The 142990-nt window shown below is 50.1% G+C and overlaps 1 protein-coding gene across 1 annotated transcript; it reads left to right on the forward strand.

Annotated features, from left to right (window-relative positions):
- Positions 1-4206: 4206 nt before the first annotated feature.
- Positions 4207-109125, forward strand: CRACR2A (calcium release activated channel regulator 2A). Its single transcript, XM_036251790.1, has 12 exons — positions 4207-4277; positions 58208-58445; positions 66689-66800; positions 67850-68033; positions 72133-72279; positions 89933-90023; positions 93959-94054; positions 95910-96097; positions 101001-101072; positions 104659-104704; positions 106354-106456; positions 109042-109125. Exons 2-11 carry the CDS (start codon positions 58242-58244, stop codon positions 106369-106371), a joined length of 1158 nt encoding a protein of 385 aa, XP_036107683.1. The 5' UTR covers positions 4207-4277; positions 58208-58241; the 3' UTR covers positions 106372-106456; positions 109042-109125.
- The last annotated feature ends 33865 nt before the right edge of the window (positions 109126-142990 follow it).

The following is a 142990-nucleotide window of genomic DNA, read 5'->3' on the forward strand; positions in this document are numbered from 1 at the left end:
AGGCTGGACGGTGGCTCAGGGAGCACACCTCCCGCAAGGGTCCCTCACCTCCAAGCCCACCTGCTGCTCTCTCCTTCTGGGTGTGCCCCACCCCCACCTCAGAGGAGATAGCAACTCACAGCAGTGTCTAAATGACACCCACCCGCTGGTCTACCCAGACACTGCAGCCATTTACCTATTTGCCTGTGTCACAGAGGAAACAGGCCCATCATCTAGGAACTCCGTCCAGTTTCCTCCCATGTCTCGCTCCTCATCCTCACCCGTCTGCGTCTCCCCCCTCCTGTTTCGGAGACTGGGGGCTTCCCCACGCCTTCCTGTGCCCTCCGGGTCTTCTTGCCTCTGCTTGAACCAGAGCCATTGACCCTCCTCACTCTCCACCCTTCTCGCTCCATCAGGTTCTTGACCTCAGTCTACCGAGGTCTTCAAGGCTCCTCTTCTTCTCTTCTCCCTTCAGCTCCCACACTACCTCCTCCCTCCCCAGCCAGCCTCCTCGGGAGTGGGTCCTCCTGCTCGCCCATTGCTTCACTTCTACTCACTCTCAAACCATGGTGTTGAGGCTTCCGGCATTACTCCAAAACCAAACAGAGCACACAGAAGTCCGTGGTCTCGGGCCAGTGAACTTCCAGCGGCCTAGTCCAGGCTTCGTCACGTGCGTTTATTTACCCTTCATGCTCAACTGTCATGAATTGGGTGCATATTACATGTCGGCCATACAGGCCAGGAGAACACAAAACTATTCCTAGTGAAACCCAAGTGTCCATCCGGCCAGTGTGGCTCAATGGTTGAGCATCCACCCATGCACGAGAGGTCGCTGGTTCGATTCCCGGTCAGGGCACATGTCCAGGTTGTGGGTCCAATCCTCAGTGTGGGGCATGCAGGAGGTGGCCAATCGATGTTCTCTCTCATCGATGTTTCTATCTCTCTCTCCCTCTCACTTCCTCTCTCTTTAAAATCAATGAAGGGGGGGTGGGACAAGTGTCCTTTAGATGAAGAGCCCATTAGGTTGACTTTATTTACCCTTTTCCTGAAGTTAGCTGGTCCGGGCAGGTACAGGGAACCAAGGACCAGTAGGAGTCAGGGGTGAAAGGTGAGTGTGGATGGGGACATGAGGAAGGCTTAGGGCTCCGATGACACACCTTTCTGGTATTGCCAAGGCACAGCAGCAATACTGGCCTGCCAGGTCTTGGGGCTTGCAGCAGCTCTTTGGGGCTACAGGCGTGTTGCCTAACAAAGGCCAGCTCAGAGCAGTGTGGCCAGCATCCGGTGGCAGGGTCGGCTAACGTAGCTGGGGAAGGTGGCCGAGTGAGCTGAATACTGGCCATGCTCCTGCCCCGTACGCCACAGCTACCTGCCTCTGTCACAACAATCAATTCGCTGGCTGACTCCCTGGACCCCCTGGGACTCTAGGGGAGACCTCGATCCAGAACCAGCCGTACAATTGGCAGGGTCCAGTGTGAAATAAAAAGGAAGGGCCCCTTATTCAAAATTACTACGAGTTCAGGAGGCGACAGCTCTTCTAGAGCATCTGTATGGGCCAAGGCAGGGAAGCTGGCCCTGCCTAGCTTTTTAGTCATCACCTTGTGGCTGCTCCATAAAGACACTTCATGAATGAGTTCGGGTTTCTCCAGCAACTCTGGGTAGGAATCATGGGGTCCCGGAGAAGGAGGAAGTGACGATCCTGATCCTACCCGAGCTTCAGGCTGCCTACCTGGCGTGGGGCCATCGGTGAGTGCTTTCCCCACCTCAGTCCCCTGTGTCCACACGGGAGAAGAAGCGTCTCTGCCCGCCTCTTCCTCTGCTGTGGGCTGAGTGTGACGGGGGCACACGCTGACCTTTCAGCTCTTACATGCAGTGGTTCTGCGATCCTGAAGGAAGCACAGGTGTGTGCTGGGAAGGGAAGTGCCAGGTAAATCAAAGACGGCACCATAAACCCCAAAAGATGCAGTTAGTATTTGTAGCGCGAAATGTCTAGGTGTTCTGAGATAGCTTAGAGCAGCCATTTCCAATCGGTGTGCCACAAGAATTTTTAAAACACGCCATCCCTGACTGTGTCGTCAGGGGCACTGAACTTTTCCCCTGAGACTGTCAAGTAAAAGAATGACAACAGCCAACACAACAAGAGCCATCAGTGTGAATGAATCAAAACTATACCTATTTTTTGGTCAGATCAGCGAAAAATATATTTTTTGGTGTGCCGCAGAATTTTAGGAATTAGTTTGTGTGTGCCAGGAGCTGGAAAAGGTTGAAAATCGCTGGCCTGAAGGACAATTGCTTTTGCGCCCTAGGAGATGGGTGTAGTGAGACCCCGGGACGCGGGGAGTGGTGTCGTCTCAGGAGGGGATTCGCCAGGAAGCAGAGGGCGTCGGAGACAAAGTGCGTGGAGTTCAGTGAGACCAGCTGCCAGCAGCAGTAATTCCTTCTACGGGTCTCAGCCTTTCCAACCCTCTTGGGCTCACCTGTGAAATAATGCAATTAATAATAACAAAAATGTCAACAACAGCAAACACATCTGGCATTTTTATGTGCCAGCTACTGTTCTGCACCCTCTCAAGACGCATACTCACTTGGATCTTCTGAACAACCCCGTGGTGCAGGGACTGCCACTGCCCACAGGTTACTTTGCGGAACAGTCCAGTTACTTGCCCACCCAGAGCTGACAGCGCGGAGCACCAAGTCCAAGTCTAAGTCTTTGACCTCCGAAGTGAATACTGAACCATAAGTATCTCAAGAGATCGTGAGGGGCAGACTAGCGCCGACGTGTGGGATTGCTGTAGAAGAGAAAGGCCGTCTCAACCTGCCAGATAACAGTATCGATAACATTTAGCAACGACAGTAACAAGGGCAGATACCTCTGATGCCACTTGCTCTCTCCAGCCTCAGTGTTTTCTTCTGTATCATGGGAGTGGGAAGGTTTTGCATGAGGTACTCTCCAGGGTCTTTTCCATGTCTCAGATTCTGATATAAAAGGTGCCCTCACCGGGGCTGAGAGAAGGGCGGCCTGTTTTGCTACCTCAAACGTGCATGCTTGAGCAACACCAAGACAACCCACCCTGACGGGGGGCCACGACAAACGTACCCCAGAACAGAAACGGAATAGACCAGAGCATAGGGCTGGGCCCCAGAAAGACGACCGGGGAGGCGGCCCGACAGCCTCCTGAAACTCCAGTGGGGAGGGGGTCTGGTGCCGCCCTTCTCCGGGGTGGGTGGGGCTGGGGGGGGTTTGTGGAGGGTCGAAGCCCAGGCTTTAAGAAGAAAGGACATCACCTGGACTTATGGCAGTTGCTTAATAAGTGTTTATTTCTGTTCCTCCAGGAACAGGGCTTCGTGCGGAGCGATGGGGAGAAGAAGAGGGAGAGGAAGGGGGTCTAATATATGCACAGCACGAGAATGGCGGGCTCACCAAGCAGGGGCCGACCCCTCTGTGGGGCCGGTGTCTGGGGAAGGACTCACCGAGATGGGGCATTTCAGTGGGGCCTGGAGGGATGAGTAGTGTTTCAACAGGCAGAGAAGGAAGGGGAAGGGCATTCAGGCAAAGCAAGAACCCACAGCAGCTGGTGTTTGGCAACAGCCTATGTTCCCAGAGCAGGGGTGCATGTGTGTTTGGGGGTCGGTGGCTGAGGCTGGAAAATTAGTCTGTGGCCAGGGAATGGGCAGGGAGGACCTTGTGTGCCAGGCTGAGGGTTTTCCTGACCGCCTCTGAAGGCCTTGGAAGATTTATTTAAAACTTTATTACACCTATGTATTGGGTGCTTTTTGTTATACGAGCATCATGCCAACGGAACATCCAGAAGAGACAGAAAAGTGTGAGGAGGACGGAATCCCCAGAGATAACAGCTGGAGCCCACCTGGCGGTGCAGGGTTCAGGAAGGCAGGATCCATACCTCCCCCTAGTGGGCCCTCGAGGTTCCGACTGAGCCCCCTCCTTCAAAGAAATGCCGGCTCTGCAACCTGTTAATCAGGGCAAGGAGCGTAGGGGAACTGGGGAACCCAGGGGCCCGGGCAGCCCGACGGGCAGGCAGGCAGGCTGTGAGCCGCAGCCCCGCTCCCGCCAGCCAGGCCCCCTGGCCGTCTGAGGTCTCCGAGGGCCCGACCCCACGCGCGGCGGGGCAGATCCGGAGGGCGCCCCGGGGTGGCGGCGGGCAGCGCGGGCTCCGGCGCCGCCTCCCCTAGTCCAGCCCGCGCGGTTCCGGCGGGGAGAGCGGGCGGCCACGGGACAGCTGTGAGCCCCGCGGTGGCGTCGGCAGCCAGAAGGGAAGACGGCGACTCCCCAGGTACAGGTAGGTGGAGGGCGGCCCGGGGTGGGCGTTTTCCCAGCCCCTCTGCCCCGTGCAGCCCGAGAGGACGGCGCTTCCTGCCCGCTCCCGCGGCAGCCGAGTGAGCAGACCTGGGCGCAGCACGCGGCGTGCCGGCGGAGACCGCCCCGGAGGGAGCAGCTCAGCTCCCCACCCCGTCCCCAGGCCGCCCTGGCCCTGCTCCCTTCCCCCAGATAACCCAGGCGCTCAGAGCCCTGAGGGGGGCTGGAGGGGGGCCGAGGAGCACCGGCTGAGATCAGGGGTCCTTTGGCCACTCCAGCCTCTCCATGTTACAGTGAAGTGACTGGCCCAGGGTGACAGTTCTAGAAGCCGAACTCCTCCCTTGCCGGTTGTGATGCTAGGAGCTCTTCCACGTGGTCAGGACAACAGCACTGTTGCCCCTTGTAGAAACAAAGAACCGGGAGAGACAAAGTCAGAAAGTCAGAAAGTCAGAAAGGGACCGAGAGAGCCTCCCAGAGCAAAGGAAGAAGGCCAGGAAATGGGCGGCCACTGGGGCCATACTTCCTCCCTGGCCCCATTGGTGCTGTGGTCTGGCTGTGACTCAGGCTGCAGAGCTGACTCTGGCCCAGGTGTGTGTGAATGTGCATGTGTGTGTGCAAGTGTGTACACGCGAGTGTGTGTGTGTTTATGCACCAGGATGTGGTGAATCCACTTGTGCGTGTGGCAAAGCCCTTGAAATCCATATACCTGTCCCCTTGCTCACAACAGTCTTGTTGGAAGCCTGCCCTGTGTTTGGCTCTGAGGAGGGTACCAGGAACCCCAAGTGAATTAGCTTTGTGTCACTCCAGAGGGCAGAAAGGGCCCACGGGTAGGAGTCCCCAGGGGTGATCCGAGTTCAAGAGGAAGAACCTGACTCATAAGGTAGTGAGTTCCCTGTCTCTGGAAGAAACCAACCCATACCAGACAATTTTCTTATCAAGGATATGAGCATAGGGATATGAAACTAGGACAGCTAACTCCACATAGAATCAGGATTTTAATTTGAGGGTCTAGGGTTCATGTCCCTTTTTAGGACACCATACATGACCTCATGTATGTAAGATCTACTGTAAGATCTGCTCTCTGCATATTTTTAATGATAACTGGAGGCCTCACAGATGACTTGTGAGGTCCCTCCATCTCTGAGTACTCCACTGTAGGAATGACGAATGCCACGTGTCTAGGGGACTTTGGAGGAGGAAGGGCACTTCCGGAAGGAGTGGATCAGGATGGCATTCTGGAGGTGACACCTAGGCTGTTCCTTGAGGAGGAGGCTGGGTCTGGGCATCTCTGGGGCAGGGAGGCCTGAGCAGAGTCCTGGAGGTGGGATGTGTCTGGGGACAAGGGGAAATGTAGTGGAGAGGGGGTGAGGAATGTTGGTTGGGATCAGGTGGTTGGGATTTTTGGAATTGTGAGGAATTGGGGAAGGCCTTAGCTGGGGAACTTGAACTTCATTATGAGGTCTGGGGGTATTTTGATGGGAAGGGGAATGGTGTTACTGGGACTGGGTTCAGAAGAGCTTGGTGTTTGGCTGTAATGTTTGAGACGCACTAACAGTGAAGGAAGCTGCTGAGGTAGAACCGGGGAAGGAGAAGATGACAGTGCCCGTGTGTAGCTGAACAGGGCGGTTGGGAAGGGAGAGAAATGGGCATGACCGGAGACATTGCTAAAAAGGATGTGTGTGGGGGGTAGAAACAGGCCAGGGCCCATGGTGGGACATTATTACACATGATCTTATTTAATCCTCCCAACAGCCTTAGGAGGAGATTATTATCTCTGCAAATTTTGTAGAGGAGGAGACTGAGAGTCAGAGATTAAACAACTTGTCCAAGGTCACACAGCAAGTAAGTGGCGGGGCAGGGATTTGAACCCAGCTGAATAAATGTCAGAGGCCAGAGCAGAGGAGGAGGCCACGATGTTGGAGATTTGGGTTCCAGTGCTGGGCAGGGAACCCCAGGAGTGGGGTCGGGTTTGGTGGGTGATTGCCGATGCGGGAGCCTGTGATGGCACCGTACACAGGGTGAGCACGCTCTTCAAACCCGTAGGCCACTGGGGCGCTAGGAGGTGGAGGGAGGTGGGTGGGGGAGTCCCTGGGATCTGGGGAGTCAGTGCCTGAGTTCCCATCATGCCCTTGCTTTTCTCCCACCCAGGGCAACTGCATGTTCTGTGCCAGGGGACTCAGGCATTTGCCATGGCTCAGTGGGCTGGAGCTAGTTCAGCTTATCACGTTGTCCCAGGCTTGGGTCCCTCCTCTGTGTGCCCTCTGAAAAGGGCTACCAGGCCCTGAAGATGTGGTTGTGTGCTGCTGTGGAATTCTGTCAGTGCCATTCTAGGAGCCTAAGAACAGGGCCAGGGTCTCTTACAATGTCCTAGCACCCAGTGATCCAGGGACACGTGTGTCCTATTTACAGATGGGAAACTGAGCTTCAGAAAATCATGGTCCTTCACAGTGGTTAGTGAGTGGCAGAAAGGGGACCAGACCTTTGGGCTCCTGACTCTCAGGTTTTGGTCTCTCGGCAGCCATGTGGGGAGGCAGCTGCTTGGAGAGCAGCCTCCGGCCTCCCCCGTAACATGGCCCTTGGGGCGGTTTTCAGAGATCGGTTCTGGCAGTCGATGGACCATTGCAGGCTGTTCTCCCCTCCACCCCCCCCCTTTTTTTAATCCTCACCCAAGGACATTTTGCATCTACAGATAGAGCGCGGGGGAGAGGGAGGAAGAGAGAGAGAAACATCGATGTGAGAGAGACACATCGAGTGGCTGCCACCCACACGACCCCAGTCGGACCAGGGACAAACTATAACCAAGGTACATGCCCTTAGCGGGGACCCAACCCAGGACTCTCTGATCCGCGGGCCGACGCTCTAACCACTGAGCCAGACTGGCCGGGGTTCTTTCCCCCTCTTAAATAGCACTAACTCAGGCACATACACAAAATGCCACACTGTTTCCATTCATCCATCTAGTGGTCAGGTAATTGCTTTGACATCGCAAATTGTTTCCTTTGTCTCGAGAAATCTGGTAAGGCAGAGTGTAGTTAGCCAGAAAGTGCCCCGTCCAAGGGTGCAGTCAGTGCTCCAAGGGTCCCTGTGTGCACTCCTGGCACCCTAGGGTGCTGGCGGGGAAGACCCCCGAAGGAGAGGACGGCTGGAGCAGAAGGGGAAGGAGAGGGACAAGCAAGGTGAAGAGAAGAAGGAAAAACTGAGTTTAAGGCACAGACACCTCAGTGGCTTGGTCAGAAATGGGGACACACACTTTGGGAACCTGGCTCCCCAGTGCTCAGAGAGGCAGCACGACGCAGGGAGAGAACCAGGTGGACAGAAAAAAGGACACGAGCTAGTCAGCCTTAGAATGTATTGTGCGAAATATTAATAACGGCGCTGGGACAACAGGCGTCAGCCAGGATGTCCCGGGCACGCGGGTCGTCCTCAGGACAGCCGGTGTGCTTTAGTGCCAGACATGTGTTTGCCCGTTTAAGCCTCACTACAGCCCACCAGAGTAGGCATCGCTATCATCCCCATTTTATAGAAAAATTAACAGAGGAACAGAGAAGCAAATATCATGCACATTAGTCATCCAGCCGATCAATGGAAGAAGCAGGACTTGAACCCAGGCAGTTCGGCTATGCCAGTGCCCTGGCTCCAATCACACTGTGCTGACCCGCCACTCAGCGCCCGCTCCTAGGACTGAGCAGTGACCTCCTTGGTCTTGTTTCCCATTGGAAGCTGCTCTCAGTGGCCAATTTAGCATGACTTCATCCGCATAAGAAATGAGTTTGTGCTGGCGGCTGAGGTGCTGGGGTGGGGTAGGGGGAGCACTGTGGGTTTTGTCCTTGTCAAACCAGTCGTGGCTGCACGGGTGATCCGTTCTCGCCTTGCACCCACTCTGCCCTTTCAGACTAAGTCACTGAGGACGAATGGGCTGGGCCGAGCGTAGGAGACCCTCTCGAAAGCCCTTGTTGGGAATGGGATCCTGAAGGCCCTCGTCTGCCTGGGGTGACTGGAGGGATCACTGTCCGATGGACACACTCACAAGCAGGGTCTGTCCTGGCTTGAGGAATGTGGCGTTTTCTTCTGTGACAGGTTCTTCGGAGAGAGCACACTCCCGTCTTCGGTTTGCTTTGGCTCCCAGCCCTGGCTCTCTCTGACTGTCGGCGGGGCTCCCTTCACCCCGCCGGCTTGTTGACACATCCGGGATGGGCTGGCCCAGGGAGGCATGTACAGGGGCACTTTCCAGGATGCAGGGGGGTCAACGCTGGTGGTTCAGAGTCCAAAGGCCTGTGTCCCCACTGAACCTGCACCGAAGACCCTTATTCACGAAACAGAGGTGCCCTGCCCAGGGCTGGAAAGAATGTGCGCTGGGCCCCGAACTTGTGGGGGGGTGGGGCCTGCCAGAGGGTCCGGGTGCCAGCTGGCTCCGCACGCCCCTGCCCTTCACGCCCTGCTGGGTCTGTGCAGTTCTGTGCCCTGCTGCACTGAGGAAAGCTGAGAAAAGCCAAACTCAGCACACATGCTGTGGGTGTGCCGAGACCCGACGGGACCGGCTCTGGGACCGGCTCTGCGACCTCCTGGGCCGCATTGCGGTTCCGGGCAGGCAGCTTCCTTAACTCCCCTTCAAACTCACAGTAGCAAAGGGGACTAGGAAGGTGGCTCTCGTGGCTCAGTTGCCCGTGTAGACAAGAGGAATATCTCCCATGACCTGGGCGGCGGGCTTATGCTCACTTTATTTACTTTAGCAACTGCTCAGCGTTGAGCGCCGGGATTTGCAGCTGGCCTGAGTCCTCTGGGTAAGTACAGGCCGCTCGGCCATAGGAATCCACGTCAGCGCACGGCCTCGCCGCTGGTGTGGAAGGTCGTGGTGCTGCTGTGGGGGAGGAGACCAGCCCCCTGCAGCCCCTCCCTGGTCACACACGGAACTTCAGGGACTCTATTCCCATGGCACCTCGAGGCTGGATGGCTGAGAGCTTGGCACAAGCAAACTCAGTCCTTATTACAGCCTAGTGGGATAGGTGCTGTGATTGCCATTCTCCCTGCCGGACAGATGCGGTCCTAGGGGTAGAGAAACTTGCCGAAGGTCAATCAGCTATTAAGAGACCGAGGTGGAATTCGAACTCAGGCAGCGTGGCCTCAGGGCCATGTCCTCAACTATTCCTCCGCCTGCCCCTCTGAGTGCTGAGGCCAGGGCCCCATTCCTGGCCCTAGGGCTCACCCTCTCCATCTGTTTCCTCCTCCTTCAGTGAAATGGGTTCATTCCCGGCTAGTTCATCTCAGGTGCGCACATGGAGGGGAAGGCACCGTGGTGAAGGCATCCTGGTCTTGTCGGTCATGGTGGCTTTACCTGTTGAGAGTTTGCTCCCAAGTTCTGCAGTCTGGGGTCCTCCTTCCCCTTGTTGGTCCTCGTCGGCATGCTAGTCTCAGACTGGGGTTCCCCAGAGGCCAGGGCAGACTCTCACCTTGTTAGCATCAGTGGTTACTGCGCCAGCTCAGGGTCCCGGGGGATCTGGTTTAAGAAGAGAGGGTGTTGTCCCTTCAGCCCCCACCTACAGTCCCCTTGGAGGGATGGTCTGAAAAGATAACCCATGCCATTGGAGTTTACTGACAAGCAGAGTCAAGGGTGTTTCTTGTGGGGCTTGAGCTGGACCGAGAAGCATGGGCAGGCTCCGGACAGGCAGAGCGCACAGTGGACACATCGAGGGGGGGGGGCGGGGGCTGTGGCAGCACAGAGCTCAGTGCACTGAGTGTGGAGGTGGACGGCTAGCGGGTCCTCCTGCTTGGAGCCCCCCAGGGGTCTGTGTCACCAACGCGCTCTGCTCAGCTGCCAGGGCTATCGGTGACTGGGAAGTGGGGGAACGAGCGGCTGAGAAATGCTGCCGGGCCCCAGTTCTCTGCTTCAGCAGAAGGAGCTTCTGTGAGTCTGCCCTGCTTTGGGCTCTGCACCAAGTACTTTATCCAGCACTTTGTACATTTCTGCCCATGGTCCTAAAAGGTGGTTATTGTCATCCACCCTTTCCCGAAGACGCAGCAGCATCAGAAATGTAACATCCCCAGGGACATAGCATTTGATTTGATTCTGGACTCTCTGATCCTTCCTTGTTCGCCCGGACTGGACAGAATCAAGCACAGCCAGCCCCGCCCCGCCCATTGGTATACACTCTAGAAAATTTCCAGAATCCACATGGATTTGGTATGTATTATATGAACCCTCTTCTTAATTGGAGCCTTTAGCCAAAAAGGATTTGCTTGAAAACAGCTTAATTATATACCATAGATAAACTGCTAACGGAATTTACCAAACTACTAAATTAAGCTTTTCAACTAATTACACATGTACTATAGAAGTACAAGTTTAGCCTTGACCATGGGTCCCTCCCCAGGCAGAGGGATATTGAATCTTCTCTGGTCAACAGGTGCTCGGTCACCATGTCAGTTCTCGTTCTTGCTCATGCTCACTTGTGCTTTTCTGTCCCTCTTGGGGTCTTGCTGCAGCCGGACTCTGCATTTGCTCAGGGCAAGGAAGGTCACTCCCAGGCTGTGTCCTGGCCGCAGACAGCGCCAAGTACACGTCCTGTTTCTCCCAGCATTTTTATTTTCTGCAGCACATTTCCTGTTGCTGGTCACTACCCGCTCTGTGGATGGCACTACCTCTGCCGTGTCGCCCTATGCTCAGATTCTGGGGGTTTGTCTCGTTTGGGGATTGAGGTTCCAGCTTCAGTAGACGTGGCTTACCTCTGGGAATGCAGTCAGCACCCAGCAGAGTTTCGCAGGGTCCCCGTGCGTGGTAAGATAACGTACCACCACGTGCCGGGCACCGTTTCTCACTTAGGATTTAACAACCCCATTTTACAGTCAAGGAAACTGAGGCTCAGAGAGGAAACTAACTCACACATCTAGTTCTGGCATAGACACCTACATTGCAGGCTCCTACCTCATCTATGCCATTGATGCCTCTGCACTGACTGCTCCCTACCAAGGGCTGACCTCTTGGGGTGTGGGGTCCGCTTGATAATAGAGCTCTGCTAACACACCTGTGAAATGGGAGCAGAATCCCCCGACTCCAAATTAGGTAAGCTGCCCCAGGACAGGCCGGTCAGAAATGGAGGGGTGGGGCCAGCTGTCATTTTTCTCAAAGTCTGCTACCGAACTCTGTAAGGAACGCAATTTTAATGCATTGAAACCAAAGCTTAAATTAGAAACAAAGGCACAAAAAGGAAATGCTATGTGAAATGAATGTTAATGAAAAAAATTACTAGGCCTTCATTATGTAATCACACAGTGCAAACAAAAAACATTTTTTTATCACAAAAGCCCCATTTACTACAGTTAGAAAGAGAATAAAACGCTCTAATTCGTACTGAATAGCAATCAAATGATACCACATACCACATCTGAATCTTCTGGTATTTTAGGGGTAAATCCTTGTGGTTTTATTGAATATTAGTGCCCAAAACAAAACGGATCAACAGATACTGAGCACCTACTGTGTGCAGTGCCTTGTTCTGGGAGAAACAACAAAGGCTATATTACTTCTTTTGGCACCCGTGTGACTATTGCCAAGGGAAGTGACAGGTGGTATGAGCCCTAGCAGGACACAGGCTGTGGGGAAGGCTTAACTAGTCAGGTACGAACTGAACTGGGCCTTTCAGGGTGGCAGAATTGGTGGGGTCCCGGAAGGAATGTTCCATGAGGGTCCTTACGTTCATTTGAATAGACTGTGTCTGAGGACCAGTCTGCATGGACATTAAACCAGTGACGTTCTGCCCAGGCCATAAGTCGTGCCTCTGTGCCAGCAGCATTTCTAAGGGTACCTCCTCCCGTGCTGGCCTTCACCAGCTCAGGTTACCATCAGTGATGTGAGGGGCCAGGGTGCAGGTCTGGCCTCCCGTCCTCCTCCTCCATGGAGACAGGCTGGCCTGCCTGGGCACGAGTCTACGCTGGGAGGTTTCTCGGATCCGCTTCCATGTGTGCTCTGCGGACCACGCTGCATGAGGACGGAGAGGGGACTTAGAACCCCGTGGAAGGTGCTGTGGGCGGTGGAGGGGAAGCTGGCACCGCCACCCTCAGAGACTCACCCTCTTCATGCAAAGTCATCCACCAGGAAAGCCAACCAAAGCAGACCGCGGGGAGAAGCCCAGGTGATAACTCTGAACAAGAGGCTCAGTGCTGCGTCCCTTCCTGTCTGCAGCTTTTCACAGCTGACCACACCCAGGGCCTGGTGACGGCGGTTCGTGCCGTCCTCTCTGCCCTGCCTGGTTTCTGACTTGTTCCGTCTCTGCGCCGCCATCCCGTGCTGTCTGCAGCCTGCCAAGGCTCCCGGGCTGGGCTGCCCGGAGGCACTTTAGAAAGAGATGGTAACTGCCCTGGCCAGTTTGGCTCAGTGGTTAGAGTGTCGGCCTGCAGTCCGGAGAGACCCGGGTTCGGTTCCCGCTAAGGGCACCTACTTCTGTTGCAGTTTGTCTCCAGCCCTGGTTGGTCGTGCGGGTGGCAGCCACTCGATGTGTCCCTTCACGTCGATGTTTCTCTCTCTCTCTCCCTCCCACTCTATCTGTACAAAAAAATGGAAAAATATCCTCAGGTGAGGATAAAAAAAAAAAAAAAGAAAGAAAAAAAGAAAGAGATGGTAACTAAGAGAGTGACAGTCTCGGAGGACTGTCTTGCCCTCACCCAGAGAACACACGTGTTCACCCCACCGCTGGTGGTGGTCAGCCTGTGAACCCCAGGCTGTTTGGGTCGAATGAGTGCTCCTGAGCACGTTTTCTTGTTCTGGGCTCAGACACAAGCTGAGTGGCTAATCGTGCCTCAGGTCCTCTGCCCTGCCCCATCTGAATGCAAGTGCCCACCTAACGGAAGTCCTGTGCGGGCCTCTGAGGGTGCGGGTGTCCTAGGACCTGGCCAGGAGCTGGGGCACAGACGGACCGGCCAGAGAGCTCGGCGGAGCAGCTGTGCTCGGCAGAGGCTCCTGGCCGGAAGAGCTTCTCCTCTTGCTCACTGGGGGCCTCAGTCGCCTCACGTGTAAAATAGCTGCCCTTCGGATCTGTTAGGCATGTCTTAGTGGTGGAATGAAACAGTGACAGAAGTACTTGACAAAGATGGAGCGTTTTGAATGGGGGCTGCTTATATTTTTTGCAGCCAAATAGTTTCCATCCATTCATCGGGTTGGGCTAAATTAACCATTTGCTTTGTAGGTCAGTATAACAGGTCTATGGGGTGTGGGCTCAGGCCTTGGTGCCCTTTACTAGTGGGTGAGCTGAACAGTCTGGTTAAGGGACTGAGGCTTGGTCAGGGTCCCCTAGTCCAGAGCTCTCTAGCCCGCCAAGCCAGACTCTCAGGCAGAAGTGGGCAGAGTCCTGGCTGACTGGGGCCCAGGGAGCCGGGGGTCTGCTTCCATCCAAAATAGCACAGAGACGCCCCGCAAATCTAATGGGAATCTGAGGCTTTGTTGTCATTAAGAAACAATCCATGGTGTGTCCTGATACCCAGAGCGGCTGCTCTGCCTTTGCAAACATTGGCCCAGGGTGTGGAGAGTGGAGGTAACCACGGATCACAAAGGCTGGAGGGTGATGTGTCAGTGAGCGCAGGTGGGCGTGGTCAGACGTCTGTCAGCTCCACTAGGTGTCGATTCAAGTCAACTCCCTGAGCTACCGATGGCACTATTATTATCTTTGTTAACTAGAGGCGAAGAACTTGGAAGCTAAACATCTTGCTCAAGGTCACAAAGCTAGTACGCATAGAATTTCCAAGGCAGGCCCTTGGGCTGCACAGTCCGCCGTCCTGACAGTACGCTATACAGCTGACCCTGAACAACGCAGGTTTGAACTGTGCGGGGCCACATATAATCGAACTGTTAACACTGACCAAGCACTTCAAACTCGCGTTGTTCAAGGGTCAACTCCTGGCCTGGGAATCCTCGCAAGCGTGGATTTTCAACAACGTGGGCTTTTCAACTGCGTGTGAGCTCCCCTAACACCCCCACGCTGCTCAAGGGGCAGCTGTAGTACCTGGTGATGATCCTTCTCATCGCCGACTCTTTTTGCAGTTTGCACAACAGTCCCAGACTCTGCTTTTCAGTCTTTACAGCTGTGCAGTGAGGTGGTATTGTGCATCCACTGTGCATGGTAAATGAAATTACAACTGGAAACACTTAGTAAACTGTCGACTGCGCTACAAATATACATATGATCTAATTATTGCCTTCACGTGACAGGCGAGGAAAACATAGTAACAAATGTCAGAGCAAGGATGCCCCAGGTCTCAGAACTTCAGGTCTAGCGCTGTCTGTTTCCTTGACCAGCAAGGAGAGATTGGTTCTGGGTTGATCTGGCCGGACGCCCCCTCACCCGCCAAATCGTTGCCTAATGAAAATCAGGCAGAGAATGTAAAGGAGACTACAGCTAACTTTTCTTGCAGCTTTATAATTGCTTTGGATTCTTTGTCCAAAGGTTGTCCTTTTCGTTCCCTGCAGATATTTGCACGTTTGTCTTTAATTTCAAGTTCATATGACATCATAGTCATGTCTGTGCCAGACTTTTAGGTTTTACTTCAGTGATGCCGATGACTGCTTGGGCAGGGTCCACTGGCCACCCTGGCTCACAAAGCCCCTTACGACCTCACCTCTAGCCATTCCTTGCTGTGTTAAAACTGTCCTAGCCTCTTGGTCTCCTTCTGTTTCCTGAACAGGGGAAGGCTGTCTCCCCGAGGGTGTCTGCGCCCTCCTGTCCTTAGAACACTCTTTACCCCATTTCTTTTCTCACTCCTGCTCACCCAGCTGAAATGAGTCCTCCTTCCCTCGTCTCCTCTGTGTTGGTCCTGTTGCTCTGTGTGCCCCGTGTCTTCCTCGGAGCGCTCAGCGCAGCTGTGACCCCATCACCATCTTTGTAGTTTCTTTCACCCCACCGCCTGGTAAAAGCTGGTCCACGCCTGTCCTGCTCATCACTCTACCCCGGCACAGAGCACAGAGCACAAAGCCGGGCGTGGAGAATGTCGTTCATTCGGAGAACAAACCCATGAATGAATTTGGCTTCTGCCCCATCCCCTCACTGGTACTGCTCTTGCCGGAGACATGGCACAATGTGCCCGATCTGGGCCAAGGGCTGAACGCTAAGAACAGGTGGAGAGAAAACGACATGGCGGTGGGAATGTGCAGTCATGTGGTGGGATCGTGCTTTGGGAACACGGCCCTGTCTTCTGGGAGCATCTGAGTGCACATCACTCAGGATACTCTTAATGACAGGTACCAGAAACCCCAGCGCAGTGCACGTAAGGGACGAGGACGTTTATTACTATTATAACAATACAATAGCATGTCTGGAGGAAAGGTGGCACCAGGGTCGTTTAACCCAGTGGGTCAGTGATGTCATCAGGGACCCAGGTTTTTTTCTTTCTCTGCTCTTCCCTCATGGTCACAGTGTGGCTGCAGGAGGTCACAGTGTGGCTGCAGGAGGTCACAGGTGGCTGCAGAAGGTCATGGTGTGGCTGCACAAGGTCACGGTGTGGCTGCAGGAGGTCATGGTGTGCTTGCAGGAGGTCACGGTGTGCTTGCAGGAGGTCACAGCGTGGCTGCAGGAGGTCACAGCGTGGCTGCAGGAGGTCACGGTGTGCTTGCAGGAGGTCACAGCGTGGCTGCAGGAGGTCACAGCGTGGCTGCAGGAGGTCACGGTGTGCTTGCAGGAGGTCATAGCGTGGCTGCAGGAGGTCACGGTGTGCTTGCAGGAGGTCACAGCGTGGCTGCAGGAGGTCACAGCGTGGCTGCAGGAGGTCACAGGTGGCTGCAGAAGGTCACGGTGTGGCTACAGGGGAGGTTCCTGCATCTTCCTTTCTAAGAGCCAGGAAAACATTTCCAGGACCACCCTCCGGGGGCCCCTCTTCATGTCCCAGGGACTGGAGGTGGGCCAGAAGCCCATCTCTCACCTCCCCCCGGCAAAGGGCCTGCATCTGCTCGGACTGGACGAGGCCCTGAGCTGGGCACACGCAGCACCCTGAGTGGCCGTGGAGTCGGAGTTCCGTTAGGAAGGAGGAAAGGAGAAATGGATGTCGTGGAGCTGAGCAGGTGTCAGCCACGAAACCCAGCCCAGGCGCCAGCTGCAAGTTTATCCAAGAAGCCACAGGATGACAATTAAATGACTTAACGTCTTTTCTACCCCGAGAGTCTAAAACAAGATACTTGAAGTCAAAGTGAGGAGACGTTTCCTCTGTCTGTCCACCTGCAGGTACTGCCCTGGCCACAGCTGCCCTTCGGGACATTGGCTCGGAGCCACAGCCGGGCCATCCGGCTGCTTGTCAAGGGCGGGGCTCCAGGGACTTGCCTTCCTCCTGAGCCCAGCCCGGGGCTCCCCGCTCTCCCACGGCCACGTCTCGGGTGAGAGCCCTGGGGAACCCCAGGGCAGCCGGCCCCGGGACCCGGGATTCAGAAGAGCCTGCGGAGAGTTCAGATACGGTTGCCACCCCACCCCAGGTGCGTACCTGGACCCGAGGCTCGCTTACGGTAAGAATCAGGGTTCCTCGAGCAAGTATAGGAGGAGCCGCCCCCTGCAAGAAGGCGGGGCCAGGTGAGCAATGTTCTGAGTGATACCGAACCGGTACCCCGTAGCCGTCCCTGGTGTTCTGTAGCCCTGTGAAACTGTTTGTCGGGCTACCAGAGTGGGTTCCGAACCACGCGGAGCTTGTGTTTTCTGCTGGTCAGGTGTGTGGAGGGTTGTGGAATTGGCTCGTCGTCCCTCCAGGGTCTGGCTCTCTGAACAGGAAAAGGAGCTGGTGAGAAACTGATGAGAGAAACTCCCATCGAGGGGAGCAGGTACAGATCATGGACAGCAGGGGGTGTCCATGGTGGGCCGAAGTCTGGGTTCCATGCCCTGGGCAGGGGTGACAGCTCCTAATAATCGTCTGCTAGCCTGGCCTTCGAAGTTCGCCCAGGTCTTCCGGACACACGCGTCAGGAGCACTAACATGAAATACGCAGAGATGGAGTCCGAGGCAGCACAGCGGGACGCAGTTACGAGCGGCTTCGATGGTATCCGTGGGGGGTGGAGGAACGCTCATCCGGCCATTATAGATGTTGTTCTACTTTAAGCGTCTGTCTTAAATCTTCAAACTGTCAGCTCCTTGAGAGCAGTAATACAGTACTTCATTTCTCTTATATTCTTCACAAGGCCGGCACTCAGTAATTACTCACTGGTTGATTTTTCGGTGTATACTCAAACAATGAAACTTTACCAGCCAAGGGCCTAGAATGTTCATCCATTTGGGCAGAGTTGGCATCCGTATCTATTGGGCCCCCTCCGGAGACGAGCAGCCTCAGACGCCTTTGCCACTTGAACTGGCCTGCGTGTGCTCATTTCCTGGGGCTGTGGAAACCAAGTACCACCAGCTGGCTGATGGAAAACAACGGAAAGGTGTGGGCTCGTAATCCCGGAGGAGGGGAGTTCAAGGTCAAGATGTTGGCAGGGCCCTGCTCCCTCTCTGACCTGTAGGGGATCCTTCCCTGTCTCTTGCTGGCGATCTTGAGTGTTCCTGGGCTGGCAGCCGTGTCGTCTAAGCTCTGCCTGCGTTGTCACGTGGCGTTCTTTCTACATGTCTATCTTCACATGGCTACCTTCTTATAAGGACACCGGTCATATTGGACCAGGGGCTCTCCCTACTCCGATATGAGCTCATCTTAACTAATGACATCTACAATGACCCTATTTCTAAAGAAGACCCCATTCTGAGGTACGGAGGGCTAGGACTCCAACTTGTCTTTATTTGGAGATCACAGTTCAACCCGGAACACGAAGTGAGCTCCTCACAGGGCCGAGACGAGAACAGACGAGGGCTGGGTGCAGACCGACATGTCCCTTGGTGCTGCCTGGAAGGGGCAGGGAGGAGAGGCAGCAGGCACGGGCCCTCTGTCCGCTTGTCCCCTCTGGGGAACTGGGCTTGGGTTGGGGCCCGGCTGACACACCACGCTGCTGTCTGTGCTCCGGTGGGGGAATTCCACGCTCCTGTTGCCCCGACTATTTATAGCACACGTCGGGAAGATGCCTCGACGGCTGGGAACAAACAGACCTTCTGGGTTCTAGGTAACCCGAGCTTTGCAGGAAAGTGAGGAGCCTCACCCCCTCCTGTGGAGAGGAGGAGCTACTGGGCCAACCAGCTCTTGGCCAAGCAACTCAGAGAGCGTTCTGGGTACCAGACCGGGAACAGCCTGCCTGTCTCCAAACCTAGTCAGACCTGGACTCCGGGCTGCCGACCTTCTGCCTCCCCTGCTGAAGGCCCCTTGCTGCCCAAGCTGTCAACCGGAGGCCTCCAGGCCATGTGTAACCTGCAGGCGTGTTTTGGCTACAGTGGCTGGTGTTCAAATGTTTTTATATTATTTTTTGAATAAGCACTATATAAGCACATAGTTCAAAAATCAGATCGTTATAGAAAGATATCTAGTGAAATCTTTTCCTGGCCTCCATCTGCCGGACCTGCCCCCTCCCCTATTACTACTTTATTGCTTTCTGAGACCTTCTTCTAGAGCTTCTTCCTGCAAATACAAGTCAGCGCAAACACACATTCTGCCTCCTTCCCTGTCTTACATACGGGTGGTATATTTTGCACGTTTTCTACCTTGCTTCTTTCATTTATCTCGGTGCTCTTCCCCATCAACATGTCGAGGCGTCCCCACCTTTCCACAGGGGCAGGCACCCCGTCGTATGGGTGCGCCCGCATTTACTGAACCAATCCCCTGCCGATGGACATGGGTTGTTTGCAAGTAATGCTGCAAGTAATGCTACAGTGAATAAAATGACCATTTTGTACTCTACTTGAGCATATATAACTTTTTAAAGGTCTAAAATATCTTGGAAATATCAAAAAAGACTAGAAACACTGGGTTCTAATAACTGTATGTTGACAACTGTTTGGATTGGGTAGCAGCGGGTTCTAAGGGTCCCTAACCTCAGGTCTGGCCCGTTCCCCCCTGGCACCTCCCCCACGGCCTCTTCCTCCCTGTTTCCCTTGAGGCTGAGTGTCGGCCAGCGCGGAGCATGTCGACTCGAGCTGTTCTCTTACGGTGGATTCGAAAGGAGGGGAAGATTGCTCTTGTACTCACGCTCTTTCAAGTAGAAAGTGAACGCCAAGGAGGCTGTCTTTTTCAAAGAGAAAAGAAGACAGACTTCTTTGTGGATGTGATTCTGTTTCTTCTGTACGTGACGCATTGGCTCGGCTGTGCTACTGGTCTGGGCGCTTGCGTGCTATGCCCACGCCTTGCTCTCATCCCCGGGCAGAGGGGAAGGAACTCTGCTTGCTGGTTGCTTTGCACCGCTGGGGCAGCTGCTTGGAGACCAGCAATAAAAATGAACAAGACAGTCCAGCGGGTGTGTTCAGTGGTTGAGGTCGAGGTTCGATTCCCGGTCAGGGCACATGCCCAGGTTGTGGGCCGGATCCCCTGTGAGGAGCATGTAGGAGGCGGCCAATCGTTGTTCTCTTTCATCAATGTTTCTATTTCTCTCTCTTTCTCCCTTCCTCTCCCTCTTTCTAAAATCAGTAAAGGGGGGGATGAATAAGACAGTCCAATGTATTATTCTGTTACATGTATCATCTCACCAGAACCCCATGTGGACTTAGCATTTCTATTCCCATTTCATAGACGAGGGAGCAAGAACAGAGTGACGTCACCTGACCAAGACTCATCACTCACCCATGGTGGAAGTAGGACCCGAAACCATGAGCTCCTGGCTCCAGAACCTGCCGCTTTAGCCCATATGTTACACTGCCTCCAAACTCTTCCTTTAGAACAGGGGCGTGGCTCACAGTTACACGTCTCCCCTTTTCAGTGTGTCGTCAGTGGAGGCCAGCGCGGTCGTGACAAAGATAAGAGAACATTGATAAAGACAGGTGGGTGGCGACATGCTTCAGAGGAAGCAGTTTTGTCCTAATAGAAGCCAGGCTGGTCCCCTGTGGTCTGTCACACTGGACAGAGCGGAATTGGCCCACTGCCCCCTTTGTTCTTTGGCCCAGACGTGTAGGGAGCAGCTTCTGAACACAAGCCCTATGCCAGAGGAATGGGCCACACCCCGTCCGAGCCTGGTTAGGACACGTCGACAGAGGCTGCAGTGCCACCTGCTGTACGTGGCATTGGAGTGACATGGACGTGGCAGGCTGATCCTCAGTGTCACACAAGAAAGAAATTCACAGTGGGGTGACACGGGGGGTGACATCGCTGCTGGGTGAAGGAAGGAAGTGGGGCCGGAAGTGGAGGCCCTGAGCTGAGGCGTTGAGCCATCTCTGCCCACAGCCCGGCTGAAGGTGATGGCAGCTGCGGCTCGGGAGCTGGGGGCCCTTCGGAGACGGCTCAGCCAGGGCTGCAAGGTGGGCTGAAGCGAGGCGCCGTCCCCCTGTCCTGCATCCCAGCTCCGCCTTTCTCCTTCCTCGCCCTTGGTTTAATGGCCGAGCTGAGCTGCCTCCCCGTGGGGCCTGGCCCCTGGGAGTTAGCGTCCTCAGGTGAAGGACTACTAATCCCCACAGCTGAGGGGGCCGGGAGGGCACAGTTCATAGGTCACCATATTCAGCCCTTGACATCACACCTCAGCCGAAGGATCTGCAGGCCGGGGCTTCTTGTTACAGGGCTTTCTATTTGTTGCCATCCTTCCTTCTTCTCCCCGAGTCTGCACGCGTAGCACCGATCCTCTCTGTGGTCACCTAAGAACAGGGGGGTTGCTCTGTACTCGTTCTTTCTGAGTGTGACACCAACCGCAGCAGCCTCCAGGCGGAGGGACTGGGGCGGGGCCGCTGTTCATTCAGATGCGTGGTCTCGGTGCTGATGCCGGTGGTGAGATTACACCAAACGAAGGTGTGGAAACTCAGTCCAAGAGATTTGCTGCTTGTGATTCTACGGATGAGTAATGGAAACTCTATTTTTCTACTTAAAAGGAGACTGCAGAGTCCTGATGGAAGGCGGACAGTAGTCACTAGAGGGCCACAGCTGAGTGCTTCTCTGTGCATCTGTGTGGACCGACAAGAGAAGAATCCCACGTTCTTTGTCCACAGGGAACTTATGGACAAGAAGAGGAGCAAAATATACAGTTGACCTGTCTTGGGCCCGTTTCCTCATTGGAGAAATGAATGAGGTTGGGCTTCCCCACTGTTGTGCCTGGGGTCAGAGCTGCCCCTGGGTGGTACTTCACCAACAGGTGCTCCGGGGGCATGAATCACAGGGGCCTCGGTAACATGCCAGCTCAGGTCTGTCCACAGCTTTCGGTTCTGCATGTCCAACAGGTTCCCAGGTGCTGATGCTGGGACACAGCTCGCAGAGCTTTGAGTACTGAGGCCCGGGGGGCATTTTGGAAATCTGTGGGTGGCTTTGAGTTGCCACAACCACAGGACAGTGCCCCTGGCACGACTGGGTGGGGGCTAGGCATGCTGGTCACGATTCTCTGTGCAAACGTCCCTCAGTGAATTGTCACCCACCCTGCCACTCTCAACCCACTGTACATATGCATCGGCAATTGCTTCTTACATGGTAATACTGCGAGGTTTTCAAATAAGTTATGCCAAAAGCCCAGTTAATCTAGGAGACCGTTGTTTTGGGGAGAGAAGCCTAAATGGCATAAAGACATAGCCTTGCCGTGATCGGATGATTCCCCCACCGTCTGCAGCCTGTTCGATCGGAGCATTTGCAGACACGCGCTGAGCGGGAAGTCATTGCAGACGCAGAAAGTCGCCGCGGATTTGCAACAGGAGACTCAAGACAGGGTCCGACAGGCAGACCTAGGGCAACGCGTCACTGATCAACAGAAGCACATGAATATCACCATCTCAACGAACTTCTGCAGAGAAGCTGCTTTTAAAACAGCTTATATTCCAATCTACAGAATATATATATTTGTAGTGCAATGATAAGAAATCTCTTGCAGAAAAACAGATATTGCAGTGATTTACTCAGGGGCCGTCTTTGTGTTTCACTCTTACGTTGACAGTCTCCCTAGGGTCGACCAAACAACTTTTTCCAATCCACCCTGCTTTCCCCACGGCCTAACCCAAAAGGATATGGTTCCCAAGGCTTGTTAATGCCAAACACTGGGTGTGCCTCCGCTGTGTGGGTGGGGTTTCCAGAGCACACACGCCTGTTCCGCGGTGCTCCTCACTGCCCCGTCCCGTGTCGCAGTGTAACAAATATCTACTTATACATAAGGCTTAGCTCATACGAAAGCTCATTTGTTTTCTCTACTCCCACTTTTGTAGTTTAATTCAGCGTGTTATCTCTACTTCGTAAGTTACTACCTTCTTCCTGTGATCAGATCCAGACAGGACAGTGGGTTTGTGTTTCTCACCCTAGCGTTTCCATTCCGTTGTCCTCTGCTCTCTTGTTCCCTGTGGTCTTCGCGAGCCGCGTGGCATCTGGTCTTACCCACTGTAAGTAGGCGTGAGCGTTGACGGCTTCACCGTTCCTTCCCACGTAGACGTGCGCGTGCGCTTCCGTGCTGAAATCCGTATCATTTTATTGTAACTTGCATTCCTTTTCCTTCTCATAGTCCAGTGAGAACCACATTTTGCATGTGGGCTGACTGACGGATCTCGTCGTTGCGTTTCAGGCGCCGAAGGGCATATATCCAAATATTTGTTGTAAAAACAGTGCTTTGATTGGAGTGAGGGGAGCGCCCGGGTTAAATGATCTCTCTGACATTCTTTGTGCAACATTTAAAACACCGTGGGTGGTACTATGATTTGCGAGCAACTTGAAAATAATCCTGGGGGAGAAAGCAATCGGCGAGAGTTGGCGATGAGATACCAGGAGTCCTCAAGATGTAAAATCGTGGCTCCCCCCAGGTTGTACCTTAGAAACGGGGACAATCAAACACACCTCCGCACGAGCACTTACACACACACACCCCTCACACCTTGACCCCACCCAGAGTCATTGAAACTGAACATCTGGAAGGAGGACCAGGCATCTGGAGCCCAAAGGTCTCCCAGAGAATCACTGGCTGGAGCGGGGTGAATGGCGACAGGGTGGGCCACGCCCCAACCACCAGGACCTGCGAACGTGACCCTCTCAGAGAAGGGTCTTTGCAGACGTAATTCCGGTACAGATCTCCAGCTGAGACCATTCTGGATTATCCTAAATTCAGTTAGTGTCCTTTTAAGAGGCGCACAAAGGAGAGAGACGGAGAGAGACGGCCATGTAGGCAGGTTTGGGGTTGTGAAGCCACAGGCCAAGGAAAGCCTGCAGGTGCAGCAGCTGGAAGAAGGCAGGCATGCCTTGGCCCCTAGAGCCGATGGGGGGAGACAGCCCCGTGGACAGCCTGGCTTAGGGCTTCCACCCTCCAAAACTGTGAAGGAACACTTCTTCGTTGTTCATCTTAGTTTTCGGTAATTAGTCACGATCGCCCTAGGAAATGAACACACTGCCTAAAGAGTGGGTACCACTTGGGGAGATGGGGGCAGTGTAGGAGCCCTGCGGGTGTGGAAGCAGAGCGAGGGAACAGGAGCAGGCCCGGCTGGAGGCAGGATGGGGGCGGGACGATGAGCAGGGGGTGGCTTTCTAGGAGTGGGAGCTGGTTCTGCAGAGCCCACCTGAGACTCCCTGCTGTGGAAAGATGCCTTCCTCTCCGTGCGGTCCTGTCCCAGTCAGGGAGGAGCATCTGCTGCCCTCCTTAGACCACAAAAGGCCCAAGAAGCCGGGTGAGTGGGTTCGCCCCTCATCCACAGCCCGGGAGCCACCGAGGGGTGCTGAGGAGGAGCGACGTGGCGAGGCGGGAGGGGGCCTGCCTGCCCGGCCGAGGTCGCACGTCTGAACACTTGGCGTCTGCATCCTTCCTGCCCTCCACACCGGTGGCCTCGTGCTATGGTGGCTTCAGGAGCGTGAGCAGAGGCATGTGTTTCCCAGCTGGAAGTCCAGGGGAAAGTGTGGGCTGTTTGGGAGGATCCGCCCATGTCTTGGGAGTGGGTCCCTTCTGCAGATCCCTGCTGGGAGCCCCATCACTGCTAGTGAGCTCCGGGGGCGCCCGCGCCCGCTCACTGGAGTGAGGCAGCAGCCTTGAAGCTTGCCCCCCAGCTGGACATCCCTACTAACCATCCAGCCGGCTCGTGGAGGCACCTCCCAGCTGCTGCCTACTTTCTGCAACGTAAGCAAGGGAACTTGCATCACCAGTGCTCGAGACATCGGTCCCCCCGACGCTCGGGCAGGCGCAGCGGGAGCTGTGAGGGGTGACAGTGCTCCCCCATAGACTCACTGATCACATTCGGCTTGTCTTCTGAGCTCCCCCAGCAAGGGCTCGTAGTGTGGGAGCAGAGAGGCCCCGAGTGGGACCGCCTTGGGGTGGAGAGCAGTCAGGTACTGCCCGGGAGCGACCATCTCGGGCTACGGTGCACTGAGTGGGGGTCCAGACTGGATGCACACTGAAGAGGAAGCAGAGGGGCGCCCCACCCAGTTATTCTCGGTCTTCAGCAGTCAGCTGGGCTGGGGATTTAACATTGCCCATCGTCCCAGCGGACAGAGGGCTCAGGAACGCCTTCGTTTCATTTTCTGCGAATGAGACTCTGAAGGAAGGAGTCACATCCTTCCACAGACGGCACTGCGACCCGGATGGCTCTGTCGTAGCATTGAAGGAGGTGCTGCAGGGTGCTAGGTGCAGGTCAGAGGGGCCTGCAGGCCTCAAGGGGTATTTGGGATCCCCTGGAGAGGACGCTCTTGGGGAGGTCATTCTGGGCATCTTTTTGCCTCCGGGAACCCCAGCACCACCCCTGCCCTCTGTGGACTGTGGCGGAGAAGGGCGTCTTCAAGTGAGGGGGGCCTGAGGGTAGGGGCAGGGATGGAGGATGGTTGCTGGTGTGAAGCCTCATGGGACACTGAGCGGCCCCCTCCCAGGACTTAGTCTCACTGGGATCTTCAGGCAGGGGACCAGCGACCATATTTCCAGTTGAGCAGCAGAGTGCTCTGATTGCAAACACAGTTTCAGGTCTCCACTCCCTCCTCCTGCTTTGAGGAACACCGGGGGCATTTTCCCAGGGTGGGTGGAGGGGTGGGTACACCTGACACAAGTGACACACTGAACCGTGGGAGAAGCAGCGGACTCCGGACAGCGAGCTGCGTCCGAGAGTCCCAGCCGTGGTGAGGGGCCGACTTCCCCCACGTGTTCAGCCGGGGAAGGGGCATTCCAGAGACCAGCAAGGTCTGCTCAACAGGCATGCTGAGAGCTGCTCGGGCCCCCCGGGACAGCGCCCGGGTACTGCTGGGAACAGACAGACGGGCCCTGGCCTCGGGGAGCTCACCGCCCTGGCTGGAGGAAGGTGTGGTCTACACACACGGGCTTCCTCGTTACGGGGGGTGAGCGTGCTAGGGAGGGCTTCCAAGTCCCTGAGAACATGCAGCCGCAAACCGAGTCTGCAGGGTCTTCGAGGCCATCTGTCCAGCTCGGCCAGCTCACAGACGAGGAAACTGAGGCCAGATGGGGAAGGACGTTGGCAGAGATGACTAGTCAGTGATCATGATGGGGCTGGACGCCACCCCCGGCTCCCAATTCTGTTTTCATCTGGGCAGGGGAGTTGGTTTCTGCTGCGGTCCTTACTACCTACAAAGTAAAGAATAGCCCCTCGGAATGCATGTCATCCTGGAAGCATCTGTTGATCCTGCTAGGTTCTGTGACCTCCGGGAGTTAAACATTTCATGGGGACAGACATGAATACAACCAAGTATAGCGCAGTGTGCTGAGTCACAAACATGAATAACTGTAGCAGCACAGAGAACCAGCAACTGAGGACCTGGTCTGGCATTTGAGGCCCCCGGGCCCCAGCCCTGCCTCTCACTCCACATGAATGCCACGCGTGCTGGCCGCTTAGTTCCCCAAATCGTCCTCCCTCGCTGCAGCCCTGGGCCCGGAATGGACTCCTCAGCGCCCAGTTCTACAGATCCTGCTCCATCCTCCAGGGTCGCAGTTTATCACCCAAATCATTGTCCTCATCATTTGTTGAATTTTTCTTGAAAAACCTATTTTATCGTGTAAGTAATATATGTTTATTGTAAAAACAAAAAGCAGAGAATGTGGCAAACAGTAAAGAAGAGAACAAAAGGCACCCGGTAAACAGAGATAAGCATTGTTAGCAGGGAGGTATATTTTCTCCCCACACACTTTTCGCGCTGCGTTTTCTCATTCTGCTATGTGTTCTCGTTTGTCACATGCACTTACTTCTTTTTCAAATTTATGTTTTATTGTCGACAGTATTACAGATGTCCCCCACACCCCCTTGTCCCCTCCACCCAGCCCCGCCCCGCCCCTGGCCTTCCCTGTGAGCTGGTTGAGGGCACGGATAACGTGTCAGTCACTTTGTACCCTGTTACTAACACAGCACCTTGCACTAGGAGTCTCTCTGCAAAGGTCAGCCGAGGAGAACCACTCCGTGAATTTGTGGAAGCAAATTTCTGTCCTAGTGATCGATGCTTGTTTAAAACTTGCGTGCATTCCTTGGGCACCAGCCTGTTGTCGGCCACTCTGCTGGGTGGCTGGGGAAGGGACTGGAAATCCACAGGGATGCGACACGTGGCTGAGACCGTGTGCGTGTGTGTGTGTGAGAGAGCGTGCATGCATGTGTGTGTGTGTGTGCGCGTGTGTGCGTGTGTGTGTGCGTGTGTGTGGTTAACTGTGCTCTGCATCCCGCATGGGGCCGTGTTGAAAAGCAGCTCCACCTGCTATTCTTCTGAGGCTCTGTTCTCGCGTTAGAACGACACCGTTGATTCTGGCAAATCTTTCTTTATCCTCCCTGATAAAAAATAGTGTTGGCGTTTCACCCGGCAGGGAAGTGGGTGAGATTTTATTCTCTGACAAATCAGTGTGGGCTCTAAAATACTCTTTGCTTAGATTAAAATGGAAGAGGCTCTTGAGCTAGGATAGCAAATGGAAATAGCACAGACTCTTTTCTAGAAAGCTTGGTGTCGGAGCGGGGACCAAGTCAGCAGCCCAGCGGTGAGAGCAAAGCAGAGCCCACGAAAGGGTTCCAGGGCAGGAGAAACAGCAGAAAGTGCTCGGGGCCTCAGGAGCCCTTCAAGGCCCGTGTGGAAAACACAAGGGCTGGTGTGTAGAAGGCAAGAGGACTGTAAAGACAGGTACAGGGCCCTGGCCAGTTTGGCTCAGCGGTTAGAGCGTCGGCCCGCAGACCAATGAGACCCCGGTTAAGGCGTGTACCTCGATTGTGGTTCATCCCCCGGCCCTGGTGGGGGTTGCACAATGTGTCTCTCTTGCATCAATGTTTCTCTTTCTCTCTTTCTCTCTCTCCCTCCCTCCTAATCTGTCTAAAGATAAAGGGAAACATGTCCTCGGGTGAGAATAAAAAAAAAAAGGCAGGTACAAAGGAGACAGGCCCATGTGCCTTCTGAGCCTTTTCAGTTGACTGCAGGGGCATGTTTGTGATTTTTATGTCTTTCTTTCTTTCTTTCTTTCTTTCTTTCTTTCTTTCTTTCTTTCTTTCTTTCTTTCTTTCTTTCTTTCTTTCTCTCTTTCTCTCTTTCTCTCTTTCTCTCTTTCTCTCTTTCTCTCTTCTCCTTCCTTCCTTCCTCCCTCCCTCCTCCCTCCCTCCCTCCCTCTTCTCTTTCTTTCTTTCTTTCTTTCTTTCTTTCTTTCTTTCTTTCTTTCTTTCTTTCTTTCTTTCTTTCTTCTTTCTTTCTTTTTCTTTCTTTCTTTTCTTTCTTTCTTTCTTTCAGAAAATGTGGCACAGCAGAAACTATTTCTAGAATTAAATCTATCAGAGGGAATTTCATTGCAAGATCAAGGAAAAAGTCTGCAAGTTTTTGCTTCTGGTGAAAAACATCTAAAACCAAGTGAAATCAAAGGGAAGCCTCAAACAAACAAATTATTGATTTGGGGGAAGTTAAGACCTCTCGGCTGGAGCCTCTTTGGGACCCAAAGAGCAGAGAGGGAGCAGGAAGCACCCGGGGCTCAGCCCGTGGGACGGCCTTCCGTGCACACTGGGGTTTCCTCCGTGCGCACCGGGAGGCCAATGAGACCCGTGGGCTCTGCTGTTTGCATGGTGCAGGCGAGGACGTGAGGACCCTGAGGTGAGGCCGAGTGACTGCCCAAAGCTAGGACATTAGTGGTATTGAGGAAATATGCTTTTAGAAAATAAATAAATAAAACAAAACCCTAATCTAGTTAGTTTTTTTTTTCTGCAGTTCTGCATTGCCCATAGGAAAGAAAGGGTTTTAGTGGAAAGAGCATTTGGGATGCACTTGGTTTGAATTCTGGCTGTGTCTGAACAAGTTTTTCATATTTTTTCCAGCCTCAGTTTACTTATCTGTACAAAATCCAGGCTGACCCTAAAGTGCCCCAGGACCGTCCTCCCTTCTCAAGCATGACCACCAGCTCCCGAAAGCTGCCCAGCAGGCCTCGCACACTCTCTGGCTCATCCATCACTCAGGGCCTGTCCCGGGGCTGGGACGCAGCAGGGAACCGAGGTGACAAAGCCTCAGCCTTCCCTGAGCTTGTGTCCCAGGGCGGGCTGTGCAGCTGAAGTGTAATGTGAGCCAACATGCACTTTTCAATTTTCTAGTCGCCAGATCAGAAGAAGTAAACAGGCAGAGTTAATTTAAATACTCTGTTTAACCTAATATACCCCAAATATTATCATGTCAGCAGGGTCTCAATGTAAAATGTGTTAATAAGAAATTTCACATTTTTACTGGAAGTATAATTGACATACAGCATTACATTAGTCTCAGGTGTACAACATCACAATTCAGTATTTGTATATATACTGTGAGATGATCACCACTGTAAGTCTAGTTAACATTTGGCACCATCCATAGTTAACAGAATCTTTTTGCTTGTGGTGAGAACTTATCTACTTTCTTGGCAACTTTCAAATATTCAACACAGTGTTATTAACTACAGTCACCATGCTGCACATCACACCCCAGGACTTACTTATTTTATAACCAGGAGTTTGTACCTTTGACCCCCTTCTCCTGCCCCCAACACCCACGTCTGGCAACACCAATCTGTCCAGCTTGCTTTTTTGTTTGTTTGTTTGTTTGTTTTGTTTTTTGGATTCCACATCTACGTGAGATCATCCAGTATTTGCTTTGCTCTGTCTGACACTTTGCTTAGCAGAATGCCCTCCAGGTCCATCCCTGTTGCGGTGCGTTCCTGGCGTTTGAACTAGGTTCTCCGAGCACCTCTCGGTCTGCACAGGCGTCTCGTGCGGCGGGCGGCTGCTGTCCTGGGCGGTGCGGCTCTGGAGCTCAGGAGCAACACTCTGCCATTTGCCCGGGTGAGTAACACCGGGCAGGGCCTCCTGCAGACCCTGCCTGAGGGAGAGTGTGGCTCCAGCCAGCAGCCTCCCCCGGGAGCCCCGGTCACCCTGCCCCAGCACGCTGGTTTCACGCAGGAAGAAGGGGAGCCCCTCCACAGGGTCTGTCCTCGACTTTGGGTTGAGATGAGAGAATGACATTGAGCTTTCCCCGCTGTGACAACAACAACATAATTAGTACTTTGAGAGCACTAGGTGTGGGGGCCAGGCCCTGTGCATTACCTTCCCTGCAACTTCGGGAGAAAGGTACTATTGTTACCCATGTTTAAGAGAGGAGGAAAGTGGAGAACCCCAAAGATTCCACCAAAAAACTACCAGAACTGAAAAATAAATTCAGTAAAGTAGCGGCAGACAAAATAAATATTTAGAAATTGTTTGCATTTTTATACACCAATAATGAACTGTCAGAAGGGGAAACTAGGAAAACAATCCAATGTACAATTGCATAAAAAAAACAACAACCAACAACCTAGGAATAAATTTAACAAGACCTGTACTCAGAAAATTATAAGACACTGAAGAAAAAAATTGAAGAAGATACAAATAAATGGAAGCATACACCATGCTCATAGATTGGAAGAATTAACATTAAAATGTCCATACTACCCAAAGCAATCTATAGATTGAATGCAATGCCTATCAAAACACCAATGACATATTTCACAGAACTAGGACAATCCAAAAATTTATATGAAACCACAGAAAGACCCCGAGTAGCCATAGCAAAGAAAGAAGAACACAGTTGGAGGTATCATACTACCTGATTTCAAACAATATTACAAGGCTATGATAATAAAAAAGCATGGTACTGGCATAAAAACAGACATGCAGACCAATGGAACAAAATGGAGAGCCCAGAAATAAACTCACGCCTGTATGGTCAATTAATATTTGACAAAGGAGGCAAGAACATGCATGAACAGTCTATTCAATAAATGGTGTTGGGAAAATTGGACAGATACATGCAAAAAAAAAAAATGAAACCAAACCACCTTCTTACACCATATACAAGAATAAACTCAAACTGGATTAAATACTTAAACACTCGAAACCATAAAACTCCTAGAAGAAAAAATAGATAGTAAAATATCTAACATTTTGCAATATATTTTCTGATATATCTCAGCGGGCAAGGGAAACAAAAGAAAAAGTAAACAAATGGAACTACATCAAATTAAAGGTTTTGCACAGCAAAGGAAACCATCAAGACAATGAAGACAACCTACTAAATAGGAGGACATATTCACCAGTGATACATCTGATAAGGAGTTAATATCCAAAATTTATAAAGAACTCATACAGTTCAACACCAACCCCCGCCCCCCAAACAAGCCAATTAAAAAGTTGGCAAAGAACCTGAATAGACACTTCTCCAAAGAGGACATACAGATGGCCGATAGACATATGAAAAGATTCTCAGTGTTGCTAATCATCAGAGAAATGCAAATGAAAACCACAATGAACTATCACCTCACAGCTGTCAGAATGGCCGCCATCAATAAACCCACAAACAATGAGTGCTGGTGGGGATGTGGGGAGAGGGAACCCTTGTGCACTGTTGGTGGGAATGCAGATTGATGCAGCCACTGTGGAAAACAGTATGAAGGGTTCTCAAAAAATTTAAAGTAGAACTGCCTCGCGACCCAGAGATTTCACCTCTGAGTCTATATCCGAAGAAACCCCACACACTAATTCAAAAGAATATGTGCACCCCTGTTGTTCACTGAAGCATTATTTACAACAGCCAAGATATGTAAGCAACCTAAGAGCCCATCAATAGATGAATGGATAAAAAAGTGGTCATACATGTATATAGTGGAAGATTACTTGGTCATGAAAAGAATGAAATTTTACCATTTGCAACCAGCATGGGTAGGCCTGGAGGGTATTATGCTAAATGAAATAAAGCAGTCAGGGAAAGACAAATACCATATGATTTCACTTATATGTGGAATCTAAAGAACAATATAGATGTACAAACAAAATAGAAACAGACTCATAAACACAGAGAACAGACTGACGGTTGACAGAGGGGAGGGGTGTTGGAGGACTGGGTGAAAAGGGTGAAGGGATTAAGAAGTACAAACTGGCAGTTACAAAATAGTCACAAGGATGTCAAGTACAGCATAGGGAATGTAGTTAATAATATCGTTGATAACTATGTATAGTGCCAACTGGGTACTGGAAATACCTAGGGGACCACTTTGTAAAGTATATGATTGTCTAACAGGTATACTGTGCACCTGAAGCTAATACAAATATAATATTGATTTTAAACTGTAATTGAAAAATAACATTTTAAAAAAGAAAGGGGAGGAAAATGGCTCAGAGAAACAAGGTAAGTTGCCATGGGTCGCATGAGTCGTAAATGACAGACCTGAGGCTTGAACCCACGGCTGTCCAAAGCCAAAGCCTTGTGTTCTGCAAACAGAAAGGACAGGACAAGATCCAGGAGGAGCGCAGGTGTCCTGCGCCTGCTCACACTCACAGCACACACTGCCAGGTCAAACCGCTCTGGAGATGAAGGCGTCAGTGAGGGTGACTCAGTTTCCCAGCCGGGGGACTATGTGAGCTGTCCGGCACCCCAGGCCCAGCCCTCGCCAGCTACAGTCCAGAATCCATAACAGCTGGCATGTTTGTTAAAAATAAGATATTAGCTCATAGGCATAGATGACAAAAGTCTCTGTTGCTTCTAAAGCACCATAGGAGAGTTTGCTATCATTATTGTGTGGTTATTACTATTATTATCGTTCAGTCGGTGGTGTGCCCAGGGAGCTCGCCGTAGCGGTGCCTGTAATATCAAATGGCAACTGAGAACTACCCTGACTTGAATGTGCTGTTCATTGTAGATTCCAGCACCTGACAGTTTTTGAGCTTCACTTACGGATATTTTGCCGTGAAACCCAGTGTGTACACGCACTCGTTAGCCAGGTGTTTTCATCATTTGCTAGCTTGCCTGGTGTTGAAATCAGTCTTTATGTTCAGCTGTGGGTGACCAGCAGCCCTCCTGGCTCTTCAGAGCTTAGTTGGAGAGACACTTAGGAACCCTTCAGCTGACATAATAGCAGGGCCCCAGGCCTCGTCTCTCAAGTCCCAGGACAGGTGAGAGGCCAGGAAGCCAGCCGCCCGTGTCCAGAAGAGAAAGGGCCCACGGGCTGTGCTGCAGGTTTCGTGGGCATCCTCGTGGCCTTGCTAAATGGGATTACCTGGAAGAAAATCCAAATCCCTGCACGCTCAGAGGCCCACCTCCTCCGCAGAAGCCTTTCCTGACATGTCCCCTCCCGTCCTCTTCACCGCTAAGGCCCTGTCGTCCTAAATGTCTGTGCCACCCATCAGACACTGGAGCCCCTGTCTGCATTGTTAGCTGCACCCTTTCTGTATGGTCGCGGCCTTTCTTTCCCAGTCCCAGACTTCTGTGACCGCTCCTGGTGACAATCACCTGTTGACTTGGGACATCTCTGATGATCAGGTTGGTCAACATCACCTTGTTCCAGAGAGGGCTTACGGGGCCCACTTCATTATTATAAGTGCGCATGATGTCCAAAGTGAAATTTGATTTTGGCTTTGAGTGCTGTCTCTCCGTCCAGAATATATGTCCCTGGAGAACTGGGATCTTGTAATCGTGGCCTCAGGGAGAACGTGTGCCTGGTGTACCTGGGGGACTGCGTGACAATGTATTGTTCAGTCCTGAGCCAAGGGCTAGCGTCCCAATGCAGGCCAGCTCCCTCTGATGCTAGTCATTTGCGTTAACACCCTGTAGTTTTCTTTCTGTGCAGTTACTATGTTTTGTATCATACATTCGTTATTTGTTAAGACCTTCCCCCACCACTGGGAGACCTTTTTGGTTCTCCCCTGTGTCCCAGCACCCAGTCCAATGCCTAGGACCTGCCAGGGCTCGGTGAAGGCTGGGTCAGTAACTGCACATGTGAACGAATCAGCCCGGTAGCTGTGGGAGAAGGTAAGGCGGAGAGGAGGGAGTTAGCGCCGGGTGCTGGCCCCTTCCTGAAGGGAGGCCCGTTGCAGGCATGTGGGGTTATGGCGAACACGTCGGCTGAGAAGTCAGGGGCCTGAGGGTCCGGCATTTTCCTGCACTAAGGTTTATTTTTTTATGTAACCTTGAGGTGATCTTGTGAGGGTTGAAGGAGGTATTTTTGTGACATTGCTTTGCAAACCATAAAGTTGCATGGTCAGATGTTATTCATCATCATAAGATCTGGTCTCTGCCCACCCATCCCAATATATTCCTTTTTAATTTGATTTATCTAGGCCACTGTTCTCATTTTTTCAAACTGTGTTTTCCCCTTATTGCAAAGGTAATACATTGTAATAACAAACCTGTTAGAAAAGTCAAAAGGAAATAGAAATAAATCGTCTCTTAAGATTACCACTTAGAGACAACACTATGAACATCTTATGTAGAGCCCACATATGTTTTTTCTAAATCTGTGTAGGCCACGCCTCCAGGTGTCAGCAGCTGCAGACAGTCAGGGCAGCACTGTACCCTCCACAACTCTGGCTGTGCTTACAGTGGCTGCCCGGGAAGCAGTGCGGGGCGGAGCCTCCCCACTCTGCTTGCTTCCAGCAGCCATGCCCGCGAGGGGGCGGTACTGAGCGCTGACTTCTCCCAGCACTTCTCACTCAGTATATGTGTGCATTGCCTGTCTGTCTCCACTGGGACCTAAGCTCCGCCAGGTCCAACGCCGGCTCCATTCGCGTTACTGCTGCCGCTTTGGCACTGGGAATGGTGCCTGCACACAGTGAGCATTCACGGAAGGGGTGAGTGAGCACCCGACTACCGTATTACCTCGCTGGCACGCCAGGCACTTGCTTCAGATGAGTTGTGTGTGTGAACTGTACAGAGTCCACATTCATTGGTAATACGCGTCTGGTCTGCCAGATGTAGCACTTGTTGGAGATTTGGCCTCGGCAGGGGTACGGCAGAGAATCCCAGCCTCCTTTGCGATCACTGCTGCTATCTGCAGTGATTTCAGGCATGCTCTCAGATCATGTTACTTAGCATGTGGCCAAAGCATTCTGCAGAGTTTGTCTCCAAGTTCCCAGTGCTAATTAACATCACCAAACTGCACCATCCTCTGTGTCCCAAAGCCTATTCCAGCACCTTTCAGGTTGGTCTCCTTAGGGGGCCCTTAGGCTTTTCTTATAAATACGACTGCGTATCTTTCTTAGGTAGGACAGTGATTCTGGCCACGCTTCTCTATGTCCGTCTTCAAGGCTGAGCTTCAGTGGTGCAGACAGCATTTGTGGATTGGATGCAAAAAGCTGAAAGACCACTGCTGAGAGCGGGGGCTGCAGAAGGGGGGTGTCCAGTTAGCCCTGAGGCTACCCCCTTCTCATGCACAAGAGTCTGCCTCTGCTGGGCTGCACCCAGTCTCCAGACTCAGGTCACTACGCAGACTTCCCACAGTAATCCCTCCACCTTTGCTACCTCCAGAACCTGGACGAGGCTGGGAGTAGGCCTATTTTCTTCTAGGTCATCGCAGTCCTAGTGAGAGGGATATTTTCCCCGATTGCCATAAACCCTTCCACTGCGGCGCCCTGAAAACAGGGATTTTCATCTCCGTGTTTCCTAGGCGGGGTTCAAACACGGGCGGCAGAGTGCTCTCCAGACTTGAAGAGTGACCCATGCTCTGCGGAGTCAGGACCTGCCAGGTGCGGGAGTGATCAAAAGGCCGACAGGGCACCCCCAACCTGGTCCTCAGGCCCAAAGTCCGTGAAGTCTGTGTGGGGGTGCCTTTGCTGCTATTTTGAATATTCATGAGGATCATTCGCAGGTGCTTAGATTCCAGAAGCTGAGTTCATCAGACTGGCCAATATTCTCCCAAGTCTACTCGAGGACACAGTTTGGATTTGGTTTTTGTCTCCCCCGCCCCCAGCTTTACTGAAATACAATTGGCATATGACATTGTAAAAGGTACACATAATGATTTGATATATGTGTAGATTGCAAAACGATCACCACAGTAAGTCTAGTTAACATCCATCACCACGCATAGTTACAATCTTTTTTCTTGTCCTAAGAACTTTTAGGATTTGCTCCCTTAGCAGCTTTCAAATATACAATACAACATTGTTAGCTCTACTCACCATGCTGTACTTTACATCCCCCCGGGTTTACTCACCGTGTAACTGGAAGTCCGTTCTTTCTTACCACCTTCACGCATTTCCCTCCCCGTTCCCCCACACCCAACCCCTGGCAGCCACCAATCTGCACTGGGTTCCCTATGAGTCTGGTGTGGTTTTTGTTTTGTTTTTAATCCCACATGTGAGATCAGACCGTATTTGTCTTTCTCTTTCTGACCTATTTAATTCATTGTAATGCCCTCAAGGTCCCCATCCATGTTGCAAATAGCAGAATGTTTTTCTTTCTCATGGCTAAATAATATTCCATTGTGTACATACACCACCTCATCTTAATCCCTTCATCATAGATGGACATGTAGGCTGTTTTTATAGCTTTGCTATTGGGAATAATTCTACAATGAACACAGAGGGTGCTGATATCCCTACTGGATAAAGATTTTATTTCCTTAGCATATATTCAGTGGTAGGCAAAAGTAAGTTTACAGTTGTGAGGGCATGAAACAGTTAATAAAGCTATTATAATAATTATAACCTGCATGTTTTTTTCCATGCAAACATCTGTAAACCTACAAGTCCACCCCATATATTCAGAAGTGGAATTGTTGGATCATATGGTTGTTTTTATTCTAATTTTTTGAGGAACCTTCATACCATTTTCCATAGGGGCTGTATCACTTTACATTTCTACCAACGATGCACAAGGGCTTCCCTTTTTCCACATTCTCTTCAGCATTAGTTATCTCTTGTCTTTCTGAAGACACCCATTCTGACAGGTGTGAGGTGATATCTCATTGTGATTTTCATTTCATTTCCCTGATCATTAGTGACATTGAGCACCTATTTATGTACCTGTTTGCCATTTGTATAGCTTCTTTGGAAAAATATCTGTTCAGGTTCTTTGCCCACTTTAATTGGATTATTTGGGTTTTTTTTTTTTCTTTTCTTTTTTTTTGCTATTGAGTTGTATGATTGACACACACACATATATATATTTTTCAATTTAATTTTTGTTACAGATGTTTCTCCTTTTTTACCCCATTGACACCCTCCTCCCATCCCCCCCCCACCCTGTCCCTGGCTTGGTTGTCCATGTCCATTGGTTATGCGTACATGCATATAAGTTCTGTAGTTTATCTCTTCCCTCCCCCACCACCCCTTCTTCTGAGAGTTGTCAGTCTGTACCCTACTTCCATGTTTCTGGGTCTACCCTATTCCTCAGACTGTTATGTTCATTATATTCCATAAATAAGTGAGATCATGTGGTATTTGCCTTTTTCTGCTTGGCTTATTTCACTTAGGATAATACTTTCCAGGTCCCTCCACGTCGTCTCAAGGATAAGAGATCTTTCTTTCTTACAGCTGCACAGTACTCCATTGTGTATATGGACCACAGCTTTTTTATCCATTCATCTACTGATGGATCCTTATATATTTTGATATATTAACTCTTTATCAGATACATGGTTTGCAAATATTTTCTCCCATTCTGAAGGTTGGCTTTTCATTTTTGATCATTTCTTTTGCTGAGCAGAACCTTTTTAGTTTGTGGTAATTGCACTTGTTTGCTTTTGTTACTGGTGTTTTAGATGTTGTATCCGGCAAACCATCGTCAAGACCATGTCAAGGAGATTTTCCCTGTGTCTTTTTCTAGAAGTTTTATAGTTTCAGGTCTTACATTTATGTCTTTAATTCATTTTGAGTTAATTTCTGTGAGTGGTATAAATAGGGTTCTAGTTTCACTTTTTTGCATGTGGTTGGTTATCCAGTTTTTCCAGGACCGTTTCTTGAAGAGACTATGGTTTCCCCATTGAGTATTCCTGGCTCCCTCATCAAACATTAGCTGACCACATCTGCATGGGTTTATTTCTGGGCTCTTAATTCTGTCGACTGGTTTATGTGTGTCTGTTTTTATGCCAGTACCATACTGTTTTGATTTTTGTAGCTATGTAGTATAGTTTGAAATTAGGAAAGGTGATGCTTCCAGCTTTGTTATTTCTCAAGATTGCTTTGGTTATCTGGGGTCTTTTGTAGTTCCAAATGAATTTTGGGATTTTTTTTTTCCCATTTCTGTAAAAACTACCATTGGATTGAATCTGTAAATAGCTTTGGGTAGTATGAACATTTTAATAATATTAATTTTTTCAATCCATGATCACAGGATATCTTTCCATTTATTTGTTTTCTTCAATTTTTTTCATTAATGTCTTACAGTTTTTAGTGTACAGAGCTTTGACCTCCTGCATTAAATTTTATTGTTTTTGATGCTATTGCAAATGGAATTGTTTTCTTTATTTCTATTTCCAACAATTCTTTGTTACTGTATAGAAATGCTACTGGTTTCTATATGTTGATTTTTGTATCCTGAAACTTTACTCAACTTGTTGATTGGATTGAACAGTTTTTGGTGGAGTCTTTAGCACTTCCTTTTTTAATCCTCACCCAAGGATATTTTTTCAATTGATTTTTAGAGAGAGTGAAAGGGAGGGAGGGAGAGGGGGAGAGAGAAAGAGAAAGAGAAAGAAATGTGAGAGAGACACATTGATTGGTTGCCTCTTGCACACGCCTGACCAGGGCCAGGGATTGAACATGCAACCCAGGTATGTACCCTTGACTGGGAGTCGAACCTGAGACCCTTTGTTGTGGGGGCCGGCACTCCAACCACTGAGCTACACTGACCAGAGTGCATTTTCTATATATAAAATCATGTCATCAGCAAAAAGACTTTGTTTTTCTTTCTTTCTGATTCAAATTCCTTTTTTTTTTTTTCATCTTCTTACTTGTTTGTTCTGGCTAAGATTTCCAGTACTGCGCTGAACAGCAGTGGTAATAGTGGGCATCCTTGTCTTGTTTCTGATCTTAGAAGAAAAGCTTTCAGCTTCTCAGCACTGAGTATGATGTTAGCTGTGGGGTTTTCATGTATATTCTTTATGATGTTGAGGTATGTTCCTTCTGTACCCAGTTTGTTGAGTGTTTTTTCATGAATGGATGTTGAATTCTATCAAATGCTCTTTCTGCATCTATGATTTTTATCTTTTATACTGTTAATGTGATTATTACATTTATTGATTTATGTGTGTTGAACCATCCTTGCATCCCAGGGATGAATCCCACTTCATCATGGTGTATGCTCCTTTTAGGTGTTTTTGAATTTGGTTTGCCAGTATTTTATTGAGAATTTTTGCATCTATGTTCAGCAGGGATATGAGGACACAGTTTCTTACATACCAGATGACAGAGATCTGCTCCACTCCACTGGGGAATCTGGTGAAGTAAGTGGATATCACTTACGTCTGTTTAAGGGATGATTCTACAAGAGGCAGTTCTTTTTTTTTTTAATATAACACATTTTAATAAAAGCTTTATTTAAAGGTTTAGTATAGTAGCTGACACATGGTAAATAATAATAAATAAATGTTATTAATACTGATGTTATTATTTTTTGTTGCGATTTTTATTAATTTATTTCTGTTACAGATGTTTCTCCTTTTCCCCCCCTAAACACCCTCCTCCAGACCCCACCCCAGCACTGTTGTCTGTGTCCATTGGTTACACATACATGCATATAAGTTCTTTGGTTTATCTCATCCTTCCCCCCACCCCCCTCCTCTGAGATTTGTCAGGCTGAACTGTACTCCTTTCTATGTAAGAGGCAGTTCTACTACACGGGGGCAGAAGAGCCTAGAATCTTTGTTGGCTTCTGTCTATGAGGAGCCACTTGTCACTCCACTGCTGATTATCACTCACAGGAGCCGGTTCCGCCACGGAGCATACCCACGCTCTTCTGCCCTCCTTTCTCTGTTCTCTGACCTCTCCCTGAGCAATGACGAGGCATGTCTGCACGTGTGTACAGCATCACTGTTCGCTTTCACATCCAGTGTCTCATCTGACCCTCTTCCCATGGGTCAGGCAGGAAGTAGTCAACCCCAGTTCTTCAGAGAAATGAACCAATTTCCCCAAGGTCACCTAATGGTGAAGTTAACTCTTGAGTTTGATTTTTTGGTGCCTGGTCAAAACCTTTATTGTGTTCCTACCAGCCTCTTGGAAGAGGGGCTTGGGATGGAATAAGAATGGGGATGGAGAGGTGACTCAGATGAGGGGTTTGATGGGGAACAGGTTGGGGACTATTGACTAAGATGACAATTGGGGTCATACCTGCACACTGGATTCTTTGCTGTCTTCATTCTCTACCAGTCACTAAAATTCATGGTAAGACTATGCTATGCAAACTCAGAGTGATCCCTGCAAGACTGTTACTGGGGAGAAAATGTTTGAATCTAGCTCTTTGAGTGGCCTCTGCCCCACTTATACCTTGTACATTAACAGTGGTTCTTGGTTTTCTTTTCTGCTTCAACTTGAATCAGAAAAGAGAACATAGGCTTACATACTTTTCTGACCTATTCTTATATATGTTCATTTATTTAGTTTCATCAATGAACCAGCTATTTTGCTAAGTGCAGGACATGAGATATGGAGATATGATCCCTTCTTTCAAGGCATTTTTAGGGGTGTGTGTGTGTGTGTGAGAGAGAGAGAGAGAGAGAGAAGAAGAAGAAGAAGAAGAAGAAGGAGGAGGAGGAGGAGGAGGAGGAGGAGGAGGAGGAGGAGGAGGAGGAGGAGAGAGACCGAGAGAGAGATGAGGAGCACAGATAAGTAAACCTTTACCAGGAATAATTCCTACAGTAGATGTAGCCCAGGAGGCTTTGCAAGCCCAGAGGAAGAGCATGTAAATCAGGCTGTGCTGAGGTCAGGATGACTTCTCAGAGAAAGTGCTTCTTAAATGGAATTCTTAAGTGTACATGGGACTTAACACAAACAAAGGGAAGGTCATTCCAGTCGAGTGAACCATAGGTTTGAAGATGCAGAGGCATTAGAAAGCCGAAAAAAGAGAAAATAATTTGGAAGGAAGAGAAAGTGCTGGAGGAGGTGGGAGATACGAGGAAGAGGTGGTGGTCCTGTGTGTCTGCAATGAGTCTGAAAGCCACGGGAAGCAGATCAGGCCTGCATCTTAGGTAGGTCCTCTGGGCTGAGCCGTATGGCCTTGGCTGCTTTTATTTTTATTTTTTTGGAAAGCAGCTTGGTGTTATGTATTAAGAGCCTTTACAATGTGTGTAGAAAGTACCTTTTGGCTCAATAATATTACCTCTGGGAGTACTGATACTGATCACCTACTATGGCATGCTCATTGTACCAGATGTTTTCAATATGCTATTTTTTAATCTTTGTAACAATTATGCAAAGTGGGAACCATTAGTCATATTTTACAGATAAGTAAACAGGTTCTAAAGAATCAGGTGCGTTTAGAATTGAATTAACACTCTTCACTAAATAGCTGTTTTCCCAGGTCAAATGACCTTCTCTGAAGCTGTTTGAGGTAGTACTACTTTGTAAAACAATGCCAACCATAATTAAATACAAGCTGTTTTTTTGTTTTGTTTTGTTTTCACTCATTTGGATGATCTCTGCCATAGCTGACCTCCATTTCCTTAAACATCTAAGATTAGGCAAATGAGCCAGAACCAAACAGTGTGGGGAGTCGTGGACAGTGGCTTTGCTTTGGGGTGTCGTCCGGAGCAGTTCCTCCTGCAGCTGTCCTCTATGCACCCGCCCGGCCGTCCTCACATCTTCTCCCTCCGTTACTTGCATCTTGTCCCCCTGCGAGATTTTAAGTTCGTTGAGGAAAGGGCTGATCTTAAACCTCTATCTGTCTCTCCCAGCATCTGCCCTGCTCAGTGCCTTCCAAGTGCTCGGGGGGAGCCCAGGGACTGGTGTCCTGAGAAGCGGCTGGGGCATCACGGTCCCAGGGAAAACGGAATCTGAGAGCGAGGCTGAGAGTCGGGGGCATGGAGGTGGACACAGAAATGTAAACATCAGTGATGAGACTTCGCAGAGCAGGTCTGAAACTGAGGGGATCTGGGAGAACACATTGAACAGAAAACACACAAAATATCCTCATTGGTGCTGAGTCAAGAGAATCGCCTTGGGCTGGTTTCCCCAGAAGCAGATCCCGAGAAGAGGACCCACGTGCAACTGATGTATTCTGGGAGCATTCCCAGGAGGACCCAGGAAAGGAGAGGAAGCAGGACAGGAGCAGGGAGAAGCCAGAGGGCCATGCCGGGCGGGTTCCTGCAGTATAAATGTGTCCTGAAGCGTAAGCCACAGGCCGGCATCTGTCCCTGCTGGAGCGAGGGAGCTGGGCTTTCACCGGTTGGCACCAGGCAGCCCCTGGCCGTGGACTGTTGCGAAGTGACTGGGAAACTTCAGGCCCTCTGGCTCGGGCCATGTGGACAGAGTGGCTCCGGCAGCCCCAGGGCCAGCCGTCTAGGAGTCCACAGGTGTAGGGAGCTAGAAGCAAAGGCAAGTGGAAGCTGGGGGTGGGACGTGGGGAGGTATACACATATCTGAGGGGGTGTGGCTGGGGTGTCGATGGGGTCGCCTTGATAACTGCACCCCTGTGTCCAGTGGGACCTCCCTGATGTGTGGATCCCCACTTCCTCCTCTGCAAAGGGCAGATAGTGTCACTTGCTCATATTGCAGAATGATAGCGAAAACAACAAAATGAGAGAGGACAGCAACGAGACATTATATAAAGCCAGGTGCTATTATTGCCTCGCTCCCTTCAGGCCCAGAGGCTGTGAGCTCCTGCCCCTTCCTGGGCACTGTCACAGGCATCAGCACTGACGCCGTAGGGAAGAGCTTGTTCACAGTGGAGAGAAAGCAGGCACTTTGGGTTTTTGTTTTTTTTTAAGAAGTTTTCTATTTAAAAAACATTTTTTTTCCCTCTTTATTGATTTTTGAGAGAGAGGAAGGGAGAGGGAGAGAGTGATAGAAACACTGATGAGAACGAACACTGATTGGCCGTCTCCTGCATGCCCCTCCCTGGGGATCTGGCCCACAACCTGTCATGTCAGGATACGTGATTGGGACTGGAACCCGCGACCTCCTGGTGCGTGGGCCGATGCTCAGCCACTGAGCCACGCCGGCTGGGCAGCAGGCACTTTATAAACGTTGATAAATTTTGCAGCACTTTCTTTAATATATACCAGCCACCTTGAACTACATCTGATTAAGCACTGGGTGCCGCGCTGTGGCTGTGTTCGGCTTTGATGTGCTCATCAGCATAGCGGAGAGCTAATCATAACAGGACTCCGCTCTTATGAAATGCCTTTTATCTTCAAAGTGGTTTACAACCTCTAATTACTGGAGTTAGGGAGAGCGGCAGCCATCTCACAGGGACCCGAAACCATTATCGATGGCCTTTGATGTATCTTTAATAGAGCAAGAGAAGTGTGAAGGGGTGTTTAATCGTACTTGTCCAGACCTGGAAGAGGTATCTGATAGAGGCAGGAGACAGCTGTTCCCTGTCTCCCTGGAGGCTAGAACAAGGAAATTGGACCTGATTTGAGGAAAAACACAAGCTAAGGTGGTTGCATAAGCGCCAGCAGGGCACAGAGTGGTGAGGTCGCCCTCGCAAAGGCGCTTCCTGCACCTGCGGCTCCTGGTGGCCCGCGGTGGGGACAGCACACCTCGGAGTCCCCCAGCTGGGCAGCCGGGCTGGGTGGGTGGGCATCTTGGTTGTGTCCCCTCGGGTAGTTCTGTTGCGTTTTTGTTTATTCGTTCGTTTTGTTAGAATTCTACAGTAGTAAGAATAGCAGCAAGAGCTAATGCTCGGAAGGAACTACTCCCCCGTCATCTTACAGGTGAGGGAGTGAGTTTCGGGGAGCTGAAGAAACCTGTCTGTGGCCACGTGGCTGGTGCCCCAGGTGGTCTGGCCTTGGCGTTTGTGTTCTTGTCCATAGGGGTAGAGGCCTGTCCGAGGAGGGCCGGATTCGCCCAAAGCTCCGCTGCACCACGGGTCTGAGCAGCGCCGGCAGTGTGGTCGGCAGGGAGGGCTCGTTTCTAGACCAGTGTGGCCCCTGCACTGACGCTGGGATCTTGAGCAGGGGCTGGTGAAAGGGGCCCTTCGAGGCAGCTCGACCTGTCTCCCCCCTGGGAAGCTCCTTACATCTGCCGCTGCCTTGGTCCCAGAGGGTCCACCCAGAGCCATGGGGAGGGGGGCACAGGCATGGAGAGCGCCAGGCCACCTGTGACACCCAGAGGTCTGGCTAAAGCACTTTCCCCCCACGTACTAAGACGGATTTACAGCAGGCCCTGCCCCGTACGTCCAGGGTGGGGACACGGTGCAAAGTGGCATCAGCTGCCGTGGCCTGTGGGGTCAGTGCTGGGGACACAGAAATGACCTCTCAGGACACCTGGGCAGAAACACAGGCCTCAGTTTCTCTCGGTGAGAGCTGACATTGGCCACGTGGAAATATCGACACCCTAGAAATCGGCAGATGCTATAAATTAGGGCTTCCCCTTACCCCGGCCAGAGACAGATGGTTAAACACTGCGATGTCTTTCTTTTCCAGCACCGTTTCTGACACCAGATGCGTGTCCCATGACTCAGTTCAGTGTGGACGCTAATGCAGACCCCACCGGTTAAGGGCTCTGTCTCACAACTGTCCCCACTCCGAGGCCAGTCCCAGGCTGTCACCCGTGTATCTGATTGACCAGCTACAATGCATTCTGGGCTTCACACAACCCTCTTCTCAGGTTCGGAAATTTGCTGGAACAACTCCCACAACTCAGGAAAGTGCTTTACTTACTGTTATCAGCTAATTATTACAAAGGATCAAAGGATGTAACTCAGGAACAGCCAGAGGGCAGAGATGCTTGGAGAAGGTGTGGGGAGAGGGTGCGGAGCCTCCACACCGCCCTCCTGGGTCCTCAGGGTACTTACCACTGGAAGCTCCCCAAACCCTGTGGGCTAGGGCTTTTACAGAGGTGTCATTGCACAGGCATGATTGATTAAATAACTATGATTGGACTCAAGCGTCAGCCCCTCTCCTTCCTAGAGGTGGGGGTGGGGCTGAAAATGCCAACCCTCTGATCACATGGTTGGTTCCTCTGGCAACCAGCCCTATCAGGAACCTAGGGCCTACCTAGAGTCATCTCATTAGATATACTCAGGTATGGATGACAGGGGCTCATTATAAAGAACAAAAGACACTCCACTCAGGAAATTTCAAGGGTTTTAGGAGCTCTGTGTCAGGAACCGAAACAAAGACCCAATCTGCACTTTTCATGATACCACAGATATTTACCGCTCTGAGCACTCATTCTCAAAAGTCTTGCTGAGAAACCAACACATGTATTGAGCATCTGTTGTATGCAAAGTACCAGGTGGGACATTTGTTCATTCAAATGAGCAAATATCAATTTCATGCTTACTAAGATTTATTGATGGGGCTTCTGCCTTTGAGGAAGAAAGAAGAAAGATCACTGGTGCACTTGAAATTCTAGTCCACCAGACCAAGCAGTGTGTTCTGAAGCCTAAAGCATGAAAGTGCTCAGAGAAACAGATGCCGAAGCAGTCCAGCCTGGGTAGTCAGGGAAGACTTCTCAGAGGAGGCGGACTTAACACTGGACCCTGAAGGCATAGACAGTCCGGAGACTTGGAACAGGCATAGAGAGTGTTCTGATAGACGGGAGAAGGAATCAAAACACGTTCCTTTGTTGAGCCCTGGAAAACAAATGTGGCCCTGTTATGCACCTGGTCTTTTCTCCTAACTCTCAATGGTGGTGAATCAGAGTCCCAGCTCCGCTTGCTCATGACCCTAGACGTGTCACTTAACCTCTTAGAGAGTGAGATTCTCATTAATGAAACAGGAAAAGGCAGCCAGTGCTGACATCTTTACAGGATCACTATGGAGATGAGATTAAAGAAATGAACGTTCTTTTTAAATGGCAAGGTGTAATTAGTGTCATTATCGGTTTATAGTATGTCTTTCATTATTTCATCACCTCCCAAAATGTCATCTTACTAGCAGGATTTTGAACCAAGGTAATGCTGAAAATGCCTTAGAAATAATCACAAGAGCTAACATTTACCAACTCCTTACTGGGTGCCAGGCATAATTTCTAAGTGTGTGACATGTTTTAAGTTGCTCGGTCTTCACATGAAGTAGGTGCTGTCACCTGCATTTTACAGATGGGGAAACTGAGTCTTAGAGAAGTTAATAGCTTGCTCAAGGTCATGCAGCCAGGAGGTGGGAGGCAGGATTTGAGCCTCGGGAATTTGGCCTTCATGAAGCCCAAGCTGGGGGGGACTCCTCTTTCCCACGGGGAGGAGGAGAGAGAGGGAATTTTCTCTCTGCTCTGGTCCCCAGCCTTTCACCCCCACATGTTCTCCTGTTGCCGGTGGAAATGGGGTTCTTGTGGTGTCGTGAGAAAAAGCATTTTGGGGACCATGCAGGGGAGGATGAGGTTCAGTGGTGGGATTTATGGAAGCTGGAGCAAATACAAAAGATGGTCCCAGGAGCCTGGAGTCGGAGTCTCCTCCACGGCCCGGCGGTTCAGCTCTGTCCCGCTGAGGAAGAAGTCCAACCATGCTTTCATCGCGCCCAGAAGGAGGGCCAGGGGCCAGAAATCCTGTGTGGTCAGTTCAGTCCCTGTCCCCATCCAGTCACGTGAGTGTCCCCAGCTGTGCTCGGCAGTGCTGCATGGCGTAGCCAGGGCCGCTCCTGGAGCCCGGACACACAGCGAACAAGCACACTGCCCAGAGAGGCCTTGGTTCGGCTTTGATAATATTACCTCGGGCTTTCAAAGGGACCAGTCTCTTTCCCAATCCTTCGGGGACACTTTTCCCAGGCTAGATTGCTCCCCCTTATGGTCACTGTCTTGGCTCCTACCGGGCATGTGCCCAGCAGAATTTCCCCTTTATTGTATCTCTCCCGGGGTAATCCCAGCTAAAGGCCAGGAAAATCTTTCCTGGCTGTTTCAGGGATTAGGTCTCAGGGTGGAGGATGAGGTGGTCCCCTGGAGGGTGTGAATTTGTAGATTTCCACCTAATTAAGCTTAGCCAGTTTTGCTCCCTAGTTTATTAGGCTCAATGTCTTATCCCATTTGCTCTGTTCCTTTATTTATAACTAAGTAGCTACCTATGCTAACACTCCCTAGTGAAAAGCAGGGTTGGGGTGCCATGTGGGTGGCCCAGAGCCTCTCCTAACCCCACCGCCCCCTGTGACAGAAGCTCAGGGCTCCGCCCACATCGTGGGGCCTGACCATTTCCATGTCTTCGGGCAACTTCCGGCTGCCAGAGTCTGTCTCTTCGCCTGGGGGCTTTTGTGCACCCACACCCCACACATGGCAAACTGGGGTGCGGGGAATTAACGCCCCTCAGGAGCAGCCCTCACCCAGTGACTGATAGGGGTTGGCGTATAAATACCCCAGCTTTGCCGCTGGGGTTGGGTAATCGAGACGTGTGTACACGAGGTTGCAGAGCCCCCTGGGACTATGCCCCAGAACTAAGCTTCCCAGTAGCACCCCGTATGGTCTTCCTTCCCTCCCCAGTGCGCTTCTCGCTCCCCAGACAGACCACTTCCACTCCCATCCTATTTCAAGGTCTTCTGTGACATTACTTGTTAAGGGTTGAACTGCATCCCCCCAAAAGGCATGTTGAAGTCCTACGCCCCAGAATCTCAGAATGAGACCTTATTTGGAAACATAATCAGTCAGGTTAAGATGAGGTCATCAGGATGGGTCCATAATTCAGTAGGACAGGTGTTCTTGTTAGTGGGGCAGACTAGGCAGACAGAGACACATGAGGGGAGAACGCAGGGTGGGGACAGGCCGAGATCAGGGGCATGATGCAGCTGCAAGGCCAGCACCGGGGACTGCTGGCCACCACCCAAAGCCAGGGAGAGGCAAGACAGCCTACCCAGGGTCTCAAAGGGAGCTTGCCCCTGCTGACATCTTGATGTTGGACTTCTGGCCTCCACAGCTGTGAGAGAATAAATTTCTGCTGCTTAAAGCCAGCAGTCCTAGGAAATGTAGACACCTTCCATCGGAGGTCTTGATTCTTCCCTGACCTGCTCCTTCCCAGGGTGTCACCACGCACCATTCTCTGTATCTCGCACCCATTCTCCCTGGAGCTGCCTTTGCAACTCTTTGCTCAACAACCCTCCTGCATGCTCTGCGTTCTGACAAGACTCGCCTGTCTCTGCCTTTGTGTGACACTGTCAGAGCTAACGGTTGAGACTACTGCGCATGGAGCACCCCACTGGGGCTGGGTCATTCAGGTCTGAATGGATCCTGAAGATGCTTTGGGACCTTTGATTTCCTGTGTGCTGCAGGAGAGAGTCAAGGGGGATCAGGGTGGATTAGGAGCTGCTTTCAAGTTTGCAAGGGGTGTGGGGTGCAGGGAGCTACCAGCTGTTTCCCATCCCCCCGAGTTCAGAGTGAGGGGGAAATTCGCTTAGAAACCTTTAGGAGGGGTTTAGGCTTCATCTATGCACTTCTCGATCGCAGCGGTTACTAAGCTGTTGGGATTGCTTTGGAAGTCTGGGAAATGTTCCTGGAAATGGTTGAGGGCTGGATACTCTCCATCTGTGTATAAAGCTTTTATGGGCTCATTTTGGAGGGAGAAGAGTGGTCTGCATGCTCTGGGGGAGACAAACACTCGTTTCTCTGACCATACTGTCCTCTGTGAGGTTTCTGTTATTCTTTCTTAATCCATTCACCCTTTTCACCCAGCCCTCCTACCCCCTGACAGCTATGAGTCTGTTTCCGTTTTGTTAGTTTATTTTGTTCATTAGATTCCGCATATAAGTGAAATCATACAGTGGGGGTGTGGGGAGGCAGGAGAGAGTAAAGCGGGGATACATGATGATGGAAAGAGACCTGACTTGGGGGTGCTGAACACACAATACAATATACAGGTGATACATTATAGAATCGTACACCTAAAACCTGTATCATTTTATTCACCAGTGTCACCCCAGTAAATTCAATTAAAAAAACAGCAGTTTCTCGGTTCCCTTTGTGGCGATGCTGCCCCGTGCCCTTTGCCGTGGACATACCCCGTCATTCCCCTCTTGTAGGTATGCTGTCTGTGGGGCTAAAACTTTGAGACAGAAAGCGGTCTCCAGCTCTGAGCCCGGACGTCCTGGGCTCCACCCACACGTGAGCCGGCAGAGCCGGCACAGGGCTTCCGTCTGGTGCTGAGATGAGGGTGGAGCGCAGCTGTGGTTTCTCTCCGGGTTGCTCTGGAAGACCCCGGTGCTCTGCAAAGGCTGCAGGCCCAGCGGCACGGAGTCAGAGGAGGGGCTGCACTCGCCGGGGTGGGGTGGGGGGCTTCCGGAGGGGCCCTGGTGTTCCCTTTTCCCCAGAGGGACTGAGAGTTTTCGCAGGGAAATTACTTAATTTTCAGCCATTTCCTGCTTGCCAGAGATGGATGTGAAAGGAGGAATCAAGCTCCTGAGACGGAGAGCAGTAGGTGGGGCTAGATTTGCAAGTCCTGGAGGATCTAAGAAGCTTCTGGCCTGAACCTACTCTAATTTTTTTAAAATACATTTATTGACATGCATAAATTACACATATTTAAAGTATATGATTTGAGCCCAGCTGGTGCGGCTCAGCAGTTGAGTGTCGGCCCAGGCACCAAGAGGTCACGGATTCGATTCCCGGTCAGGGCACATGCCCAAGTCGTGGGTCCAATCCCCAGTGGGGGGCGTGCAGGAGGCGGCCAATCACTGTTCTCTCGCATCGATGTTTCTATCTCTCTCTCCCTCTCCCTTCCTCTCTCTCTAAAATCAAAAAAGAAAAAAAAAATTAAGTATATGATTTGATAAGTTTAGATATATATATTTGTATATATATGTAGGTACATATCTCCATGAAACTATTACCACAATTAAGAGTCCGAATATACCCACACCCCTCAAAGTTTCCTCTTAGTCATTTGCAATCCCTCCTTTGCACCCTTCTATTATATAAATTAAATCATACAGCATGTACTCTTTTTTGTCTGGCTTCTTTCACTCAGCAATTATGTTGCTGCTTGGCTCAGTCAGTGGGGCCCTCCCTTCATGCGCGTTCCATCGTGGGCATACCACATGGTTCCCCGGGCTGCAGGTGAGCATTCCTGTCGTTTGGCTGCTATCGCTAAAGCGTCTATACACGTTCACGTGCAAGTCTTTGTATGGACATAGGCTTTGATTCTCGTGGGTCAATATTTAGAAATGAGGTGGCTGGATCCTTGGGTAGAAGTTTGACTTTTTAATGGAACTGCCAACTGTTTTCCAAAGGGATTGTATGTTCTGCTTTTCCACCAGCGATGTAAGAGAGTGCCATTCAATTGTGCCACATCCTAGCAAGACTTGGTATGGTCAGTCTTTTTCACTTTAGCTATTCCAATAAGTATGTGGTGGTATTTCATTGTGGGTTAAATTGTATTTCCCTTATGCTAATGATGTTGAATATTTCCATGTAGTTATTTGTTATCCATATGTCTTATTTGATCAAGTGCCTGTTCAAATGTTCTGCCCATTTAAAAAATTGAGTTACTTTCTTATTAGTTTTGAGAGTTTTTTAAAAAATATAATCTGGATCAAAATACTCTATCAAATACACGTTTTGCAGATATTTTCCCCCCAGTCTGTGGCTTAAATGGTATCTTTCAAAGAGCAGAAATTATAAATTTTGATAAAGTCCAAATTATCAGGGTCACAAAGATGGTTTCTTCTTGAGGTTTTTTTATTTTTATTTTTATTTATTTATTTATTTATTTATTTTTTTGTTACAGATGTTTCTCCTTTTTTACCCCATTGGCACCTCCCTCCCCATCCCCCCCGGCCCATCCCCGGCTTTGTTGTCCATGTTCATTGGTCCATGCATACATGCATATAAGTTCTGTGGTTTATCTCTTCCCACCCTCCCACCCCTCTTCTGAGGGATGTCAGTCTGTGCCCTACTTCCATGTTTCTGGGTCTACCGTATTCCTCAGACTGTTATGTTCATTATATTCCACAAATAAGTGAGATCATGTGATATTTGTCTTTTTCTGCTTGACTTATTTCACTTAGGATAATACTTTCCAGGTCCCTCCACGTCATCTCAAAGGATAAGAGATCTTTCTTTCTTACAGCTGCATAGTACTCCATTGTGTATATGTACCACTGCTTTTTTAGCCATTCATCTACTGATGGACACTTGGGCTATTTCCAGATCTTAGCTATTGTAAATAGTGCTGCTATGAACATGGGGGTACATATATTCTTCCTGATTGGTGTTTCTTCTTCTTGAGGTCTTATATGTTTTGATTTTACATTTAGGTCTGTGATTCGTTTTGAGTTAATTTTTGTATGTGGCATAATGTATGAATTGAAAATCTGCAAATAGATATCCAATTACCCTAGTACCATTTGATAAAAAGATTATCCTTTCTCTGTTAAATTGATTTTGCATCTTTTTTAAAAATCAATGATATATACAGATCGATTTTTGGATTCTATGTTCTATATTCTGCTTCATGTATCTGTTTTTCTGTCTTTATGCCGACCCCACAGTGTCTTTATTACAATAGACTTGTCTTGAAATCAAGTCATGTTAGTCTTCTAATTTTGTTCTTCTTTTCCAAAACTGCTTTGGCTATTCTAAGTCCTTTGTATTTCCACACAAATTTTAAATTGGCTTGTCAATTTCTAAAAAAAAACCTGCTGGGATTTTGATTGGGATTGAGATGAATCTATACATGAATTTAGAGAGAAATGACATTTTAGTGTTGAGTCTTCCAATTCATAAACAAGCACATATCTCCATTGATTTCTGTCTTTAATTTCTCTTATCAGTATTTTATAGTGTACAGGCATCACACATTTTTTGTCAGATATATCCCAAAATATTTCATATTTTTTTATGCTATTATAACAGGTATTTTTATTTCAAATTCCTGTTGCTGGTATACTTTCCTTCTCAATTCAGCCATTATAGGATGAAAGCAATGATTTTTTGTAATTAAAAAAAAAATGCATTTTGTGATTCATTTCTCCACCTTGGAATTTCGGACTTCACTTTATTTGTGTGGCTTTTTCAAACAGTGGTTTTCCTTATGAAATCATGTAAATAGGAACCATCTGGAAAGGTTACTGTCTACAACTGACTTTTATATAGAGAACTTGTATCCTTTAACCTTGTCAAAGTCACAGATTTGTCCAAGTAGCTTTTTGTGGACTTTATCAGATTTTCTACATAAAAACAATAATGCTGTCTAGGAATAAAGACAATTTATTTCTTCCTTTCCAATCTAGATCTTTTTTTCTTACCTCATCAAATTGGCTAGAATCTCCAACACAGAGTTGACTAGAAAGAAGAGAAAGAAGTGGTGAGGGCAGACATTCCTAGCTCTTCCTTGATCACAGGGAAAAACATTTGGTCTTTGATGATGAAGTATGGTGTCAGCTGTCAGTTTTTTGATAGATGCCCTTTTTCAGGTTGGACAGAACTCCTTTACATTCCCGGTTTTTTTTTAGAGTTTTCACCTGCAGTGGTTTTGGGGTGTTGTCAAATGCCTTTTCTGCATCTATTGAGATGATCATAAGGTTCGTCATTTTTAAGTTGTTAATATGGTGAATTATGTTATTGATTTTCAAATGTTAAACCATTCCTGCATTCTGGGATAAAACCCCATTTGGTCGGGAAGTATTTTTTGTTTTATATATATGGTGTTTGTTTCAACTTTTTAAAAATTTCTAAAGAATGTTTACATCTATGTTCATGAGGGATGTCGGCCTGTATTTTTCTTTTCTTGTAATGTCTTTGTCCAGTTTTGGTTTTAGGTAATCTTGGCCTCATAGAATATGTTAGGGACTATTTCATCTTCTTTAATTTTCTGGAAGAGTTTGCATAGAATTGGTATTAGTTTTTCTCTTACTATTTGGTAGAATTCATCAATGTAGCCATCTGAGCCTGTAGGCTTTTTGTAGAAAGATTTTTAACTGTCGAGTTAATTTTTAAAATATAGTTTATTCATGTTATTTATTTCTTTTTTGATTATTTAATGTTTTTCAAGGATTTTTTCCCATTTCATATAAATTGTCGAGTTTATTGGTGTAAAGTTGTTCATAATATTATTAGCCTTTTATTGTCTGTAGAATTTGTGATGGTTTCACCTTTTAAATTCCTGATGTTATAATTTGTGTTTTCTCTCTTTACTGATCTTCTTAAATAACCAGTTTTTAGTTGTTTCTTGTTTTTCTTTATTGTTTTCTCTTTCATTGATTTCTGCTATGATCTTTATTCTTTTTCTTCATATTTTGGGTTTAATTTGCTCTTTTATTCCTAGTTTCTTACTGCCTTAGTGATAGCCTACAAAATTTGATATAATGTGCTTTCATCTTCATTTAGTTCAAAAGGCTTTTTACTTTTTCTTTCTATTTATTCTTTGACTCATGGTTTATTCACAAGTGAGGTTCATAGTTATACATAGTCGAGGATTTTTTAGAGATCTTTCTGTTATTGTTCTAATGTAATTCCCCTGGGATCAGAGTACATACTTAGTATGAATTGAATCCTTTTAAATTTACTGAAACTTGTTTTATGGAGCAGAATATGGAATGTCTTCCATGTGCACTTGAAAAGAAAGTGTATTCAGCTTTTGTTGAGTGGAATGGAGTGTTCTATAGATGTCAATTAGATCAAGATAATTGAGAGTGTTGTCAAATCTGTATCTTTAATTTCTATCTACTTATTTTATTAATTATTGATAGAGGGGTATTGGAATCTTTGAATATGACTGTGGGTTTGTCTCTTTCTCTTTGCAGTTCTATCAATCAGTTTTTGCTTCGTTATTTTAAAACCCAGTTATTAGGTACATAAGTGTTTAGGACTGTTATGTCATTGACTTCTCTATCATTATGAAATGACTTTATCTTCATTAATATTCTTCATTCTAGAATCCACTTTGCCTGATGTTAATATGAAGCTTTCTCTTGACTAGTGTTAACATGGTATATTCTTTCCAACCTTTAACTTCTACTTGTGTCATATTTGTATTTCCTGTAGACAGCATATAGTTGGGTTTTCTCAACTTAGGGAGTTTCCCCTTTCTGTCACAGGGCCTAAAATCTCTTTAGGCAATAATGGGGCTTATTTTGTTTGTTTCTCATCTCTCAAGAACAGGGCTTGGCTTAGGATGAGGTGAGTGCGGCCCTTACTGTGCAAAATTTTAGAAGGTAATACACAGTTTTGAAAGTAGATTCCTCTTTAAATTCTACACCCCCTTCAAATGTTTTACCTTACTCTTAAGAAGACACTCAGAGTTATGCAGTTGCAGGCCAGCACCTGAGAGTAAATGCCTCTTTTAATTTTGCATTTTAGGGGCCTCACCAGTTCACCCTAGTGACAGTCTCAGCCCTGTCCTTCATTGCCTGATGTCCAATGTCTTGAAAACCATTAAAAAATATATATATTGTCTGGAGTTTTGATTATTTCAACTGGGAGGTACATACAGTCCCTCTTACTCCACCTTTTCTGGAAACAGAAGTCTGGATTTACTCTCCAGGAGATTTTTTTTTTATTAATTTATTTTTGTTACAGATGTTTCTCCTTTTCCCCCCCACTGATTCCCCCCTCTCCCTCCCTCCCTGCCCTGTCCCCAGCTTTGTTGTCCATGTCCTTTGTTTATGCACACATGCATATAAGTTCTGTGGTTTATCTCTCTCCCACCACTCCCTCTTCTGGGGATTGTCAGTCTGTACCCTACTTCCACATCTCTGGGACTACCCCATTCTTCAGACTGTTATGTTCATTATATTCCACAAATAAGTGAGATCATATGATACTTGTCTTTCTCTGTTTGGCTTGTTTTGCTTAGGATAATACTTTCCAGGTCCCTCCATGTCGTCTCAAAGGATAAGAGATCTTTCTTTCTTACAGCTGCGTAGTACTCCATCGTGTATATGTACCACTGCTTTTTTATCCATTCGTCTACTGATGGACACTTGGGCTGTTTCCAGATCTTAGCTATTGTAAATAATGCTGCTATGAACACGGGGGTACATATATTCTTCCTTATTGGTGTTTCAGGCTTCTTAGGGTATATTCCCAGAAGTGGGATCACTGGGTCAAATGGAAGTTCAATTTTTAATTTTTTGAGGTAACACCATATTGTTTTCCATAGTGGCGGCACCAGTCTGCATTCCCATCAGCAGTGCACTAGAGTCCCCTTTTCTCCACACCATCGCCAACACTTGTTTGATGATTTGTTGATGGTGGCCATTCTGACAGGTGTGAGGTGATACCTCATTGTTGTTTTAATTTGCATCTCTCTGATGATTAGTGATGATGAGCATTTCTTCATATGTCTCTTAGCCATTTGTATGTCCTGTTTGGAGAGGTGTCTATTTAGTTCCTCTGCCCATTTTCTAATAGGGTTCTTTGTCTTCCTTTTGTGGAGTTGTATGAGCACTCTATATATATTGGAAATTAACCCCTTATCTGATATACCATTGGCAATTATGCTCTCCCATACAGTGGGTAGCCTTTCTGTTTTGATGATTGTATCTTTCGCTGTGCAGAAGCTTTTGAGTTTGATGTAGTCCCATGTGTCATTTTCTCCTTTGTTTCTATTGCCTTAGGTGATGTATCAGTGAAAATTCTGCTGCGTATGATGTCTGAAATTTTGTTGCCTACATTTTCTTCTAGGATTTTTATGGATTCATGAGTCACATTTAAGTCTTTTATCCATTTTGAGTTTATTCTTGTATAGGATGTAAGTTGATGGTCTAGTTTCATTTTTCTGCATGTAGTTGTTCAATTTTCCCAACACCATTTATTAAAGAGGCTGTCTTTACTCCACTGTATGCTCTTGCCACCTTTGTCAAATAATAATTGAGCATATTGCTTTGGGTCCATTTCTGGGTTCTCTGTTCTGTTCCACTGGTCTATATGCCTGTTCTCGTGCCAGTGCCAGGCTGTTTTGATTACAGTGGCTTTGTAGTATAACCTGAAATCTGGTAATGTGATCCCTCCACGAGATTTTTTAAAAGATTCTGTATATAGAGCTGCTTGACTGAAATACAAATGTTTTCAGGCAAAGACTTTAGCAAGATTGTTCTTCTGCAAACAATCATTGAGCACCTACTCTATGCCATATTCATAGCTAGGAGCTGGGGTTAAACTCAAGTAAGATAAGGTACCTATCTGGCTTCTTTAAAAATATCAGCTCGGCTCTTCCATACCATGCATCGCCTGTGACATGGGCCAGGGAAGGCCGAAAGCCAGAGAGAGTCAGACCCAGAGCGGAGAGATCATCTCCACTCATTCCCATGCCCAGAATGGTTCAGGGTCTCACTTAAGTCACATGGCTTGTCTGCAGTAGATGATTGCTATATAGTCTATTTGGAAGGATATGGAGGAGGGACCCAACCCAAAATGCTTTCCTTCACTGCCAGTCACCATGACTAAAATCTCACCATTAGAGATCTGTTCTTTAAGGTCAGGGATCATGGTTTATTCATGCTTGTATTTCTCAGTATCAGTTTAGAGCCTGCTACATGGTTGGTAATCAATAGATATGAATGAATGAACCTATGAATGAACAAATGAATGAGAGATACATGTTAAAATGATGCACATGCCTCTGGGAGGTGACTTAGGTGGTTACCAGTTGGGGATGAGTGGACTGAAGAGCAGGCCCACGGCTGGGACCCACGAGAGGAGGGCAATGTGGTGCAGTAAGTACATGAGGTCTTTAACTGGACTAGACCTTGATCCAAGTTACTTAACCTCTCCCAAACTCAGTGTCCTCATCTGTTTGTCAGCAATCCTAATCTTAGTTACCTATGGAAGGATGTCAGGTTTCAGTAGAATGCAGCAGGTTGGGGGCTTGGCAAGACAAAACCCTACAGGAATGCCAGGCGTTATCAGTCTTGTGTCCTGGGAACAGCAGGTGGAATGAGGCCTTGCAGACAGCAGGAAGGCCACAGCTGTTCTCCTCGTGCTGTGTATTTACAGAAGCTCAGATATTCTGTAAATATCATTATCCAAAAGCCCTCCCTAAGCTCCGCCTTGCATATAGATGTCCCAGGCCGTGCGCATAAACCAAGTGGACACAGCCCTGCTCTCTGGGGACTGACATCCCAGGCAGTTCCCTCTGGGAAAGAGAATAAAAATGTTAGAGCTGCCCATTCACACCACATACGGGAAGAAGGAAAGACCACTTCCCGGTGAGAGGCCGGTCAGAGGAGTCAGCATGGGAGTTCCTTGTTGAACCCGAGCAGGATGAGAAGGTGAGCCTGCTGTGCCTTGTCCAGCCTCTGTTCCCTGGAGTCCACCCCTGAGGCCGGAGGCGGTCTTCCAGATGCAGGCCCGCAGCTCTTGGCAGATCTCGTGTGGGGAAGGTGTTGACGGAAATAATAGATGACTTTGGAGTCATGGCGCAGCTGAGCCAGAGGCCCCGGCTCTCACAGTCAGAGAAACCCACCTGCGGACACAGTGATTTTCTGCTTTTATTCTGATGACGGACACAGGAGACACACTTTCGGATTTCATTTTCTCCAGTTTCCTATAAAATGCATTACAGTGAATAGCTATATTTTAAAATTCAAATATTGGTCATAAATTAGGAATTTGGACCTAATCTATTTCCCAAAAGTTCAGATGGAAAAATCGAAGGATATTGATATTTTATGTGATCACATTAACCCACTCTTTCATCAATAACATTTTGTTACATTGAAATGTCAGACTCCCAGACTGTTACAGCAAGAAGGGCCCTTGAAGACAAACAGAACCAATCTGCTCATTGTACAGATGAGGACTGTCTGGCCAGGTCCCTTGCTCAAGGTCTCTTAAGTAGCAGCGGAGTCCAGACTAGAAGCTGGGTTTGGTGCCTTCTTCCATGACATCACACTGCAGGGCACCTTCTGAAAACACTCCTTGAGGGACTCTAAGAACCTGAGCGAGGTGTGTGGTTTGTGATTCTGTGTTGGCTGAAGACAGCCTCGGGTGTCACCAAACCAGGCCTGGGAAGCCCAGTACAACAGGAAGCTCCCTGAGGACAGGGTGCACTTTCTCATCCATCCATCGCGCCCCCCACGGGTCTGTGGCAGAGTCTAGGAGCTCAGCAAGAATTTGTGGATTGTGATTGATAAAGAAGAGAGTGCATCTGAGTGAGCAGAGCCCTCTACCCTTGACAATAAAGGGGAGTCAGGACAGTGCAGGATTAACATCAAATACAAGTTAGATGACCTTCCATTTAAATCACAAATTTGTACAAACTGCTGTGGGGCCTTGGTCAAGTCACTCAACCTCTCTGAGCCTCAGTAAGCTAGAGATGATAATATCCGTTTTAGAGAGATGAGAGAAATAAATGATGAAATGCAGAGAAAGACCATTGCCTGGTACTGCCTACAAATAAACACTCAATCAAGGGTCCATCGGGATCTGTTTCGTTGTTTGTTTATATTGGGAGAAATTATCTTTAGGCTTCCTCTACCCACTTCCTTTCAACCTGAAAGTGTCTATTTTCTCCCCGCCCCTCTTCTCTTTTCTCTCTGATGGGCTGGCTGATCTGTCAGTGATCATGGCACACTTGCCCTTGTCCTGAGCTCCTGCTAATTAAGAGGTGGTCGCTCAGAGATGCAGGGCACCCTGGGGAGCGGTTCTGTGCGCTCTCGTCCCCTGTCATCCTTTCTCAGCCTCCCTTTTCCCCACCACACCCAACTCTCTCATCTTCCATTCTCAGGTCTGGAAAGACTTGAAGAAATTGACAAATCTGGATGGCTACCCCTGACCAGAGAGTGGTCTCTAGAGCCCAGAGACCGAAGGGGAGCGAGGGCCGCCGGGGTCCCCTGGACAGCCTGGAGTGTAAGGAGACCCAGGAGCCGGAGCTGGCAGAGGCGGCCATGCGGACGAAGGCACAGGAATTCTTCCAGACCTGCGACGCAGAGGGCAAGGGCTTCATCGCCAGGAGGGATATGCAGGTAAGAGGGGCCCAGCTGGGCCTGTCCACCTGGCATGCCAACAGCCTACCTGTCTCAGGTTACGACTTGCCCCATTGGAGACGACCTCTTAACAGAAAAGATGCCATCAACTCTGCCCTGGAAGGAGGCACCCGTCCAAGCTCTCCTGGTCTCCTTATTTTTCTGGGTTTTACTTGTTGTCATACTTAGGGGTAATTCTCCTTCTCTGACTCAGTCACTCCCCAGGGGTGGGGAGAGGGTGACAGCAACATGATGGACATAAGTAAGAGATGGTGAAGAACCTTCTGAAACAAAGGTGGAAAGGCATCGACTTGTTGCTTCACGGCAAAGCTCTGAGCTCTGCCCAAGTCCGTCCTGCGAGGTGCCACGTGTGCACTGTGGGAGCTCATCTTGTCTGTCCGTCACCCTGAACCCAACCACATTCAGTCCTCAATGGAAGCATTTCCAGAGGACACATTCAGATCCTTAGTGCATGCCATTGCCCAGTGCAAGGCTCAGCAAACTGTCAGCCAAGGGCCAGAGAATAAATATTTTAGGTTTTGTGGGCTATGTGGTCTCTGTCCTGACTACTCAACTCTGCGCTATAGCACGAGCAGCCATAAGCCATAGGAATGAGAGTGGCTTTGTTCCAATAAAACTTTATTTATGGACACTGAAATTTGAATTTTATATCATTTTCATGCATCACCAAATATTACTGATTTTTGATATTTTTTTCTACCATTTACAAATGTAAAAGGCATTCTTAGCTCACTGGTCATACAGAAGCAGGATAGGTCCAATTTATAGCCCAGGGTGTGGTTTGTCCACCTGGGTCTCCTTTCCACCATTAGTGTCAAAAGGTTCTTCTTGGTGTCTCACTTAAGTCTCTTATGCTGCAGTCATGATTTCACCCTGGTGTGAGTACACACAATTCAGGCTCCCTCAGAGCTCTATGGAAGCATCTCTTTTCCACATCTTGTCACCACTTGCTCTGTCAAGAGCACTTTTGGAGGGAAACCTAGCTAGGCTATTAGGAGAAAAACCTACGATGGCCACATTTTCTTTTTTTAAGTCTAGGTTTTCAGAACTCACTAAAGTTGGACAATGAAATGTAGACCTCGTTAGTTCAGTCCCGTCGTGGTTCACCTGTGTGAGTCTCTAGGCGTGGAGGCAACAGGAGCGGGGTCTCTCTCGCTCCGGTGGGGGGTGTTCTCAGGCTTCTCCCAGCACCCTTCCACCATCCAGGATTTGCACAAACTGAGGGAAAAGACCTGGGAAGCAGAGTTAGCTAAGCCCACAAGTGAGCTCAGACTTGTGAGCTCACTTGATTTCAACAATTGACACCCCCCCCCAATACATTTCTGTCCTTGAAACTCATTCCCAAAGTCTCACTTCTCATGGAAGGCCAGAGTTCATGTATTTTGGGGAAACCAGTGACAAACTCCATCTGTGAACTTCATTCCCAGGCCTGTGGAGGGGTGCTCAGTGGTCCTAGTTTCGGGGCGTCCTTAGCTTGGGCTTACCCCCTCCAGGAACAAAGGAAAGGGAATGCACGTTTGTTGCGGGTCATCCCGGCCGCAGGCGTGGAGCAGCTCCCTGTGCGAGTCCCAGCTCCCCTGTGAGAAGTCCACTCTCGAAGGGAGGGAGGGGCATCCAAGCTGCCAAGTGTAAATTGTTGAAGAATCATTAGTGCTTGACCTGGAGTGAAGTCAGAAACATCAAGTCCAGAGATACCAACTCAGCTGCATCCCTCCGTCCTCGCTCCTGCCCCAGGCAGGAGGAGCGGGTGTGGGCGCCCAGCTGGCAGAGGCTTGTGCGTCCATGACACATTTCCACCAGCCCCTTAGTTGTGTGAACTTTCTGTGTAACTGTGGACAATGAGCCCTGGAAATTTTTCATTTTTTCAGACTAAGAAAGTGCTATCGAAGAGAACGATAGGTGTCATTTTAGCACCGTCCCTCTGGGGCTTTTGCTGGTCGTGTCTGGAGAAAGACAGGCTGGGAGGAGAAGCAGCGCACAGTCACCCTCCCATTGCTGACCCTGGGCTGACCCTGTGTGACGTCCCCGGGCCCCGGGGTCCTCCTGGGCAGCACCTGCAGCGACCTGCCTGCTGCCTGTCACCACCACAAGCAGATCCTTTGCAGGGTGGTCAGCGCCCCTTTGCTTGGTGGCCACTCCGGGGACCTGGCCCCCCCTTCTCATGGTCAGCCCCCAGCACAGCCTCCGGGAACTGGAGGGAGAAGAGTTCCGGGTGTTCACATACAGTCAGCCTCTAGGAAAGGCCCGCTAAAGCAGAGAATGTGTCTCAAGGAAGGACAGGCTGTGGGCTCCTGGGATGGAGAGCCGAGGGGCTGGAGGGGGCGGGAGAGGCAGAGCTGGAACAAAACCAGGGAGAACTGGCTGTCCTCTCGGAAAATGAAAGGGAGACTTAAGCTCCTCCCCCAGTGCTCTTGTTCCTCTTTTTCCCCGATTTGCAAAACTCTGCGTGTGAGGGTGAGATGAGCTTCACAGCCACCTGAGAGGGGCGGGAGGCAGTCCGCCTGTCCTGATGGAGCGGGGGTCCTGGAGGGCCGGTGGGCTGCACTGAGGGCGGGGTGCCGGCTGCCCTCTGCCTGGGCTCCTCGCGCAGACATCCCGCTGCGGGGCAGGCGGGGACCCTGACTGTGAGCAGGGTCTGGGCCGCGGTTTGAGAGTCCTCAGCTCCGCCCTAGCCCCTCAGACTTCACTGCCCCTCCACGAGGACCCTCTCCGGGTTCCAAGGGATCACTCCAGGCAGAATTGGGGCACAGATTGCTTCTCAGGGTGGGGTCTGAGCCGTCCCTTGGGAAGCAGTGGGTCCTTGAGGGCGGAGGGCCCTGAGTGAGCCAGTCCCGCCTCAGGGGACAGAGGGACATGAAAGGGCCAGGCTGGAAGGGCTGGGGAGGGACTCCTGCCTCTGGGGGAGGGGACGGAGCACAGCATGGCGGGGAGCTCTCTCGGAAGAAACCTGGAGCCTCCGAAACCCGGTTTCCCTGACACTGAAGAGCAGTGACAGGACTGTCTACCTCCCTGCGCTGCCGAGAACTCCGGCTCAGCCAGACTGTCAGTCACCGGAACCGGCAGGCCAGCGAGACCCGGCTCAGCAGCCGTCTTGCGGGCGGAGTCATGCTGGCGCCCTGGGCGCCCGTCTTAGGTGCCGTCCACAGCAGCTCGCACCTCCTCCTGACGAAGACGCAGGTGCCTGCGGAGCCTAAGATGTGTGCATCTAACCCTTTCCAAAAAAGTTAGCTGGCTGCTGATTTAGGTTCACAGGAGGACTTTTAAAGATTGGGGGGGGGGGGGGGCTAATTGACCCTGAGTTTTAATCTTGAATCTGCAACTTATTAGCAACGAGAGTTTGCGTGTCTTGGACCCTCTGGCCGTGGCTCCTCCCCTGCGGGTCGTTGCAGTGCCCCCAGGTTAGACGAGGAACAGGGGCAGATGCTGGTGGAGCGCTTAGCCCTGACCCGGGATGGACAGCCCTCCACACACGCACTTGTGTGGTTTTGGTGCTGGGTAGGTGAGGGACTTGTACCTCGTGTTGTAACCCAGACCCTAGTGGCCTCCACACTGTGATTTTTAAAAATTGCGGTGAAAGGTGCATAACATAAAACTGACCATTTTCACCATGTACCGTGGTTTTCGACGTGTTCCCTTTGTGGTGCAGCCACCATCACATCCATCTCCAGAACGCTTTCCATCTTGCAACATAAAGTCTGCGCGCATTCAGCACTAACTCGCCCCTCCCCCTGTTCCTTGCAACCCCCATTCTACTTTATGTCTGTGAATTTTACTACCCCAGGTACCTCATATGAGTGGAATTACACAGTATTCGCCCTTCTGTAACTGGCTTAGTTCACTTAGCAAATGTCTTCAAGACTCATCCACATTGTAGCATGTGTCAGAATTTCCTTCCTTTTAAGGCCAAACAATATTCCATTGTACATATACCTCCTTTAGTTTCTCCATTCATCAGTCAGTGACCCTTGGGTTGCTTCTCGTCTTTGAGTATGAATAATGGCGCTGTGAACATGGGTGTATAAATATTCTTCAGGTCCCTGCTCTCAGTTACTTTGGGTATATACCAGAAGGGGACTTCCTGGGTCATGTGGTAATTCTAGTTTAATGTTTTAAGGAACTGCCATGCTGTTTCCCACAGTGGCTGCACCAGCCTGCTGTGACTCTAACTGCAAGTCGTCTGACCTTCGGAGATAAACACAGGGCTTTTCTGGGGAAGAGGGCACCCCCCCCCCTTTGTATCTAACTGGAGCTGTTCTACGTGTGCCCATTCTGTGAGTGAGGGCAGTTTTGCCCCTTATAGAACATTTGGCAGTATCTGCAGACGTTCTATAAATATTTTTTTATTGATTTTTTTTTTAGAGAGAAAGGAAGGGAAAGAGAGGGAAACATTGATGTGAGAGAGAAACATTGATTGGCTGCCTCCTGCACGCCCCCTACTGGGGATCAAGGCCACAACCTGGACATGTGCCCTGACCTGGATCTCAATCCATGGGACGATGCTCAATCCACTGAGCCACATTGGCCAGGCTGCAGATGTTTTTGATTGAAACAACTGGAAAGGTAGGTGGTACTGGCATCTACCAGGTAACCTCCGGAATGTTGCTAAATATCCTATAGTGCACAGGACAGCTCCTCCTCCACTCTCCCTCCTCCAACAGAGAATTCTCCATCCCAAAATGTCAGTAGTGCAGAGAAACCCTGGTCTACACCAAGAAATGAGCCGGAACCAAGCTCATCAAATCGCAAAGCAGAAAATGGTAGATGCTGCCTTCTGGACCTCACATTCTCACCCTGGAGACATTGGGTTCTGGAAGCTCAGCTCTACCCCCGGGAAGAGAGTGGCTGGGACAGAGGTCTGAACAGGATGCTGTGGAAGCCCCCAAAGGAGGAAGATATTCGTTCTGGCCATAAAGATGGGGCTCTTCTGGTTTTCTGTTTGAGTGTTTCCTTAGACATGTTTAAAGTGGTGCGAACATTTGCTTTAAGCTACACGAGACATGTGGCTGGCTGGTGACCAGGAGGTAGAGCGGTCTGGCTACAGTACAGTAGAAGGGCAGCATTTTCCCACAGCTTTGGGAGCCTGGGCCTCAGCGGTGCTGCTGCAGGACTGCACCCCAGTCCAGATTCCCATTTATAAGAATCTACAATAGTGCTGGTCAGGAGTCCAGACCAATATTCTGCAAATAGGAGTTCAGGATCCCCGTGATCACTCTTGGTCACTCATTTACGTATTCAACCAATATCTAAATACTCCACGTTGGTCCGCACTGGGCTAGATCCTGGCGACACCATAGTGAGGAAAAACAAATGGGCTTCTTATTCTCAGAACTTCCAGTCTTCTGAAGGAGCAGACATTCGCCAACGAATCACATCTACAGTATGTAAAATACAAACCGAGATGAGACTTGTGAATGAGAGAAATGGGTTTGAGGAGCCTGTGTGTCCTGGCCCCACCCCGGGGCCACAGAGCTTACTGAGGGGGCGAGGCCCGAGCTGAGAGTGAAGCAGGGATTCAGAGTTAACTGCAGGTGGTGGAGGGAGGCCAGTGTTTGCAGGAGTCGAGGAATTCTGAAGGGCTGGTGTGGGCTGGGGCTATGGGGATAGGGCGAGCTGGCCTCCTCCATGTCTCTCCTCTCCCCTGCCTGCCCTTCCCTGTAGTGGAAATTAAACAGGGTCTCTGCAAGGTCAATACTGGTTGTGGGCGGGAGGTGGGCACGTGTGGTGTGGTAAGCGGACAGGGAGTTGGAGAATGATGACACCAGAGACCGTTGGACTGCAGCGGGAGCCTGTCTTCCCCCAGCACTGGTCTCCACTGTGACTTTAAGCAAATCTCAGAGCCACGCAGATTATTTGCACAGTGGAATGAATAATCTTGTCCAGAGATAGCACACTGGGTACCCAGGGGACAAGACCAGAATAAACTTGTTTTACATGGCTGTGCAGGCCCTGAGAGGAAAGATAAATAAGAGATTATTACAGTTATTAAGACTAAAAGATTTTTCATGTAGGGCCAGTAAAAGGGGTTATAGACTCTGGCGTGGTGTGGCCTGCAGAGAAGGCTGAAGAAGCACTCAGTTCGACTTTGCAGCATGTGAAGGGTAGGAGTTACTTGGAGGATATAGTATCAGTCTCCCCATCTTCACTGACAACAGAAAGAGGAAACTAGGTTTGAGACTGGAATTAGACAATGGAAAGGATTCGTGGTGGGAGGTGTCGTTAGATTCAGGAATAGCGCCTAAGGTGGAGAATGACAAGTGAGATTCAGGAATAGCGCCTAAGGTGGGGAATGATATAGCTTTCCCTCGTTCATTCACCCTAACAAGAGAAAAGGTATTATGTGGGGGTGGTTTGGGTGAAAGCCAAGTTGAGGATCCCACCGGCCTCTGCAATTTCCTTCCAGCCCATTTCTAGCTCCAGCACAGTGTGAGACGTCACATTTCACACCAGGTCCAGCAGTCCTAGGCTGAAAGTGGGGAGGGAGGAGAGATATTTCCAAAGAAATGACTGGAATCGACCTGAGGCAGGAGCTTGAAAACCCACCTCCAGTGTGATGCCTTTTGTTTCAGTGGAGCTAATAAACATCCTACTTGCAGAACTGACTTCTAACTCCCCATTCTCTTCCTGTGGCTTCTGAGACAGCTGGTTTCTGGATTGCTGGCAAGCCGGAGACACCGCTGTATGCTAAGCCAGTGCACTTCTAGAATTTTTGCACATAATCTCACTCCCTTTCCTTAGAATAAAAACTCATTCATGTTTAACTTCATTCTTCTAAATAGCTTTCACATCATCTTGTCTTCCCACTCCGTTAATGCATCCTGGTCTCCCTTGGTGCACATACCTGCCAAATTAAACTGTATGGCTTATCAGCTAGCAGACTGCTATAGGATCATGCCAAGTATTTATTCTTACATGTTACGTTGTGGGCTTTCACACCTGCCGGCTCTTCCGGATAAGTATATACTTCCTTCCTGCAGCCCTGTGTTCATTGTCTCCAGCTGCCTGTCACTTTCACACCCGCAGGCAATTCAATACCGTTGTCCTCTGGGTAACTGGGAGGGAGAGGGAGGGTCCGCTGGGATAGATAATGAACTCCTTGGGGAGTCCTCATTTGGAGACTTAGATTATTTGCTTCCACTATGCAAATTGGCCTTGGCTTGGGGCCAGCGCAGACCAGGCAGAGGCGAGAGGACAGGACCAGCCGCTCAGCCACCTTGCTTGTCATCCCTTTGGCAGGCCCCGCCCTTCCATGCTGGTGTGGTCCTGGACCTCTGCACTCGCTGTCTTGTCCAGGTTCCCTCGGGGACGGATGCAGTTAACATCCTCTCGGGAGGTAGTTGAGAGCCAGCAGGGAGCAAGAATGGGGCACACCCTGTTGTGAAGGGTGCAGGTCACTCAGAGGGAAGAAAGGGGCTCATCCAGTCCCCACTCACAGCTGAAGGACCAACACGTGTGTCCGGAGAGCTTGCAGATACGGCGCTGGGGCCCTGGGACATGAGTGGCCTTCATCAGGCAAGGCTCTGAGTGTGCTCCGTGCCTGTGTCTCGGCAGGGGAGTAGTGTGGCAGAGGGAAGGGGGTTTGGGCAGAGGGGGGAAAAACGGGCACAAAACCTGCTTCTGCCACTCACTCACTGAGTGGCCTTGGTGGGTCAGGCTCTCTCTCTCTGCCAGGCACTGTGCCATAGTCTTCACATTGGTTATTTCATTTATCTGGACAGCACCATGCCGGGTGGGTGTTACCCTCCAACAGGATTCCGTCCCGTACAGGTTCAGGTCCAGTCAGTCCATTACGGGGTGACAAACACCAGCTCTGGAGTTAGACCTGCATTTGACTCCTGACAGTGTCCTTTCCTGGCTAGGTAACGTAGGGACAGGTCACTTCACTTCACACTTCATCTATAAAATGGACATGATAATGCCCGCCTCCAAGGATTGTCATGAGAATTCAATGCAAATACATATAAATATAAAAGGTATATAAATATCTTGATGAATATATACATGTTTAAATAGTTATTTATAACTCAGCAAGCTGCCTAGTACATTGGTAGGCACCCAATAAATTGTCGACATTCAAAGGAGGAGGAGGATGGCAAAGTGGTCTTCAGAAGCTTGCTTCTGGCGTTTGTGGGCCGGGCCACATCTCGACATTTTTTGGCAGGAGGTTCCGGGCGGCCCTCCGTGGTCATCGGAGTGTTAACCAGTGCGGTCTGGGTTGTTTTCAGAGGCTCCATAAGGAGTTGCCACTCAGCCTGGAGGACCTGGAGGATGTGTTTGATGCCCTGGATGCTGATGGCAATGGTTTCCTGACACCAGAGGAGTTCACCACTGGGTTTAGTAAGTACTGATGGGCGCCGGGGCCCCATTGTGTGGGTCTGCCTAACTCTGCCCACCGCGCTTCCCTGCCCCCCAGACCTGAGGGTCCTGGCAGCACCGGAGGTTTCTTCCTTCCACGGGCCCCCCTTGGCTGCTCACACCTCTGTTCTCTCAGTGCCACCACACGGCCACTGCCGGGGTCCCTGCCACCCCGGAATGGCCGGAGGGATACAGGGAAGGCCTGGCATCAAAGGGGGGGCTGGGAGGAAAGTCCCAGCCTCTCCTTCATGCTCTGATACTGGAGGACAACCAAGTGGGGTGACTGCATGGCTCCCTCCGACCCGAGTCTGGCAGAGTCTCCCAGTTGAGGGGTGCCAGCTACCAGGGGACTTTCTAGACCAGTCATTCTCAACGCAACCAAGAGGAAGGAGATCAGAGATCCATAAAGAAGATGAAAACAACAACAACCCAGTGATGCCATCAAAGGAGACCAGTTCGATATTGATTAGAGTAGATACTGATCAGATAAATCAGCAGGCAAATTTCACCGCACACCTGGCTCACACAAGGGGCTGTAGTTTACTGTGAAGTGTCTGAGGCCGTTCCTGGCCGTCAGGAGCTTGGAAGCGACTTAGGAGGACAGAGGGCTGTGTTGCGGGCCGCACGCATGTGGAGGAAGGGCGCCCTCGGCGGGACGCTGACGTGTGAATGTGAAGTGCTGGCGGTTAGGGGCGGCCCGATGCTCACACAGAGATGGGCAGTCAGGTTGCTGGGGTACGAAGGACAGAAAGGTCTTGTTCAGAGAAATCAGTGAAGAGATGAGTCTAAGCCAGACTAAAGGATTGAGAACCACCAAGGTGCCCGTCATGCATTCTGCCTTTCTGGGGTTCTAGCATCTCTGGTAGCATAGGAAAGACACAAAAGTAGAACATGGTATCCTGGGGTCTTGGCTAGGGGGTTTCCCTTTTCCTTCTCTCGGATGAACCTCAAATGACTCCTGGCAGCTGAGAAAGCGAAGGTCTTCCTGGTGAGTATTGCCTGATTCAGACCCTTCTGCCATGCACCCCCAGGCCAATTCTTCTTCAACCAGAGCAAGCCAAGTCAGAAAGACGCCACTGAACAGGTGGCCCCGCTCCAGGAAGAGAAGGTGTATCAGTCCAGAGCAGAAGAGGATCTGGGTGACCTGGACGAAGATGAGGAAGCCCAGTTCCAGATGCTGATGGACCGACTTGGAGCCCAACATGTTTTGGAAGAGTAAGTGATGACAGCGATTTGGGGGTTGGAGCCCAGCCTAGAGCAAGCTCTTTATCTGCTCCTTTCAACCATTAATGTGAGCTGAGCCCTGAGTGCCAGGCCCCAGGCTCCGTGGCGCCAGCTACAGGGCTTGGTCCACACAGCCTGCCCTTTGCAATGGCCTTTCTGCGTGTCAGGGTCTAGGGGCTCTGTCTCTGCTTTACCCACTTTTGTCCCGGGACTCATCCTACCTCCCTGCTCTCCCACTCTCTTCCTTTCCTCCTGTTCGTTATCAGCACAGTCGGTGGCTCAGTGAGGTGCTCACACGGTGGAGGGCTGTGCCAGGGGTTTGCCTTCACCGGCAGCTCGCCGGCAGTGCCGCCTCTTCGGAGGGTCTCAGGGGCGGCAGTGCCCCCAGCCACCCCGCCGAGGCGAGCTCCCGGCAAAGGCACCGTACGTGGATCCCTGAGCCAAACCAAATCCGTCAGGAAGCCGAAGCGGGAAATTAACCAGTTTTCACCAGCCACCGCTTGGATAATCAGTAGCTCAGCTAAAAATGTTAGATGGTTGGAACTTTCAAACAAAACGTAATACCCCCGTTTTTCTTGTTTTTCTTTTTGCAAAGAGTGTTTTGGAATAAAGAAGCCTGTGAATCTGAGCTCTAACATTTAAAATGGAATGAAATGGTCCTGGCCGGTTTGGCTCTGCGGTTAGAGCATCAGCCCACACACTGAAGGGTCTCAGGTTTAATGCCTGGTCAAGAGCACGTACCTGGGTCGCGAATTTGATCCCTGGCCCTGGTCAGGTTGTGTGGGAGGCAACTAATCAATGTGTCTCTCTCACATCGATGTTTCTCTCTCTCTCCCTCTCTTCCTTCCACTCTATCTAAAAATAGATGGAACAATATCCTTGGGTGAGTATAAATAAATAAATAAATAAATAAATGGATTGGAATGACATAAAATAAAATAAAGTGATGATATAGATACGAAATCCAGACAATGGCCTGAAAAACATGGACTATGTTCTGGGGCCTATTTCTGTTGTCTTTGCCTTTTCATTTTTGGACCTCCAGGTCTCGGGTTGGGTGTGTGTTTCCCGAGGGGTGGGAATGGCCTGATGATCGGAGCCGATGTGTCCTGCACTTGGGAAGAGGAGCCTCTGTCGTGGAAGATGACAAAGAGGCGGCCAGCAGAGGAGCCTGCAACAACATGCAGGCCAAAGGAAGTATCTGTGGCTCTGAATATTTTAGCAAATGACAGGCTATGCAAATGCTCTGATAGACTGTGTCAGAGTTAGAAAGGCTGGGAGAGCCTGTGCCAGGCGAGGAAGGGACAGGTGGAGGCCTAGGAGAGAGCCCTGCGGGAGGCTCCGGCCAGCACGTGAGCCCACACGGTGGCGGCAGCAGCTCCGCTCAGGCCCAGGGGGGCTGGCGCAGGCGCAGGCGCAGACCCGCGGAGCTGGAGTGGGGCAGGCGGGGGTGCTGGGGACGCAGGCACGTGGGAAGCTCATTAGTCAGACACCTGACTCAGCTTCTCTAGGGACAAGAGGCCAGAGCACAGTGACTACTGTCAGTGAAGCGTCCTCCTGCAGGAGGGGGAAGGAGAGGGCGGTGTGGGGGAGCCAGGGGACTGCAATGAAGGGGAGGTGCCTCTCTACCCCCATCACTTCCAGAACAGCCACCTTCCTGGCAGGGCTCTCAGATCAGAGTTCAGCAGATGTTATACTGGGGACTTAGGTCAAAGGCAGAACTGAGTCACATGAGATATCCTGCAGGAGAGAAGGCTCTGGGGAAGGTTTCAAGAGTGGTCTACCAACACTGATAACGCAGAAGATGGTGACCAGCAGTGTCCATCCTCACTGAAGCTGAACAAGGAGGAAGTGGGCACAAGTTGCAGCATGAGCGTCATGGCCCTGAGACTCCAGATGAGGAAGCAGAGGAGGCTGTAGGACTGCATGCCCCAAGATGGTTTGTGTTGTCCTGGAAGCAGGGAGACGGACATATCGACCTCCCAGTGTCCCTTCTAGCTTCGTACTCCTGTATCTTTTCAGGACGAGTGCCCTGGGTGTAGGCTGGGTATCTGGACTCCCAATTTGATTTGATGGTCTCATTCGCTGAGTGGTTTTGCTCTTTATGGGCCTGGCTTATTATTATTATTGTTGTTATTATTTTATATTTTTAAAATATTTTTTCTTTATTGATTTTAGACAGAGAGAAGGGTGAGGGAGGGAGAGATAGAAACATCGATGAGAGAGAACATGGATTGGCCGCCTCCTGCATGCCCCCCACTGGGGATTTGGCCCACAACCTGGCCATGTGCCCTGACCGGGAATCGAACCAGCGACCTCTTGGTGCATGGGTTGACGCTCTACCAGTGAGCCTCACCAGCCGGGCTTATTATTATTTTTTTTAATCAAGGGTTGAAAGATTTGTCTCTTCTCCAGAAATCTGAGGGAGGTGATGTGGCCCTGACTAAGTGGTTCAAAGAGCTTTGGAAGAGGGTCAGGTGGTCTGCCAATCTCACCGGAGGCTCCATTAGCAACTTGGCAGATGGGAAAAGACAGACCTAGGCTAGCAAGATGGAGCTTGGATTGTAGACTGCATTTACTTCACGGGGAGCAACCTGTCACAGTGACAGGAGGCTGTGTGGCATCTCCCTGGGACCTTTAGGCTCTGAAACTTCGTGCCTTCGCCATTGTGCCTATGTAACGACATGGCAGCCATGCACGCTCTACGTAGGGAAGTGGAACCCGTTATGGGACGCACGGAGGCTCCTTACCTCTCCTTCATTCATTTCCCAGATTCCTTCATGTCCTCCAGTTCAATGCTAGGTTTTCAATAGATAATAAACACTTGTTAGGTGGGTGGGTGGGTGGGTGGAAGGATAGAGGGCCCGGCGGGTGCATGCATAGGTGGTCTAGAGGAGCTGGTGGATGTTTGGTGAGATGGGGCGAGGGAAGGAAGGAAAGGAGGGAGGGAGGGACGGCTGGGGAGATGATGAGATAGCTAACCAGGAGCAGGTCTACTTCTCAGTGGGCCTCTTCTCATAGTCTTATCTGTGTTCTAGGCACGCTGCTAACATGGCATGATCAAATATCACTTCTGAGGAGTTTCTCAAACATGGTGTTTGCGATACAAGCACAAAGGATTCTATTGGTTATCCTGGGGGTTTATGGTCATAGCTACCCTCATATCATAGTGGTTTGAGAGTTTAATGGGGTGCAAATCAGATTGTTCTCTGGCTTCGTGGGATCATTGGCTGGAGATTACTGAGTTTCTCCAGCGAGAGGAGCAGGGTCCATGTGTACGCCACCTCCCTATTCCTCCCTGTTGGTCAGCGTGACCCCAGGTGTCTCTGCTGTGGTGCACACACGTACGAGCCCAGTGTGCCTGCTTTGGGGGGTGAGGGGGCTTCTGGCCCCGTCCCTCCTGCCTTTGTCTTCCCACACGTGTGCACACATCTTTCAGACTTGCCACTTCCCTTCCGTTCACCTGCCAGTCACTCCTGGTGCCACCAGGCCCCAGTGGGGTGCTGCCTGTTCTCTTCCATTCCCTGCGGTGACAACTGCTTTCTGCCATCCATCAGAGGGCACGTCATTCCCCCTCAGCTGTGAGGACCTTCCTTCCCAGGGCGACAAGCTCTCTCCTGTAGTTCCACGGTCTCTGTCCTCACATGCACCAGGCTCCTGCTGTCCTCTCTTCTCCCAGCGTCCGAGATGTGCCCAGCACGGGGCTGTGCGTGCTCGGCCCCGCCAGCCCGTCGAGGAAGATGGGGGAGTGGGAGCAGCCAGGCGAGGCAGCTCAGGAGGCCCACATGGGAGGCGGACAGCCCCATCAGCCTCCCGGCGGTCATTCACCAGCTGAGTGGCCGGAGACGGCTCACTTCACCTCTCCTGCCTCACCTGCTTCCTCATCTGGAAAAGGGTGATGGCAGCTCCTGCCCCGAGGTTACTGTGGATCACGTGAGCCTACAGGCTCACAGCAAGCGCGGACACATGTGAGCCCCTGTCCCCACTGTAACGCCAACGATATTTCTGGCTGTCTGGTTCACATCGGGGGACTTCTGTGTCCAGGCCTCGTTCCCACACTCCTACACTAATGCCCCTTTTCCTCGTGCAGTGAGAGTGATGTCAAGCAACTGTGGCTGCAGCTGAAGAAGGATGAGCCGCACTTACTGTCCAACTTCGAGGACTTCCTGGCCAGAATCTTCTCCCAGCTGCAAGAAGCCCACGAGGAGAAGAACGAGCTGGAGTATGCCCTGAAAAAGTGGGTACCCTGCGCTGCTCTCTGCGCATCGGGTGAAAAACGGGCACGAAGGGCACTTTCTCTTACATTCTGTAACGCCGGAGTGGGGGCCGGCCCTATGGCTGCCGTGTGTGTGTGAGTGTGTGTGTGTGAGTGTGTGTGTGAGTGTGAGTGTGTGTGTGTGTGAGTGTGTTTGTGTGCGTGAGTGTGTTTGTGTGTGTGAGTGTGTGTGTGTGTGTGTACATCTTTATGTTTAAGCCCTTACATGTATTAGGTCTTTACCATATGCAGGGCACTATTCTAAACACTTTGTATATACTAGCTCATTTGGATTCTTTTATTTTTTAATTAATTAATTAATTTTGGTTGTTGTTAATCCTTACCCGAGGATATTTTTCCATTAATTTTTATAGAGCGTGGAAGGGGATGGGGGAGAGAGAGAGAGAGAGAGAGAGAGAGAGAGAGAGAGAGAGAAACATTAATGTGAGAGAGACATATTGATTGGTTGCCTCCCGCACAACCCTGACCGGGGCGGAGATTGAACCTGCAACCTGGGTACATGCTCTTGACCAGGAATCAAACCCGTGACCCTTCCATGTGTGGGACGGTGCTCTAACCACTGAGAATACCTGCAAGGCTAATTAATTTATTTTTTAATCCTCACCCAAGGCTGTTTTTTTTGTTATTATTATTATTATTGATTTTAGAGAGAAAGGAAGGAAGAGAACAAGAGAGAAACATCTGTATGAGAGGGAAACATTAATTGGCTGCTGCCCTTACATACCCTGACCAGGGATCAAACCCGCAACCTTTTGGTGCGTGGGGTGATGCTCTAACCACTGAGCAACTCGATCAGGGCTCATTTGGATTTATTTTTATCCAAATCACAGATGTGGAAATCAAGGGGCCGAAAGATTAAGTAACAAACCCCCAAATACACAGCTCATAGTGTCAGGGCTGGGATTCAGAGGGAGACAGCCTGGTACCCAAGACCAGGTGGAAAATCACCTGCCTACCTCTAGACAGAAAGGCTCCAGCATACCTGACCCACCTCCCCCACTCTGGACTGGCCCTCGGTCTGCTTCCTGATCACGCTCTGCCAGCAAGGTCTCATCTCTCCTGCTGGGCTCTCCAGATGACTAGCGAAATCTAGGATCTCTCCTTTGCCCGGAGGAGGCAGGGCCAGGCCAGGTGAACAACAGCTCCTGAAGAGGCTGCTTAGGAGTCACATGGGAGTCAGCCAGGCACCTGTGGACCACAGATGCGGGACCAGCCTGGGATGGCCATTCACCTGGGGGGAGGGGATGAGTGTGCCAGCGGGGCGCTGTGCCTGTCCAGAGCCATCGAACATACATTACAGCAATGAGCTCACATGTTGTGGAACATGGTGTAAAGAAGGATAATACATGATCCAAAATGTGCAGCCAAAATGCATGGCTGGGTTTGGGCAGAGCTCGGCAGCATGCCAAGGTGGCCTCCACCATGCCTCAGCCATGGACTCTTGTCCCCACCTGGAGATCGGTTCATATGCCATAGGAAACCTCACAAGTTCCAACACAGACCACACCCCTCCATGCAGATACTTCCCCACAGAGCTTCCTGGTGTCCAGCACCGCCTCCCGGGCAGTGTTTCAGAGTCTGAGTAGACATGGCCTTAGTGAAAGCATGCAAGAGATGGCAATGTGTCTGCTGGGTAGGTCGGCTGTCACGCATTACCCTGAGCTCCTTTGCATCTGTGACTCCCCTGTGTTAACTCTAAAGATAACTTGTTGAGCCCAGCCGGTGTGGCTCAGTGGTTGAGCATCGACCCTTGCACCAAGATGTCGCCAGTTCGATTCCCGGTCAGGACACATGCCCAGGTTGTGGGCCTGATCCCCAGTGGGGGGCATGCAGGAGGCGGCCAATCGATGTTCTCTCTCATCGATATTTCCATCTCTCTCTCACACTCTCCCCTTTCATTTCTCTCTCTCTAAAAATCAATAGTACACACAGGTCTGGGAAACAGGACCTTTAGGACCCTGAGTTATGAGAAAGTTGTGGCCAAGTAATGCTAGAGGGAATATGGTTCGGCTCGAGCAATGTTATGAGCCTTCTGGGGAGAGGCCTCCAAGGCTCAGAGAAAGGAGGGGTTGAGGGTACATTTCCATGGAGTCTTTAGCTGATTAATCCATGAGCCAGACAGGTCCGGGTTTGAATGGTGGCTCTGCCGCTTATTAGCTGTGTGACTTAGGCCAAGTTACTTAACCTCTCTGAGTCTCAGCTTCCTTACCAATAAAATTGGGATGATGATAGCATCCATCACAGAGTTCTGAGGATTAAATGTGATAATACATGTAAGCATTTGGAACAGTGCAGGTACATATGTATTCAATGAACATTAAAATAATGATACTTAATTGTTTTAAATATTTGTCAGTCTTAGAGGATTTGCCAGGTGGAGGTGAAGAGTTTAAGCCTTGATATAACCAGAGGTGGGATGTAAGGATCCTTTACCTTTCATGCGGCCTGGTATAGAACCTTGCTACTCAAAGTGTGGCCCATGGACCAGCAGCATTGGCATCACCTGGAAATTTCTTAGGGATGCAGAATCTCAGGCCTTGCCCCAGTCCTACTGAATCTGCATTTCAGCAAGATGTCCAGGCGCTTTGTGTGTGGATTTGAGGAGCGGGAGGCTAGAGATCAGAAGCTCTGGGTTTGAGTGTGGCTCTCCAACGAGCTGGCTCTGTGAACATGCTCACGTCTCTGAGCCTGTCTGAACCTGGTTTTTCTATCTGTAAAATGAGGGGGCTGGATTTGTGTCTGACCCTTACCACACCCCCACTCCCCCCGGACCACAGCATTGATCATACCAGGAGCCACAGCCACAAGTCGGGTGGCACCCCCAGAGAGGAGGCGACTCTTGTCCTGTGGGAGGTGAGGTAAGCGCAGTCTGAATGGGCCAGCCGTGGCCTGGAGTCTCGTCTGCAGGACGCTGCTGTGCTGGCCCACACTCCTGCAGAGAGAGACCGGTGCTCCTGACCTGCGACAGAGCCTCTCAGCCCTTACATCCATCTCAAAGTGGCCTCGATTAGTGCTTTTGCCCTGATTTAGTGATTGCTTAAGACGTTTTGAGATGAAAGTCAATGTCAGCCTTGGATGCATGTGCAAAACTAGCTCGGCCAAAGGTCCAGCCCTCTGAGCCCATTGTCTGTCGATATCCCTACCAGCGACAGCAGCCTGGGGTCAGCTGGCAGCTCTGGTGGGACTGGGGACCCACTGCACTCTCTTGCTAGTCCCATTCCAGGGGTGTTTTCTGGGTGCACCAGAGAACTGCAGGCTGCAGTGATCAGATCACTGCAACAGGACAGGAGAAACCGGAGTTTTTGCCTAGGCTGCCGCTGACCAGCTGTGTGAGCTTGGGCAACGTGCTCTACCTCTCTGTGCATTAGTCTCCATATCGGTAACGCGAGAGAACGGGATTGGTGTTTTTCAAACTCTTTGTGATGGTGACTCCCTAGAAGAACTCACTTGATTTTGTAACCTCCATACACTTAAACGTGTGTTTAACTGAAACAGAGGTTCGTGAAATAGTGCTCACCCTTATATGTGACTTGCTTTGATATTTTCTATCAGAGTCTCTCTTCTCTTCAAGGCAAAAAAAGAAATGTCTGGTGACATCCTGCTTTTGGGTTACGACTGGACCAGGTGGTCTATAAGACCTATTAGAGCCCAGAAGTCAAACAGGAAACCAAATCCCCAATAGGGTTTAGGACATTTCTTTCTTTTTTTTCTTTTAATCCTCATCCGAGGATATTTCTCCATTTTTGTTCAGATAGAGTGGGGGGAAGAGAGACGGAGGGAGGGAGACGGAAACATCGATGTGAGAGGGACACATCGCCTGCCTGCCTCCCGCACAACCACACCCTGACCGTGGCTGGGGACGAACCACAACCCACGACTCACTGGTTCAGGGCTGGCGCTCTAACCACTGAGCAGCCCAGCCAGGGCGGGTTTAGAACATTTCAATGGGATTCTTTACAAACGACTCAGGGTGAAGTTAAGTGGTTCTGTGGCATCTTCTTGGTGATGAGTTTAGAGGTTTGGGGCTTCTTCGTGGGAGGAGCAGAAAGATGCTGGTGAAGGAAGCTCGGGAATGGCCTGGTTCAGGCTGGAGCTGGGAATCCTGGGACGTGTCAGAGCATGTCCCAGGCCCCTCCACAGCGGGCCTTCCAGCCCAGGGAATAGCACTTCAGTCCCACCTGGGAATGCGCACCTGCCCCGGAGACGGTGACGAGAGCGCAGGTCATTACTGCTGTGTGTCCAGCTCGGGACCAGGCACCAGGGATGCGATCCACGTGTTTCTAGCAGCACATTTAATAAGCACTTACCCTGCCAGGCTCTGAGATAAGCAAATAGAACACAGACTCCCTCTCTTTGAGGAGTTTATGATCACACCGATGAGGCAGAGTTTACCCCCATAAAAATTCTGCCACAAAGCTGGCCAGCAAATTCCCGTGCTGTTGAAACACTAGACCGCGTTGCCATTAGCAGCAGCGGCCTCTGCTTCCTCCTCCTTTTCCAAACCACATACCTCATTTCTTTCTCCCACTGGGCCCAGAGGAGGTGGGACTGACCTCGGGTGGGGGCCTCAACCAGGTCACACAGGACACGGACTTCCTGTCCCTCAGGGCTACAGTTTTGCTGCAGTGAGTGAAACAGGCCCCCACTTCCTCTCCAGGTTCACCTCCAGGTTCTGGGAGGTGGGAGAGTGCAGTTCGGTTGAGTGCTCGGGGGAAGCTCTTGAAAGCTGATGTCAGGAGACCCAGCCTCTGGGGCATTGTCAGAAATGCCTACCTCACTGCCATGAGTTTGTTTTTTTTTTAACCTGTGTACTGGGAATAAGAAAAGAGGCGAGTCTGGGAGTATTCCGTCTCCCAGCCCTTGTCCTTTGGAGCAGAGGTGGAGGAAATCGCAGACTTGAGCTGGAGCCTGAGTACACTGTCTGACTCCACTGCAGGTCCACTGGGAAGCGGCCACGGTCCTGTGGGGTGAGGTGGAGCACAGGGTCAAATGCAGGCACCTCAGGTTACGGCCCAGCTCCTGCGGGACTTCCAGGGTGAGGCGTGCTCCATCCGTGGACGCGGGGTTACACTGCCCTGCGCCCTGTGCAGAGGCTCAGACAACTTTGCATTTAGCATGAGGGGTACAGTTTAGACCGAGGAAGAGCTCTGGCTGCCAGAATTAGGAATGTCTTGCATGGAAAGCACCCTCCGCAATGACCTTTTCTTGGAAGAGAAGCTTGAGCTGTCTGGGTGTAGAACGGTGCTGTCTGGAGGCAGGAGAGATTTGGACCTTTCACCAGAGTTACTGGGGGTGCCCGGGCCCCGCCCCAGGAGGGCCCAGTTCACATGGTCTAGGGTGGGGACTGGAGTCTGCCAGGATCTAACCCCCAGGCCAGGGGTAAAGATGAATTGGTTGTGTCTGGGGAGCGCTTTGAGCTTTGGAATAAAAGGCTCTGTTTCATCCATCACCATTTATTCCCTCTTCCACCTGCACCCCTTGCAATCACCATACTGTTGTCCATTTCCATGAGTTCTCTCTCTTCTTGTCTTGGAGGGACTGAGCAAAAAAAAAAAGAAAAAGGCTTGGGATCAAAGGCCGGCCACGGGCTGCGCTCTGCCTGCCCTGGCTCAGTCCTCCGTGGCTTCATAGCCTGGGCACGACCTCGGGTTCCCTCCCATCAGTGGCTCACACTTGGCTGGACAGGCTTAGCACACCCCCCTCGCTGGGACCGTTCTCACCCGCAGTCTTTCCTTGTCCAGGCGCTTTCCTGGGCTCGGGGACCGTGTCCGGGCCAGGAGAGAACGTGTCACAGCCGGTCGGGCAGCCCCACCAAGCCTGAGAATCAGCGTTCTGCGATGTGGAGCTTCAGGGACTGAGAATCTTTGGGGGAGTGGGGTCCTCATTTCTTTGGCCCAGCCTCCAGGTAGGGCAGCAAATTAAACACCATACATACAGCAGGTGGTCCTTATGTGCCACCTGGGAAGGGCCTCCGCTGCATCGTTCTTGAATGCTAGCTTGCTTCACAATGACCAGAGAATCTTGATTAAAAGGTACATTCGGCCCTGGCCGGTTTGGCTCAGCAGTTAGAGCGTCAGCCTGCGAACCAATGAGTCGCGAGTTTGATTCCAGCCAAGGGCACCTACCTTGGTTGCGGTTCGTCCCCGGCCCCGTTCGGGGTCATGCGGGAGGCAACCAGTCGATGTGTTCCTCTCTCGATGTTTCTCTCTCTCTCTCCCTTTCTCTCCTTCTCTCTCCCTACCACTCTATCTGGGATAAATAGATAAATAAAAATATATCCTTGGGTGAGGATTAAAAAAAAAAAAGGTAGATTCGTAGTCCTTTCCCAGAGAGTGTAAATCAGTGTGTTTGGGGGAGGGGCCCTGGCATGTCCCCCCCACCCCACCCCCGCACCCAGTGGTTCTCATGCAGGAGGCCCACAGACCACACTTTGAGAAATGCAGCTCCGGCTTGTCCTTCTAGAACGTATCAGCCTGCAAAAGGTACACCGGGGTGCCGTTCCAACCTCACTCCTGATTTTACTCCTGCTCTGAGAGTCAAGATACGTTCTCAGTGAGGGTTCGAGGTGAGGCGGCTCTGGCTTAATCAGGCCCCTGTGTTTCGATGGTGTCTTACTGTCCGAGGCGGCAGCACGCTGCTACCGTCACTCTGAGCAATCGGAAAGGTGAGGCTGTGCTCCGAGGGCTCCATGGGCACCATTTGTAAACCTAGTTAATGAAAAATGGTTTGTTTTATAGGATGGGATAAAGCTGCAAAGTTGGTTTATACAAGACAAGAAAATCTAATTAGGGAGAAACCATCCATCTTGGAAATTCAATCGGTGGTTTCACAGCCTTTGCAGAATTTTCTACAAATTCTTGTTTTCCTTTTATTAAGCTCTCAAGTGTGCATGTGCGTGTGAGAGAGAGACAGTCGTACAATTAGGGAGGCCAAGAGAGACTGTTTACAGGGGAATAAGAAACCTGTAAATAAGAATTTTCCAGCAAGAGCTTCTCCTCACTGTCCAGAGACTGCAACTCTTTAAGACGATGGCAGGGGGCAGTGGTGAGTCTGACTCCCTCCTTTTCTTCTCAAGCGCAAAGCTGGCTGAGGCTGAACTTGCTTCCATTTCCTCCTCTGGCAAATAGCAGACTCCTTGAGACTTTTACAGTCCAAAGTCTTCACTCAGATCAGTGCATGTGGGGTGGGGGAGATGTGGGAAAGGGAGTCAGGCCTTGGCCATGACCTTCCTCTCCCCAGGCCTGTAGTGCTGTCAGTCAGCTCTGGTTTCTGCTCATCCCACAACTGACAGGCTCCAGAGGGAACTGACATCATTGAGGATCCTAAGTGCAAATGCAGGGAGTTGTCAGTTTTAAAACTTAGGATGCTTGGGAAGACTGTCATGCTGTGGATGGAACATGGGACTGGGAGTCGAGGCCTGGGTTCTCTCCCTGCCCCAGCCCAGGGAGTCTGGGTGACCACAGGCTGATCACTTCAAGCTTTGACCCTCATTTTTTTCACATGCAAAACAAAGGAGGTGGAATACAAGAGCTTTTTAAGCTCAGAGTTTGTGATGGGGAGGGGAGGGGGAAGGAGAAGGGGGAGGGGAGGGGAGGTGAGCAGGGGAGGGGAGCAGGGGAGGGGAGGGGAGCAGGGGAGGGGAGCAGAGGAGGAGTTCTTCCTCATTTGCGCCTGCTTTTCATCAGATTTTGCCCACCAGGAGACATTGACCTGGCCATTGCCTGCGCACAGACACCCATGAAACAAGGTGACTACTGCCCAAGGCCGGTGGCCATTTCTGAAGCTCTGCCTTGAGTTCCAGCGTCTGAAAGTTATCTAAAATGTAGAGAAATGTCATTTGTTCTGTCCACGGTCAAGACTACACCTTCATTTAGGGAAAAGAGAAGGTAGTTTTCTTCCTGGAATGATTTCAGCACACCCCTGCCTAGAACCTAGAAGGTGAACCCTATAACTTTCTGAGGCACACCCCCTCCCCGAAATCCAAGAGGAATTTGTTCCTAAGTGAAGGCAAAGGAGAGAGGGAACAGAGAAAACATATTTGACTGAGTAATATTCTAGAGCAGGAAGGTCTTGGCCTGTTAGATTGAGTATTAATGCTTTACCCTGGTGTGGTACCTGAACTCGGTGTGCAGACCACTTTGTGAAGGTTAATGACTTTTCACGGCCCGGGGGGAGACTGGCAGGGTCAGTTATTACTAACCGCACCTCACCTTCCAGTTAGTTCTCTGTAACCTATCTGTAAAGGCCTCTCAGAACCTAAGCCTTGATTTCAAGAGAACCACTATTTCCCCACCCTAGTCTTCTTCCCACACGTCCCATCCTTCAATCTCCGGTACCACGCGTGCGAGCGCACACACGCACACACACTTACGCTCCTCCTTTAGAGAGGGGCATCTGCCGCGGTCAGAGACCTGGCTGACATTCCGTGCTCTAAGTTGGATCTGAGCATGGACTCAGATCCTTCAGGTCCCTCACTGCCCACATGGCGCCCTCAGTACATACCTGTTGCTCCTTCCCTCACTGTTGGAAGTCTTCTTTCCAGGACTCAGCCCTCATTAACTTTCCCCCTGACAACTCTACCGTCCTCCCCACTACCAGGGCAGGTGGCTCCCTCCCCTCCCCTCCCCCAGGGCTCTGTGGTTGCCAGGCACTGTCAGCGAGAGCCCAGCAGGGCACAGGGAGCTGGTCTACTTCATGGTGGGGGGTTCCTGCCTGTTTCTTTCCTCTATTCCAGACTTGCATTGGATCTGGTGTTCATAGGCGCTAAATTTCTACTGTGCAGAGACCATTCCATAAGTTTAAATTATTGTTGCTTTATGAAGGGCTTCATCAATACCTTTTAATGTTGGTAGTGATTTATAGATCTCTCTCTCCACATTAACTCTTCTCTACTGAGCCGCTCCAGCTCGTGTCTTTCTCCATGTCTTCTGTTCCCGAATGCGCCCCCTTGCTGCTCACGTCTTCATGTCATACTCACGCTGCTGCACGACTCTGCAGCTTCTACTGGCTCCATGGCTGAAGTTGGAAGGAACTGTAGCGTAGCAACTCTCAAAATGGGGTCCGCAGGCGTCTGGAGAATCAGAGAATTCATTGAATTAGAATTGATTAAATGCGGTCTGTCTGCTACCCTTCATATTAGACCCTTCCGCATGGATATTCTTTTTTATTTAAATTTTTACTGTTGACACTATTAGAGATGTCCCCCATTTCTCCCCTCCACTGAGCTCCTGCACTCCCAGCCCTTGGACCTCCCCACACTATCGTCTATATCCATGGGCTATACATATATGTTCTTTAGGTAATCCCTCTACCTTTCTTTATCCAGTTCTCCCCACCCCCATCCCCTCGGACATTTGTCAGTCTGTTCCATGTATCCATGCCTCTGGTTCTATTGTGTTCATCAGTTTATTTTGTTCATTAGATTCCACATATTAGTGAGACCATATGGTATTTGTCTTTCTCTGACTGGCTTATTTTGCTTAGCATAATAATCTCCAGGTTCATCCATGCCGTTGCAAAGGGTAAGAGTTCCTTCTTTTTCACAGCTGCATAGTATTCCAAATGTAGCACAGCTTTTTTATCCACTCTTCTACTGATCGTCACTTGGGGTGTTTCCAGATCTTGGCTATTGTAAATAATGCTTCTATAAACATAGGGGTGCATATATTCTTTCTGACTGGTGTTTCAGAATTCTTAGGATATATACCCAGAAGTGGGATAGCTGGGTAAAAATTTTTTAATTTTTTGAGGAAACACCATACTGTTTTCCACAGTGACTGTACCAGTTTGCATTCCCAACAACAGTGCACTAGGGTTCCCTTTTCTCCACATCCTTGCCAGCATTTGTTGTTGATTTACTGATCATAGCCATTCTGACAGGTGTGAGGTAATAGCTCACTGTACTTTTAATTTACATCTCTCTAATGATTAATGATGTTGAGCATTTTTTCATATGTTTCTTGGCCATCTGTATGTCTTCTTTGGAGAAATGTCTCTTCAGGTCCTTTGACCATTTTTAAAAAATTGGATTATTTGTCTCCCTAGTGTTGAGTTGTAGAAGTTCTTCATATATTTTGGAGATTAACCTCTTATTAAATAAATCATTGGTGAATGTGTCCTCCCATATTGTGGGTTCCATTTCCTTTTTGTTGATGGTTTCTTTTGCTGTGAAGAAGCTTTTTAGTTTGATGTAGTCTCATTTGTTTATTTCTCCTGTGTTTCCCTTGCCCTTGGAGACATATCAGCAAAAAGATTGCTCTGAAAAATGCCTGAGATTTTATTGCTTATGTTTTTTGGAGGATTTTTATGGTTTTGTAACTTTTTAAGTCTTCTGTCAATTTTGAGTTTATTCTTGTGTATGGTGTAAGTTAGCGATCTAGCTGCATTTTTTATATGTACCTGTCCAATAGTATATATATGGATCATGTTTTCTTACCCATTCAGTTACCCTATACCTTTTGATTGGCGCATGGAATCCATTTACATTTAAGGTTATTATTGATAGGTACTTTTTTATTGCCATTTTTTTTTCTTTATACCAATGTTTTCCTCTTTCTCTATTTCTTCTTCTTAAAGCAGTCCTTTTAACATTTCTTGCAATGCTGGTGTGATAATGAACTTCTTTAGCCTTTTTTTTTTTTTTTTAAATCTGGAAAACTCTTTTATTTTGCCTTTAATTTTAAATGATAGCCTTGCTGAATAAAGTAGTCTTGGTTTCAGGTCCTTGCTTTTTATTACTTTGAATACTTCATGCCAATCCTTTCTGGCCTAAAGCGTTTCTATTGAAAACTCAGCCAACAGCCTTTTGGGAATGGCTTAATAGGTAACTAACTAACTGTTTCTCTCTTGGTGCCTTTAAGATTCTCTCTTTGTCTTTAACTTTTGCCATTTCAATTATGATATGTCTTTGTGTTGGTCTCTTTGGGTTCCTCTTGCTTGAGACTCACTGTACTTCCTGAACTTGTGTGACTGTTTTCTTCATCGGGTTAGGGAAGTTTTCTGTCATTGTTTCTTCAAACAGGTTTTCTATCTCTTGTTCACTGTATTCTCCTTCTGGTACCTCTATGATGTGGATATTGTTACATTTCATGTTGCCCCAAACTATCCTCATTTTTTAAAAATATTTTTTCCTTTTCACTGCTCTAAATGGGTCGGTTTTTTAAAATCTTGTCTTCCAAATTGCTAATTTGATCCTCTGATTCATCCAGCCTTCCTTTAATTCCTTCTTGTGTATTCTTGATGTCAGATATGGTATTCTTTACTTCCAACTGGTTCTTATTCATGGTTTCTATATCCTTTTCATGCTGATGTAGTTCCCACTGAGTTCCTTGTGGTTCCCATTAAGTTTCTTGTAGTTCTTAGTAAGTTCCTTGAGCATCCTTATAACCATTACTTTGAACTCTATGTCTGATAAATTGCTTGCCTCCATTCATTTCACTTAACCCTATTTCTGGAGAGTCCTCCTTTTCTTTTATTTGCAGTTGTTTATTTATCTCCCAATTTTAGCTGTCTTTTTCTGTTTGTTTCTATGTATTAGATAGAACTGCTATGACTCCCAGTGTTTGTGGGGTGACCTTATGTCATAAGTATCCTGTGGAACCCAGTGGTGTAGTCTCCTTGATCTCCTGAGCTGATGCTATAGGAATGTTCCTTGTGTGGGTTATTTAGGTTCTCCTGTTGTAATTGGGTCTTGATTGTTGTTATCCTTTTCATGGGTGGGATCGCCCCTCAGGGTGGCTGACTGTGAGGCTCAACCCCAACCATGTTGTGCAAGCTGTTGTGCAGGTTTTCTCACTACACCTTTCAGAACTACAGAGTCTTCACCAGCCCCTTGCTGCCACTTCCCAGAGTACCCACATCCAGAAACTGCCACATGCATATTCTTACTTAACTCTCACATCCTTTTCTAAAGTAGGTATTACCATCTGATTTTCAGATACAGATAACCTCAGGCTCACTGATGTAATGTGACTTGTCCAAAGCTAAAAATCTTGTAAATGCAAGAACTAGGATTTGAATTGAGGCTTTTTAACTCTAGTCCTAATGAACTCTGAGCCAACCATAGCTGTCAGCAGCGGGTTATGACCTAGACCACCCTGGAATATGCTAGAGAAGCCATTAAGGCATCATAGTGAAAGATGAGGATAAATATTAGTGCTCATGACTATTATTTACTCTGGCTGGCTCCTTCCCACATGTATTTCTCTGTCTCTTCTTCTACTTATAGTTCAAAATAACTAGGCATAGACAGCAGACAATGAAATAATTAAAGACTGCCCTGGAAAAGGGGGGATGTTTAAGAATGGCTAATAGAAGACAAGTTTCATATTTATGTTCACATTTATTAATTAATAGCTCAGAGAGCTTTACTATAGCTTGTTATCCTTGTCTTGTTGAACATTTTAACCAATGGCATAAGTACAGGGAGATAAGGGGACATATTTTGTAGTATAAAGTTCCATCCATAAAGAAGATACAACAGATACAAACTTTTATGCACTAATAACGTAGCAGCAAAATATTAAGGCAGAGACTTTTAGAAAAACAAAGAAATTCTGATAAAAACAAGATTTAAGAATGATTTTAGAAGACTTTAATAAACTTGTCTTAAATTTGACACATTAGTCAGGCAGAAAGTACATTAAATATATACAGTATTTGAAACCATCAACCAAAAGGCTTAATTTAAGAGATGGATGTAGAATGTGTGCCCTACAATAAGACACACATGCCGCTCATAGAATTTACATAAAATTGATAGTGTTTCTGGTTACAAAGGGAAGGTTAATAGATTTTGTAAAGTAAATACCTTATCAGTATATTCTCTTATTATAATACAGTAAAACTGAGAACCAATAGTTTGCATATTTTAAAAAACAGTCTTCTAAATAACTCAGATAAATGAAGTAATCAAAACCAACATTATAAATTATTCAGCTTACATTGTGATTGAAAATTCAAAATATAACAAAATTCAGAAAGTCATTGAGTACACTGAACAACCAGTTGGAATCCATTAAGACAGTGACAAGCTGGAAAGATGAACTGAATCTAACAAACATGAAGTCTGACAGAATTACATTAGAGATTTTGCCAAAATCCAGAAAGCCAATGACAGAGCACAAAGTAGGAGAGATATGATTCAATTGCACAATCTTTAAAACAAAAACTATCACAGAGCCATAAAGCTTAGTTTTTAGTTGAAAAATGGGCCCAGCCTTCATCACCTATGATGTGGCTGCCAAGAAAAATCATGTGATGTTAGGTTGCATGAATAGATTCGCAGCATCTAGAACAGGAGAGGCAGTAGCCCAGCTCTAACCTACACTGATCAGACTTTGTACACAGGGCGTTCTGTTTGGGGCTCCATGATCTGAGAAGGCTAAATTAGAGCCTTTCTTGAGAGGCATAAAGGGAATGGTGAGGGGACTTTAAAAAAATCCATGGGAGACGTGGTTGGAGGAAGAAGAGAGGCATGGCCTGAACCCAGGGCTACTCCTTGAAGTCTTAATGCTAAAGGTTTTTATGGAGAAGAGGGATATGATCACAGAAAGACATATTTCTATGGGCCAGAATATTCTAGAGATGAAAGAGTTGCTTAGAGATCCAGCAGGCTTCCTATCACTGGGGGTGTTCTAACCTAGCTTGGTTAAATACTTGGTGAGGATATTGTGGCAAAGATTTTAATACCAGAAAAATAGGTGATTGGGTCAGACAAACCTTCCAACCCTGGAATTCGTCAGTTCCTCTGGAATCTGGTGTTCCCCCAAGATGGTCCATAGGCTTCTGAGTGTGGTATCCCAAGTCTTAAACATTAACATTCTGAGAACAAGGCCTGTGGGTGGCATACATGTCTGTGTGTTTATAACTTAGTTGAGACAGCATTAACCCAAATAAAACAGTTGTTCAGGACTTTAAAATTAAATGTCAAATAAAAACATAGGGTGTCCTAGGAGTTCAGAGAGGGGGTCAACGAGGTTCAGAATGGATGGGGGAATCTCATGGAGAAGACTTCCAAGTCTGTGTGTGTGTGTGTGTGCACCGGGCAATGAGAGTGGTTTTAGAAAATCGTGGTAACAGCCCTGGCCGGTTTGGCTCAGCGGTTAGAGCGTCGGCCTGCAGTCCGGAGAGACCAGGGTTCGGTTCCCGCTAAGGGCATGTACCTCGGTTGCAGTTTGACCCCGGCCCTGGTTGGGTCATGCGGGTGGCAGCCACTCGATGTGTCCCTTTCACGTGCATGTTATCAATGTTTGTCTCTCTCCCTCCCACTCTATCTGAACAAAATATCGAAGAATGTCCTCACCCTCCTCCGGTGAGGATTAAAAAAAGAAAAAAGAAAATCGTGGTAACAAAAATGTACATAATAAGCAAACATCATTGGTTGCCCGTTTCCTCTGACGGCAGAATGAGGGTGACTGGCTGCAACACCGCACGCCTGGCGCACAGACCTGTCCAGTGTATGTCGTCATCATTGCTGTCACAGCTGCGCGCGGGTGCAGGCTGGGCCTCCGCAGCCCCTGCTCTCTGCAGCCTGGTCTCGGACGGATTAGTCTGACTGCAGTTTTTATTGACCGAGCTTTTCGGTTCTTCTTCTTCCTGATTGTCTCTGACCCTTTCCGAACCTAGCAGCCCCTTTATCCTTGAAACTAAGACCCGCCTCCCCTTGGGGGAATGCTGCTGCTCCGCAGTCCCTGATACTAATGACCATAATAAATAATCCCTCCATTTATTTAGGGCTTTGTTGTTCCAGATGCTTCCCATACCCGCTCTCTTGTCTGTCATTCATCATGACAGTGCTGGGGAGGATGCAGGGCAGGTGCTACCCTGGTATCTAAGGTCGGAGAGCTTGTCCAAGGTCACCTGGAGGAAATGAGCTGGCTCTGAATCCTGAGCTGGCTTCTCATGTGTCTCATCAGGCTGGTCATGAGTCAGGGCTCATCCTCCAAAGTCGTTCAGGCCTGGGCAGTCTCCCAGGAGTCCAGCCAAGCCAACGCATTTCCGAAGGCTTGGTTCCACGTGTGAGTCTGGTTGGGCCCAGTTCACTGATGCCCAGCGAGCGTGTCTGCAGCGGACCAACCTTGTGGGTGAGGGCCGGGAGTGCACCCCGTTCAGAGGTTCCATCTGCCTTTCCTCCATTTGTTCTGTTAGCAGTGCACAAAATTACTTCATGACCAGCAAGCTGACACGTGAGCAAAAATCACAGAGTTTATTAATTTAATCAAATAAAACTTAGAGCAAAGTTAATGTAACACATTTTATGACAGTGCAGAATTAATGCCCTGCACGGTGTTTAGGCATACATGGTAAACAGCTTATATGAATGACTGTAATTAGTATTTCTTTAACAGAGCCAAATTAAATTTTTAGTTCCTCTCATCTCACTTTATTAGTTCTCCAGTATTTATATAGTTGGAATTTCTGTCTAAAAGTTTTCCTTGACACCATTTGCCACCTACCATCTACGTTTCTTCAAGCACAGAAAGATGATCCCAGGGACCAGGCGAAGACCATTCTTCCTGCTGAAAGTTCTTTCGAACTGTATTCATTTCTGTCCCTGAGATGTCTCTATTTAACAGCAGGTGCTTTTGCTCCTTAGTTCTCTCTAAGATTTTCTTGTCATTGTTACGGGTTAGCTAAGAACAAAAAACAATCCCAAACATCTGTCATTTACCAAGAACAGGTTTCTTACTCTCAGCATTAAAGGACGTCCGACACGACGGTAAAGCCCGGGCTCCAGCTCAGGAAGTCCTGGAGACCCGTCACTTTCTGTCGAGCACATGCTGGGGCCATTGCCGTACTCACTCAGAGTCGGGTGTCTGACATTGGAGGTACAGCCAGAAAAGGAGCTCAGGCTGATGCTCTAATATGAGTGACCTTGACCACGGAGACTCACGCCAGTTCCTTTGTCTGCGTCTGTTTTGTGGTTTGTGTCGAATTGGAGGGGTGCCAGTCAAAATGTCTCCTTAGTCATTGCTCGGTCTGTGCATGTGAATGTTCCCGACAGGTGGCAGGTGAGGAGCGGGCAGCGAGTGGGCAGCAGGGACAGTGGGCACTGGATTAGAGTCCCAAGTGGACATATGGAGGTAGGGATTAAAATGATGGAAGTCTCAGGGGAATAAATACATTCTTATCCTTGATGTTTTCTTCAGAAATCTCCCCAGTGACTCAGAACTGAGGACCGGGGCTGTTTCCTCTTATTAAAGTCTCCTTATTTGAATTGAGGGCAGAAGGGACTTCCATCATTTGAGTTTAAAGTGACAATTGACAAAATTTGCAAGATGTGTGTGTTACATACTCAGAACAGACCTCGAGAGCCCTGACTTCGGCGTGTTCACTGGGCCTGGATTCCCGCAACAGGAGAGAGGGCGGAGAGGGAGGGCGGAGAGGGGGCCTGTCATTGCAGGTCGGAGAAAAGGTACAGAAATGCATCCCCTGGGAACGTCAGTGCTGGTGTGATAACTTCCAGTCCCCGTTCAAATGCCAAGACCTGACCCTTCTTGTTTGAATGGGGGGGGGGGGGTGTATTTGAAGGAGGATCTATAACTGGGAGAAAGGGAGGAACAACCCCAGGGTGACCTATGAACCTTGTCCTGTCCCCACAGCCACTTTTTTCCTCATCTCTGTAGGAACCCAGTACCCATGAACTTCCTTCCTGTTCTGTGGGGCTCTTCCAAGGAGGGAGAGGATGCTGAGAGGGGGATGAGGACATCTCATTGCAACTCTAGCCTTTAGTTATTTTTTTTTTAATTTTTTATTGATTTTTTTTTTTTAAGAGAGAGAGAGAAGAAGGGAAAGGGAGAGAGAGATAGAAACATCAATGTGAGAGAGAAGCATCAACATCGATCGGCTGCCTCCTGCACGCCCCCCACTGGGGATCGAGCCCACAACCCGGGCGTGTGCCCTGACCGGGAATCGAACCAGGACCTCTCAGTCCATGGGACGGTGCTCAGTCCACTGAGCCACGCCGGCCGGGCATAACTCTAGCCTTTAAGCAGCCTCAACTGCCTCCTGCTGCCTGCCTGTGGCCCTGTGGCCCTGTGCCCAGAGGGCGTGAGCACTTGGGCAGGTGTGGCCCCTTCTGTCTGCAGGGGGTGCAGTGGTGGTGGTTGTCATTGTCATGCAGTCTTTTGAGATCTTACAAGAAATGTGTATCACACAGATGTCACCCCATTTCAGGCGAGCCGTCTGCTAGTGCAGTTCAGGCAGTGCCAGGTAGGGAGAACACACCAAAGGGGGAAGGCGATAGACCAAGAAACCAAACAGGTAGAAGCCCACACAGCTTATGCTGTCTGCAAGCATCGGGGCAGCGGGCAGGAGGGAGGCGAGTGTGGCCGAGGCCAGGGCCTTGGTGTTGGAACAAAGTGGAGTAAAGGAGATGGAGCCGGGGAGCTTGGCCGAGGAGCATGTGCATGGCCAGGAGTGATGGCAGGAGACGGGGCAGGAGAGGGTCCTCCTGGCCGCGGTGGTCAGCTGATCCCGGGGAACTGATCCTGCAGCTCTGGCTGACCTGACCTACACAGTGTCCCCCCAGCACCCACAGCTCCAGATTTGCTTCTGTGGGAAAAAGGAATTTCACTGTAGCCCTCATCAGACTCTCCTTTTGCCATCTCTGCAGGAAAATCGCTGCGTATGATGAAGAAATCCAGCATCTCTATGAGGAGATGGAACAGCAAATCAAAAGTGAGAAGGAGCAGTTTCTCCTGAAAGTAAGAGTCCTCTCCCGGGGCTTGGCTCTGCGGCCACGGCGATCTCCCTACTCGGACTGCCTCCTCCACGTCCGGCTCAGTGCCTCCCCGTGGCATTGTGGATTCCCTCTTCCTCCACTTCATTTATTTCTTTGTCACCTTCAAACATAGCATATAATGTACTTGTTTATTTTTTATTTAATTTGGTTTTAAATTTTTTTTCTTCGTTTAAGGAGAGAGGAAGGAGAGGAAGGGAGAGATAGAAACATTGATGAGAGAAAACATCAGTTGGCCGCCTCCTGCATGCCCCTCACTGGGGATCGGGCCCACAACCTGAGCTGTGCCCTGACCAGGAATCGAACCTGTGACCTCTTGGTGCATGGGTCAACGCTCAACCACTGAGCCACACCAGCCGGGCTGTGCTTGTTTATCTTTATTGATTGAGGTCTGTCTGCTCCTACTAACATATAAGCTCCACAAGAGCAGGGATCTTTGGCTTTTACTTACCAATGTATCCGCAGCACCTTGACCACACCCGGAACACAGTAGGTACTCAACTGTGTTGGATCAGAGTGAATGAACAAGTGAGCGAGTAAGTGCACTAAGGACGCAGGTGTGTGATTTACGAGTTAAAGCCCTGAAGACCGAGTCTGGTACTGGCTGGGCTCCAGACCCACGTGGCATGCCCTCCCAAACGCCCTGGCCCATTTCCCTCCCGTCCTGACAGCCTGCATACCCCACCCTTCCCCCTGGACACCCAGGAAATGTAACACTCCAGACAAACCAATTCCCAGATACCATGGGAGAACATTTGAAACTCACAGTTCCTATTCCTCGTCTGGCAAATAGCCTGCTCTTCGTCTTGGGAGGTCAGAGCTGGTCAAATCATCACCTCTTTTAGCCAAGCTAAGCAAATCCATATTCATAAATCGAAGTGCAGGAGACTTTCGGTTATCCATTTTTGGATTATACTTGGTGAGTTCTCGGCAGGAAAATCTTTGTCTTGAATAGTGGCCTCCGCCTTAGTCAGTCTGGGCCGCTATTACAAAAATACCATAAACTGATTGGCTTATAAACCGCAGACATTTATTTCTCACCATTCTAGAGGTCAGAGATCAGGGTGGGCAGGTTCTGGTGAGAGCCGGTTCCGGGTCGCAGCTGCCTGCTAACCCTTGTCTCCTCACACGGTGAAGGGGCCAAGCGGCGCCCCAGAGTCCCTTTTATAAGGGCAGTAATCACCTCCCAAAGGCCCCACCTCTTATTACCATCACCTGGGGGTTAGGAGACAGCATATCAATTTGGGGGACACACACACACGGACCACATCATCCCTCGCCACCCAGCCCTGAACCTGGGCTGTAATCACAACCTCTTTTCTCCTGCTAACGCAGGTTGGTGTGAACCATTTTTAATTGTATGTCGCTTTGATTATCCACATCGTTTATTATCACAGATGCCATTCAGCGGGGGAGGGAGTCTGGATGCTTTCCAGAACAAGCCAGCCATGCTCTCCAACTAGAACCCCCCGGAGACGGGTCGGTATTCCCAGCCCTCCCCCCATTCTTCTTCAGCGCCGTGAAACGTCCGGCTGCCCCCAACCTTCAGCCTCGCCAGTGAGTGTAGGGCAGACAGAACTCACACACTCCTCACCTTGCAGACCCTGAAATAGTCTCCTGAGAACAGCAGTGTCCCCCTGTCCCCGCTGCCGGAGAGCTACTTCCTTGACCCCAAATGGACCATTGCACAGAGGGGCTGAGCTCTGGGGCATTTGCCCCTCTGCCTGGGACATGACAGCAGGTCAAAGGTCCTGGCTAAAGAAAGGGACATGTGCCCTGGTGGTTTGTCTCAGTGGTTAGAGATTCGGCCCATGGACCGAAGAGTTGTGAGTTCAATTCTAGTCAAAGCATGTACCTTGGTTGCAAGTTTGATCCCCAGCCTGGTTGGGGTTGTGTGGGAGGCAACCAATCTCACGTGGATGTTTCTCTCTCTCTCCCTCCCTCCCTCTCATTCTACCAAAAAAAAAAAAAAATTATCAATGAAAAATATCAAGTGAGGATTTAAAAAAGGGGGGGGGGCATGCCTCCAGAAGCAAAAGGTGGGCCAGCGCATGGGGACTGGGCGTGGGACGAGGTCGGAGGGACAACTCAAGGACCAGTTAGTGTCGTGGAGGTGACCTGACCTCACTGCTGCTGCACCACTTCTGCGCCCCGCTTCTCCCTTCTCAGCAGCGAACACCTTCCAGACTCAGGGCTCAGGGTCATGCTTCTGTGCAAACATGGGAACTGGCAGACTGTGCTGAGCTGTTGCTGCACAGGCTTTTGCCCAGCCACAGTGTGGGGACAGTGATGTCACAGTTGATGACAACACGGGAAAAGCGGGGCCCCCTGGCCAGGACTTGGGTTCTGGTTCTACGTTTAGCAGTTTATTTGACCCCGAGGGACATATTGGTCACTTTACACACTCCGGCTCCAGGGTAATGGACCCTTCAAAGGTCCGTGCGGGCGGGGCCATAAGACACCCCTCAGGCCCGTCCCGGCGATGGCAGCCCTGGCGTGGGGATTCTGGAGCTGGTCTACTGCCCCCCTGGCACTGCTCCCTGAGCGGCAGATAGGCCAAATGACGCAGGCTCCCTGTAAGGAGCAGGAACGGCCTCCCCAAACCTGCTTCCGCAGGGCATGGGGTTGAGAGGAGGACCATCGCGTGCTGTCCCTGAGCTGCAGTTGCTGCCTGAAAATGGGTAGAGGCAGCCGGCAGTGTCTGCAGACGACGAGCCCGGGAAATCCCTGAGCCTTTGAACAGAAGGGTCTCTGCCCTGAGAGCAGTGTGTCCCCAAGTCTGCTGCTGCCCGGTCGTGCCCACGCTGCCCGCCGGACAGGGCTGCCCTCCGGTGAAGGCACACGGGGAACCCGATCTCCTGGAGGCTACAGTGACGTCTTTTCTTCCTGCGTGGTTTGCATCTCTGCTCTGCCTTCAGGCAAGGGGACAGCTACAAGTGGCCGGAGTATTTTCATTTCTATTCTGTGCTCAAACACACCGTGATCTAGAAGAATTAGCTGGGCAAGGCGAGGGCTGGAACCCGTCTCCTGGCACCCAGCTCAGGGCCCTTACACCAGTGGTTCTCAACCCTCCTCAGGCCGCGACCCTTTAATACAGTTCCTCGTGTTGTGGTGGCCCCCAACCATAACACTATTTTTGTTGGTACTTCATAACTAATGTTGCTACTGTTATGTCTTAGGCGACCCTGATGAAAGGGTCATTTGACTCCCAAAGGGGTCGCGACCCACAGGTTGGGAACCGCTGCCTTACACCATTCCAGGCTCTGGAGAGGGTCAGGCATCCTGACAACCTACACACTTCCCTCTGTATCCCACCACCCGGTCCCTTCACACCTGCGTCCAGGGCCTGCACACCCCTGTGCGGAAGCTCAGTTCTGGGGCGGGAGGGACGGGGCTCCGGAGCTCAGGGGCAGGCACATCGGGGCCTGGGAAACCTCCCTCACGGTGAGGAAACAGAGGGCACCTAGACCCACAGGAAGTGATGCTGTGTGTTTCCAGAGTGAAGGTCATTTAAGGGATCAAAGACAGGGTCCAAGGTGAAACAGGACATCCAAATGGAAAGATAACCCACCCCCTGGTTTCCAAACGAGGAGACAGCCTGAGATGTGAGCTCAGGCCCCTGTTCCCGTCTCCCTGCTCAGCACCCCCCCACTGACTGGCACTGCCTCTTCCTGGGGGCGGTGCTTGGTCACCGGTCAAGCGGCACTGAGCACGTGTGCTCTCCCGGTCTCACCGGGCCGCACCAACCAGCTGGCAGGTCACCGAGGCCCCGGGATGTTGTGGGGAAGGCCCCAAAGCCCACAAGGATGGGGGGCCCTGCGGTTGAGCAGGTTCGGGTGGGGAAAACATCTCCATCCCGGGTGCATCGAAGCCTCACGTGTCCGTCTCTCTGGCTTGCAGGACACGGAGCGGTTTCAGGCCCGCAGCCGGGAGCTGGAGCAGAAGCTGCTGTCTAAGGAGCAGGAGCTGGAGCAGCTCGCCCAGAAACAGAAGCGGGTAGGCTGTGTGCTCCGACGCCTGGGCCTCCTGCAGCCCTTCCCTGGCTCTGGCCCACTTTCCCTGCCGTTCGCTGAAGGACGTCTCTTTTTTCAGTCTGAGAAGAACCATTTAGTTGTGCAAGATAGCATTTGAAATCTCAGATGATCCCAAGATAAAGCCTTTAATTCTCCAGGGCCAGGTGTTTAACTTGAGAAGTTGCTAAGAATTCTCCCTTGAAGTCTCAGCAGTCATTGCCGTATAATTGTGCCCAGGAGCCGCCGGCATGTCAAAGTTTTCATTTGTCTCCTGCTGTGTAAGGGAAGGGGGGGGGGGGGAATGCGGAGTTACCAGGGACAGTCACTGGTACCTTGGGAGAGGCGGCAGAGTCAAGTCTTCCTGCCAGGATGGCTATGGATGCCTCCAGCTGGGGGAGGCTCTTCAAAGGTGCAGCCTCGACCCCACTGGACGAGGTCGGGCAGCCTCTTTGTGACTGTTCCCTCCTCCTGCCGGGCGGGTGCAGGCCCCAGGTGCCCCTCTGATGCGCCTGAGCTGCAGCAGCGGGCCAGGTGCACTGCGCGGGGCAGGGTCCATCTGCTAAGGCTGCGAATACCCTGGGAACGCCCCGCTACCGACCCCAGGAACCCCGATTGCCTAGGCAAGCCCCAGGCTCACAGCCTCCTCCCCAAAGTAAGGGCCTGAGGGGGAGAGAGGCCAGAGGTCCTCTTGTCCTCCTGTTTTGTTTTGTCCTCTGCTGGGAGCAATCCAGCCCTGGACAGACCCAGACACATTGCTTCTGTTTGAATAGAGAGGGCTATTTTTAGCAACACATTAAAATATGCTTGAAGACACCCCCTGCGAAGGCTGGAGGCTGCCCCCCCCCCCCCCCCCCGCCTGCTGCTACCCAGTCTATGGAGTCTGGTTCTTTTCTTCAGCAACAACGTGATTCCGACTTCAGGACCTGCCAGCTGCCTTCCCACCCCCTTCCACAGCCGCGCCTTGCTCCCCTCCTCTTTCTCCTCCGCACTAATTGTGCGTTGAGTCCTCACCGATTAGATTTATCCTGCACATGAGTGATTGCCACCCGAGTTACTCACCGAATGCTTACCCCATTACACAGGAGCCTCGTGAGAGCCACACGAAACTCCTCGTCGTTTCTTCCTCCTCCCCTTACCGGCTGCATTCATTAAGCTCAATTTATTATAATCAATTTGTCTTGGTTTGCTGCTTCCTCCAGTGCGAAGGTGGGAAGCTCTGCAAGGCAGAGCCACCCGCCAAGAAGAGCTGAAGGTGCACAAAGTTGCTTTAGGGACACGTTTGGTTTGACCTGTTTGTGCTACTTCTTGTGAATGTTCAGGGTCTCTGGTTACCATACAGAGCTTCTGTCGATTAAAGGGGTCGGACTTAGTGGCTGAGAGAAGGAGAGGTAATAGATACATATGCTCTCAGTATCCAAAATTAAGAAGGATGGTTTATGAGGACGCCCCTTCCCTGTTCCGCATTCCATGGATGGCCAAGGAGAGGAAATGGCTTCAGGGACATTAGGAAGGGTTTACAGTGGATCTCAAGGGCTCGATGAGATGACCGTTGTTGAGATCCTCGATGGGATGATGATGATTGTCATCACTGAGATAAGAAATGCAGGCGGCTGTGGCATTTCCGTTCCCAGTAGCCCTGTGGAGACGGGGAGAGGTGAGATACGCCCCGGAAGCCCCTCCGGCCCCCTGAAGGGTGCACCTGGGGATGAAGGAGGTTTGAGGGCAGTGAGGGCACAGCGATGGCCCCTGCCCACCAAGTGGAGAAAGCCCGGCGAGGCTGGGGCACGCCAGCCTGACCATGGTGCTTGCTCCCCGATCCTGTCCCCCATCTCTTCCAGCTGGAAGGCCAGTGCACAGCCCTGCATAATGACAAGCACGAAACCAAGGCTGAGAACACCAAGCTGAGACTCACCAACCAGGAGCTGGCCCAGGAGCTGGAGCGCACCTCCCGGGAGCTGCGGGACGCCCAGCAGCAGCTAGAGAGCCTCCAGCACGAGGCCCACAAGCTCCACCAGGAGAAGGAGATGTGAGTCTCCCCGGGGACCCTCCTGCCTCCAGCTCCCTCCCATGGGGAGCGTCTGTCTCCCCTCCCTGAGGCCCTGTTCCCTTGCCTGTAAAATGGGGATTGGGTTCCATGCTCCCTGAGATCTCGTCTAAGGTTCTGCAACTAGTAAGCTGTGCTGAGCATTAGCTAGGATGACAATATACAACTCTGTTCTCGGAAGGTTTATTATGTGATCAGGAAGACATGTTATCCAGCCAATGAATACATAGTTCAGTCCGTGAGAAAATGCTGAGTGAGTGGGCAGACCAAACATGACTGTCATAGTTTAGAGACCTGGGAGACCCAAGTGGACGAGGGTGACGCCCGAAGACTCCTGAGGTCGACATGAAATTGGACGGGGCGTGTGAGGGCGCCCTGGGATCCTCACTGCAGCTCTGCCCCCTTTCCCGCCAGCGCTCCTCTGTGGGGCCCGCTGCGGGGAGCCCCACGCCTCTCAGGGCCTGGTTTGCGGGTGAACTGCTCCTAGTGTCCAGCCACGGGGTTCCGTTTAATAGGCAGAGACGTGCCTGAGGAGAGTCAAGGTGTAGGTTTGTGCTGAGCTAGAGAAGTTGCTGAGGAATATCAGCATTTATCTTGGAGACCAAATGCATCCTGAGGCCCGGGGGAAAAATCTCACTTGTTTATCTGTTCATTCATTTCTCCACACCCTTATGTACTTACTATTTGGCAAATCTTTATTGAAAACTACTCTGTGCCTGCTACTGTGCTGGGCATTCAATACAGCTCATGCTGATAATTCAACATTATCTCATATAACCCTTACAGCACCCTGATGTGGCAGAGACCAACTTTGATTTGTAGATGAGGAAACTGAGGTTTGAGGTTTTCAGTATCTGTCCAAGATGCTCAGGGCTACACATATCTTGCTGACTCCTCCCAGGGAATAATGAGCCAGCTAGAACGTGTTTGCGCAGGCGTTGGACTGGCCACCGCTCACCCACTCACTGGTTCATGTCTCATTCACTGATGCAGCCATTCTCCAGCAAAGTGTCTTCAGGTGTCCGGTCCTGCGCTGGATGGGATGAAAAGTCTGATTTCGGAGGAAAGGGCAGCATTATTTACCAGTGCTGGATGTTACGCAAATGTTCACTCTCCTTGATCAAAAGTGAAAGCCCTCACTCTGTTGGACTGTTGGCCAAATGGTCCACTGGCCTAAATCAAATTGTCCTGCTGTCTGGCTGATGTGTGCTGTCTTATAGCATGTGAGGTTGATTGCTAGGATGAAAAGCAGGTGTTTGGATTTAAAGTTTTACCCTAGTAAGATATCTCCAGTTAACTACACACACACACACACACACACACACACACACAAATGTATATATGTATATATATACATATATAAAATTCCAAGTGGCTGACTTAAAACAAAACCCCTCCATTCCAATTCTTGGGTGACCCGTGGAAGGACAGTATATTTCACTGTAAACGAGCAGAATCAGTTCCTCCTCATTGAGAGCAGGTCAACAAGGTACAGGCATTTAACTTGACAAACAGAATTAAGGCTGCAGGCTCTTAAAATCCAATCAAGTTCTAAAAGCAGCAAACATCTGAAGGCACACCATTAGAACCGCAAATGGGATGAGCACCCAGCGTGGAGCACCAGATCCCAACAGGAGGATGACATCTTCCCCCAGCCTTATCTTAATTAAGCAAGCCAGAGATGCAGTCTCTGGAGGTTGGGAATTTAAATAGGGAAGGAGGGTTAGGAAGAAGAGATTATTCCAGGACCTTCAGGGCTTGTTTTGGAGAAGCCTGCAGTGTTCTGTAGAGTCAAAAAGTGTGCTGGAGCCCAGGAGAGCATGTCTTGTCCTGTCCGGTCCAGGGAAGTCAGGAGGAAGGACAGAGAGAGCCTAGCTTGTTCTCTGTGGAATAGAGTCCCAGACCCACAGTACCGATAGAACCTTAATGCTCTAATCCATCTCTCAAATGAAGAGGCTCAGAGAGGTACGGTGACCAACCCAAAGCAACACAGCTTCTCCTGACAATGTCTTGCTGCTTGAGGCTGCTCCGGAACAACTGGGAGGGGAAAGGGTGAGGTTCGCTGATAGACAGACTTAGTCATTTATCAGCTAGACTTCTGAATGGACAAATTAATTTTCCTGTTCTCTAAAGAGGCTCACGGAAGGAGAACTCAATTTTAAAATAAGATAAAGAAAGAACAACCAAGCAGGGACGATGCTATAAAGATGAAGGTCAACTGAAAAGCAGCACCCCTCTGTTTCTTCTGTTAGTTAGCTTTTATTTAGGATAGATATTTTATAACAAGGCACAAAATTCAAAGGACACAAAAGGATGCACACCCCGCCACCCCATCACTTTCAGCCTCCAGCCACCCAGAGGCCACAAGTCATGGTTTCTTGTGGGTCCTTCCAGAGCGCGCGCACACACACACACACACACACACACACACACAATTTTCATTTACAAAACAGTAGCACATTATTCTGCATTTGCCAGCACTTTTCACTTGACAATATATTTTGGACTGTTCTACATATCTGATCCATCTCCTACAAACCAAACAACAGCAGCTCCCTAAAAGCAACCATAAACCTCTCACCAACCACTCCCGTGGAAAGTGGCAAGTCCTTTCCCTTTGAGTTCACATACTACCAATCTAAACTTTTAGAATGTCTAAGTTAGGACTTTCAAGGTCACTCAGTCAAACACCCAAGTTCCATTCTTTTCAGAAATACTTTTCTTTTTGTTAACGCAAAGCAATCTGAATGTGTGTGTCTATGTGTATGTGCACACCGTTGACTCTTGAGCGATGTGTGTTTGAACTGTGCAGGTCCACTTTGTGTACATGGTCGGAGCAGTTCACACCCGAGTTGCCCCAGGATCAGCTACATTTCTATCCCTGGTTGGCGGGAATCTGTGTTAAGTCGAGGGCTGACTTAGGTTATATGGATTTTCAACTGTGCAGGGGATTAACCCTCACATTGTTCAAGGTCAGCTGTATATCTGTCTATATGCTTCCAACCGGATGTATGTTTACTAGACAAATGGACAGATGTGTTCACATTGATATGTAGTATAATATATGTGTGTATTTGTATGTGTGTTTGTATAGCTCCAGCGATCAGCTGGTTCTATGAAAACAGTCAGAGAAGACCTGGGACAACTTGTTATTTAGGAATTGGCTCCTCAGTCAAACACCCTGGAGAACCCAGACCTGAGATCTCCAGTGAGTGGTTTTCCTCAGCTGTCTGCTCCCTGCTGCCCCCAGAGAGAAGCAGGACGGGGGTTGGGGGTGCACAAAGCCGGCCAGGCCAGCTTGACTCCGGGGGCACAGAGGCAGCCAGTAGGCAGCTCCAATTCTGCTCATCGGAGCACAACCCTAGAAAGGGGTTTGGGGACCCAGTTGGGACAATGGTAAATACATTGTTTTCCTTCAAGTTGAAATTAAATATAGCTGGTAATAAAATGTTAAGAAGTTGCAGGTCTACAGGAGCCCGAGAAGTTTTGCTGCTTAATTAGGATCGTCTGAGGTGAACTTCCTATCTGATTCAGACCGTTATTGTTAATTGACTTTATAATTATTCTGTAAAGGGGAGAGAAGGCCACTACAGATAACTCTTCAGAAACCAGGTTATTATGAGCCGGGCGTGGGTCTTATGGACCCAGCAAGCTGGTTCTGTTTCACCACATCAACAAGGACATTGATGGGGTGGCAGAGGGTGGCTGTCCTTGCCCATCCCAGTGTGTGCACAGTCCAGGTGCCCCAACAACCTAGGGAAAGTGATGACATTGTCAGGCTGGACGATGCTCCCTACACTAAATGCTGTGCTGCAGTTTGGAAATGTGGACCTTCGGACCGTTTGCATGAACCACGGTGCAGAGCACAGAGGAAAAGATGGGAGGAAATTATGCAAGGTTCACTTTCCAGCGTCACCCAGTTCAGCTTTTTTTCCTTTCTTCCCTGACTGTTACTGAATACCTCCCCAACTTACCCCTTCCTTCCTCCCTTTTTTCCTCCCTTCCTTCCTTCCTTCCTTCCTTCCTTCCTTCCTTCCTTCCTTCCTTCCTTCCTTCCTTCCTCCCCTTCTTCCTCTCTTCCTCCCTCCATTCCTGCCTTCCTTCTTCCCTCCCCAGCCCTCCTTTCTGCTCTCTCCCTTGTTTCTTCCTGGCCCTGCTTGCAGACGGGGCCCTGCGGTGTGGAAGCAGACGGGAGCGCTGGACAGACCCCCGCCTCGCCCCGTTGCCCTCCAGCCTCCACGGAACTCTCAGCTTCTCCCCACTTCCTGAAAACTCCTGATATGATTGACAGCTTCATACTGTGATATAACTGACGCATTAAATCTCTGCTTTATAGCTAGAGATAAGAAATCCCAAGTCAAAGTAGTGACTGACCGAGAGTGGAATTTCCAGGTATCTGGGAACAGACTGGAGACTCTGGGGGAAGGCGAGGCAGGAAAACGATTCTTCGAGAGCTCCTAGCACGCAGGGGAAGAATAGCTGTTGTACGCTCGCCCTCCAAGACTGGGCTGGAGAAGAATATCGACTCGAGTTCCCCGAACTCTGAGCAGCAGGACCGTTTGGAGCCCGGGAAAAACAGTCCAGTTGTCTCCCATAGAGTCGTGCCCACAGGTGGCGTGAGGGTGGCTGCGGAATGAGCAGGTTTGGGGCCAGGAGGCCGTGATCACGACCCTGGATTGCCTGTGTGAGCCAGGAGAGGTTCTGTACCTCTCTGACTGTCTGCAAAATGGGGATAATTTTACCTTCCAAATAGGGTGTCTGATGGCTCACTGAGATCTCCAAGGAAGGCCATTTTCCTCTCAACCCCTCTGTCCCCAGCGGGAGGGGTCCTGAGTGCCTCACCCCCAGAACAGCCGCTCATGGCCGCCGTTTGCCTCCTCCCTAGGGAAGTGTACCGCGTGACGGAGGGTCTGCAGCGGGAGAAGTCGGGGCTCCTGAAGCAGCTGGATTTCCTGAGGTGGGTCAGCACTGCTGTGTTCCGAGAGTGCATCCCAGACGCCTGAGGTTGGGGGCCGGGCTGAGCCTTCCCGGCCTACGTGCTGGAGGACAGCTGCTAAGGGAGCTCATCATTTCCTTGTGTTTGACTTCGTTCAGACAGCCGCATCCCACCCTCTCCTCTGTGCCTGGTCCGTCCACACACGCCCCCTCCCTCTCCAGTTTACCCCTCCGTGGGCAGGCTCCGCTCCTCCTGCGTCTCTCTCAGCACCTGGCAGGGCTCTTTCCCAAGCAGAAGGGGAACTGAGTTTATTGAGTATCCACTCTGTGCCAGCCACCGTGTCCCTTTCATCTTCAACCTAACTTAGGAGAGTGGGGCGGTTGTTAATCCAGGAGTTAGGTGAGGAGGACGTTGATGTTGGAGAAATGAGATCATTTACCAGAAGTGACAGCAGTACTCACTGGCTGACTCTCTTTATCTTGTCATATTCCATTGGCGCCTGTTGAGTGAGTACAGGCACACCTCGTCTTGTTGTGCTTTCTTTATTGTGCTTTGCAGGTATTGCTTTTTTTTTTTTTTTTTTTACAAATTGAGGGTTTGTGGCCACCATGCATGGGACGAGTCTATGGGTGCCATTTTTCCACAGGGCTCAGATAATGGGTCACATTTTTTAGTAATAAAGTATTTCTTAATTCAGGTTTGTACATTTTTTTAGACATCATGCTGTCGCACACTTAATAGAGTAACGTGTGTAAAGTGTAGCGTGAACATTATTTTTCTATGTTCCTGGAAAACCGAAAGAACTCGTGTGACTTGCTTTGTCGCGGTAGTTGCTTTATTGCCATGGTCAGATCCCCGGATCTGCCTGAACGTGAGTGGGAATAGCACCAAGTAAGGAGTTTCCTTAGCCTGCTAAACCTCATTGTAAATTCAAAGCTCACTGGTCTGGAAGGTGCCAGACACCACACCAAACAAAAACCCACTGAACCCGTGTGGGGAAAGACAGCATTGTGAGCTTTGCCCCCGAGGTTCCAAATACCTGCTACCTGCCAAACACCTGCTGGGGAATGGTGACCAGGCAGAGGACTGGGTTCTGATTTGTAAAGTGCAAGTGGTTTTACATCAGGTAAGTTATGAAGCTTTTGTTCTGTTTTTATTTTTTATTTGAAAGAAAGGTAAGGTCGCTGTGTCTGACGTCCATGATGCTACTAAACTGAAAAGTGCTTCACGCTGAATGCATTCAGATGGGCTGCTCTCAATGCGTGATTCAAACAGGCTCCCAGAGGCTGGGAGATGAAAGGTTTTCTTAGGTGGCCAAGTTCTCATCCACTGGAGAGATGTTGATTCTTAGGAAGGCTTTAGTGAAAGGAAGAGAACAAGATGTTCAAGGACAAGTTTTTTCTTCCCCCTTTCTTTCTATTATACTTAGAAAAAAGAAAAGGGCAGATTCAATAGGAATGGGGGGGAGGCAAGGCAGTACTCTACGAGTACTCGTGGGTCTAATGGAGACCAGCATTTGTGCAGAACCACGTGGCCGGAGCTGCTGCGTGGCTTCCCGCTACACTGTGCCAGCCGGTGCAGGCCGGCGTGGGAGGCGGCCCGCAGCAGGTTTCTCCTCCAGTGAAATCACTCGCTAGCGGCCCAGAGCAGTGGGGAAGCAGAGTGAGGAGAGAAAGTTGGGGGAGGGGTGGGTAGGGTGGGTAGAAGAGTGGGGATGTGGAGGGGGTGGCGGTGGAATCCGGACAATAGCCGGGGGGTGACCAAATGAGGAGGGGACCGCCCTCCTAGGGTAAGGGGGCAAATGGAAGCCATGTCAGGGCACTCAGTCAGGAACACACACTCTGCAGCTGGGTCTGGCTCAGGACCCAGCACTGCCTCTCATCACTGTGTGCGACCTTGGGCAGTTGGCTTTACCAGTGTCTTCATCTTCTCCTGCCCACCTCTCGGGCCTCTTTGAGACCAGCTAATAGCTGTGAGTAGCAGTCACAACAGGGAAGTGATGCAAACCAAAGTCGACATATGTGAAGAGTCTGGCGTTTCCTTAAATACTGAAGATTCTGAGTGGGGATGGCCACACAAGCATGAACAGCAAACTCCCCTGAAGACATGGCCCCGGGGCTCCCCAAGTCCTCACCCAGGTGCAAGGCTGTAACGGCACTGCCTGCACAAAGGGGGGTCGCTCAGGCATGAGAAGCTCCCTTTGCCATTCTTGGGGTTTGCAGGTACCTTCCTCGCCCCTCCCACTCCTTCAGAAGGCCCTGGCTGTGTGCCGGCCTGCTCACCCGGATGTATCCGGCTGCTGCTCAGCGGCCCGCACGTTGCAGTGTGTTCTGCAGCCCAGGGACTGAGGCCCTTGCTCGGCCTCCGATCTGCGCCTCCGCCTGAGCGGCGCACTTAGCAGGGCGCCTGCACATGGTCTACGCCCAGAAATGGCCACGCGACAGTGATGACCGTCCGACCGTGGCTGCGCCCTCCCTCTGGAGAGACCTGTAAATGCGCCATGTTATTTCTTCTACCGTATCGCTTACCCTCCCTTCCCCATCCAGCGACTTGGCATTTCTTTAATCACTTTCAACGAAACTTTTAAAAGAATTCTTTTCACTTGTAGTCACTGTCTCCATTTCCTTTCCTCACGTTCTCTACCACTGTTCCACTGAGGGTGGACCAACATGCTGCTTAAAATACTGGCCAATCCTCAGGGCCCACCCTTGTCCCCAGCAGGCGGTTCTTGCCACAGCACCTGTAGGGCCCCTTTGAAACCCTGAGTCAGATCAGGACACTCCTCTGCCTCCCACACCTCACCCCCCCACGGCTCCATTTCTCATTTGGACTAAAAATCAAAGTTCTTACTTTGGCCCGCAGGCCCCTCCCCCTCTGTCTTTTCTCTGACCTGCCTCCTTCTGCTCTCCCTCTGTTCCTCCTGCACACGGCGGGCGGGCGGCCGCAGCCCCAGGCTTGGCCCTTGCAGCCCTCTGCCGGTGGGGCCGCGATGCTCTACCCCACATGCCCGCAGAGCTCCGCTCTCCTCCGCTGACTCCTGCTCAGGTGCCGCCCTCACGGGGAGCCCCCCCCCCCGACGCCCCACCGAAACCCCACTCCACCCTCGGCACACCCGGTTTCTCTGCCCCACTTTGTTCTCAGCAGCTGTTGTGCCCGCACTAAAACACACATTCTCTGAGGGTAGGAACTCTTTCTTTTGTTCATCCTTGTCACCTTGATAGCTGAAACAGTACCTGGCATGTAGTGGTGCCCAGGAGACACTTGTGGAGTGGATGTCGGCACGAATGAATGGGTCAGAGGGGCCACACAGGCCCCAGAGCCACTCACAGGCGCAGCGGGAACTCCTGGGCGCCCTCTGGGGGCAGCTTCCCAGTGCATGATCTGAAGGGCCGTGGGTGCCGCCAGGCCATCTGTCTGTCCCCTTTCCTCTGAGCTGATTTACACAGACTGCCCTCTGCTGTTCACCACAGTCCCTAAGAAGGAGCCCCACAACCTCCCGGGTCCCTCCACACCCAGCCTTGCCCTCCACCCACCCGACTGGCAAACCGCTGCTGTTGGCTCTGTGGCCGCGAACTCCACTTTGAGTAGATCCTATTTTCCATCGCAGGGAAAGGAACAAGCACCTTCGGGATGAAAGGGACATACGTTTTCAGGTAAGTGCCCGGTGCCCCCTTCCTCTGGGGGAAGACAAGGACTGTGGTCCCGGGGCCACCGGAACCCGAGCCGGGACTGGCCGGGGAGGCCCTGAGGCCTGGGGCCTGGCTGCTCCTTTCTGCATGGCAGGACCGTGGCAGGGGCTTGTTTGAAAACAACACGAACGTAGGGTGACGTCCCGGGTAACAGTGTGTTGATTTTTCGTGAAGTCGCACACGCCCCTCCTGGCATAACCAGACAGAGTATTTGGGAGGGTCATGGTAGTTCTAGCCATGAGAGGGCGCAGTGAAGAGGTCAAGGTCACGTTTAAGCCAAAATGTTCGCAGTTTTTTTCTTCATTATAATTTTTATCTCTTGATGAAACATTTGCATTTTACACCCTCACAGAATAAATTCAAAGTGTATATTTTACAATTTACATAGTTGGTTTTATGTGCAATTTTTCACCCTGTGGGGACCCCTGCTTCTCCACACCTCAGCACCCACTTACGTGCTGTCCCAGACAGCACAGAATTCTGTATTTATTAAAACTCTTCCCTCTGAGTTGCGTTAAACAAAATCTGGGATCCCATGTCCCCCTACTCTCTTTCTCAGACAGTGGCTGTTGGATGCGCTAAAGGGAGGGAAAATGTGAGATTTTCATCATCAGAATTATCACACCGTGAATTTCATGTGTCTTATGGACAAGTCATTCACAGGGCTTCAGCCTATACGCTTGTTTAGCGATGATAATGGTGGTAATTGTTGTAGAAGTAACGCTGAGTTTATTTGGAAACTTCCAACCAAATGTGATCCTAATCCTTTGACCTTCTTCCCGTCACCTGCCGAGCTCATTTTGCTTTGACAAGGGAATGGACTTAAAAGCCCTTGTGGGGAGTAGAAGAAAGGGGTAAAATCATGTTCATGCTGGATGATAATGAAAGATTAATTTGGAATCATTATAGTGCTACCTTCAGGGGTCCTGGGAGTCCTGCCACCACCCCCGTAAGGATCATCGGGAATCACGGGGACAGCTGGTTAATGAGAGGTTCTTCTAGGGACTGTTAGGGAGCATTGGCAAAGGGGTTGTGAGCCCCGACCCCACCCAGGGTCTTCATTACAGATGTGAGAGCCATGAATCCACACCCAGTCACGTCCACAGAAGGTTTGAAATGCCCTGTGCTAGCTCAGTAGCTGTGGCCAGGACACTAGGTTAATTGGTCCTCTGGGCTGCCCCCTTCCTCATATCTGAGGCTTTGGGAATAAAAGGAACTGGGGCCACACAGGAGAGTGTGATTTAAAGAGGCACAGTGTCTTTTCTGTCCATAAGTATGTTTCCTGTGCATTCCACATCGATCTCGTCTTACTTGTCCTCTTGCAAATGATCAGTAGTTCTGTGAAGGACAAAATCATGGACCCCAGGCTCTACACTGTGTGTTGGTTCGTTTGATTCGGTGATTAGGCAGGAAGTGGCAGCATTCTGGTGAGAGATGCTGGCAAAGGGGAAGACCAGCCGAATGCTAGCAGGGAGACCAGCCCGTCGCTTGCTTACTTCAGAGTTTGGTTTAGAGCCTGACCTGGGAGGTGGGAAAGCTGAGCCCCTTCTGCTCAAACATCGGGACAAACCAACAGGCACGGAGCTGAGGGCCTTTTGTGTGTCCACAGAAAGATAGGGCAGCCAAGTTGAGCGCCGCTGCCGCCAAGGCGAGCAGGAAGCAGAGATCTGGCTCCGTGATAGGCAAGTACATGGACAGCAGGGGCATCCTTAGAAGGTAAGTCATCCTCTGTCTGCTCCTTCATTGTCTGTCTGTTGGTCTTGTACTCACTGGGAGCGGACCCCGAGCCTGTGCTGAGTGGAGACTGGCCCTCCAGCAGAGGGGAAGCCTGGGGTCAGCTCTTGGATCTTGGAGGACATATCCCTTCCTGTTCTGACATCCAAGTGGGAGGAGTCCTGTGCCCTAGGACAGGCTGCTGTGTTTTCTGTGCCCCGCCCCATCCCCCCTGCCCAGAGGGACTGAAGTGGCATTGCAGATCAGCAGAGAGAGAACGGGGAGGTCAGGGACAGGTGGAGGGTGTGGCGTGACCATGCCCTGGTGGCTGTCGAGCAGAACTTAGTTTCTCAGGGATGTGACTAGGCTCTGGAGGACAATTGAAGTGCTGTGTGGAATCTCCAATGGCTGAACTTCTTTACAGACAAGAATGGGGCTTGTGCTTGACAGACTCCTTTCAACGATCCATATTTAATTAACTGAAAGCTGACATGTTTTGTTCCTGTTGGACAATACATAATTGAATCTCCAAAGGTGGGGTTCACTGCTTATTCAGAGAGACCAGCTGGTCCCATTCTTCCTCTGGTTGGCACGTGCTCCATGCACATCAGTGGCCACAGAGGTGCAGGCAGCTGGGTCCCTTAGTATTAGATCTGAGGAGGATGTGTACAGACTTGCTCAACAAGAAGACTGAGGACAGCAAGCATGAAATAAACAGACAGGCACAGGGAGGTGACTCGGGTGTCAGTCAGCTGATGAGTCAAGTTTTTGGACCTGATCATCATGAATTCCTTTCTAAGTAGCTGAAGAGTGAGATACAATTTTGGAACTAAATTTGTGCGATAATACTTGGCCTGTTGGTTCCTCAGAACTGAATATATTCATTGATTGATTCATTCAACAAGCATTTACTGATTGCCTACTCTGTAGTAGACATTCTTTTGAGTTCTGTGAAGATTCCAAAGATAAATTAGACATGAGTCCTGCCACTAACATCTGTTATCAAAGGCCTATTATGTACAAGATGCTGTGCTACGTGCAGGGTCACCGAAAGAGAAAGAGAAAGGAGCGAGGAGCAGGTCGAGGTGCCCTGCCTGGCTTCCTTCTGACCCAAAGCCTGGTCTCTAGTGGGCCCGCTGCCTCAGGACCAGCAGACATCTGACTTGTGGGGGCCCTCCCAAAACGCCCCCTTCACACTGCTGGGGGCTGCTTTGTGAGCATGTCTGTTTCATGCATTGTCTTATTTGTGAGGTAGACAGGGCAGTTTTATAATGGGGAAACAGACTTGAAGTGTCTTACCTAGAGACACTCAGTTAGCTAGGGCGGGGAGCAGAGTCCAGGCCATCTGATTGTTAATCCCGTATGCCTTATTTCCAGATCTGTCACGTACCTTTCTTCACACCCTTTCTTCTCCACCAGAGCATTTCTCAAAACTTGTAATAATGTGTTTAGTTTGTGTCATCATTGCTTTAGCCCCTTCACTAAGCTGAGCATTCCATGAGGACAGAGGCTGTGTCCATTAATTCATGACTGTGACATTAGCTTAATACCTAGTAGGTCATCATCATCACCTCCACCATCATCACCTCCACCATCACCTTCACCATCATCACCTTGACCATTACCTTCACCACCATCACCTTCACCATCATCACCTTCACTGTCATCACCTTCACCATTACCTTCACCACCACCTTCACCATCATCACCTTGACCATCACCTTCACCACCATTACCTTCACCGTCATCACCTTCACCATCACCTTCACCATCACCTTCACCATTACCTTCACCACCATCACCTTCACCATCATCACCTTCACCATCATCACCTTCACTGTCATCACCTTCACCATCACCTTCACCATCATCACCTTCACCATCATCACCTTCACCATCATCACCTTGACCATTACCTTCACCACCATCACCTTCACCATCATCACCTTCACTGTCATCACCTTGACCATTACCTTCACCACCATCACCTTCACCATCATCACCTTCACTGTCATCACCTTGACCATTACCTTCACCACCATCACCTTCACCATCATCACCTTGACCATCACCTTCACCACCATCACCTTCACCATCATCACCTTCATCATCACCTTCACCATCATCACCTTCACCATCACCTTCACCACCATCACCTTTACTGTCATCACCTTCACCATCACCTTCACCATCACCTTCACCATCATCACCTTCATCATCACCTTTACCACCATCACCTTCACCGTCATCACCTTCACCATCACCTTCACCATCATCACCTTCACCATTACCTTCACCACCATCACCTTCACCATCATCACCTTCACCATCATCACCTTGACCATTACCTTCACCACCATCACCTTCACCATCATCACCTTCACCACCATCACCTTCACTGTTATGCACTTACATAAACGTGTTGAGCGAGTGGACTAAAGAATGCTGGGTCTGGTTTTTCCTTTCCTGGAGCACCGCTCCCAGAGTGTGGTGCTCTTTCATCATCTGTCAGAAAAGCTGTGTGGCTTCCATATTGATATATTTTACAGTTTTCTTCCCACTCTTCCTTCTTCCCCACCCCAAAATAGCCAGTCAGAGGAGGAAGAAGAAGTGTTTGGCATGCTGAGGAGGAGAAGCTCCCTGGGCCTGAGTGGGTATCCCCTTACAGAAGAGGAGCCAGGAACCAGGGAGCCAGGGGCTGAGGGTCCACTGCCCCGGGTGCTCCGCAGAATCATCTCCATTGAAGAAGACCCCCTGCCCCAGCTCCTGGATGGCAGCTTTGAGCGGCCGCTGAGCAGGTGTCCAGAAGAGGAGGAGGTCTCTGACCAGGGGGTGCAAGGCCAAAGCCAGCAGGCCCGACATTCTCAGCTGGAACTCACGCCCACATCCCCCCGAGGGCAGCCTGTTGGGAAAGAAACTCTGTCTACGGTAAGGGCACATCCCACTTGGTGTTAGTTGGCACGCCTATGTCAAGTCCCAAAGGCACTCGGGGAAGTCAGATGCTGCTGGTCTTGTGATTCGACACATCTGTGTCCTTCAATTACCACCTTCCCCTGCTTAGCTGAGTGTCTTGGGGGAGACTCAGGGGTCCTGGTAAATTCTCCTTGTAACTTCTGATGTTTGCCCGTCTCCCTACCCTATGCTCTTTCTGACTCAGTGTAACGCTCCAATCCCATGTCTCACCTGAACGCCCCACCAGGTCTTCCTCTGAACTCTGCAGGGAGCAGGAGGCCACTGAACCACCCTCCTCTGGCTCGTGGCGATGATGTTGCACACCTGTTTGTGACCAAGGCCTAGGAATAGTCTCCTTGAGTCCCTGCCCTCCACGTGACCCTCAAAGCAGCTTCAGAGATGTGCACAGCAGTGCCAGATAGGCTCCTCCCTGCCGCTGGGACAGCCCTTAGAATGGCGCCCTTGCCACCTTACCCATTTCCATAGCTGTATGAGCATGTGGGACAGGAAGACTCCTCTGGCCACTGTGCAGGGACTTCTCGGTCATCATTCTTGGGTCAGAGTAAGATTGATGCCTATGTATCACTCCTCTGCAGGGTAGAATGCATGGTGGAGGCCCAGGGCCCAGGGGAGGGTGAACAGGTGGCACCGCTGGTGGGTGAGGCCCCGCCCCCTACCTGTCCTTCCACAGCTCAGCCAGCCCACAGACCTGCACATGCGGGCAATGGGCACAGATCGGGTTGTCAGCACCCCACGCTTTCCCCCGATGTGAAACAAGTGTCAAGAGGCCAGGGGTCAAGGGAGAGGCTAAGCATTGGGTCTGTGTGGCGTTCAGTCCTCACAGTCCTCTGAGAGGCATCAGAAATGGGTTCTTCCTTCTGGCGGAGGTGAAGCCCGGGGGCGCGCTCCCACACACTGTGCCTCCCCCAGGTTGGGCAGCCTGCTAGCTGGGGACAGAAACTGCAGCGAGGAGGAAATATGGTCCACTAGAAGCCAGGTAACAGCCTCCACAGAGGCTCTGCTCCCCGGAAGGTGCTTTGAGAGGGGCCTTCCGTGCAAGGCTGCCGAGCCAGAGATGGTGCAACCTTTCAGGAAAGTAGTTCGATAACGGGAACCAAGAATACAAATGCCACATCCTTTGAGCCAGCTCGTCTACTTCTAGCAGTCTTTTCTCAGGGAATAACCTGAGACGCAGGAGTGTAAGAGTCTAATAGCAACAACTGGAAAACTAACAGGACACAAACTGTAGCCTGTTCATTCAGTAGAATATTACTCTGCCGTTAAAAATCACATCAAAATATCTTAGGGACCCAGAGAAATATTTATCATTTAATAATACATGAAAAGAATAAAAGGATAATACTTCAAGTCTCTCTCAATAAGACCTATGTTCATTCATCTATATAAGGATAAAAAGCCTGGAAGAAATACATTTGAACATGAATAGTGACCCCTGCGAGGTGGTAGAGTAGATTATAAATAATTATTATTTTCCTCCCGAATTTCTATATTTCCTAATTTAAAAATTGCGTGTATTGCTTTTATTTTTTTATTTATTTATTTTTTATCCTCACCCGAGGATATTTTCCATTTTTTGTACAGATAGAGTGGGAGGGAGAGAGAGGAAGGAGAGAGAGAGGGAAACATCGACGTGAAGGGACACATTGAGTGGCTGCCACCTGCACGACCAACCAGGGCCGGGGACAAACTGCAACCGAAGTACATGCCCTTAGCGGGAACCGAACCCGGGTCTCTCCGGACCGCAGGCCGACGCTCTAACCGCTGAGCCAAACCGGCCAGGGCTTGCTTTTATTTTTAAAGCTTTATTTTTTAAGCAGTGGCAAGGAGAATAGCAGACCTTTCTCCAGCCCCCTTGCCCCATCCGATTGGTCACTGTGGACTGTCCTCGAGGGGACACAGGCTAAGTGCTTGAACACTGAGCAAGAGTTTGCTGCACGTGGGAGGTGTGTTCTGTCCGGAGCTGAGCCACCAGTAAATGTGTTTACCTTCCTTGGGCTGTAAAAAAAGTAGTGTTCTGTTGGGGGGTGGGAGTGGGACCCCCAGGGCTAAGGTAAAGGTCAGGCTCAGCCTCTGCAGCCAGGGCCTGCTCCTCCCACCCTGGGCTCCTCATTCCTCACCCAGACCTGGGCCTCAGGCTGCAGAGTGTGCTGCTCTGAGCTTTAGTGGCCAACAGATCGCAATTCGAGGTACAGAGGTGGCAGGGACGGCGGAGAGCCGGTGCCCTTGGCATTGCAAGAGTAAAGAACGGGGGCAGGGGCCCTAGCTTTTGAGTGTGGAGTATTTTTTTCTTTAAGTTTAAATTCCCATAATTGACCTTGAATTCCTACTTAAGTACCGCATGGAATTGATTTCTTCCCAAAAGGCTGTTAGTGGTTTTCCTCTGAAGCTCAAGTACTGCTAAGATCTGCCGCCACTCCATTATAGCATTTGCTCAATGAGAGGAGCTAATTCCCCCAAATCCACTTCTAAATAACTTCAAAAGAGTTTCCTCATTTGGCCCAGCCGCGCCGGGCGGGGTTTGAAGGCAGGATTGCGGGAGCGGCAAACAGCTCTGGGAAGGAATGAGGGCTGGAAGGAGCCTATGCAGGAAGGCGGGTCCTTCCTCCGCCTCTCACCCCCTGTGTGTCCAGCAAGTCCACTCCCTGCTGGGCTTCGAAGCCCAGGCTAATGGGCAGCCGGCGCCCAGTCCCTCCTGCTGCCGGGCAGTGGAGAAGGGACAGCAGTGACTGCTGGACTCTGGAACGCTCTGCCCAGGGGCCTGGTGCTATGGATTTCCCAGCCTGCTAGGGGGAGTCGGCCTTGCCTTCATTCCCAGGGAGAATGGGGGTTCCAGAGGGAAGCTGGTGAGACTGGATGGAGAGCAAAGGGCAGGGAGGCAAGGGTGTCCTCCGCAGTCCAGGCTTTCAATGACAGGGCAGGGACAAACCCCCCCTCCCCCCCCCGCCGGTCGCTGTCTCTGCCACCATGACAGAGTTGTCTTTTTCCTATCTCCCTCCTCCCTGCAACCACCCTACCTGTCCTCCCCTTCGCCACCTAGACGATCTCTGCTCTCGCTTTACATCCCAGCTCAGAGCGTCTGCTGGGTGGGTCCTGGACTCCGCCCTGCACCCAGAGCACTTGGAACAGGTGCTGAGATGGTTGTTTAGGTGCCTGCCTCCTTCACGCCACCACAGACCAGGCCTCCTCCTCGTCCCCGAATCTCAGGCCCAGCTCAGGGCCCGCAACACAGTGGGCGGACAACACGTGCTGGGTGGATGCATGTCCCTCTTCCTCCTGCTCATGCCCTGAGCCCCAAACTACCTGCAGCCGAGGCTGGGCAGCCTCCCTGGTGCTGGTGTGGCGGCCAGGTCCCACTGTCCCCTGGACCCCGAAGGGATGGGTGGAGGGCAGGTTGTGGCGGAGCAGGGGCTAGTGACCATCCAGCAGCTGGCCAGACTGTCCGTCACCCACAGGAGGAGGGCTCTCCCTCCACCCCAGACCGGCTCTTCAAGATCGTGTTTGTGGGCAACTCCGCCGTGGGGAAGACGTCCTTCCTGAGGAGATTCTGTGACGAGCGGTTCTCCCCGGGCATGACAGCCACCGTGGGTAAGTTCTCGCCCCTGAGCTGGGTCCCGGCCTGCCTCTGAAAAGGGGCAGTGGTGAGAAGGGCCGAGGGAGGGCCGAGGAGCTCAGTGGGAGGGGAGGCCGGCTCTCTGCCCCACAGCGACGCTGAGGGGGACAGGTGAAGCTTCCCAGTGGGGCGGGGCCGCTGAGAGCTGCCTGAGTGGAGCTGAAGTTGGCAAAGATGGACTTCGGGCCCCTGTACCCTCTCTGAGCCTGTCTCTCTCTCATTACTCCTTCCCACTTCCACGGGCCCTGAGTCTTCATGCTCCACCCGCTGCAACCCCACCTCCCCCATGGGCCAGCGGGGTCCTTGCCCTGCCCCTCCCTCCCTGTGAGAGTGTGTGTGTGCGCGCGTGTGTGTGCATGTGTGTGCACGTGTGTGTGCGTGTGTGTGCGTGTGTGTGCGCGCGCGGGCAGGAAGGAGGGCAGAGCTCTAGGTGGCTCCTTCACCCCGCAAATGTCACCCGTCTACATCCCGGGCCTGCTGGGTGGCAGCTGGAGCTCCCTGCGGACGCTCATCAGGCCCAGCTACGAGTAGGTGATCATGGCTTAATGTGTTCCCACTCCTGGGTAATATGTTTTTTTAGATAGAAGACTTTCTCCCTTCCCCCAAAGTTGCTCATTGCACTGGACTATGTGGTAAGACCACAGGCATATTGACCTTTTAGTTTTTACCAAGTTGAAACACTCAAGCAAAAAATAAATCCATTGAGTGCCTATTTATGGTACATTTAACCACATTAATAAGTCAGCTGTGTTTGAAAATATGTTGATATGATCTGAATATTTACCATGGGTATCTGTATCATTTCACTCTGTCCTCACACAGCCCTGAGAGGCGAGTGTTGTTTTCAGCCCAGTGGACAGATCAGGAAACTGAGGCCCAGAGGGGTTAAGAGGCTTGACCACATTCCCATCAATGGTTGGTGTAGATACTGGCCACTCCCCCCCCCACACACACACAGCCCTGTGTTCCACTCCACAGTGTCCCTGGTAATGCTGAGTTGTGCATGCTCAGCACCAGTGGGTTTCGAGGACACATTCCTGTCACGGGAGGCAGACAGAGGTTGTGCAGGCAGGAGGCTGCTGAGGTTGTACAGGCAGGGAGGCTGCTGAGGTTCAGCAGGGCATCAGAAGTCCTGGCTCTGCCACTAACCAGTAAGTGACTTCGAGGGGCCATGTTCCTTCTTTGGGCTGCAGTTTGTCTCACCTGAAAAATGAAGGAAATGAACTGGGTGGCACAAGGCGGCTCCCCTCCCCAGCCTGAGTCTCTGTCCAGACCATCTTTGACCTTCGTGTGGCAGCTGGTCTCACGAGACAAAATGTTCCTGCCCCAGAGCCCGCGCCCAGGAGACTCCACGTTCTTCCTCTCACCCTGAACTGGCCCCTCCCTCCGACCTTCCGCACACAAGTGGGGTCCTGCCCACACGCTCCAGGTGCCGTGCTCACTGCTGGGCCTTTTCCTGCGCTGATCACACCTGGAATATCCTCCTGTCCCCTCCCTCTGCTCCATTCCACCCAGAAACTGAGAGCACCCCAAGAGGAAGAACTGGAACCCTGCTGGGGAGAAGGGCAGAGCCCGTGACCCAAGCCCAGAGGGTCAGCCTCAGCTGGCCTGGAGGACGGCCGAGTGAGCCGCGCGTGCCCAGCCCTGACGCAGGAAGCTGTGGCTGCGGAGGTGGACGCGCCTTCCCGGGAGATCGCTCTGTGGAGTGGCCCCCAAGGCGTGGCTCACGCACAGGCCCACGGGAGGCAGGGGTTGATGCCGAGGCCTCGGGCCCTTGAGGCCCCCTTCCCAGCGTCTGCACGTAGGTGCCTCTCCTGTCGGAATCCTGGAGTCAGGGTCGGCTTACATTTCCAGCGTGCGCCCCTGAGAAGTCTCTAAAAAGAGAAAACCAGACTAATTTGCCCGTCCCAGGAGGCCCATTATGGAAATACCTACAATTTAAAAAGAGGAAAGAAATCAAAGTTTCCAAATCAGGAATGCCCTTTATCACACTGTGCAAAATACGCTGGAGCAGCAGCTCAGTCCGTGGCCCAGCCCCGCGACAGGCCGTGCTGGGTGCGTGTGTCAGGGAGCTCGGTCACAGCAGCCACCTGAAAGGTGCTCCCTGCGCAGGGACAGAAGAGCCACCGAGTCCTGGCCCTCTGCGGCCAAAACAGTCCAACTCTAGATCGGAGTGGCCCTTGAGCCATGAACACAGCACCGAGGGACTCAGCAGCCCCTTAAAGCTCCCCTCCATCATCAAAGGGGACGCTTGGCTTCCCTCTGCCTCGCAGGAGCATGACTTGTACTCGCCCCCTGGCTTGTGCATAGCGTAAGTCCCACAGAACGACAGTGTGGCTTGGGCACCCTGCCTGCACCACCTGAGCACCACACGATTCCTTCAAAAGCAGGTGCTTGGGTCTTGTGGGTGTCCTGGAGATGTCAAAGGATGGTCTTTTATAGAACACTGGAGCTCATTTTGTAAAGGACAAGACTGCCTATTAAAGGCTAAAGCTCCCTAGAACCCAGGACTCCACGTTGGGTCAGCCCCCTGCTTTCCCACCAGCATGCACTCTGGCCTTTCTTGGCCACCAGTTGGGTTCCCATCCCACTCCCCATCTCTACAGAGAACCCCCTCGTTGTCTCCATGACAACCTGCAGGCACTCGCCCCCCCCCTCACCCCCCTGCCTGTCTTGTCACCCTTCCTAGAGCCCACCAACCAGCTCCAAGCCACACCGTCCCACAACACAACACACGTCATGGTGACAGAGGGCTCTTGATTCCCGGCTGTCCTTCAGGGACCAGTTAGGTGGCAAGTCGGAGGTCACCTCCACGTGTGCATCGAATGTACAGCTGGACAGACCCCGAGCACCCGGCTTGCCCCTTCCATACCCTCCGTCACACCTCAGTTTACAGATAAGGACAGTGAAGCCCCCCTAAATGAGATGAGGAATGTTGTCAGGTCACATAGCTGGTCAAAGGCAGACTGCCACAGGGGCACAGCACGGTGGCCTGGCTCCTGGGCTGTCAGGGTAGTTCAGGACCTCTGGTCCCATGTTACTGTGTTGCCTCTTCTGTCGGACTCGACTCCCTGTGTCTCTAGTCCCCCCGCCCCCTCATCTGCTTCCTAAGCTGCCCGTCTGGGCTGCAGAGAGAAGCACCAGCACCCGAAGGGACTCCCCAAGCCCCCCGCAGCACAGAGCCATTTCTCCAGCACCTCCTGGTCCACCTTGCTCTCTCTGGAAGATAAGCCTCCCAGCCTCCAGCAAAGCAACCAGCCAGTGAGGGCGAGCAGGACCGTAGGGGCCTGGCTGGCACGCTGCCCTCAAGCCCTTCCCTCCAGGAGAGGGCTCTGTCCTCGGGGCTTCCCACCCGGGGCTGAAAGTGGTTGACAGTGGTTGGCGGTCTCCCGAGTTGTTGCCAGAACGTAGGCAGCCCCTTCAGTCTTCCAGAGCGCAGACCGCGGCAGCCCTTTCACTTTAGCTAAGAAGAAAGCTCACCTTGGAGTCAGCTCCCCGCCAGCTGTAATCCGTTTGGGTGGGAGCACTCAGCCCTGGACTTTCTAGGTGAAAGAAGCTGCCAGGCGTCTCTGTGCCAGGGTACTAGTGTGAAAAGAAGAGCGAGCCTTAGAGCTGGGTTTCCCAGACACTGCAGCCGCCGAGCTTGGGCAACGCACGCCCCCTCCGGATTCCTGTTTCTTCATGTCTCATTAGTGTGCGGGGTGGGGAAGTGCATGTACATATCTGTGTGCATGTGTGTGCATGCATGCTCACGTGTGTGTGCAGATAATAACTCCTATGGATGTCACGGGGGGACACGGTGAGGATGGAGACATAGCATATGACAACTAGAAATATCAAGCATCCTACCAATGGGTCAAATCACTCTTTTTCTCTACCTGGATCAATGTACTGTTCCCGCTGGCAAGACACAGCCTCTGGAGTCGTTCTGGGGTGTATGGCCTCTCCCCTCCCCTCCACTCACAGCGCCTAATGCGCTGGCCTTTGCCTGGGGACAATGGCTGGGAGGACCTTCTCCACTCACTGCCTCTTTGTTGTCTGTTTTGTCTCTTCTGTCTTTCCCGGTGCAAGCTGCTGGCACTGTGCCGCCCTGCGCCCACCAGGGTGAGGCCCTCAGAAGCTGGGCCTTTTTGGAGGTGGTAGGGGATGCCCTCTGTTTCCAAGATCTGATACCTCAAGCGGGGAAGGCTTTTCGGACCTCATTAAGCAGTGGTGAACATTCTTACACGATGCAGGAGAGGGGAGTGTTACCAGAGAACCTCTGAGGGCTGCTGTGGGCACAGAATGCGTGTGCTGACCTTGTTCCCTCTCTCCGTGTCCATGACCCCTGGTCACAGCTTCAGAGAGACAATTGCAAATGGCCCAGGGGCTGCAATTAGGGGCTCTAATCCCATCTCAAAGGTGAATGTTGCCTTTGATTCTCCACCCCCATCCTCTTTCTGGCCTGCGCGCCACCTGCCCCACCCCCACTCCCTGCTCCTCCTGGGCTCCGCTACATACCTTAGCGCTGGCTGGTGGGGTCTGAAGGTATGACCCATCCCGGGGATATTTGAACTGTACTAGGGGACTTTGGAATGATTTTAGGGAGAAAGAAAGGGAATACAGAGGGAAGTAAGAAAGGGAGGGAGAGAAGGAAGGAAGGAAGGAAGGAAGGAAGGAAGGAAGGAAGGAAGGAAGGAGGAAGGGAGGGAGGGAGGGAGGGAGGGAGAGGGAGGGAGGGAGGGAGGGAGGGAAGGGGAAGAGAAAAGGAGGGAAGGAGGGAGGAATTTAAGGCCAGTGTCCATCCCCCTCCATCTTTGCAGTGAGGGAGTGCATTCATGAGTACTAACAGCTGTTTTCGCGTTGGCACGTTGCTTTTACATATGTGCTCTCATGGACGCTTACTGGCGTCTCCCTGAGGAGGGTCTGGATTGCGTTACAGCGAGGAGCCTGCAGTTCAGGGTGGCTAAGTAACGTGATGATAAATGGCAGAGATGGAATCAGGTCCCGCGCCTCCCTGTCCAGTGCTCTGTCCATTTCCCCACGTCACCCCCCAGGAGCTACCCAAGGAGGCTGTCACCCTCGGCCTGGCGTGACTCCCGGCGTGTTGGGGCACCATGTTCTGATTTGGAAGTAACAGGCCCATTCTCCTCGCAGGCATCGATTACCGTGTGAAGATGGTGCGCGTGGGGGACTCCCAGGTGGCCCTGCAGCTGTGGGACACGGCGGGGCAGGAGAGGTGAGGAGCCGGCCCTGCCTCCACTCCCGACGGGGCCGAAGGTCTGGGCGGCAGAGGGGAGGCCGCCCCTGACCTGTGGCCCTCCGGTGGCAGGTATCGTTGTATCACCCAGCAGTTCTTCAGGAAGGCCGACGGCGTCATCGTCATGTATGACCTCACAGCCAAGCAGTCCTTCCTGTCGGTCCGGCAGTGGCTGAGCAGCGTGGAGGTGAGCTGGTGACCTTCCTAGGAGCACTTCTGCTGGCCTCCTGCCTTCCTTGCTTCTCTGCCCATCTCCCGCCTGGCCCTCTGCCCTTTCGAAACCTGGCCAGAAGCCACCTTCTCCAGGAACAAACCCATTCAGGCGTCCATGCATTTGTTTACCCAAGTGCCCAGTGCCAAGCTAGCTACTGGGGACTCTAGTGTGACCGAGACAGATACAGTCCCTGCTCCAAGGATGGGACATACAAAATGCAGACTACATCAGTAATTGTGTCACTGTGATTTCGGTAAGCGCTGTGGGTGTGTGGAGCAGGACTGGAGGAGGGGCACAGAGTAGAATGTCATGGACGGCTTCCCTGAGAAATGGGGGTTTAAATGGGGTCACAACTGGGCTGTTCACCCGTTCTCACACCACCTCCCCCAACCCCTGCATTTTCCTTGCTCCAATGGGCCCGCTATGCCCAGCCCAAGAGTGTCACCACATGGTGTTGGGGGCCTTTGTCACAACCCTTGACATGACGGGAGGTTGATCTACAATGTGAGTGCCCCAGGCTCACCCCAGAGTCACCCTTGGCGGGGCTCACAAGCAACAGCACTCTTCTTTGAGTTCTGGATTGTCTCTACGACCCCCTTCTTGACCTACACTTGCAGCGTGTTCCTTTTTCTTCCTGGCCGTCTGCCTGCTCCTCCTTCACCGCCTGGGTGCCAACCTCGCAGCCACTCACTTCTTTTGCTAGGGCCTCGCTGAGCCATCCACAAAGCAGCCAAGTGGGAGCCCAATTCCTTCCACCAGCAGGATGCATGCATTGTTCAAGTATTTGTTCAAAACACCTCTTCTAGGGTCTGGGAATGAGAGCAGCAGGCAAATGAAACGATGTTGCTATCCTCCCGGGAGCTTACGTTGACCTCTATTCAAGCCCATTAGACCTTGCCCCCTACCTACACATGGCACTCACATTGCCCTGCAGGAGAGGTCCCAGCTCGGATCCCTGCTCTATGCTGTGCCCCTGGGAACTGAAACTGCGTCTTTGTCACTGCAGCCCTGTGCTTGCAGAAGCCCCATAGAACCAGTGCTCAACTAACGCTGCACGGGTGCACGGACGCTTCTGTCATGCAGGTGGAATGCTGGAGTTGTTCATTCCTTCATCTCTTGGCCCTGACATCTGATTCCTCGGGCCACAATCTGCTGCTCTTGCAGTTTGGACTGGCTGGACTACTCCTTTCTCTACTCTTCATCCACATCCTTTTCATCTCTCCTCCACCCCCCAAAATAAGGAACAAGAACGGAAGTCAGATTCAAGGATTTCTCAGAAATTTGCTTAATATAAATTGTTTCTCAAAATTATTGGGCCTAAAACACTCCTAATAGAGGAAATGTGCACTTTGAAATATAGTGAATGGCTCCACCCCAAGCTAGTAATGGAAGCAAATGGCATGGTAATCTAGAAGTGCTCCCTGTCTGAACTTGGGGATGTCGGACACGATTTCTCTTTGACAGCATCCGTGGTTTATCTTCATCATAGAAGTTGAGCACCAGGAGAGACGTTAGTGCCTACCTGATTTGGTGGCTTTCAATCTTTCTTTGTCGGAACCTGGAATCAGAGTGACACTCCCCAGGGACTAGATCAGAGGGTTTCCCTTTGACAATCACTAGTCTGAGACAGCCATCTCGTTCTCAAATTAAAATATGAAGGGCATGACTTTGGGTGGGGGGGAAAGGTCACCCATTCTTTTCCTAGCCATAAACATTTTTTTTTTTCTTTTTCAATTTCAGTTTACATACAATATCATAGTAGTTTCAGGTGTATAACATAGTGATTAGACATTTATATACACCTTTTGAAGTGAGCACCCCGGTAAGCCTAGTACCCACCTGGAACCACACATAGTTATTACAATGAATTTTACTGCGTTCCCTATGCTGTAATTTACACCAGTGACTGTTCTATAACTGATAGTTTGTGCTTCTTCCATTTGTGCTTCCTTTCACCTTTTTTAACCAATCCTCCCAACTCCCCTCTCACCTGGTGACTGTCAATTTGTCCTCTGTGTCTATAAGTTTGTTTCTGTTTTGTTTGTTAGTTTTTTATTGTTTATTTTTAGACTCCACATGTAAGTGAAATCATACGGCATTTGTCTTTTGCTGTCTGACTTATTTCGCTTAGCATAATAACCTCTAGGCCCATTCACATCTCCAATGGCAGGATTTTATTTCTTTTCACGTCTGAGTAATATTTTATTGTATATACATACCACATCTTGTTTATCCATTTGTCTGTTGATGGACACTTAGGCTGCTTCCCTATCTTGGCTATTGTAAATAATGCTGCGTTGAACATAGGGGTGCATATATTCTTTTGAATTCATGTTTGAGGTTTCTTCGGATATACCCAGAAGTGGAAACACTGGATCATAAGGCAGCTCCATTTTTAATTTTTTGAGGCCCCTCCGTATTGTTTTCCACAGTGGCTGCACCAATCTGCATTCCCACCCACAGTGCATGAGGGGGTCCCTTTTCTCCACATCCTTGCCAATACTTGTTTATTGATTTGTTGATGGTGGCCATTCTGACAGGTGTAAAGTGATAGCTCATTGTGGTTTTAATTTGCATTTCTCTGATGATTAGTGATGTTGAGAATCTTTTTATATACCTGTTGGCCTTCTGTATGTCCTCTTGGGAAAAATGTCTATTCAGGTCCTCTGCCCATTTTTTAAAGATTTATCTTTATTGTTGAAAATATTACAGATGCCCTCCCTTTTTTCCCCCATTGACCCCTCCTCCCTGTTCCCACTCTCCTCCTCTCTTCCCCCCACTATTGTCTGTGTCCACTGGTTATGCATATATGCATATAAGTTCTTTGGTTTATTTCTCTCCCCCCTGCCTCTTCCCTCTGAGGTTCATCAGTCTAACAACCAATTTGTACTTCTTAATCCCTCAACTTTTTCATCTATCCCCCCAACCACCCTCCCATCTGACAACTAACAAAAAGTTCTCTGTAACTATGAGTCTGTTTCTGTTCTGCTTGCTCATTTTGTTTGTAGATTCAATTGTTGATAGATATGTATTTATTGTTCATATTTTTTGTCTTCTTCCTCAAGTAGATCCTTCAACATTTCATATAATACTATTTTGGCAGTGATGAACTCCTTCAGATTTTCCTTGTCTGGGAAGCTCTTTGTATGTCCATCGATTCTAAATGACAGCTTTGCAGGATAGAGTGATCAACCTCTGCCCATTTTTTAATCAGATGGTTGTTGTTGGTGGGGTTTTTTTTGTTTGTTTGTTTTTTGGGGTTTTTTTTATATTAAGTTTTATAAGTTCCTTATATATTTTGGATATTAATCCCTTATCAGATGTATCACTGGGGAATAGCTTTTCGCATTCAGTAGGTTGTCTTTCTGTTTTGTTGATGGTTTCCTTCGCTGTGCAAAAACTTTTCATTTTGATGTACACCCATTAGTTTATTTTTTTTCTTTTGTTTTCCGTGCCCAAGAAGACATATCCAAAAAATATTGCTAAGAGCAATGTCAAAGAGTTTATTTCCTATCTTTTCTTTGGGAAGTTTTATGGTTTTAAGTCTTACATTTAAGTCTTTAATCCATTTTGAGTTTATTCTTATATATAGTATAAGAAAGTAATTTTCATTCTTTTGCATGTATCTGTCCAATTTTCCCAACACCATTTATTGAAGAGACGGTCTTTACCCCATTGCATATTCTTGCCTCCTTTGTTGTAGGTTAATTGACCACGTAGGTGTGGGTTTATTTCTGGGCTTTCTATTTTGTTCCATTGCTCTGTGTCTGTGTTCATGCCAGTACCAGGTTGTTCTGATCTCTATAACCTGTAGTATAATTTGAAATCAGGTAGCATGATACCGGCAACTATGTTCTTCATTCTCAAGATTACTTTGGCTATTTGGGATCTTTGTGGTTCTGTATAAATTTTAGGATTATTTGCTCTAGTTCAGTGAAAAATTCCATTGGTATTTTGATAGGGATTGCATTGAATCTATAGATTGCTTTAAGAAGTACGAACATTTTGACAATGTTAATTCTTTCTATCTATGAGCATAGTATATGCTTCCATTTATTTGTATCTTTTTTAATTTCTTTCTTCATTGTCTTATACTTTTCTGAGTACAGAACTTTTACCTCCTTGGTTAAATTTAGTCCTAGGTGTCTTATTCTTTTTGATGCAATTGTCAATGGGATTGTTTTCTTAATTCTTCCTTCTGATCATTCATTACTGGTGCATAAAAATGTAACCAATTTTTGAGTATTAATTTTGTATCCTGCTATTTAACTGAATTTATTTATTAGTTTTAATAGTTTTTTTGTGTAGTCTTTAGAGTTCTCTATATGTGGTATATCATCTGCAAATAATGGCAGTTTTACTTCTTCCTTTATTTGGGTGCCTTTTAATTCTTTTTCTTATGTGATTCCTGTGGCTAGGACTCCCAATACTATGTTGTATAAAAGTGGTAAAAGTAGACATTCTTGTCTTGTTCCTGATCTTAAAGAGAAAGCTTTTGGCTTTTCATCATTCAGTATGATGTTAGCTGTGGGTTTGTCATATATGTCCCTGGTACAAATATTCTATTGTTTCTCAATTATCTGAATTTTGATATATACTTGAGCTGCGCAGAGGAAGTTCAAATAGTCTGGAATTAATAGGGATGAATGGAGACAAATTTATGGAACTTCCCTCTGCCGTCATTAGGGTGGTATAATTACTAAGACTCTAGTCTTGCACAGAGAGCCTGGGATTTTACAGGAGATGTGGAAGATCAGGTTGAATTTGGTGCTGATGGTGGAGGTGAAGAAATATCTCGTCACAGCTTAAAGCATGAGCTCAGTCATTCTTCAGGAAAACTATGCCATGTGCTGGATGTCTGGCCTGATCCTGGGGGGGGCGGGGGGGGGGGACTGAAAGCATTGTCAGCGTGGGCCCGGCAAGAGTCCCCACGGAGCCCTACTCTGTGGGCTCACGAAGCCAAGCTGAGATGGCAGTTCCCTGTGTGGTTAACTCAGAATTATCTGTGTGTGGTTGGGGCTTTGTTGTGTAATTTGTAGTTTGAGTTCTCTTTTTTAAAAATTAGCCAAAGAAACAGTTAAATTCTCAGTGACTATTCCGAACGGAACAGTAAAAGTCTCAGTGACTACTCTGAACCTGGGTGAACATCAGGATCACCTGTGGAGCCTTCAACCACACAGTGCCAGGGCCTTCTCTCCTAGAGAGCATGATTCAGGGCCTGGGAATTAAATGAGTAAATAACCGTTTCCCAGGGATTCTCAGCCACCATGGTTCCCAGCCTAAACAGGTGCTTCTCAGACTCTAACCGGTGTAGGCATGTCCTGGACATCTTGTTAAAATGTAGAATCACGCCCTGGCTGGTTTGACTCAGCGGTTAGAGCGTCAGCCTGCGGTCCGGAGAGACCCGGGTTCGGTTCCCGCTAAGGGCACGTACCTCAGTTGCAGTTTGTCCCCGGCCCTGGCTGGTTGTGCGGGTGGCAGTCACTCGATGTGCCCCTTTCACGTCGGTGTTTCTCTCTCTCTCTCTTCCTCTCTCTCCCTCCCACTCTATCTGAACAAAAAATGGAAAAAAATGCCCTCGGGTGAGGATAAAAAATTTAAAAAATAAAATGCAGAATCTGACTCAGTAAGGCTGGGCTGGGCCCAAGACGCTGCATTTCTAACAAGTGCTCAGATGAGGTCTAGGGGCCACACTTGGAGAAGCGAGCCCCTAAATCTTATCCAAAGATGTCCACGCCCCTTCCACGAGACTTTCCTGAGCATGTCCCGCACGCCCGGCATGCGTGGGGCACTCCTGAGGACTGTCCAGGCGCTCTGCTTGGTGGCGCAGGGTGTGGAGAGCAAGTGCAGAAGCTGTGCCAGGTGGCGGGCGGTGCTGACGGTGTGGAACGGTGGCATCATAAATGCGGCAACTCTCAAGATTCTTGAAAAGCCAGCATCCTGCCGTGGCAACCAGCAATCAGGGGTGTCAGGTGATAGATTAAAACTTGACAACTGATTTGATTGGAAGGGGACTGAAAAATAATAAGTACTTGATGTTTGCGGAGCGCCTTATTTTTTCATGGAGCTCCAAGCACATTGCCGACCCCCTCACCTGGGGAAGGGGGGTGGAGGGGGCTCTAATAGCAGGCTTCGGGTTCTGAAGTCTTATTATTAAGCGAATGCTGCCCAGCTGTTCACAGTGCCCCTTCCACCCACAGCCTGAAAAGCACAAGAAGAAAGGGCCAAAATTGCCCCAGATTATACGTGGCAAAGACTGACTCTTGGAAGAGGTTCTGTGGTGGGAACGGATGCTCAGAGGGAGTATGGAGTTCCCTGACAAGGAAGTTCATACCATCCCAGCTCGGCCACTTTCCGGTCCTGGAGCTGTGGCCAGCCACTCGGGGAAGGAGTAGACTAGAGGCTCTGAAAGGTCCCTCCTGCCCCCACTTTCTGCAGAGTATGGCATTTGACTCTCGGAGGTGGGGAGGGGGGGCCGGCTGGGGCAGGAATGTGTGTGCATCAGAGGGACCTTGAGGATCCTTCCAGCCCGGAGGGAACCCAAATCTTTTGGCACAGAGAACAGTCTTGCTTTACGAGGTAGGAATGAACTGACCCCACCACTGTTCTCCTGCCCCACCCTCCCCCATCCTCCCCACCTGGGCAGCTTTACCATGCCCATGCCGGCAGGCCCCAGACACGCTGGGCTGGTTCTCCGGTCACCTTACATTCCCTACACCCCTTATAGGAAGTCACTCCTGCCAACTCAGCCTTCCCACCCTCCCTCCCTCCTTCTTATCTTCGCTGGTGGCACTGGGTGAACAGTCCAATCTAAACAAGAAGCTGGTTGGGCTCTAAGGGCCCCTGTTTAGACCATGGGACACACGGGACATCTGAAGACTTTGGGGCCCGTATCAGACAAAGAAAATAGGACTTATTATGAGCCTGAGTGGGCTGGTATTTCCCTGAACCCCGAGTTTTGGTTTCTCGTGTCTGCAGCCCGGCACATTGACCTTCTGTTTTCGCTCTTTCTGTTATTCTGGAGCATATATTGTCAGATCTATAAGACAAGGAAGAGGAATGTGACCGGTCTCATTAAGCCAACAAGACCAGGGTCTTTGAGCTGGGAAAAAACCTTGGAGAGGAATCGGTGCAGCCTCTCGTCTCATAGATGAGAAATCCCGAGCTCCGGAGAGAGGACGGGCTCGTCGGACGGCACAGCCGGAACTGAGATCTAGGGCTTCGCCGCTGCCTTATGCTTCCCCCTCGTCACGTGGCCCGGGGTCGAAATCTGCTTCTGAAAAGCAGGTGTTCATTTCTTTTTCGGTTCTTCCAGCTTTGGTCTCGAAGCAGAACACTTTGTTCTTCAGCTGAAAGGGGTCAAGCCCACTTCCCTCTCCTTCCGTGGACTGCCAGCTAATTCTCGTTCTGTGATCTGCGTCGTTGGTGACAATGTGCAGCACAGAGCAAAAAATAGCAGTTCCATTGTTTTTCCCACATTCCAAGTCGAGCTTGAAGTGCTGGCAGTTTAAACGAGCTACACAAATAAATCTTGTTTTGACTCATAGTCCAGGGGGTGGATAAATATGGAAACCCCCAAGGTATAATTTTGCAGTCATTTTTTTCTTAGCATAACTGCATGCTTTAATGTGCTGAGAAATTTTTGTTCTGGCTCCAGAGAAATAGCAGCGCTATCCTGGCTAAGTGCTTTTCTTGCCTCCCAGAAAATAGATGTTAACACACACACACACACACACACACACACACACACACACAGTGCAACCAACCAAACGCAACAGCTGCATTCGGAGCTGAATGTCAGTTTTCTTCTCCAAATTGACAGCCCTTGTTATTTAAAGTCAGAGATGCGTAATCTTTTGAATTCCAACTAGTCTGTCTTCCAACAAGCTCAAGTTCACAGAAAGGCAACTAAAGTGATCGAAAGTGGAGAGGCTTCTGTATCTAAGGGAACGGAACCAGCGGCAGAGGCCTGTATCACAGCTCAGAGAGGAGGGCGGCAAAGACGAGCGGTTGGGGTGAGCCCCACAGAGGGGCGGCGGAGCCAGCGCGGACAGGTCTCCTACAGAGAGACCGTGTGCCCAGCTCAGGGGCTTCAGTCCCTTCCACCTGACCTGGCGGCCTAGAGGATTTACCAACATCTATAGACATGTCAACAGAGGTTGGGTGGACTTTAGACTTGTTGTTCAAAGGAGGTGCACTTTGGACTTTTAAAGGGAAGTGTTACCCTGGCCGGTTTGGTTCAGCGGTTAGATTGTCGGCCCAAGGACCAAAGGGTCTCAGGTTTGATTCCTGGTCAAGGGCACGTACCTGGGTGGCAAGCTGGTCGGGGTTGTGCAGGAGGCAAACTCACATCCATGCTTCTCTCTCTCCCTCCCTCCCTCCCTTCCACTCTCTCTACAAATCAATGGAAAAATATCTTCAGATGAGAATTAACAAAAATAAATAAATAAATAAATAAATAAGGAAGTGTAGCTTCATCTGGTAGATGATTAGAAGCATCTTTGTGCCAAGCGATATACAGACTGAAAACCTAGTTATGCATGCAAAAGGGGTGACGTTGAGGCAGAGCTTGAAGTGAGAGGACTATGGGACGCCCACCCCGGCCCCAATCCCTCCCATGCCATGTCAGAGACGGACTTGGGGCTGGAGTGACATCCACCGACCGCCCATGACAGCACGCTCTCCAGCCGTAGGTGTGTTCTCACTTATTTTTGCCAGGTCTTTGGAGAGAAACCTAATTGCCCTTCGTCAGTGGCAGGCCAGGGCCCCTGGAGGGGAGGAGAGGTGTCCCGAGTGTCTGTGTAAGAGGGACAGTGCAGGGAGCAGAAACCGCCGCTCCAGCTGGGGGCTTAGATTCCTTTTGCTCCTTCTAGGCTCGTCCAGTTTTATATCCAGGAATTTCTTTGGCAAAGAAGACTGCCCCTTCTTTCCCAGGAGGCACACTGCCACGTGGCGCACAGGGCTCCACTGTCAGGCTGATGTTCCCTACTTCCTCCTGTTCGGCCCTGCAGGACCCAGCGTCCCCTTTGGGAGGGAGGAAACTGAGGCCATCATCCATACCCGAATCGAGTTAGACTTCTGCCCGGGGGTTTCAAGTCTGATGCTCATATTTTCAGAGTTTCCATATCAAAAAACCCCACAAGCCTTAGTCATCCCTCACACATAAATCTACAAATATATCTCCTGTGCTCCAAGCCGCAAGCCTTTTGGCCCGTTTCCCTCCTTATCCCTCTTTTCTGCGACACTCTTTGCCCAAGCTTCTGGGGCACAGCACAGTCAGGCAATGGGGGTGTCCCCGTTTATCGACACTCTGCAAATTATTGGAATATGGTACCGTCCACTTAACACATCAACAGCAGTGTGCATAATTGAATCTATGTTGATGGGTCAGAAGACAATGTAAGATCTTGTAGTGCTTTTGAATCATCATTTCCAACCCGACTGACCGTCTTCCCATGGATAAGTGGAAATACTGCTTATAGAGAGTTCTAGTTTTAGGACACTAAATAGCAGAGAGTGTGTTGGAAATCAGAATTGAGAGGAAAACATTCGAGAACGGGGGCGTGGACTAAAGGGCCTTCATAACTCAGTGACTGTGATGTTGAAAGTTCTTTTGGATTCTCTGAGCCTCAACATTCTCATTTAATAGATTTGTTCATAACTAAACTGCCGTAAAACGGAATGTGTAATTTAAGGAATCGTTGAGGCTCAATTTAAAATGTAATTGCGTTTAAACTTCAAATGGGTGTACCTATCAAATGGACGTGGGGCATCTACTTGAAATGATGGTCCCATCAAGTAGCTGAACTATTGGCAAAACTGTAACTGGTTGTTAGCTTCTTATCTCACAACCCTCTCTATTTAGTAAAACATTTAGCTACAGTGAATAGCTATTCACTACCAAATTATGATCAAAAGTCCCTGATTAAATATCTCACAAAGTAAAAATAACAACCTGCTTAAATGTGAACATTACGCTATGTCCTTACTTAATAGCTGCGAGGCGGGGCCCTTTGCCCTCAGGAGAATGTACCCATTTCACAAGGGAGGATGGTGAGGGACTCTGGGGTCACAGGCCCTGCTGATCGGCCACAGCTGCTGGAGGAGTAAACAGGGCTGACCCCGTGAATAAACCTGTTGCTTCTGGCCCAAAAAGTGCAGTTGCTATGGCCACACAGCTCCTCCCACAGGGCTTCCTCTGGAGCCAGAGCACCAAGGACAGGGCTCTGCAGCGTCCCACGAGGTGACCTTCACGGAGGCACACAGCAGTCATTCTCCAGGCTGCAGACCCAATACCATAAATCAGATTTGGACTCAACCCTCGGGGAGCTTACATGCTCCAGACCACACTGCATGCATTTCTTTGGTTCATTCAGACCAGGTCTGGTCATGTAGGCATGCCCTCAGGGGTCTGGAAGCCCCGGAAAAGGACATAGCTCAACTGTGCCCTCATTCTGATACCACTCCCAGCACACCTGGGGGGCCTGCGTGCTCTGTCCAGCACCCAAGGGGAATGGTGGGGGAGGGAGGGGCCACTGCACGGGCAGAGACTGGAGGTTCCCAGAAGCACCCAAAGGCGGGCCTCAGTGCCTGGCAGAAGCCTTGCAAACTGAGGCCACCAGAGAAGGTGGCTCTCTGCGTCAGCCTTCAGGATGACTCTGTTGTCACCTGGCCTGTTGCGGCAGCGGGGGACTCGCCAGTCAGCTGTATCTTTCCATCCAGCGTTTCAACCCTGCCCTCTGGGTTCTCCTTATGGCGGCTCCTCTGAGTCGGGGTGGTCTGCTCTGCAGGAGGCTGTGGGAGACTGCATTCCTGTTCTTCTGCTGGGCAACAAAATTGACAACGAGAAAGAGCGGGAAGTCCCCCGGGGCCTCGGAGAACAGCTTGCCAAGGTACAGAGCGGGCATTTCCATCTCTACGGTCAGGGTGGGACCCGAGGGCAGTTGTCCATGCACCCCAGAGCCTCGGTGGGAGCCTGGGAGGAGGCAAGTGGGCCAGGCGGGTGTCCCGGCATCATGGGAATGGTCCCGCTCCAGAACTTTCCACAGGAAGCCACACGCTGTCAGTTGGAGTTGGCGAGGGGTGACGAGGGAATTTTCCAAATTTTTTCCCTCAGAACTCAGAATGATAAATCCCGAGGCCATGAGGAGTTACTTCTTTTAGTCCCTATCGGGTGCGTGAACCCCATCACCTGTGTTTCCACTTGATCACCTTCAGGGATGAAACACTCACTCCCTGCAGGGCTGGTTCTTCTCTGGACAGCTGTTAGAGTTCATCCTTTCCACCCAGATCAGCCTCGGCCCTGTGAACTCCAGACAAACGCAGGGCACGCACTGGCCAGCCAGCTAGTGAAGGAGTGGCAGCCCCCTGCCCAGGCCCAGAACCCGCGGGCTGGACGGAAATCAGGCAGCAAAACGGGCCGAGCTTTCTCCTGGGCTGCTCCCACTCCTCAGCGTGGCTTTCGGGGAGCTGTGTGTCCGGAAAGGCGGGGGTACTGTCCAGCCCCAAGATTCATAATTTTAGTGTGTTCAATCTAAACAGGCGTGTGGCCTCAGAGGCTGGGAAAACAGGTGCAGATGGTAAGATTCAAGGAAAAAGAAGGAAGAAGGGCCTGGCAGGTGTTCCTGTGGGGGGTCACCAAGCAGCTAAAGTCCACAGAGTCTCGTCCTCAATTCCAAACTCCCAGAAGCTCTGAAAACATAAAGGGTTTTGCATTTCATCGGGCAGAACAATTGGACCAGAACTGATATGCAGCTATTTATGGTCTCTGTGAGCCACACTTTAAATGAATATTCAAATGTTTCACTGAAGAAATGTTAATAGGTTTGATTATAGGAGGCTGTCCCAGACCCGCTGAGGCTATGATATAATGCAGTGGATGCATGTATTATCTGAAACTCAATGTTGCTGGATTCCAAAACACATCTGGACCTAAGCATTTTGATCAGGGAACTGCAGACCTGTATTTTTGTCATTACTTTTTTTTTTTTCCTCTTTTATTTGATCAGTGAAACAGAAACTGAGGCTCAGAGAAATTAAGTGATTTATTCCAATGATCACCCAGCTCCTCGGCAGAGGAGTCTGGGCTTGAAGCCTGAAGACAAACCACATCTTCCAGTTCCAGGTCCTATGCACGCCCCTCCCCCTACCATGGAGCCTCCTTCTTCCCAGACTGGGACTCAGGGTCTGACCGAAATGGGGGGAGGGTCAGGGGTGAAGAGGGCAGAGGGCAGAGCTGGGTCTGCGGGCTGTGGGCAGGAAGCGGCGTCGCGAGCCAGCATCCTCAGCCTCTTGACCAGCAGCCACACAGTGTCCTCACTCCGCGGCCTGCACCCCGGGCCATCAGCCTCCAGGGCTCAGTGCCATTGGCATTGCCATCAGGAGCAGGACAGCTGCTAATGGGAGTGATGATGGAAAGTGATGAGCCCTGGCCCAGGGCCGTGCTCGCAGCACAGCCTCTGCCTGGGGACTGACCTGGTGACTGATGGACAGTTGTCCTGTGGCACCCTGTGACAGCCCAGTGGCTGGAGTGTTAATACACTGGTGTGAAGGAGGAGTCCTGTCGGAGGGCCTCAGAGACACCTGCCCCAGGCCCACGGCACGTCAGCGTCCGGGAGCAGCATTAACTAAATGTGTCACTGGAGCAGGCCTCAGTCTTCCTGCCTGTGAAGTGGGGAGAACGTCGCGCACCCTGCCTCTGTGCCTTCCCGCATCACCGGCTGTGTGCAAAGGGAATGAGCACGTCCATACCCTGCTTGGAGCAAGGATGGAACGCCAAGGCAGCGTGTGGTTTGGTTTCACAGTGTTACAGCTCCCCGGGGAGATGGGGCAGGACGTGCGTGAGTTGGGCTGCCTGAGAAGACAGACATCAGCCTGTTAGAGAGTGGGGGGGGGGGGGAGTGAAGGGGACTTCGAGAGGAAGCAGGGGTGTGGGGAGATGTAGACAGGGTGTTCTCCCCACCCCCACAGTTCCCTCCGGCTCCCCCTCCATTTATTCCCTCTGTTCTGTGATTCTAGGAGAACAATCTGATCTTCTATGAATGCAGTGCCTATTCTGGTCACAACACCAAAGAGTCCCTGCTCCATCTGGCCAGGTAGAGACAGCGGGGGGATGCGGCTGCTGTGCAGGTCTGATGGGGACCATGGCTTCCACCCCCACCCCCAGGCCCCACCCTGACTTCTGGGTCTGTCTTCTGTCTGTCTGAGCCTCTGGGTGAAGGGGTTGGTGGCCTGGGCCTTGTGGGATTCCAGGGGTCAGGGACAGCCTTCTGAAACACAGAAATGCCAACAAGAAAGCCTCCTGCCTGTCACTGGGCTTTAGCCCAGGAACTCTCTCTCTGTTTTTTATTTCATTGTTGACACTCTTGCAGATGTCCACCATTTTGTCCCCCTTTATCCACCTCCACCCAGCCCCCCACCCCCCAGTGATCCTGGGAAAGGTCATTCACAGGTCCCGCAACACTGACCACTGCCTTCACAGGGATTAGTGCGCAGCCAGCTGGGAGCAAGGACGGCCAGGGTTCCTGGGGGGGGGGGAGGGGGGGCGGAGCCAAAGAGAGGGGCTGTGATGGGACCAGAGCGCCCAAGGGGATGGTGTTCAAAGGGCTGGTCCCATGGAAAGATAGTTTCCACAAGCCTCTGACTACACCCAAATTAAGAAGACACCACCACACACAGGGCCCTGTTTTCCATGTTTGAACTTGCACTCTTTTGTCTATCCAAAAAAATATTTTTATTTGCGTAATTAAGAACCCAGAACAACTTCTTTTTTTTTTTCGGTGCCCCTAGCGGGAACTGAACCCAGGACTCTCTGGTCCGCAGGCTGATGCTCCAACCGCTGAGCCAAACCGGCCAGGGCCCAACTGTGCACTGGCAAGGCTGTGGAGTTATGGAAGACCCAGGGAACGTTCGAGGCTTTCTCTGCGCTGATTTTCAGAGCAAGTCACTCTACCTCTTCTCTGAGCTTTGCCCGCATTGTGGGGACATCAGTCATACCTTCCCTGCCTACTCCCAGGTTGTTGTGAGAATCAAGACAGATGCTGGCCAGTTTGGCTCAGCGGTTAGTGTCGGCCTGTGGACCAAAGAGTCCCGTCTTCAGTTCCGGCCAAAGGCCCGTGCCTGGGTTGCAGTTAGTCCCTGGCCCCAGTTGGGGTCGTGCGGGTGGCAAACAATTGATGGGTCTCTCTCACATCGATGTTTCTCTCTCCCTCCCACTCTGAGGATAAATGTAAAAATATCCTCAGGTGAGGATTTAAAAAAAAAACAGATGCTGAAGGTGAAAGCACTTTGACAGTAAAAGGAGGGGTAAGATACTTAATGCACCCTGGCCAGTTTGGCTCGGTGGTTAGAGCATCCACCCTCAGACCAAAGAGTCGAAGTTTCGATTCCAGTCAAGGACACGTACCTGGGTTGCGGTTCGGTCCCGGCCTTGGCTGGGGTCCTGAGGGAGGTGGACCAGTCAATGTGTCTCTCTCACATCGATGTTTCTCTCTCTCTTTCTCTTCCTCTGTCCCTCCCTCCCACTCTATCTGAATATAAATGGGAGGAAAAAAGTATCCTCAGGTGAGGATTCAAAAAAAAAAAAAAAAAGCCCTGGCCGGTTTGGCTCAGCGGTTAGAGTGTTGGCCTGCGGTCCGGAGAGACCCGGGTTCGGTTCCCGCTAAGGGCATGTACCTTGGTTGCAGTTTGTCCCCGGCCCTGGTTGGTCGTGCGGGTGGCAGCCACTCGATGTGTCCCTTCACAACGATGTTTCTTTCTCTCTCTCTTCCTCTCTCTCCCTCCTGCTCTATCTGAACAAAAAATGGAAAAATGTCCTCAGGTGAGGATAAAAAAAAAAAAAAAAAGATACTTAACACTATTTTTACTTCTTCACCTCCTGCATTTAATCTGGAGCTGTGGCCACATGGGACAGCCCTTCCATAGAGTTAATAACTGAGGAGAAATATATTTTCTGAGCCTCTGTGTTCCGGGTACTGTGATAGGCTGCAGAGGTGCAGAGACAAAGATACAGTCTTTGTCTGTATCCTCCAGTGCTGAGGAGCCATGGGGTTGTAACAGAAGGCTCAGAGTGCCACGGGAGCACTTACACCATCTGGAGGATCAGGGGAGGCTTCCAGGAGGTGGTGTGAAGGATCCATATTGACCAACCTCTGGCTTTATAAATTATAGTCATGTACTCTCCAGGGTAGACTGGCTGGCGTCCCTTGGTATTACTCAGGTGGCCTGTAACCCAGGGGCCTAGCGCTCTCCGCTGACATTATGCCTTCCCCTGTCCCAGGATCCTCAAGGAGCAAGAAGACACAGTGAGGGAGGACACGGTCCAGATTAACCGCCCTGCCAAGAAGAAGTCCTGCTGTGGCTGACGGGCGCCCCCGACCGGTCTACCCAGGCCTGGGGGCGCAGGGCCTACCTTGAGTCCCGAACATGGCTCCTGCCCAGATGCCCCTACCGAGGCCAGCCCTTGTCCTTGACAGTGACTTGCCTCCCCCAACAAGGGGAGCAGCTCCAGTCAGGAAAGTTGTTCTTGGAGCATCTTGGAGTCTCTCCTCTCCCTTCTTCCTCTAGATCCCAGATGCCCCTCCCTCCCTCCCCCACCTCCAGCTTGGCTTCCTGGGGGGAAAGAAACAGATGGGCTTTTCCAGAAAAGCTGCCACGTGCCTTCTCCACCTCCTTCTCCCTCCACCCCTTGCCTTGAGGAGCCTCAGCAGTTGCCATGGGAACCGCAGGGCCGACTTGCTGCTACCTGCAGGCCACAGAGACAGCACCTGGGCAGCGGATGCCAGGGTGGTCGGCCTGGCTTTGGCTCTGCGCTCTGGATGCCAGGGGGCACTCTTGGCATAGGCTTTATGGACCTCAAGACGCCTGTGTGGCGTTGAGGGAAGCAAACCAGGGCACCCACGTCCTCTTCCCCGCGCCCCATCGCCCACCCCCAGGGTCCTGCTCCTTCCAGGCTGCAGGGCCCAGCCTCTCAGCACACCGAGCCCACGGTGTTTGCCTGCGGTTCGCCGGTGCCGTGCCTTGGGGTGCCTGCCAGGACCCCCAGCCTTTCTCTTCACGCCCCCCGCTGCCGGGACCCCAGGTGGGCAGGAGTGAGAAGTGTGTGCCTGGCGTTAGGGAGCGGGCTCACTTCCTGACTATCTTAGAGAGATGCAAAGAGAACCAGGGGAAAAAACCCATCTGCTGCTAAACAGAGCGACCATTTCTGGAGGGTATAAATAAACTACAGCTATGTAAAAGCCATTTTCTAAATGTTTCTCAAAATAGCTCTCTGAAAACCGTGCTGATGATGAACGGGGCAGATTGACAGGCGGGCGGGGAGGCCCAACACCAGGTCCACCGTTACTGACTTCGTTTTATTTTATTTTTTCCCACAAGATTGTATTAAACAACAAAAAAAAAAAGTGTGGCTGCGATGGTGACATTTCACTGGTGCCTGTGAGCAGAGTGCAGTGCCGGCCTCGCACCCTGACCGCAGCACACAGGCCGGGGGAGGGGAGCTGGAACTGCCCAGTGCCGTTCGCGGGCTGGGGACCCAGACTTCCGAGGGACAGTGGGCGGTGAAGGGAGAGGGACAGAAAGTGTCCACACGCCTCCAAGGAGATGACTCAAGACAACTGCACATGCTCAGCCAGGTTCGGGAAAGGCCGCAGTCCCCAAGGCTGTTCCCTGCAGCCTCGTCCCCAGACCCCCAAAAGGGTCAGAGCCCCACGTGTCACCAGGTAAATGCCTACCTCGGCTTTGCAGACGCCTCTCTTCTCTGTCATCTAGCCTTCGCAGGCACGAGGGAGCCCATGAAGGGTGTGCAACGAAAGCCACCAAGAGCACTGGGCGGTGCCCCACGATACTGGGCAAGCCGGCTCCCTCCCTGGGCCCCCATCTCATGGCTCGAGTGACGAGGGGGCTATCTGATGCTGCAGGCTCTTTCCTCTCGGAATGTTTATGATGACATAATCACGTTCCAGCTGAGGCGGCCCCGGGCCCCAGTCAAAGTTAGCCACCTTTTCCTGAGAGAGGGAAAAGGCCTCGTCTGTGGGATGCATGGGGATGGGCCACCCAGCAGTGGCCCTGTCGTATCTGTGTCGCTGTGTGTGTGGAGTGTGGGTAGAAGGTAGGGATAGCCAAGGAAAGAGGGAAGCAGCGATGGCAGCTGGAATGGATGGGGTGAGCAGGCTATCCTGGGGTTCCCTCAGCCCGCAGACGCACTTATCCCCAAACACCCAATCCCTGGCTCGGGGCTGCGTGTTCCCATGTAGGAAGAGTGAATTCAGGATTTAGAGCCACGTGGGATGGCCCTGGTGTCTGGCCCTCCACCATGTGGGGTAAATCCCACGAATCCTCAAAGGTCCCAAGAGAGAAAGGGGCAGAAGGGGTCTTCAGGCCTCTGCTGCTCCCTTTCCCAACCCCTCTTGAAAAAATTATGAAATATGGGGACTTCAGAGAGATTCTGAGACGTTCTGTGTCCCCAGGTCTCAGCCTCCCCCTCTCTCCCATTCCTTTTAAGCCACCATGGTGACCAAGGTCACCCCAAGACTGTCAGCCTGGCCCCGAGCCAGCAGAGCTATCAGAATAACCTCTGTCTCCACCTCATTTATACTGCAAGTCACTTCACCGGGTCTCATGTTCATCTGTAGATTGGAGGTTTCAACATCAACCTTACAGGGACATGTTAAGTATTAAACAAAGCAATATATGTGAAGTAAGTACTTAGCACAGTGCCCAGCACATAATAGGTGCTAATAAATAAGAGCTATTATTGTTGTCAACATTGAGCTGCTGCCCAGACCCTTTGCCTTGCTTCAGTTCCGATTAGAACCAACTGACACCAAACGCCTACCCAAACTGGGCAATCTCACAAACACCCCCTCATCGGTGCCCAATCGCCCAGCCCGTTGACTGGCTGAGCTTGTCTCTGGTTCTGTCTCATGGCCCCGCTCTCCCTTTGGTTCTCCGGTCAGCGCCGATAGCCTGCCAGTGCCTACGTCCTGCTTTAAGCCCACAGTCCACGCTCCCTGCTCGTGGTTCTCCAGGACTCGGACAGCGGCTCAGACCCGGTGCCAGCTCCTGGGTGTGCATCTGGGAATGACCTGTGTTCGTGGCCGTTCCTGGCTCCTCGGTTGTTTCCTGTGGTCTGATTCCTTGTGCTGCTTCTGGGGTTTTCTGCTGCCCTCAGCCCTGAGTTGCCAAACTGTGGGCTCCAGCATCAAACTAAAGCCCCCGGTGCTTGGCTCCTTGTCTAGCATTCACTTTCCTTCCTAGTCTCTTTGGGGTCTTTTCTGTTTCTCTGTGATATCCTAGCTTTCTTCCACCTCTCCCCATCCTGTACTCTTTCTTTAGTCTTAACATCTCTGCCCTCTCTTGGACTCCCCTCTGGCCCTCTCCAGGCCGTACCCGGATGCTCTAGGAAAATGGCTTAGCCTTTTGTCTCTGTCACTAGAAGTCACTGCTCCAAAAGATCTTAAACCAATTTCTACTAAGGCAGTGGTTCTCAACCTTCCTAATGCCGCGACCCTTTAGTACAGTTCCTCGTGTTGTGGTGACCCCCAACCATAAAATTATTTTTGTTGCTACTTCATAACTGTAATTTTGCTCCTGTTATGAATTGCCATCGGAAATAGGAGACCCCTGTGAAAGGGTCGTTTGACCCCCAAAGGGGTCGCAACCTACAGGTTGAGAACCACTATACAAAGGCGATAATACTAATGGTGGTTTCAGGGCTATATTTATATTTTAACAAAGAACTCTAAGGGAGGCTAAAACTTTAACCCAAAGGAATGAATTCCTAGTGGTGTACTTTTTTTTTTTTTTTTTTAAATTTTGGACTATTAAGCACTATAATGGGTCATGGGGTTCAAATATTTAGGACAGAGCTGCCTTCCCCTACGTTGCTCTTAAAGATCTGTTTTCCTCATGTATTTTGGGGCTCTTCTAGGTTTACATATGTTTATAATTGTTTATGTGTTCTTGATGAATTAACCCTCTATCATTTAAAGTATCTTTCTTTGTCTTTACTAATAATTTTTGTCTAAAGTCTATTTTGTCTGATATTAGTATAGTCACAACAGCTCTCTGTCTGTCGCTGTTTGCATGGTATATTTTTCCATCTTTTTACTTTCAACCTACTTGTGCCTTTGAATCTAAAATGATTCTCTTATAGACTGGATATAGTTGGACCATGTTTTTAAATGTATTCTTCCAATCTCTGTCTTTTAATTGGAACGTTTAATCTGTTTACATTTAATGTAATTAGTAAATTAAGACTAATGCCTGCCATTTTCAATTTCTTTTCTTTATTTCACTGTCTTTTTTATTCCTCTATTCCTCTATTACTGCCTTCTTTTGTGTTAAGTAGTTATTTTCTACTGTGCTATTTTAATCACCCCCCCCTTTTTTTTTTTTCATTTACTATATATTTTTAAGTTATTTTCTTGGTGGTTGCCTTGGATTGCTATTAATATCTCATGTATAACAACCTGGTCTAGATTAATACCAATTTAATTTTAATGGTACACAAAATTTTGCTTTTGTATAGTTTCATTCCTCCCTCCCTTATGTTATTATTGTTACAAATTACATAGTTATACATTTTGTTCCCATCAATATAGATTTATAGTTATTTTATGCTGTTGTCTTCTAAATTAGATGGGAAAAAATTGAGTTAAAACAAAAAATACATTTATACCATTTTCTATAATTATGTAATTGCTTTCACCAGTACCCCTTATTTCTTCATGTTGATTCAAGTTACTATCTAGTGTTCTTTTAGTTCAGTAGTATTTCTTGTAGAATCATTCTGCTGAAGAAAAACCGTCTCATTTTGTTTATCTGAAAATGACTGAAGGGTAACTGCCAGATAAAGAACTTCTGGTTTACAGCTCCACTACCACTACCACCATCCACCTCCACCCACCCCACCCCACAGTCAGTACTTTGGATATACCATCTCATTGTTTTTGGCCTCCATGGTTTCTGGTGAGAAATCAGCTGTTAATCTTATTGAGGTTCCTTTGTATATGATGAATTGCTTTTTGCTGCTTTGATGTGTCTAGTTATAGATCTCTTTGATCTATAGATCTCTTTATACTACTTGGAGTTGGTTGAACTTCTTGGATACGTAGATCAATGTATTTCATCAAATTTGGGGGGTGTTTGGTCATTAATTTGTTAAATACTTTTTCTGTTCCTTTCTCCCTCTCTTTTTCTTCTAGGACTCCTATTATGTATGTGTTGGCATGCTTATGGTATCTCACAGGTTTCTGAGGCTCTGTCCATTTTTCATCAGTATTTGTGTGTGTGTGTGTGTGTGTGTGTGTGTGTGTTCCTCAGACCTGATTATTTCAATTGCCCTATCTTCAAGTTCACTGATTCTTTCTTCTGCCTGCTCAAATATACTATTGGGATCCTCTAGTGAATTATTTATTTTCAACACCAGAATTTCTATTTGGTTCCTTTTTATAATTTCTATCTCTTTGTTGATATTTTGTATTTGGAGAGACATTGTTCTCATACTTTTCTGTAGTTCTTTAGACATTATTTCCTTTAGGTCTTTGAACATATTTAAAATAGCTGGTTTAAAGTTTCAAAGATTTGCCCTGGTCAGTTTGGGTCAGCGGTTGGAGCATCGGCCTGTGGTCCAGAGAGAACTGGGTTCGGTTCCTGCTAAGGGTACGTACCTCGGTTGCAGTTTGTCCTGGCCCTGGTTGGGTCGTGTGGGTGGCAACCACTCGATGTGTCCCTTTCACATTGATGTTTCTCTCTCTCTCTCTCTCTCTCTCTCTCTCTCCCTCCCTCCCACTCTATCTGAACAAAAAATGCAAAAATGTCCTCAGGTGAGGATAAATAAATAAATAAATTTTCAAAGATCTGATGCACAAATCAAGCTGTGCTTGCCATCCTACTTTATTCCCTATACTCCATATAGCCAGGACTCTGGCCTCATTCCTTCACACTACCACTAACCTCCTCCCCAAAGTATTACATCTCTTCTGGATTGGAGTAAGGACATGAAACTGAGATGTTCTTCAGATCTGAGAACACTCCTCTCCATTTTGAGCTTCTGAGTTCTGTGCTGGAGATTAACAGCCCAAGGAAGTGTCCAGTGCCCCAGAAGTGAATAAGACTAGAAATCAGAAATCCTCGGGCAGTTTCTCCTCCTCCAAGAATCCAGACATTCCACAAAGCTTCAGTAAAAAGGCATAAGGGGAAAGGCTGCAAATCAAAAGCTTAAAAAAAGAAAAAAGCATGTTAATGACTTCAAAATAATAAAATCACAGTACACAAACATACAAAATGCAAGATTTAAGTGCCCTGTTGCTGACTGGTCTTAGAAGTACTGCCCTCTTTCCTCCTATCATCTGAAGAATAGAAATTGGCTATACAAGTTCTAATCAGGTTCAGTTAAAATTCATAGGATTTCACCTTATTGGTTATTCTCTCTCTTCTTATCCTGAGGTGTATATGTTGGGGTGGGGAGTATTGATAATGGTTGACAGGATATAGGGGTTTTCTAAACCTCCCCCACTTCCTAAATCTATTAATGTTTCCATTAATAGACATGTTCATGATCAGCAGTAGACATAACAAAGAACACCATAACTCCAACCTTTTACTCAGTTCAGTGGAGCCAAGTTAATTGAAGTGTCCTACTTAGGGGAAAAAATCCTTCCTGGAAATGATGGGTGTTGGGAAACCATATGGCACTTGGCAGAGGATCTGAAATCAATGTGGAAACAGGAGCATTGTCGAGGCGTGTCATTTGTCACCCTGAGGCAGGAATAAGTCAGGGCCAAGAACTGACCCTCTCCCAGAGCTGGGACTTTATCCGAGCATGGCTCTGATTCAGAAGTGGTACTCACAGGCCCTTGTCATAGCACCAGGAGATTCCTCTCCCAACAAATGAGAACTCACAGGACCAGTGAGGTCTGTGTTATCATAATGAGTTACGGCTTGATCCCTCTGACCTATGAAAATAAATGCTACACATAAAAACACCACACTACTAAGCAAAAATACCCAAAGAACATTAACAGAGAGAATGAAGTTTTTTTAGACTTGGAAACAGAAACTGCAATGTGTGGACTTCAAAGGGCCTCAGAATGTTTGAATAATGTGACTGTGGAGCTAGAACCCATCAAGCATGTGTAACACTAGGTCAAGGGCAGAGTGTCAAGGGAGATCCAATACTTGGCCCATGGGCTCCCCAGGCCATTCGGTAATGATAATGTGTGGTGATTATTTATACACACTGCCCCCAGGGCTTTAATGAGCAAAATGCACTGGACTGAGCTCTGGAGGCAGGAGCATTCATCTCTGTCACCTCATGTTTAGCATAGTGTCTGGCAAACAACGTTTGCCTAAAGGAGCACTTGACAGCAGAGTATCATTTCTCGAGAACAAGGCCCACTACTGGGTGAGTTCACTCCCCTGGAGCCCCAGGTTCCAAAGGCTGGACAACTGGTCCCCTCTGTCCTGATAGACCCATGAGGTTTGCCTTGCCAGTTCAAATGAGGTACTGCTTCTGGTATTTAAAACGAAGTGCTGAGGAGCATTCCAGCTGCTGCAACGTAATTGCCTTTCAGACAGTGCGTGCCCATCGGAGCATTCCGTTTCCTCACCTGCAGCCTCGCCAGCTGCCACGAGTAGCAATCCATTACCCGCAGCAGCTCGACAACTCAATTTGACTTGAGCTCCAGGCTTCGGTACATAAAAAGATACTGCCTGCCCAGTTCCCCTTCTTCCTGGTGTGGAACCAGCCATCTTTACCCCGGCTAAGCTCCCCACAAGTTCTATGGCCTTGGGTGAAACCTGGAACTGCACGATACTCTGCGCCCCAGCTTCCAAGTCCATACAACAGGGCTCCCTGCCCTGCTGCCCTCACAGGGTAGTGTGAAGGTCCAATGAGAACTCTGAAGAAAGGGCTTAGGCAGCTGGAAGGCTATAGACAAATGTTAATTATTACATTTGTGCAAGAAACCAAAACAAAACAAAATAGGAAGAAAATCCCACACTTCTTGGTAACTGGGAGAAGCTGGGGCCTCAGGTAAGAGCATCTCCCATTTCCGTAGGTCAATAGAATAAGGAAAACTTGCATTCCTTCAAGCTAGAGTCTTTTGTCTGAGCACGCTCTGTACCCTCTCACTCAGCTTTGACACTGGATGGGGCCAGCATGGCCAACTACAAGGTTCTCATTGGTAGGGCTCTGGTCTCATTCATTTTTGTACTTACTGGGGCCTCGTACATAATAGACATGAGACAGTGGGTGAGTGGATTTGCTGCCCTGTCAAGACTTTAGATAGCACCTTCCTAATTGAACTGCCTTTACATATGTTTATAAAACACTTTAGGATAATGAGAAGCTCTAGAGTTGGAGGTTGCTGATGGTTGCATCCCATATTGTGAATGAACTTAATGCTGAGTTGTATACTTAAAAGTGGTTAAAATGATAAATTTTGTTATGTATATTTTACCTCAATACATTTTTTTTTAAAAAAAAAACTACCTCCACAGACATTTATATTCCAGAATGAATGAAGGATGAATTCTCTTCAAAGCCCAACTGGGCTCTAAGATGCTCAGTGTTTGTCTCAGTTTACATCTAGAGATGAGGGAGCAGGAAAGGAAGTCGAGCTTACTATGGCTCTTGGACCTTCAGAGTACCTACGGGAATACCTAGAAACATACAGTGTACATTAACATGCCACAAAAATGCTGTGACAACAATCCCCAGGCTCCTTCCCTGAAGGGCCTCAAGCCAAGCCACCCACCCCTCCACAGCCGGGGAGGGGCTCAGTGCTCCTGGCATCTCTGCCCCTGCCCAGCACACACTTCTCTTTAGGAGCTGGGCTCCCTCCTGTACCAGGAGCTTCACACCCTATATGCCAACGGGAGCACCTAGCCCGGCCCCAGAGTAGGGACTCAGTATAAGTGTGTTGAATGACAACAAAAAAATGAATGACAAATGTCTTTTGTTGTTCCTGGAGTTTTGTTGCATCGACTACAGCAGGAAACACATTCATTAGCACCCAGAAATATTTTGCTCTTGCAAGATACGCTGTAATAATTTATGACAAGGAGACTGGGAACCAGCATGAGAGGATTGGCGTGAGAGCGGGACCGGCCTATTGTGTTCAGGGAGGGCTGCCTTTGGTGTTATACTTCTTCTGAGTGACTCAGAGGGCCGGAGATGCAGAGCGTGGGGACAGCGATGTATCTCAAGGAGGTTTATTCCAGTGAGTGCGCACCAGCAATGGAATGGGCTGCCTCACTGGGTAGTGAGCTCTCTGACGCTACAGGTGTTCAAGCAGATGTTGAACACTCTGCTTTGGGGGTTGCCAGTGAGAAACTAGATACAGTGAGTTACGAGGGTTTCACCTCTACCCCACCAACCCCAAGAGTTCAGTTTGCACTGAGCTGGAAATGAAAGGATGTAGTATAAGATGTGACAGGCAGTCAGGATGGGCTAAGCCAGGAAGCCTCCTTGGACCAATGGAATGTCGGGCTAGTTTA

Source organism: Molossus molossus, unplaced genomic scaffold (assembly GCF_014108415.1).
Source record: "Molossus molossus isolate mMolMol1 unplaced genomic scaffold, mMolMol1.p scaffold_m16_p_10, whole genome shotgun sequence".
NCBI lineage: Eukaryota > Metazoa > Chordata > Mammalia > Chiroptera > Molossidae > Molossus > Molossus molossus.

Bases quoted from the DNA above. Each gene is read 5' to 3' on its own strand.
- CRACR2A (XM_036251790.1), top strand. From the start codon at position 58,242: ATGGCTACCCCTGACCAGAGAGTGGTCTCTAGAGCCCAGAGACCGAAG. The intron at 66,801-67,849 runs GTAAGTACTGAT...ATGCACCCCCAG, and splicing joins GGAGTTCACCACTGGGTTTA to GCCAATTCTTCTTCAACCAG. The intron at 90,024-93,958 runs GTAAGAGTCCTC...TCTGGCTTGCAG, and splicing joins AGGAGCAGTTTCTCCTGAAA to GACACGGAGCGGTTTCAGGC.